Here is a 144,179-nt window from a genome sequence, read left to right on the forward strand (position 1 = left end):
GCCACCGCGTACTGCGGGAGGTTTAATCCACGCACGTAGGCTGCAGGGTTGCGTGCACGGTTTTACTGCAGTTTTGGGGTGCCTGAGCGTTGCGTGACCCGTCAACACATCACCGGGGTCACATACAGCCTTGCAGGTGCAGGGGGGCTGTTAACATCTTGCTTCCCACCCCCTTCACCCCAATTGCCCAGGTCAATTGTGCTGTACACCTCCCATTGGCACCACTCCATCTGTGCCAGCACTATAACATCTGTGCCATGGTAGGGAGGCTACCAAAGGTGAGGGGCGCCTCAGCTGGGCGTCCTCCTCGTGGCGGGCGTGGTCGGGGACGTGGCCGTGGTGACCAGGGAGTAGGGGGACTCCAGGGTGTCCAGGGCAGCCACAGAGGGGGAAGAGGCAGGGGTGCGCCACTTGAGCACAATGTTGTGCCATGTGTCGGTGCAGCCATGCCACCACCCCCTGTGGTTCAGGGGGATGCAGCTCCTGCATCTGGCACTGGCACCCGTATGACCCGGCAGTCCGTTACATCGACTGCCACGGGCCCAAGGGTAGCGGTAGCTGCAGGTGCAGTTGTGGACACCGCCACCCAGGCTCAGGGTCTGCCAGCGCAGGCTGCGTTGGCACTTGAAGAGCCCTTGGTAGATCTCCAACAGGCCAGGGGGGAAACCATTGGGGCAGGCCGGGCTGCTCAGACCAAGACACGTGTCCCTGGGGCAGTCATGTCATCTGCTGCCCCGAACAGCCGGGTGTTGGCAAGTGCAGGGGCAGATGCACCCAACAGCACCCCGGTTGTGAGTCTGCCAACCAGGACCGTTGCGGTCAATGACCCTGCCACAGCTGATGTTGCTGCGCAGGGTCCATTAGTGGGCACCCAGCTGCCACTGACACAAGTCAGGCCTTTGGTCATCCCTCCACCTGCCACTCCCTCGGCTCAATCCACCCAACCCACTGGCCATACTGGTCAGGGCGGCATTAGCCAGCCAGGGTCTGCGCCACAGTCCAAGAGGAGGAAGGTTGCATCTGCAGCACAGGCTGGGACCCCACACACAGCCACGACCTCCTGCACGTCGAGGAAGAAGCCTTTCTGTAAGCAGGAACTGGACTTCCTCGTGGACTACGTGCGGGGACACAGCCGTGACATGCTAGTGGGTGCCAATAGTCAGACTACGGCTGCCCAACGTGACACCCACTGGAAGCATGTGGCGGAACATGTCAGTTCATTCGGCCATGAGGTGCGCACGGCGCAGGAGTGCAAAAAGCGCTGGAATGACATCAAGCGCAGCACTAAGGCCAAGCGTGCCTCAAATTACAACTTGACTCTGGTGACTGGCGGTGGGCCTGCACCAGAGGAGGAAGAACTCACTCCGCATGAGGCTCTCGTTGCGGAGTTCATACCACCAGAATTGGTCGAAGGTGTGGGAGAGATGCTGGACTTTGATGCCCAGTCCAGTGAGTGTTGATGCGTAGTTGTTGAGGACGTGTGTGTTTCACATGTGGGATGTGTTGTGCATGATTGCTGCTACATGTGACCTGTACATGGTTCTGATGTGTAAGTAATGCAATGCCACCGTCATGCATGTCTCCTCTGCCTGCATGCGGGACTCCATGTGGCCATGCCCCCTTGCCCCTCCACCGCCACTCTGCACCCCAGTTCCACCTTTGCACTGGTCTGCTACATTCTTGCCAATGTGTAGTTTCATGTTCATGTGTCCTGTGTAGATGCTAACTTCCAGCTTAGAAACTGCCAGACATATGCCGTGTGGTACAGCCTTAGTACTCGATGCAGGGCATCCCACTTGTACTGTGCATGGCTCAGATGTCCCGCAGGGACATGAGTGCCCATTAATGCTCCATGTGCATTGCACACATGCCCCTATGTGTCCTTGACTGGATGATCACTGTAATATGAGTCCTTGGTTACATACATTGCCTGCCCTATTATCGGCCTCCCCATGTCAACTGTGGCTCAGTCCTGCGTTGCACACATGTTTAGGCTCTGACAATCTGTGTGGCTCACAGGCCTCAGCCTGTTCAATGGCCAATGACTCTGTCCAACTCCTGTCGTGTCTTCTACACACGTGGCCGGCCTCCGGATCTTCCATCATGTGTCCTGCCCACTGTCCCAGCATCATTTGCAGTGTTGTAATTGAAATCACATTAAGCTGTTGATGCCAGTCAACACTGCTTGTCAATACACAGGTGTATGCTCAGCCTTTTGATACCATGCTAGGCATCCCTGCTTTGGTACTGGGGTGGAGGGGTGCTTGCCTTCTAGACATGGTACACATTGAATACACAATGCACGTGATGTCTGATTTTGACATTGCACTGCCTTCACATTTCCTGGCACACACCATGGAGTGCTTGTACATGTAGGTAGTGAGTGGCGTACACATTTTCTGCACTGCATAGACCCACTTCCATGCAAACTGCCACCTTTCAACAGGTCTGATCACAGAAGCTATTCTAAGTAGACCCAGCATGCATGCATGGTCATATGTTGTGTGTCACATGTCTGCCAGATGCCTTTGCTGTCGGTGTGTGTGTGTGTGTTGTGTGCTTCTGACATGTGTACTGACCCTTTCCTCTCTATTTTTCAGGTGATGACGCAATGGATGCAGAGGATGGTGTTGTCATGCCAGACACAGGGTTGGTAAGACCACATCAACCCGGCACTAGTGGGGGTCGTGGGGTGGTAGGCCACGAAAACCCCCAAGTGCTGCAGTCCATCCTGTCTCTGGCTGTCTATGAGTCCAGCCTTGATGACGACTCTGACGTCCATGTTGAGTTGGATGACCATCAAGTCCATGTGTCAGGGGTGAGTGATTCTGATGTGGACACTCCTCTGTCTGCGACCCCTGCACTGAGGGATCAGACAGTCTTGGTTCCTCCGCCCGTGGTGGATCGGGACGCAGGGTCACCCTCCACACCAGTCACTGATGTGCCTGGGACATCACGTCGACGGGGGCATGTAGTCGTGCAGCCGCAGGCGGTGCCAACACAGCGAGGACCCCCGGTCCTTGGGTCCCGCAGGGGTCAAGCCCGGCAACGCGGTCGCCGCGCGCAACCGCTGTATACTGAGTGGGAGCAAGACATGACTGCCAATTCAGAACGTCAGGGGGCAGCAATGGAGAACATCGCTGACAGCATGGAGCGTGTGGCCCGATCTGTGCTCCCCCCTGCTCGGCAGGTGCTACTCCAGCAGCAGGCGGCACGGTCCACGGCCCGCTCACTCAGGCTGGGCATGGCGGCCTCAGACAGGGCACGCCAGGCTGAAATGTCGTCTCTGCGTCAAGCAATTGCTGCTCACGCAGAGGCGCACATGGATGCCCTGAGGGAGGAGTATGCCTCCCTCAGATCCACTCTGGGTGTCCTTATGATGTCCCAGAGGCAGCGGGCAGAGGAGAGGTTTGCACAGCTTGAGCGCACCATCTCGGCTGAGCTACAGGCTTGCCGGGAGGTGCAGCGGTTGTCCAGCCAGGCCTTGCAGGAGGAACTCCGTGTTACACGTGCTACCTTGCAAGAGGAAGCACGTGTATCACGTGAGGTCCTGCATGCAGACCTATGTAACATCGCCACACAGAACCAGGCTCACCTGTCCGGCAGACTTGCTGCCGACGAGGGGCAAGCTGCGGCTAGGCGTGGCCAGGCTACTGTGCCATGTCCTCCTTTCCAGGATGAGCCAGACTCGGACGACCATCTATCTCCCACATAGGTCGTGCTGTGAAGGCGTTGAGCCCATGGAGGTATTTTTTTTTGGCTCAGCATCATCGCATGTGGATGTTGAGCAGCACCCTGTACCTCCCCCCTCCTGGGTGCCTCCCCTCCCCCCCGGGTCGTATGTGGCCATTTTTGATTTTTCATTTAGTTTAGTTAGTTAAGTTTCTGTTTGATAGTTAGTTTAAATAGGTAATGTAGGTTTTCCTTAGTTAGTGTAATTAGTTAATAGTTGAGTTAGTTTAAAATTTGTAGTCTATTGTGCTTACATGTGACAGTGCGGTGCCTTGTGGTTTTTGAAGGCATCCACTGTCTGTTCCAGCTGGGCCCTTCATGGTTGTCTTGTGTATGTGTTTGCTGCTTGGGTTCCTTGACTCACATATGCCACTCCTGCCTCCCTTATCCATGGGCTCGCAAGGATGGTTCGGTGTAACAGAATTTTACACAAGGGCTTTGGACTGTCATATCTGTGGCATGTCTGGTGCTTTTTGACTTGTGTTGACACCCCTAGTGGGGATGATTTAGGTGTAATTGTCCACTGTTCAGCTTTTGCTAGATGGGGCGTGTCATGATTAATGTGGACATTGATTGCTATGCATTGTGTATTATGTTTCATATCTTTCCTGTACACGTGCTTGTTGCAAATCATGCTGTAGTTAGTGTTCCACACTTTGGAGGTGAAAGACGGACTGATGGTGTGATTTGTGATGTGACTCTCTGACATGGTCAAGTAATGAGATGCCTGATGAGACACACACAGATCACTTTGATGCATTAATCATGTGTTTCATGCACTTTCTGCAGGGGGATGAGGCATCAGAGCACCTTTGCCAGCAGACATGGCCCATTGGACGACCTAATTCCTGACCCGTTTGTTGGTGCCCACATGCACATGTGTGCACAAGCAGAGCCACAGTGATTGCAGACCCACATCCTAGAACTGCTGACATGTTGCAAGCAACTCCAGGCAAGGTGAGCATCACAGGGGGGCCACGAGACAGCAAAGCTTGCACCAGGCGAGTTGCACGTGCAGGCTTAGTCACAGCACTGAGGGTGAGCTTAGACAAATATTGGTGTTGAAGCACAGAATGCAGCTCAGATGTGTTTGTGGACTGATGGCTGTTGATAGTAGGGTTGTCTGGGACACATGCGGGGGCAGTGGCACATACCCTGCGGTACACCAGGGTTCATTGAGGCACTTGTATCAACCATGTAGCCTTCCAAGACATGGAAAGGGGCAGCTCACAGGGACATACAGCAAGGGACATACTCGGGTGCAGTGCATGTCTATTCCACGTACTTCATGATAAATGCACTGGCAACTTTCTTTTGGTCATGGTGGTACGCAACTTGATCTGTAGTCATGGCTTGCCATATGGGTCTGTCTGCTTACCCAGGGAACATTGCATGTTGTGTGCATTGTGACACATTGGTGTTCCATTTGCCACGCACCCACCAGCGGCTGACTTACTGCATTGACTGTGAATGACCCGTCACAGGGTTGATATTATATATGGGTACGAAGCATGGAGCACAGATTTTCTGTTTGTAGAGGTGTATGTTGTTATGGGGCATGTTTTGTGTTGTGTTTTTGTGCAATTGGCATGTACTGGTTGCTGACTGTGTCTCTCTTTGCAGCATTGCAGTGCTCCTGTAACTGGACCTGAGAGTGCGCAGGCAGGAGGCCAGCACTCAAAACCAGAGCTAAGTGTCTTGTTGTATTTTCTTACAAACTGCCCTGCATAGGCTTGCTGGGGAGTGTACTGATGCATGGATGTATGTGTGGTCCTATTTGGTATGTTTTTTACCCTAATCACCCTTGATCCTATGCAATTTCGAAACCTGTACCCTCTACCCGGTGTTCCTGCTTCCCATGCCTATCCAAGCAATGTTCCCTGACCCTCTTTCCCCACTGGGGTTGCGGATGCCTGTGTAAGCCCCGAACTTGCAGGCGCCAAAACCCTAGAGGGGGTGGTTGGTTCGTACCACTCCTGAGCCTGGACTACAGAAGGCCATGACAATGATGTCCAAGTTTGTTTGTATTGTGCATGTGTTCATGCAGGTTGTACATTTTCGTGCATTCCCTGGTTTCATGTGTCATTCCTGCTCCCCTCACCTGCCACGCATTCCAGTCATCCAGTGTGTCTACACCTGTCCAGACTGCATATCCCTGAACCTCTTTCCCCACCAGGATCTCAGGGGCCTGTGTGAGTTTGACCTTGCAGGCACCCGGGACATGGTGTGGGTGGTTGTTTCATGAGACTCCAGCGCCTGTACAGGGGATCTGTGACAGTACACATCCATTCATGGTGCATCATCCTATGTCATGTACCACACATGTCTCACATCCAGTCGTGACATTGTTTTGCTGTGCTACCTTGGTTGTTGCATCATTGTGGTAGTACTTGGCCTTTGAGACGTACTGCTATGTCAAGTCATCTACTGGAGGGTGTTTGGGTTCCTTTTCATGCCTTGGATTATGTGAATTTGGAAATGAGTGTGGATTCTGAGGGTTCAGGCATCTCTTTACACACAAGGTGGGAGATGGACACGAAGGGTAAAGGTGATCCTGTGGCCAGGTGGGAATGAGGGTTGGAGGCTCCATGACCCAGGTGCAGTTGTTCAGTGGGTCATGGTCATTTGCGAGGGGGGGGGGTTGTTGTTGATAGTTGCGTTGCCCTGCAGTGTGATGGGAACTCTGACATTGTAATGTTGTTGTCCTATGTACATGTTGTGTTCTGCTGATCAATGCCTGTTCATGTGTTGTGTTTTCCTTTCAGGTGCGAGGGGATAGTAGTGGTTTGACATGCTGGGGTGTACACATGGTGGATGTTCACATGTGATGTGTAGGGAACACTGATGGTCACTTGAGTGCACATGCATATGTGGAGTGCATGTCCTTGCAGAACCACACACTTGCACTCGGATGCACTCCATGTACTCCCACCCTTGCATATCCACGTGTACACTGTTTGCCTTCTGGTGGCCACTGTGTCCCGCCAGCACATGTTCTGTGACCGATTATGGTTCGAGTACATGCCTAATTTGATGTTTGATGTAGTCTGTCACTTAGATGTGATGCTCAGGGTGTGCATCACACACAATGGCTGTTCACTGTGCTGTGCGCTGAGCAGTGTGATGCAGGAGTAGGACATTGCACACATGAGCTGCGGTGTTCATTTTGCAATGCATCATGTGCATATAGCCAGGCATTCATTGTGATGTTACGTCTACGACTGTTGTAATGCATTTGGAATCGACTAATTTTTGGTGGGACATTTTGTTGGTCTGTCATTTCATCGGATTCCGGGTCAGGCATCATTGTCCGATGCCACTGTACATTTAGGACATGGAAATGTGTACCTTATCGTTACTGGGTGGGTGTATGGGTATTGCTTGCCATGTCATGTTGATGTTTGGGAGGGTTTGACTGTCATGACAGTGATGGCCATGGCCTGTTTTGCAGGTGTGTGTGATGCACACCTTGCATGTCCAGGTCATCCGCTTCTCAGAGCAACTAGCTGGGGGTAGGTTTCTCTCCGCAGCAGGGCCCTCCCCCTCAAACAGACTTCCTGACTTGAACTTGAGGGGAACCATCTCCAGTTCAGGAAGCACCTCAAGACCTTCCTCTTTGCTTCTGCTTACTCTCTGCCTCTCCCTTGCAGAATTATTCACTGGAACTGCACAGGAGCTGCAACTGGGCCACTCTCACCAACCTCGGTCCCTGGGCCAGCCACTGTCCACTTGCACTGCCACCCTGGCAACCCCTGCACTGCAGTACTGTCTCTCTATCCCTACAGCCCTCCCTTCCCAGCACTCGTCTGCACTTACCTTAGCAGTTGCCACCAGGCGACCTATGTATAATTGTTTGGCCTACTTCCCCTGTACTGGACTCCCCCCCACCCTTGCACTTTTCCCTTCCCCCTACCCCTGCACTTGCACAATCACAATGACACCTGGCCTAGTAGTACCATTCTCTGTGTTCCCTTGTTCCCCCCCCCCCCCCCTGCCTCATTGTGCCTTGTAATACTTGTGTATGGCTCATGTCATGTCACATGTCATATGTGTGCATTTTGGTTGCACAGGATCGCTTGTGTTTAAGTAGCTAGGGATGCAGACGATGTGGCACTTCCATGGCAACTATCTCAGGGTGGTAGGGTTGTGACAGTTGACTGTCACTTTGTCATCATCGATTGTCACCTGGTATGTGCCAGGCCTGTGTGCACTCCGCAGGGGTGGGAGTTTAGGTGAAAAATGTGGCCACAAGCTGGGTCCGGGCTACCTCGCCACGTGCCCTGTCCCCTCCCATGGCCAGCGCCTGTGCCTGTGGTTGGGGATGTGGGGGCACCACCATGTCCACCGGGACGCCCTGCCGTGTTGCAACATTGTGCAGGACACATGCTGCCACAATGATCCTGCACACAACTGCTGGTGCATAGAGTAGTTGCCCACCAGAGCGGTCAAGGGAGCGGAAACGTGACTTGAGCACTCCGAATGTGCGCTCCACTATGCCCCTGGTTGCAATATGGGCAGCGTTGTATCTTACCTGGGGTGGTGTGGTGGGGTTCCGGATTGGCGTCATCATGTGGTTGCTCAGAGGGTAGGCACTGTCCCCTGGGGAGGTGATAATTGTTCAGATTATTGGGGTTGGTATATTTGTCTGTGTGTGACTTGCATGCATGTGCAAGGGCATTTGTACTCACCTAGGAGCCATGTGTCGCCATGCTGCCCAGCTTCCAGGGCCCGGCTCAGGGCGGACATTCTGTATATGAAACTGTCATGGGTGGAGCCAGGGTAGTTTGCATAGACAGAGGTGATGATTCCCTTTGCATCGCATACCACCTGTACATTGATGGAATGCCAGTGCTTGCGGTTTCGGTATATGTGCTCAGTGGCCCTAGGTGGACGTAGGGCCACATGGGTGCAATCTATGGCACCGAGCACTTTGGGGAAGTGTGCCACCCTGAAAAAATCCAGGACAACGGCCTGCCTTTCTGCGGGTGTTCTGGGCATGTATATGTGCCTGCGGACTGAGGGGCGCGCTGTCATGATTGCCAGTACCTGGTGTAGGCAGCGTGACTGCGTGGCCTGTGAGACCCCCCCCACTATGGCAGTGGTCCACTGAAACGACCCAGTGGCCAAGAAATGCAAGACATTGAGCAGCTTCTCCAAGGGGCTCAATGCTTGGGAGCAAAGGGTGGGGGATGTGAGGTCATCTTCCCACTCCCTGACCAGGTCTAGGATGATATGGGGTGGAAACCTATACCTGCCGTAGACCTGGTCGTCAGGCATCCCAAAAAGGCCTGTCCGTGGTGCAAAAATGCGTGGCCTGGCTATTCTCCTCCTCCTGCGGTGTCCCACAATCACTGCAGCAACAAATGGGGCATTCATCGTCGCTGTATTTACGCGTTTGTTGTTTGCGCGCACTTTTATGCTGTGCGCGGGACGCCTCCGTGTGGGCGGAATCGTTGGTTTCCCGTATTCTGGTGTCATCGCGTGTGATCGGAGGGGAGCGGGCGTACACGCGATTGGCCTGGGTACGTGTGTTTCGGGGTGCGCGGGAAGTTCCACACGCGATTGGCCTGGGTACGTGTTTCGGGGTGCGCGGGAAGTTCCACACGCGATTGGCCGGGGTACGTGTTTCGGGGTGCGCGGGAAGTTCCACACGCGATTGGCCGGGGTACGTGTGTTTCGGGGTCCCGTGAACTTTCACACGCGATTGGTTGGGATCCACGTGTGTACTGTCATCACGTGCAATGAGGGATACTCCCTCGCACGTCACGTCACAGACGCGCTCACGCGCTGAGGGCCTTTGGTCCAATGAAAATGCGTATGCGTGCAGACGCGCTTACGCGCTAAGGGCCTTTCCTCGAATTACACGCTGACGTGCAGAATTTTCACGTGCCTAATCACTCCGTATCAAGCTGGCCACGCGTAAGCACACGGAAGACCACGCTCCTGCCCAGAAGGCCGAACTACTGCCCCCCAGAGCCCCGAGCACGCTCCCACCTGCCATCTGCTGCTGCCTGACTGCCTGCTGCCCACGTGCCCTGCCATTTGCTGCCTGCACATCAGCCAGGGGTGCTGTTGGTGTGACCACCCCTGCTGGAACCAAAGACTCCCGACTGGGATTCCATCGCTCCACAGCCCAGCCCCAGGACCCAGTTGCCCACCCACTCCTGCCTCTGGGGTTGTCATGTCGGGGCCAACTCCATCTGTGACCACTGACAACCCCCGGCCAGAGAGGCAGAGGGGCACCAGCTTCAGTGCCACCGAAGTTGGTGTCCTGGTGGAGCAAGTCCTGGGCCAGTATGATGCCCTCTTCGGAAGTTGCCGCGCCGACAAGGAAGGACGGACTCGGATCTGGACTGACATCGTGACTGCCATCAACGCGGAGGGGGTGGCAGTCCGCGACTTCCAACATGTCAAGAAGCGCTGGGAGGACTTCAGGTCCAGGACCCTGACCAAGGCCCGGCGCCTCTTGAAGGCAGCGGATGCCAAGGGGCGCCGGGGCCACTTGTCGGAAGAACAGATGAGGGTCCTGGAACACATATCCCCAGCGCTCCACGTCCAGGTCCTTGAGAGGCAGACCCGTCTGGAGTCGAGCGGTGAGTGTACATGCATCCTGATTGTGAGCAGTGCGTGTGGTGATTGTTCAGTAGTGTGCAGGTTGCACATCTGTTTGTATGGGGTCGAATATGGGTGCGGGTGTGTGGGTGCGGGTGTACAGGGCCGTGGGGCTGACACATGCGAGGGCTGTAATGTGTGAGACATGGATGGTGCCTGTGTGTGTGGGCTTGCATGCCAAATGCAGTTGTGTGGGCACACAAGTCTGTATGAATGTGTATGTGAGTAGACATGTCCGTGATGTCACGCATGTATGTTGTTTTCAGCTGATTGTATCAGCGCTGTGTACATGTGCATGTGTGTGTATTTGACAAGGGTGCAACAGTGATGCAACATGGATGCATGTGACAGCGGTATGTGGAAGCCTGATTGGCAGATGTGACATGGATGCCCGTCTGAACACTGCGACACTTAGCAGAGGTGTACACATGCATGCAAGTGTGGTGGTGTGTGTACATGTGTGGTGCACTTCCTGTGTTGCATGTGATGTCTGGCTCACCTTTGCCTGCTGATGCTGTTGTATGTGTATGGATGGTGTTGGCAGTTGCAACATGGCTGTGGTATGGCTCGTGTGTGCAAGTTGTAATGACATGTGTGTTGGGGATTGTGATGACATGTCAGAGGTTTGCCAATGCCACTCATGTACAACTGTCATGTGTGTATGTGTACATTGTACAGTGCCCTGATGCCTGTGTTTTGTTTCTCCCTGTCTGCAGCGTCAACTGATGAAGAGGGCGGAGAAGGTGCTGTGGAGCACAGCGGCGGGGATCCGACCGCCAGCCGGAGACGCAAGGCCCGGCTCCCCTCCCAGGTTGTCATCTCGTCGGGGAGTGAGGAGTCCGGTGCCGCGTCCCAGGCCGCAGCTGCCGGGGGGAGGTCCAAGAGGCGGAGGTTGCAGTTGGACTCCTCGGCAGCAGAAGGGGCAGCTGGGACCCCACAGGGCCCAACGGGGGAAGATGGCACAGAGTCATCCAGGTTGGTGGGGGGTTTGGTGGAGGAGGAGGCCGTGCAAGCACCGGAGACGGGGTCTGGGGGTGGGGATCCCACTGGTGCTAGTGGTGCAGTGCAGGACCAGGGACAGGAGGCAGCACAGGCCGCCGCGGAGGTGCCTGTGTGCAATCCTGTCTCTGATCCTGTCCCTGCATCATCTTGCACCAGCAGGGATGCCCATGTCCAGACCAGTTTTCAGGCAGGGGATGAGCTGACGTCAACTGGCCTTCCCCTGCCTGCGGACGTGGCTATCCAGGCCCGGGTTGAGCCTGTCCTGGCTGGAGTGGCGTTGCGTCAACGGGCCATGCGAGGCGACCTGCAGTCTTTTCATGAAGAGACTGCAGGTCATCTCGAATGGCTCGTTGACCACGTCAGCCTGCTGGGACAGGTCACCCAGGCCGGATTCCTCCGTCTGATGGGGCTTGCCACGACCCCCTCCTCAGCTGGACCCCCTACGCGCCAGTCGTCCTCTGTGCCATCTTCCCACCCATCAGTCACCTGGGTGCCCTGTGGAGCTGCCTCTGACGGTGCGGCCAGGCTGGTGGAGGAGGCATCCCTGCCACAGTCGGGAGTCGGACGTCCAGCAGGGGTGGCCACGTCAACGACTGCACCCCAGCCGGCGGAGGATGTGCAGGCAGCAGGAGGCAGTGCAGGGGCAGAGGCACAGCAGCAGCAGCTCCATGGTGGGAGCCATGAAGGCTCGGGGCCTTCGACATCGGAGGGGCAGGCATCGGCCGGAGGGCAGGAGGACCCAGGACAAAAAGTGTCTTCCGTGTGGCAGCGGTTGGGCCACGCCATAGATGCGGAGCGGCAGCGGGCGGAAGAGGCACGGCTCTCAATGGTCAGGGCGGAGAACTCCATGCAGAGGGCCCTGAGGCGGGTCGAGTGCCTCGAGGCAATCCGCAGGGCTTTGGAGGTGGACACGTCGACGGCCCTGCGGACCCTCGGGGCCATGGTGGTGGACCGCCTCCGGGACATAGAGGAGGAGTTCGATGATGCCCTGGCCCGGCACATCCAGAAGTGAGCCGTGGAACTAGCCCGCTGCCCTTGTACATAGTTATGTAGGTAGTGTTAAGTTTCATTTTTGTTTTTATTTCATTTGGACCTTTTGGACATTGGCCACATTTTTGTATATAGTTTTTTTTATTAGTTAGTGTAGTTAGTTAGGTTTCCTTTATTTTGTTGGGATGATGGACCCTGGCTTCTTGCTTTGTACATAGTTGTGGACTTGGACATATTTTTTTTTTTGAATTATCCATGGATCAATGGCTTATGTTTTTTTTTCACATTGGATTTTGTTTGGTGGACATTGACTTTGTAGTACATTACTTTGGATTTCTATATTCTTTGATTTTTTCTTTTTTTTGGACGGACATGCTTCTTTTCATTTTTTTCCATTCACATTTCAGTTTCTTCATTTTTGTTTCTATTCATCTTTCCTTTAATACATTATTTATTTGTTGCACTTCAATGTGTGGTGTCTCATTGTTTTCATGCATTTCATGTTATGTGTTTTGAGATTCACTGACACCCATTGGGTGTATGTGAGGGACATGTGTTTGTTTTGGAACTTGCAATTGGTGTTCTGTGATGTAATTGCAGAATATGAGTGGGTGGATGCAATACTCGGGTGGGTGTTTTGCATTTGGGGGCTGACCATAGAGACCAGGGATCTGGACTGTGATGACATGTTGGGTGGGGAACATGAGTTGGACATGGGTGGGGGCCTGCTGGCAGGTGCCCCACAGTGCTGGGGGGTGGGAGACATGAGTGGGGGCCTGGTGGAGGGTGCCCCTGGATGCTAGGGGGTGGGTGTGCTGGGAGACATGTGTGGGGGCCTGGTGGAGGGTGCCCCTGGATGCTGGGGGGGGTGGGGGTGGTGGGAGACATGAGTGGGTGCCAGGTGGAGGGTGCCCCTGGATGCTGGGGGGGTGGGGGTGGTGGGAGACATGGGTGGGGGCCTGCTGGCAGGTGCCCCACAGTGCTGGGGGGTGGGAGACATGAGTGGGGGCCTGGTGGAGGGTGCCCCTGGATGCTGGGGGGGTGGGGGTGGTGGGAGACATGAGTGGGGGCCTGGTGGAGGGTGCCCCTGCACTGCTGGGGAGTGGGGGTGGTGGGAGACATGAGTGGGGGCCTGGTGGAGGGTGCCCCTGGATGCTGGGGGGTGGGTGTGCTGGGAGACATGTGTGGGGGCCTGGTGGAGGGTGCCCCTGGATGCTGGGGGGGTGGGTGTGCTGGGAGACATGTGTGGGGGCCTGGTGGAGGGTGCCCCTGGATGCTGGGGGGGTGGGGGTGGTGGGAGACATGAGTGGGGGCCTGTTTGAGGCTGCCCCTGCACTGCTGGGGGGTGGGGGTGGGGGGAGACATGAGTGGGGGCCTGGTGGAGGGTGCCCCTGGATGCTGGGGGGTGGGGGTGGTGGGAGACATGGGTGGGGGCCTGCTGGCAGGTGCCCCACAGTGCTGGGGGGTGGGAGACATGAGTGGGGGCCTGGTGGAGGGTGCCCCTGGATGCTAGGGGGTGGGGGTGCAGGGGGACATGAGTGGGGGCCTGTTTGAGGCTGCCCCTGCACTGCTGGGGGGTGGGGGTGGGGGGAGACATGAGTGGGGGCCTGGTGGAGGGTGCCCCTGGTGGCTGGGGGGTGGGGGTGGTGGGAGACATGAGTGGGGGCCTGGTGGAGGGTGCCCCTGCACTGCTGGGGAGTGGGGGTGATGGGAGACATGAGTGGGTGCCAGGTGGAGGGTGCCCCTGGATGCTGGGGGGGTGGGGGTGGTGGGAGACATGGGTGGGGGCCTGCTGGCAGGTGCCCCACAGTGCTGGGGGGTGGGAGACATGAGTGGGGGCCTGGTGGAGGGTGCCCCTGGATGCTAGGGGGTGGGGGTGCAGGGGGACATGAGTGGGGGCCTGTTTGAGGCTGCCCCTGCACTGCTGGGGGGTGGGGGTGGGGGGAGACATGAGTGGGGGCCTGGTGGAGGGTGCCCCTGGTGGCTGGGGGGTGGGGGTGGTGGGAGACATGAGTGGGGGCCTGGTGGAGGGTGCCCCTGCACTGCTGGGGAGTGGGGGTGATGGGAGACATGAGTGGGTGCCAGGTGGAGGGTGCCCCTGGATGCTGGGGGGGTGGGGGTGGTGGGAGACATGGGTGGGGGCCTGCTGGCAGGTGCCCCACAGTGCTGGGGGGTGGGAGACATGAGTGGGGGCCTGGTGGAGGGTGCCCCTGGATGCTAGGGGGTGGGGGTGCAGGGGGACATGAGTGGGGGCCTGTTTGAGGCTGCCCCTGCACTGCTGGGGGGTGGGGGTGGGGGGAGACATGAGTGGGGGCCTGGTGGAGGGTGCCCCTGGTGGCTGGGGGGTGGGGGTGGTGGGAGACATGAGTGGGGGCCTGGTGGAGGGTGCCCCTGGATGCTAGGGGGTGGGGGTGGTGGGAGACATGTGTGGGGGCCTGGTGGAGGGTGCCCCTGGATGCTGGGGGGGGTGGGGGTGGTGGGAGACATGAGTGGGGGCCTGGTGGAGGGTGCCCCTGGATGCTGGGGGGGTGGGGGTGGTGGGAGACATGAGTGGGGGCCTGGTGGAGGGTGCCCCTGCACTGCTGGGGAGTGGGGGTGGTGGGAGACATGAGTGGGGGCCTGGTGGAGGGTGCCCCTGGATGCTGGGGGGTGGGTGTGCTGGGAGACATGTGTGGGGGCCTGGTGGAGGGTGCCCCTGGATGCTGGGGGGGTGGGTGTGCTGGGAGACATGTGTGGGGGCCTGGTGGAGGGTGCCCCTGGATGCTGGGGGGGTGGGGGTGGTGGGAGACATGAGTGGGGGCCTGTTTGAGGCTGCCCCTGCACTGCTGGGGGGTGGGGGTGGGGGGAGACATGAGTGGGGGCCTGGTGGAGGGTGCCCCTGGATGCTGGGGGGTGGGGGTGGTGGGAGACATGGGTGGGGGCCTGCTGGCAGGTGCCCCACAGTGCTGGGGGGTGGGAGACATGAGTGGGGGCCTGGTGGAGGGTGCCCCTGGATGCTAGGGGGTGGGGGTGCAGGGGGACATGAGTGGGGGCCTGTTTGAGGCTGCCCCTGCACTGCTGGGGGGTGGGGGGTGGGGGGAGACATGAGTGGGGGCCTGGTGGAGGGTGCCCCTGGATGCTAGGGGGTGGGGGTGCAGGGGGACATGGGTGGGGGCCTGCTGGAGGCTGCCCCTGGTGGCTGGGGGTGCAGGGGGACATGCGTTGGTGGGCAGTAGTGCTAGTTGATATGTGGGTTGGCTGGTGGGCATGGCCATGGTGGATGGGGTGCCTGCAGGACATGTGCTGGGTAGGCCCCTGTGGTGTGAGCCACCTGCAGGGGCCGTGGAGGGTGTAGAGGGTACACTGTAGAGGGTGTGCTGCTCCCCGCGCACCCCCGAAATACACGTACCCCGCTCAATCGCGTGTGGAACTTCCCGCGCACCCCTGATATCCACGTACCCGGCCAAATCGCGTGTGTCACTTCCCGCGCACACCCGAAATACACGTACCCGGCCAAATCGCGTGTGGAACTTCCCGCGCACCCCTGATATCCACGTACCAGGCCGAATCGCGTGTGGAACTTCCCGCGCACCCCCGGAATACACGTACCCCGCTCAATCGCGTGTGGAACTTCCCGCGCACCCCTGAAATCCACGTACCCGGCCAAATCGCGTGTGTCACTTCCCGCGCACCCCCGAAATACACGTACCACGCTCAATCGCGTGTGGAACTTCCCGCGCACCCCTGAAATCCACGTACCCGGCCAAATCGCGTGTGGAACTTCCCGCGCACCCCCGAAATACACGTACCCCGCTCAATCGCGTGTGGAACTTCCCGCGCACCCCTGAAATCCACGTACCCGGCCAAATCGCGTGTGGAACTTCCCGCGCACCCTGATATCCACGTACCCGGCCAAATCGCGTGTGGAACTTCCCGCGCACCCCCGAAATACACGTACCCCGCTCAATCGCGTGTGGAACTTCCCGCGCACCCCTGATATCCACGTACCCGGCCAAATCGCGTGTGGAACTTCCCGCGCACCCCCGAAATACACGTACCCCGCTCAATCGCGTGTGGAACTTCCCGCGCACCCCTGAAATCCACGTACCCGGCCAAATCGCGTGTGGAACTTCCCGCGCACCCCTGATATCCACGTACCCGGCCAAATCGCGTGTGGAACTTCCCGCGCACCCCTGGAATCCACGTACCCGGCCAAATCGCGTGTGGAACTTCCCGCGCACCCCCGAAATACACGTACCCCGCTCAATCGCGTGTGGAACTTCCTGCGCACCCCTGAAATCCACGTACCCGGCCAAATCGCGTGTGGAACTTCCCGCGCACCCCCGAAATACACGTACCCCGCTCAATCGCGTGTGGAACTTCCTGCGCACCCATGAAATCCACGTACCCGGCCAAATCGCGTGTGGAACTTCCCGCGCACCCCTGATATCCACGTACCCGGCCAAATCGCGTGTGGAACTTCCCGCGCACCCCCGAAATACACGTACCCGGCCAAATCGCGTGTGTCACTTCCCGCGCACCCCCGGAATACACGTAGCCCGCTCATTCGCGTGTGTAACTTCCCGCGCACCCCCGGAATACACGTACCCCGCTCAATCGCGTATTTTACTTCCCGCGGCGCCACTTTTTTGATGCGCTGGGACTCTACCGCCTGCCTTCGTGTGGCGGACGTGTTTCAGCTTGTGCGCGGCTTTGGCTGTGCGTGGGTTTGCCCTATTCCATTCCATGAATACGTGTGGTTCGTGTGCGTGTGGGCGTTACCTCTGCTTCCGTGCAGTGCATCCCCAGTTACGCCCTTATTTTCGCGTGTTGTTCCCCATTCCGCGCGTTACGCCCCATGTCCCGCCCACTTTCTGCTGTGTGCGCTGAGGTTGTGCGCTTTCACTGTGCGCGTCGCGCACCGTCGCGCACGCCTTTCGCGATGTTGCAGTGACTTGTGCGCCATGCACGGGTTTGGCGCACATCGCGCGGTGAACACGCGCAGGGACTTCCATGAATCGCGCGCGTGCGCGTGCGCCTGTTTTTTTCCGCTTGCGCCTGCTTGCGCCTGCTTGCGCCTACTTGCGCGTAGATTTTCGGCGCACGTTTGTTCCATGAATCGGCCCCTAAGAGTCACACCAAGTATACCTTGTTTCAAAAGTCACTCATTACCAAATGTTTTTGGAAGGATCTCATGAAAATAAATAGGTTTAGCATTTCCGATTCACCCTATTTCATTTGCATGTCATGACCATAAACAATCAGGGACTTTAAATAGAAATTCAACAAGATCCAGGTTCAATATAACTTTTGGGGGATGAGTTGTATTCACCCTTTTTTACAACGTGGCCAATACAGCATCTGCATTTTCATGGGAACACAGTATACATTTCGCCCTAGTAAATTAACCGTGAGATGATGGACCCAAAAAGAGTGCTTGCAGATCTAATCAGACAAGGGCCACATAGAGATCTGAGGAAGTAGGGAGCAGCACAGGGTTATAGCAAATACCAATAGTTTTCACAGTAGTAGTAGTACAGTAAACACACTTGGAACATCTTTGGCTAGAAGTTCTGAGTGTGGTTTTCCAGTATCCACTAAGCAATTTATATTTTCCACCCATGTATATATTCAACGAATAGACCTTTTTTGGACAACAGATATTAGTGTTTGCATAATTATGTTTTCCTTTAACCAAGCTGCCCGAATTTTCATTTTGTGCCACTTCTGCTTCTGGGTGAAATACCTTTGGTACAGGGGGTACTTCAGGGGAAAAGGTTAGTTGTGATATATAAGGATAATCTAATTAGAAATATTGTTTGTGTTTACCGTAATGACAAGCTGTACACTTCCCTCTATGTACATCATGAAAATGTGCATTTTTAAACCCATCTATACCACCATGAAGGTCTACAATTAAAGAATCATAAGCTTTGATACGTTAATTTCATGTCTCAGTGCCTGACACAACGCACAGGAGATCATTTACAATGAGCCTGTAATGGTATGTTATTGTTCATTTATATAGCACCTTTACAAACGCAGATGTTTCATAGCACTCAAGGAGGGTGGGAACAAGAGGAAAAAACAAACAGTTGCTCAGAGCCCTTAAAATTCGGAGGCGATAATAGTCTGCACAGGCAGAGTAAGTGAGTAAAAACTACATTTAATAATTTGGGAGATAGCAAATAGGCCTGGCAGTGATTCTGCAGTTTTAACAGTGCAATTAAGGGGTGAAGACAAGGAAGAACCAACATACGATCTTCAGGCGTGGTGCGGGAGGGATGGTAGGGAGGCTCAAGTGCACCCGGTCGGTGGAGACTGGGGTAAGTGCAGAGATATCCACTCTCTAGGGTAAATTTCTCAAGTGCATGGAGTGTGGGTGAGGTGTAGGTCCCTGAGACAAGAGCAAAAAGGGACTGCCGGGGTTCCCGGGGATCAGTGAGACTCTGAGGTACACCCAACAGCCAGTCATAGTGCTGTAAGGAAGAGGAGGGAGAGAGGGGAAAACAGAGAACTGGGTAGCAGGGTAGAGGGAGACAGAAGGAAACGGAGAAGAGGAAAGTCTTCGACGTAGGGTGGCAGGGGTCCCAATGCGAACAATCTCAGTCTTAGTGGCATTGAGGCAGAGGTTGTTTGCAGCACTGTCAATGTAAATGAATGGCTTAATGTTAATGTATTTATATGGCAGAGAGGAGGGGTGAAAAGTAAATATTTTTTTGCGGCTCCCTTCCTCTCTGCTATACAAATACTACAGCATTTGCGTCAGCAAAAAGTAGGCAGACGCCATAGGAATCCATTGTAAATGCCACCTGCCATTCGTACATGGTAGGCAGCATTTACCATATTTGCATGGCCGTGCAAATGACAATATTTTGGCTGTGGGAGCCGGTGTATGTGAAAGTGTAAATGTAATCGGGACCTGCCACTCGAAAATGAGCTCCACAATGTTTGCCACATTACCAATTATGATATGGGTATTCTTTTCCATCCAACATTAGTTATGGTTAAGTTGCTAAACCCATAGGAAGACCACTTTTTTGGCAGCTTATAACGTTGCTCCCCCTTGTGGGAATCCTCACCAAACTTTGCAAAAAAGTAGTTGACACGCTCTGAACTCTTTTGCCAAGTTTGTTGAGGTTTCGTCAAGGGGGGAAAGTTGTAGGGGGAGCCCAATTTTTTTTTTCCATAGACATAATGGGAAACAACGTTGCTTACGCCTAAAGCCCGAACCGCTGGATGGATTTTCACCAAATGTGCGGCAGGAGCAGCGGCTTGGTCCCAAAAGCGTGCCTTTGTTAATTTGCTGTAAATCCGTCCAGTATTTTTTTTTTAAATGACCAAAAAGTAAGTAAAAAATATTTTTGTGATATCTGTGTCCAGTCCGCGGACACACTTCCCAGTTCCCTCTGCGGACAGCATTCCGATTGGTTTAGCGGGTGCGTCATATCGGCGGACATTCAACGCATCTGGCGGATTGGCAAGAGGGAAGTGTGAGGAGCGTCATTATTTCGAGAAACGTTGGCCATCTTGTGTTCGCGGATAACCGCGGACAGCGAGGCAGCGAAAGGGCTTTGAAAACATATTTTGGGGCATTTGATGGTGGAAAGTAGGGCTGGAAAGGGTGGGTTAGTGAAAGGTGGGTCATAAGATGCATTTGTTTAGGTTCAAGATACCTTGCTCTGTCCGCGATGTCCGCGGTCACCACGGCAGTCTGCGGATGGTTCCTTGAGCAGACAGTTATTTTAGTGACTGCAAGCAGGCTTTATTAGTGTATGGGAGTGTATTGCAGATGATATGAGGATGTTTGCATTGTGCTGTGATGGTTGCATGTATTGGAGTACTGTGTGTACATAAGTGGATAGGGTTTGAAGTATATGCTTTATGTGTTTGTGTTGTGGTAAGTGGGCGGATGTTTGTGTGCATGTCTGTATTATGCTGCGGTGGTTGTGGACAGGGCTTGGAGTCTTGGGGGCATGGCCGGAGTGCACCCAAGACTCCATGCCCTGACCACAACCACTGCAGTATAATACAGCTATGTAGGCAATATTTTCATGCTGGTATACAGGTTGGAGAAATATATGCAGAGAATGTATATTTGCTGATTATAAAGAAGTGTGACACTAATAATTGTATACTTACTGTTTGTATTGTTGACTGTCTCTGCAGTTTTGTTTTCATGGTTTGTGGAAATGTATGATACGTTTTTCTTTAATTCTCTGTTACAAAAGAAAATATAGCATGTTATGGTAGGTACTTTGTACGGTTGTATTGGATTACATTGCAGACATTTGTGTAGTTTGTTGACCCTCATAGTTAGTACTTCACAAGTACTATGCTTAAAAAAAGTTTACTGTGCATTCTGCTCAGTTCCTGTGTTTTTTAGCATAATCATTGGGTCGGTGAAAAAAATCCATGCAGGATTAAAAAAAATACCTTCTAAAAATAACTTCTACGTTTAATTGTTGTTAGATTGCATAGTTTGGTTTAGTGACATGATCACTATGTAGAGGAATAATTGAGATGATTTTCATTTTGGAATTGCTATTTGTATGGTTGTAGTTAGATACCAGTTGGCATATTCTAACTGTTTATCTGTTTGTTCTTGTTAGCAGTATTTCTTTGTTTTTGGTTGCTGTTGATGTTTTCTAACTAATATTGCAGAATTGTGGGGGCAGTTGGATACCTGGTGGAGTATTCTAACTGTTGATAGTTTGGAAGTTGTTGAGGGTTTGTTTGAAGCACTGTGGTTGCTGAAGGTTGCTTTTGCAGATTGATCGCTGGAAGTAATATTAAAGTACTATGGTTGCAGTTCATTTGGCAGATTGGTCACTGGAAGTAATATTGAAGTACTATGGTTATGGTATGATAATGATATGATATGATAGGTTGTTTATAACGCGGTTAATACCCAGAGGTTTCTAAGTGCGGACCTGGGGATCGAACCTGTGCAGCTCTGCGTTGTCTTGCTTCCAAGGCAAGCACGTTGCCACTGAGCTATCCTCCCAAGACAACATCAGGTTGTAGTTAGATACCTGTTGGTCTATTCATACTTACAATTTTCCATTTTTGCAGGTTATGTTTTCAAGCACGTTCATTTTTTATGGCACATTTACTTTTTTTAGTACTGTTTACTCCTTCTTTTTAGCACTATGAGTTTAGTTCATTTATTTGCCCATTTTGCATGTTGGCATGGGTATTGTTTGACAGCTGTTGCCTTAATCTCTCTCTGGTTGGTTTCAGGACAGTTTGTAGTTGCTCATAGAAAGGACTTTTCTTTTTAAGTAGTATGTGGGTATTCAGCAGTGAGTTATTCTACTTTTGTAGATTAGTGAGTACATTTTGGTTTCAGGAATATTAAGTAGGCATTTGCAAGAAATGCTGGTAATATTTGTTTCAGAGTAATGGATGTATCATTGCATTCAAACCATGCACATTTCTTTTTAATGTATGCAGTATAGTGACTCGCACTGGTTGTGGTGCCTGTGTGGTAGATTATGCCTACTGTTGTGAATGTTTTATTGCCAAATTATACTTGTCCATGTGTGAAGCTAGTAAGCCTGCAGTTGTTTTTGGTTTCATCTGCATTGTATCATAAAAGCAATATTATTATTTATTGGCTATGCAATTATATTTTAAAGTGGAACGTTTCTCGGAATTGCAAGGAGTACATAATATGCCATGGTTTGCATTTTGTACCGGCTGGTGAAATGGAAAGGATTCATAGTTAGGTATGGATATATACACAAAGCGCTTCTTACGGACTTGTTCCTGCACTACATGGTTGCAGAGAGTGCAAGTATGTTTCCACTTGTATGAAATCTGGAAGATTTCATTCATAGGTATGTTTTTGCTTTCCAGTACTTGCAGTAAGTACATTAGAAATTCTTGTGGGGTATGAGCTGATTTCAATTTTTGTTGGTCGTACTAGTGGGAGATTCTGTATAAGTTCTGCTTGAATGAGTTTTCTTTTACAAAGTTTGTGTTTTTGAGGAACAGGATACATTTTCAGATGGGGTGTGTAGAGCGCACGTAGTCTATTGTATTCTACAATACAAGGAATTTCAGCATTAACTTGACTTGCATCATAATTGACTAGAAATAGTCCTTCAAGTGTACATAGACGTGATAGTGCTACGTAACTCATGCCTTTATTAAAAACTGTGCTGCCAATATCAATCAATGCTTGATCTAGGGTTAGACCTCGCGATTTATGAATGGTGGCTGCGTATGCTCTCTGCATACATACATGTCTTTGAAAAGAAGGAATCGGGCTGTTGAGCGTCCTATCCTTTTTACTTCTGAAAGTTTGTCGAAGTGAACATTGACAAACTGAATGGTGTTGTCACGTTGGTATGTTTGGAAGCCAACAACTGTGCCCATTAATTAAACCTTGCTCCACATCAAGGTTACGCTTCAGCATCACTCTACAGTTTAAACACAGTGTTAACATTTTCTCTAAACCAGCTGTGTTAGAGATAGTTTCCTAAGGTATTTAGTCGTGCTGTGGCTTGTTGACAAATAGGTAGTGGCATACCGTGCACGTCCAGTTTGTCTATGGAGTCAATTTCTACCAGTGGTTGTATTTCTTTTTTCAGTATTATTTCATTGCATTTTTCACAGCTTCCAAGAGTTGGCATTAAAGACATACATTTTGCATTTTTGTGTTCTAGTTGTTCCATGACCTCAGTAGCACATGTGTTATGGCAGTATAGGTCATGGATGAGTCTTGTATTCAATATAGACTGTGCTTCCTTAGATAGTACACCAATCCGAATACTTTTTAAAATGTTTGGATAGGTGAGGTCTGCAGACTGACACATATTTTGTGTTAGTTCTTTGTATTGGAAATGTTGCCAGAGATTTACATTTCCTGTGCTGCCTAGAATTTTCTAGGCACAGTTTGTTTCCTAAGGTTTTAAAAATAGGTTCAACTTTCACTGGTGTTAATTGAAGAAGATTCTTTTTAGGCACCGTTTGTGTTCTAAGGTTTTAAAATAGGTTCACCTTTCACTGGTTTTAATTGAAGAAGATCTCCAAAAACAATAACATGTTTTCCAACAAAAAGTTGTTCGTAGTCTGTTTTAAGTACCTCTTGCAATCTGAGGTGAATCAAAGCCAACATTAGGTTGGAGACCATGGTCACCTCATCTATTAGGAGCATTTTCATTTGTTTTAAAACTCTGCGAAGCTCCATAGCAGCTTCTGGTGAAAGTTTACAGTAGTCTAATTTGTTTTGGTGCTCTACTGGAAGGAGTTGCAATCAGTGTAAAGTGACACCACCTATGTTGTAGGCTACTAAACCTTTGGGAGCAGTTGCAACAACTGAAAGCTTGTTGTTTGTTAATTGTTGGAGGAACTTGCTGATGATTTTTATTAAGAATGTTTTGCCTGAACCAGCTTGACCACTTACATAGAGCAGTATAGGTTTATAGTCTTGACAGGTACAAGTTTTACTTTTGTGCTGTACACCATGTTCAATTGCTTCAGTTACTTCTTGGAAAATGCTACGCTGCTCATTGTTTAAGTGTGATTTCAGTACAGCAAAGTCTTTTGTAGATTGCTCATACTGACACATGGTGTTTTCTACTTCGGTCATGGCTAATTCTGCCTCATTTGGTATAAGTGGTTGTCCAAGTGGTTCTTGGCTTCCTGTTTGAGAAGGTTGACTGCTCTCAGGAGTGTCTATATTTAGTTCTTGAAATTCTTCCTCTTGTTTGCGTTCATTGGCCAACATGTTTTTGTACTCTGTGCAATGTATGTCTGTTATAGTGCTTTCACTTGCATTGAAAGCATCTTCATAGGAGGCATGGTTGTCTAATAAATCTTCTTCCTTTCTCCATGGTTTAAAAAGTTGGAGTAGGGACATGTAGTTTAGTTCCTTATGTTGAGGAGCTTTTAAAGATAGCTTCATATGATTAATAAGGTTGACTTCGGTAAGTTTAACTAGGCTGCCCTCACAACCTTCCACTATGTATTTACCTTTTTTCTCATCTGGTTTAATATTATTTTTGTATGAGAAGTATTGAGCTACATGGTATAGGCACATGGTTTCCAAAGCAGTACTTCTGTTTGGGTGGTATGTGTCTAATAAGATGTTTTTCACAATGTCCTAGCAGTTGGGGTCGTTTTTGGCTATTGTTTCTATATCTTGGTATGATTTGAGAACTCTTTTTTTCTGGATGCAGCAGGACCAAGGCTTAGCCAGACTATGTTTTCAGATTTCCCAGACAAGGCGGTGCCGGTTAAACAGTATGTGGCTTTGTAGCAGCCACTTTATCTATAGGAGAACAGTTTTATGCCGAAGCTGTACAATTTTTGTGTCTGTGTTTTGTCAGATGATATGTCATCCCAGAGGTCTTTCAGCTCTGTTTTCTCTGCTTTGGTTAAGTAGGCTGTGACATATCGTGCAACTGCAGTGGAATTGTCTGCAATGTACTGCACATCTACATTTGCATTCCATGCTTCAGTTCTTTTTATGCAGCATGTGTTCTTAGATGACTAACCTTTCACACTTTGTCTAACTGAAAACATGAAGCTGTTCACTTGGCCTGTTGCTGAAACTGGTCTAGGGAAACCAAAGAGGCATTGGGTGTAATATGTCCCTTCGTTTTTATATTTGCAATGACAATATTTGCCACATTTGTGTCTTTGAAATTGCAAAATTTCGGCATGTAGGTCACTCTGTGAAGTTTCTGAAGGGATTTCGCTTGGGACATATTTGTGGATGAAGTCCAAAACAGTGGCATCACTGTCTTGACCAAAGTTTGGCGCATTTTTAATCCACAAAAGCATGTGGATGTGTGGTGCTCCTCTGGCTTGATATTCTTTTCTCCAAAAGAATTGTTCCACTTCTCTGAGGGGAGAAACTGTTTTATGACAGATGAAGTGCAGCATGGTTATAAAGAGATGATGGAAGTACCTTGATATGTTTAAGGGATCCAGAGAACAGAGTTCTCCTGGTGTTTTTATGTCAATACCTGCTTTGTTTTTGTTTGCTATGCGTAGGAAGTCGTGCAAGTCTTCCAATGCATACTCTGCGTAACTTAAAGTGACAAACCATGTGGGTGGGCCAAGGTTGCAAAGCATACATCGTGCATCTACATGATGTCGGAATCAGTACTCTTGTTCCATGCATGTTTGCCAAGAGATTTGTCATACTGGACTGTAAAACAAATCTTTCACTTGAACATTTTGCAGTAGTTGCGTAGCAGAAATGTTTTGAACATTGGAACCTGTTTTTAATATGTATGCAACTCTGTAACATAGAGTTGTTAGTTCACTTTCAAACAGGAGGTGGAATATGTATCCAACAGTTTTTTCTGAATCTGGGGTCCTCAGAATAAATTTGTAAAGAGCGGTATTCTGGTGCAGTTATCTGTGTGCACCTTTCATCTACCTTCCACCATTTCCAGTAGGAAAAAGTAGAGGAAAGGCTTGTGCTTCTGCGCTTTTTTCCCACATGCTGATTGGAGATCCTTTAGCTTCTCACATTTGATATGTTTCCAGTGCATTGTCTATTGTGCCCTTGGAGTGTAGTGGGTGAATTGTATAGTGGTCTAAAATATTGGAGGCTGCAGTAGGATCTAAACGTTCAAATGGTCCAGTTTCTGAGGAATCCTGAATTATTTTGGTGGTTTTCATCAGGTTTTCTTCAATGTTTATTTCTTTGTAGTATTCATTGTTGTGTTTGAGATATTTCAGGGCTTCTCTAATCTTGTTTAAGTCTACTAGTTGTTGCCAAATGTCTTTGTCTTTTGTAGGTACACCATTCACTAGGATAATCAAAGATTGATCTATTGAATGTTGTACTCCTAGAGTATCTACACTTTCTTTGAGATCTAATGGCAAATAGACTATTTTGCCACGAATACCTTTTAGTAATTCAGAGGGAGGAAACATTGCTGCTTTTGGTTGTAGGCGTATTATTGCTTGAAATGGGTTTACTGTTTGGATTATAATGTTCTCATGGACGTTAAGGTGTTGGAGTGGTTTTGGGAGTGGATATATTTCTAAGTAATTACTGATTGCTCGTGAAGGCATTTCGTTATTGTCCAGTTTTGCTGAGCAGTATATGCACAGTATTGAGGGTTTGGTAATTTCATATTATCTTTCTGCTATAAGGTAGAGAGCTAATTGGAACCATTGGGATTCATCATTGTCTTCTATTTTGTGCATTACATCTACAGTTTTGATGTTGTTTCTATAAAATGTCTACGGCAACATACACATACTTGTTTTGGTACTTCAGCAGATGTGCGCTTAAACGTTGTTATTTCTTTTTTGTATGTGTGTAATAGAAGGTTGACATCGGCAAGGGTGTTTGTTGCTGTTCTTTTATAAAGTAATTGGATTTTGAAAGTGCTCTTCTGTTCGAAAAATATTTGTTTTGGATGTGGTCTATTTCTTCGAAGAGTTGTTTGGCTGTACCATGTAGTAGAATGCTATTCAAATGGTCTAGTGCTAAAGCAGAACTTTTTGCATAGTCCGTTTATGAATGAGATTTCTTACATCAGAATGGTGTGTTGCTAACATTTTGATATGGTGGAATGTGCTTTTGCAAGCAGGTCCAGAAATGTAGGCTAACAAATGTCCTTGTAGTCCTGTTTATTTGCGCACTGTACAGGAATCCATAGTTTGCAGTATTTTAATTTTTACTTTGTCTTTGGCTTTTAGATATCGGTTGAGGAACTGCTGAAAAGATTTGTAGAGTTTGTTTGTGCACTTTACACATTAATGTGCGTGGCAATTTGCAGACAGGGCATATTGCTTTGGTGGTTTGGAGAGTTGATGCTAAGTTTGTTGGGGTTATTGTTGAAATCAGTGTTTCTTCTTCCATAATTATATTGTCTACCTTCTCATATCCCCGCCCACTGCTATGTATGTCAATTTGGTTTGTTTGCTTTTGTTTGTATGCTTCTTCATAAAAAAATGGTTCTGTGCTGGTGGTGTGATACCACTAAACTGTACAGATGTTTCCAAAGTTATTTCTGCTGATATTGTGTTTGTTTCGAAGTAGTTGTTGTAGTTCACTAATTAATTTTGTTAGTAGTTTCATTCTGTTTAAAGCTAATATAAAGATGTTCCTTTTGAGAAGCATTGCACTGACTAAAAGAACTTCCAGGATCACTTTTCTGTTCTAAGTTTTAAGGGTTGAGGGTGATTTCTCTCCTGTTTTTAAAAGGTTCAGAAGGACTCTGTTCTTGAACATTTTTTGTAAAATGAATTTTTTGGAATGATTTCTTGAAGCTATATTAACATTGGTAGGTGCACTGTTGGTACTAGTGGTTGTTGAAAGCTTTGTAGAAAATGTATTTTTCTTTTTACATTTTGAAAGAGGAGTCAGAGTTTCTTCCCTGCAAGCTGTTTCAGTTTGGATTATTGATTGTATTAGGTGTTTTGTTTGAACTTTTTGTACACATTCTGCTAGAGGTGGCTGCCTATTTTGTACGCTTTTAGTTTGATCTGCTCTATTTCTGTGTTGCTTTCTACAGAGTTGCCTTTTGGTAGGCATTCTTTGGTGTCTGTTGGAGAAAAAAAGAAACTGTTGTTGGGAGGGTGTGCACTTTATATGTGTGCCCTGTGCATGCGTGTCTGAGTATGAGAATAGGCATATATGTTAAGGTGTGTGATTGTGCAATGGGTTGTTACTTTAGGTTGGGGAAGCCATGTATGTCACTGTGATGGTGTTTACATGACAATACAAAATGTGCACCTATTGAGGTGCAATTAGTAATAGTTAATGAAATGCTGTTGCATTGATACAATTGTGTGTTGTACAATACAAGAACATTACGCTATCTGAGTAATAGGTAGAACCTTAAGACAGTATTGCACTTACCTGGTAAGCTGCAAAAAGTAGGTTTCTTCTGGGTTCTGTTTTGTACATGAGACGCTACTGGTTTGAGTAGTGTGGTTTTCACTGCAATTGAAAAATAAGGGAGTTAGTAAATATGTATGTTAATGGCACATTAATTGCAGTTGAATAACACATTTGTTAAATTTGTAGGAGGATTTCTTGCCAGGACAGAGGTAATGTATGTGTTACTGTTGCAGTATTTAGTGTGGCAATGGATTCGCGGAAATTGTAGTAGGTTGAGAAAAGGCTTAGAAAGATGCACAGATTGAAAAAGAGAATGTGTATGTGTGTGAAATTCTATTAACTTTTCTTGACATATATGATTGCTGCATGAGTGGACATTTTTTTATTTATTTATCCACATTTCAAATGGCACCGTTCTCAATGTAGACATGCATTTGTTTGTTTTTGCAGTAATAGTGTGTTCTGTAAATTGTGCATAGGATGTACATGCAGTTTCCTTTGTCAGTGTGCATTCTGGGCATTTTACATAGAACCTGCCACTTGAACTTGCTTTAGAAATGATTCCAATCGGGTTTTCTTAACATTCTCGTTCAATTGTTACCCCATCGTTTCTCTATGTTTTCATTTTCTACAGAAAAAACAGATATGGTGCTCCCTGCCGTTGTCATCCGTTTGGCACACGACTGCCATAATTCCTGTATTGGATGCATCAGTCTGCACTAAGAAGACCTGAGTGTAATCTGGATTTCTCAGAGTTTAAGAGAGAGCATCTTTCAGCCCCTGAAATGCTTTCTCACATGCTTCAGTCCACTTCACCCTCTTGTGGTACTCTGGAGAAGATATAGTATTTAGAGGAGATGCTATGGTTCCATCCTCTGTCCTTGGCAATGGATTGGCATCTGTCTTGGTGACTGAGTTCCATGCACTATAGTCCATGCAGATCCTTACTTTTTTGGTCCCTATTTTTGCCACTAGTACATCTGGACCAGCCCATGGACCTGTGGAGTGTTCAATGACTCCAAGGTCAAGCATCTTGTTGACCTAGCCCTTAATGTGATTCCTCACATGGTCAGAAACAGTGGTGCACACCTATAGGTTATTAATAGTTGAGTTATTAGAGTAGTTCATTCGAATAGGATAATCTTAGTAAGGTTTTAAGGTGCGGGGGAGGAACTGGGATCCTGGCACCAAAATTGTTTGAAACAATTATATATACATTTTCTTCTTCAAATTTTCCATGTGTGATGAAATTATTTCCATGTGCATTGTTTACTGCATTTGAACTCTGTATACACTTCACAGTATTTGGCTTTATGCCAAAAATTGATAGTGTGTAGGGGACGGGAGGATTCCCAGGTTGAATCTTCTTTTTTCTCCATTTTTGTGTAGGGATTTTGGTGCCAGGACCCCAGTTCCTCCCCCGCTCCTTAAAACCTTACTAAGATTATCCTATTCAAATTAACTACTCTAATAACTCAACTAGTAATAACCTATAGGTGTGCACGACTGTTTCTAACCATTGTTTTTTGTTCACTAGTTCTCTAGTGTGGCACATCCCAGTGATAGCACCCTCACATTCAACCATTGCTCTATAGAATGTCTTTCTGTAGTCTTAACGAGATTACTGACAAACATGTCACCACCTTAGCTTTCAGTACAGAAGAGCAAATAGCATTTTAGCACTCATAAAAAACACAGAAAAATCACTACAAAATCAGGAGAACCCTGACAGATTTGTACAAAAATTGTAAAAACTCATTAGGAGAGAAATCCTGCAAAAACTGCACGCCAGCACATTAGTAGAGTACTATAAAGCAGAACAAATACCTAGTAGTCTTATGGTCTATTTAAGACCTACACTTTACAGTGTAAACAATGCCCTCGTGGCAAGTTGGGACCAAATTTTGAATAAGTGCTCATTAGATATGATAATACTAACCATAGAGGAACTCTCAAAATCCTTGACTAGTATTGACAGTGATATAACCACCTTGAAAGAACAACTATCGAAATTTAAATCGTCAAAAGATCTCTCAGAATTACTTGAGGAGATTAACACCAAATTGACTAAATACAAATCAGAGATAGAACAGAGAAAATTAAGAACATTTCAAAGAGATACTTTTGATTATTTAAATGAAATAGTCTACAATTGGCAAAAATATTATCATCAGAAGAATCTGAACCACAACAGATCACAAAATACGGGTTCCACCAATTCAGGCAATATCAGCGACAGTAACATTGGGAAACCAATACAAAAAACACCACCTCAACAACCCATTGATCGGAGTCAGGTAGAGGAAATAGCCCCAGATAGGGACACTACACCACCATTGGACAGGGAAACTGACAATACTGGAGTTTTTTTAGGCATAAGAAAAAGACAAGGAGAGGCAAATAAACAAACAGCAACCAAAAAGAAGAACAAGTAAACACTAAGAATCTGGTAGTCAACATCTCGAGTAAGATCCTTTCCACCGCCCAACTTAACATACTAAACAGGGGTCTATCATTTGTTCCAATGTGCAACACCGCTCTCTTTGAGGAAAAGATTTGTCTCCATAGACTTTTGAGAAAAGTCAGTTTGAAAATATTTTTTGACTCTGAAATTCCAATGGAATCTTAACCTATGACGGATGATTTATTGGAAATGCGACCTAAAAGTGTATTTGACCCCCACATCCAGAACTCTGTGCTTAATTTGTTTGAAAAAAATGTTCTCCGAGACTTAAATAGGATTAATTACAAAAAGAATATTCCTATTAATGTCAAGAATTGTCAATTAGACCTGGTCGAGAATTTAGCCAAGGATGGAGCCATAAATATTAAATCGGCAGATAAGGGGGGAGCTATTGTAGTGATGGACTTGGACTTCTACCTCAAGAAATACATGGAGTTATTACACGATACAAACACCTACATCACGCTTGACAGGGATCCCCAACCTGAGTACAGGAAACTCATCAATAAGACACTTGAAAAAGCTAAGGAGACACTTCTATAACGAACAGATTTCTACAGCCACCAATTCCACCAGCAAACTATTCAATATCCTTAAATCCATAGAAAAGCCCAAAGCCATTACCCCTCCTTTCCTACCCTCTCAAGAAGAATGCGATGCCACCCAGATCGCCTTCTTCAACAAAATTTCAAAAGCCAGAGACGCCATCATAAATTCCCTGACCAACAAAAAAACGACAGTTACTCTGCCAGCTGAGACTGCAACAGCAGGTATTGGAACTTTCAAGTTCACAGAGATCAACAACAGCGAAATCATCAAAGTACTGGCGACCATGAAACCCACGACCTGTGCAGAGAATATCATTCCACCTAAGATAATATTGGACAACATAGACATTTTCGCCCCCATCCTGACAAAGATCATTAATGCCTCTTTTAGAGACCAGGAAGTCCCTAATGCCATCATAAAAGTCACAGTAACCCCTCTGGTAAAAAAACCCAATCTCGACCAACGCGATCCGAATAATCTCAGACCCATAACAAACTGCAACTTCATCCTCAAAATCATGGATAAGATCGCCACCATGCAGCTCCAGGCACACATAGAGGAATCTAATTCCCTCCACCCACAGCAGTCTGGTTTTCGCCCCGCACACAGTACCGAGACGGCCATGTTAGATCTGCAGACCAAAATGCTCGGTATTATTGACAAGGGTAAAACAGGACTCCTCGTTCTACTCGACCTCAGCGCCGCATTTGATCTCCTCGACCATAACCTACTCCAGAATGCGCTAAAAAAGACCACCAAGTGCTCTGATGAAGCCATCAGATGGATAATGTCCTTTCTAAAAAACAGAATATCCAGAGTGCACTGGGGGGACAAGTTCTCCCTCGAAAAAGAAATCCTCTGTGGAGTTCCCCAAGGGGCCAGTATGTCACCCCTACTGTTCAATCTTTACTTAAAATACCTATGCCTTTTTCTAGACCACATAAACACCTATTTCACTAACTATGCTGACGACACACAGCTTGTATTCGAACTAAGTGGCAATTATCAGAAAGATAGCGAGCAACTTACCACGATATACAACCACGTGGAGCAATGGATGGACTCCAATTGGATGTGCCTAAACGGAAAAAAAACGGAACTCATGATTTTCGGCTCATCCTCTGCTCGTGCTAAGCTACCCTCATCCTACACATCCTTCCACATTAAAGATACCCCCATTCCGGTCCTAAGCAAGGTTAAAACCCTAGGTATGCTGCTAGAAGCATCGTTGGGTGCGGACGCCCAAGTACAGTTCATCAAAAAAAACTGTGCCTACCACCTCCGTCTAATAAAAGCCATCAGACCTTTCATATCCGAGGAAAATTGTGCGACCATAGCAAGAGCCACCATCTTATCGCGCCTTGACTATGGCAACGCTCTAGTCCTGGGTGCCTCCAAGCAATGCCTACAAAGCTACCAAATTGTACAGAACAACGCGGTAAGAATTGTCAAGCTCAAAACTAAAACAGAACATATCAGCAACTCCAGAAGGGAGCTTCATTGGCTGAAAATCGAAGATAGGGTGCATTTCAAAACCTTAACCATCGTTCACAGATGCATCTACGGAAAGGCACCAACCTACTTAAAAACTAGGATCAAACCATACGTTCCTAATAGAACACTGAGATCATCCCAACTTGTTAAAATTGCTACGTCACCTCACAAACTCAAAAGTGGCTTAGGTAGAGCCTTTCCAACCCTTGCAGCCAACCTTTGGAACAACCTACCAGACCACCTTAGACTGGAAACCAACTACTCGCGTTTTCGCATACAGGTAAAAACCCATATCTTCAAATAAACGGCCATCACGGCATATACCTCAGTTAGCTTAATTCTATGTGACTGTCCCGTCTGCTCTGTCTAATCACTATCTGTTCCGTCCGTTCTCGTGTCCTTGTTTCTGCGCCCCGAGGCTCGCGAGCTACCGGCGCAATATATATATAAAAAAAAAAAAAAAAAATAAATAAAATAAGGAGAACGATTTGATCAGTAGTAAGACTCATTAATTCCTTATTAACCACCATCCTATTACTCCAGTATTTTATGGTTTACCAAAAATTCATAAAGATCAACAAAATCTCCCATTGAGATCCATCATTGCAAGCACCGAGAGCATCTTTGACCTTCTAGCAGTCTATATTGATAAACTCATTCAACCATTAATACAGGCAACCCCAACATACTTAAAAGATACCACCGACTTTCTAAACTCCTTGAAAGATTTCTCCGCAGTGACCTCAGAATGCATACTATTTAGTCTCGATGTGTGTAGTTTATACACTTCTATTCCACACAATGAGGGTATAGACTCAATCGAATGGTTACTCCTGAACTCACCAGACTTAAAGGGTAATGCCCAATTTGTATTAGAATTACTCAACCTAATTCTATACAATAGTTACTTCCGTTTTCAAGGAAAGTATTATTTACAAACTTCGGGCACATGTTTCATTTTGAGAGTCAACATGTACTACAACATCCAACTTGATCATACATGCATACTAACCTGGAAAAGATTCATTGACAACATATTTGGCATTTGGTGTGGCACAAAGGAAGAATTAACACTATTCTTTGATTACCTTAATTCGGTCCATCCAAGAATGAAATTCACCATGGAAATGGGCAATCCTTCATTGCATTTCCTCGATGTGAATCTCACACTTGCTAACAATAACATTATCACCTCAGTTTACCACAAACCCACGCATGTCAACAACCTGCTTCACTACTCTAGTTTCTACCCCAGAGCAATGTTACAAAGCCTATCATATAGCCAGATTTTACAGCTTAAAAGAATTACATCGAACCCGGAAGTGCTTGATACAGAATGCTCTACCCTGCTGAACAGATTTCTAGAGAGGTTATCCTCCCAATATTTTGGATGAAGCCAAAACGAGATCCCTTAACATTACCAGGACAGATCTCCTGAAAACTAAAACACATACTAAGGAAACACCATTACTCTTCATTTCAAGATTTTCCAGACAAAGCTTTCAAATCTCTAAATGTATCAAAAAACACTGGAACATTTTGCACAATGATCCCACACTTCTAAGGTTGTTTCCTATACCCCCTATGTTGTGTTTTTAGAGAGGCAAAAACATAAGGGATAAACTGGTGAGGGCATAAAAACCACTAAGAGACAAACAACTATTTTTAACAACTAAGAAACTTTGCACCTTCCCATGTTTAAGTTGTACACATTGCAATAATGTTATCAAGGGCAATATTGTGACTCATCCAAGAAAAACCAGAAAACCAGAAAAAAAAAATCAAATTGAGACATTACTCCACTTGTTTATCATCTTGAGTAATATATATGATCAAATGTCCTTGTGGGAAAGTATATGTTGGCCAGACCAAGAGACCATTCAAGACCAGACTCACTGAACACAAATCCAACATATGTTGTAAAAAACAACATTCTCCTTTGGCAAGAAACTTTAATTCACATAACAACACAATTGCTCAATTGAAATTTCAAATCTTAGAACTGGTCAAATGTCCCACCAGAGGTGGCAATTACCAAGCTCTTCTCCTACAAAGAGAAGCATATTGGATTGACATGTTGGATTCTGTGCAACCTCGTGCTCTAAATGATGAGTTCTCATTGAACTGCTTATTATAGCATTGTTCATCCTGGCTATGTTGAAAATGTCACTGCTGTATTCAGGTACCTTTTTGCCATTTGTCAACAGCTGCTTTTGCTGATACATATAGAAATTGTGATTTGAGCAAAATAAATCTGCATTTCTACCCATTGCAATATTGTCATCATATGTCTAACCATCCACACAGTACGTATTTGTGTTACCTTATTGGTTTTATTATAACAAGTCTGCGTGTAAAACATTTTTTTTACCTATGTCTACTCTGGCCATCCCCCTTGAGCATGTCGAATGGAAGTTCTCCTTCATATCTCATCTCACTCTGAGTTCTTTATCAACATTCCAGATTTTCGTTTGGACACCTTTCAACTATTTCCTTATTCAGTTTTGATTTTATAGAACTTCTCTTGAGTCTAGATATTCTGCTCTCTTTCTTCTGCATAGTATTTATATTTTCTACTGCCTCTTATCTTTTATGTTGAACACACCAGCAGACATCTGCAATTTATCTCCACTTCATGGGCCTGCCCCACATACTATTTCTTCTCCTGAGAACACATGTCCTTCTCGGACATACATACCTTACTTTTAAATATTTTTTTCTTAAGCGTTTTCATTTTACATATTTCACTTTCCACCAGAATATTATTTGTTCAACTTTGTTATGTTTTTCTGTTTAGAAATTAGAACACACCTGCTCATAGTCAGCTAATTATCTTTTCTATCTCATTTGATCGATCTGTTTATCCAGATGGAGCTTTTTAGTTCATTAGTAATGTCTACCTCCAATATGGCCGATCCTACATTCACATAGGAACTAGTCCCTTGTCTATGTTTTCACTCTCCAGACTTATATAGTGCTCAATAAGATGGCGTTGGTGGTTACCGTAGCAACGGTTCCAGATTCCATCTCCAGAGTTTCTCCATTTCGCGTCATGTGCCGATAGAGACAAGGTAAGCTCCCAGGCAGGAGTCCTTTACAGCCTTAGGGACCGTCTCCAAACTTCATTGTTTTTGATTTTTTTTCTCTTCGTTGCTTTGCAGTGGCTTTAGAATCTGAGCGGCAATGCAGTAGTGATCTTTTCAATCACTATACTTACCGCGGCAGCATCGCTGTATCCACTCTTCACACCAGGAGTGAATGATCCTTGACCTCCACGGAGGTATGTTACCCCCCTTATGGGTTTTATTGTTACTGCAGAGTTTGATTAGTGCTCTTAGCGCTCTGCCATATTACACTGTGATCACCTTGCCTTACTTGTCTTACTTTATTTGTATATGCTTTTTTAGGTTTTTTGCAACACTTTGATACACACCACAGCACATGTGGTCACCTGTAGATACACTTGCGACTTGGACTATATTAAACATCTCCTCTTGGAAGTCTCTGGCACTTCTAGTGGGGTAGGTCCTAACCTTATCTCTCCGTATCCCTATTTATCTCCACTCTACCTTAGTTATATTTGTCTTACCTCTATGAGTCCGCCATGCATTGCTATGTTCCTTACTTACCTTAGTCCCCAGATATCCTTTAACTATGTAGCATTACATAGGTGATTGTATATGATCTATTGACTTTTTTCCTCATGTTTTCTATCTTTCATGCCTGGACTTATTAACTTTATTCCCAGATCTAGTTGCGCTATTAGTACCCAGAAGAATTTGCAACAGCACTCCGTCTCTGGAATTGAGCGCTTTGAAGGATTAGACTTTCTATGGTCTGACTCAGTTAGGAGCATTCCTATCTAATGTACTTTGACATGTATGTGTACTACCCTGTACTTTATAATTACATTTCCTCCACTCGATATCTAGCTCTTGTATCTTCTGTCTCTATCTTGCACTACATTAAGTGTGAAGTTACTTCCACTCCACGCTACACCGGGGCCAGTTCAGAGTACATTTTATCACCAATGGAGTTGTTTTTATGTGAACTCTGTTTAGAGTAAATGTGAGTCCCAATTAGTGGAATGAGATGTTGTCAAGCATCCTGTTCTCCACACTCCAACTTTCATGTTTATTTATGAGCACATAACTACCTCTGAGGGCCCTCGGTTTTCTATCAGATTTTGTACTAGATACCTTTACGTTATAACTCAGTTGTATATGTTGAATCTACAAGTTGCAAACAAACCTCTTTTCACATGCTCCTCTATAATATCTGGAGTGATCTAATGTGATTTAACAAGGTATAGAAGGTTCTACAATTGTACCACAGTAAAATACTAGGACCTAGGAATTTTGAAAAATGTTGTTTATGATCCTGAACTATATTGTGAACATGGAATATGTATTTTGAATACTTTGGTTGGGCTGTGAACTCTGTTTCTTTGACAGATGGTTCAGGCTATCCTCGAAACACGTTGCCCTAGAAAACGGATTTACCTTGGTTTTCTTCTCTGTACAATTATCTATGTTTTGTACATTTATTATGTATACATTACTTTGAAACAATTATATATATATTTTCTTCTTTAAATTTTCCATGTGTGATGAAATTATTTCCATGTGCATTGTTTATTGCATTTGAACTCTGTATAAACTTCACAGTATTGATAGTGTGTAGGGGATGGGAGGATTCCCAGGTTGAATCTTCTTTTTTCTCCTCACATGGTCTGACATCCTGTAGTCCCTGCTTTTTACAGGGACACTGTCACCAGTGTCAATAGCATGCTGGACCCAAAGGGTCAGGCCTGCTGTTAGTGAGAACAGAGGGGTAAACTGACTTAACAGAGCTTTGCACCCCTGCTGTTGCTGCAGTATCAGTTTAGAAGAGAGCTGAACTCCGTCTACAGACCCATTTGAAGGGTGTCCTTTTAGAAGATCAGGGAGAGGCTCACTCTCCTTCTCTTCTGGGGAAGAAGCTAAAAGCAAAGCTCCTATATTTGGTTGGTCTAGGGACAAAGGCCTTCAGGCGGTTGGTATGAAAGACCCAAGGGACCTCCTTGGGTTGGCCCAAGTCCACCAAATAATTGACCTTTCCGAGCTTGCCTACAACTCTGAAGGGTCCTGTCCAGTTGTCCTGTAAAACTCTTTGTTTTACTGGGAGCATAACTAGAACTAGCTGGTCTGGAGTAAACTCCACCATGTTAGCTTTCTGATCATGCTATTGCTCGACCAGAGCTTGACCAGCCTTCAGGTTTTCAGATGCTTCAGTCTGTGCTATCCTTTGTCTGAGGCCTAGAACATAGTAATTTGTATTGGCTTGAAGGTGGAGCACTCCACAGACCTTCCTTAATCAGGACCAAGTGTCCTCTGACTGGTTGACCATAGAGGAGCTCAAAGGGGCTAAAGCCCGCTTCAGCTTGAGGTATCTCTCTGTAAGCAATAAGAAGGCATGGCAGTACAAAGCCCACCCTGTCTTCTAAGGGGTTCCACTAAAGCACCTATCATGCTCTTCGTGGTCCTGTTATACCTCTCTAGCAACCCATTGGTCTCGGGATGATAGGATTTTGAGAACTTGTAGGAGAACCCACAGATGTTACACATGGCTTACATGTAGTCGGACAAAACGTTTGACCCCCTGTCAGATACTATCTCCTTGGGAAAACCTACCCTGGTAAAAATACCAAGTAGGGCCTTGGCACCTGCCTGAGCAGTGACAGTTGTCATAGGTATAGCCTCAGGGTATCTAGTGGCATGGTCCACTACAACTAGTATAAACTGGCTGCCTGAGGAGGCTGGTTGGTCAAGGGGACCAACAATGTCAATCCCTACCTCTGAAAAGGGGACCCCACAACTGGGAGGAGCACTAAGAGTGCCACATTCTTCATTCCACTTTTGCCAGATAATTGGCAAGTGAGACAGCTTCTGCAACGATTATCTTTTTTTTTCTTTATTTAAGTGCATACAGTTGAAAAACTACTTTTTACACTACCAAGATATACATTTACAATACAATTTAAATGTCCAAGACAAGAAATAAAATAACCAGAATCAACAAAAACTAATTCACTATGTCACAAATATATAAAACCTTATAAATAAAAACATAATTGGGCCAGTAAAAATATAATAAGAGTCTTTCTTTGGTCCTTTTTTTACTTAAATGGCCAGCCAGAGGGATTTCATTGGCTAATTGCAGAAACATGGCTCTTAAGTCTTGGGGTATCACCAGTCTCCCCAGGTCTCCTGAGGTAGACTCCATAGGCTCACTGTAGAGGAGACCATCCTACCAGTAGAGTCTATGCTTCCCTGGCTCTTGCACTTCAAGCTGGGAAACTGCCTGTTGGCGCAGGCCTTCCATGAAGGGACAATCAATGTGTCCTCTGCTAAAGTCTGCACTAGAGGGTTCCCCTTCTGCATATAGTGTCTGCAGCTCATGATGGTCTCTAAGATCCAGATCCTCTAGGCAGGAGAGAATCTCTCCTCCTCCACCTGTTTCACCATTAGGTGGATTTTCAGGTCATTCTGCTTCCACCAACTCAGTATCAGCTAGAGGTGGGGGTCACTGGGGTGACCTGGAGCTTTTCTTTCAAAGGAGCTCTTTTATTTGAGGTAGGTTTGGGTTTGAGGCCCTTCTTTCCTTTGGAGATACTGGGTTTCTCCTTGGTCTCAGCCTTCTCAGAAGGGGTGGGTGATAGGATTTTCTTTACTGAAGAGACACTGGATATCTCCTTGTTCTCAGTGGGAAGGTCCCTTAAGATTGCCTCTCTGGCCTTTCTGGTCAGCTCTCCTTTCTTCTTACTAAGGGGCTTGTGTCTGCTGGAGACTTCAGATCATTTCTTAACAGTACCCTACAAGGTACTTCAGACTGAACACTGACAAAAATTCTGACAGTCTTATCATTACAGGTAATGATGGCTGGCATTATGGAAAACGGCCACCTGCAAGTTTGGTGGGCCTTCTGGAGGCCTTAGCTACATCTTCAGGTTTGAAAAACGTTCATCCACCACAGTGATGCTGGCTGGCCCCAGTGTCTCTGATGGCAGGGGTATCCTGACCATTTACAAGTATAATGTCCTTATAATAGTCTTGGTTAGATACAGTGGTGCAATATTAAGATTTGCAGTCGAGTATGGGGATGGAGCAGTGAGTGTCTCCTTGGAAACGTATAAGTGTCGAGCAAGGCAATCTGCTATGTATGGGGTGAATTGTGGGTGATGAAGAAAGCTGGAAAACTCCAGATTGCAGTACAAACATTTAAAAAATAATAATATGGGGTTACCTCACAATGCGCCAAATCTTCCAAACTTTATGGAAATTAACTTGCATAGCATTATTTTTATTTGCAATGTAAAGCCACACATTTATTGGGCCTGTGTGTGGGCTAACTCGATGCTGGGTGGACACACAGATGCATTAAAGAATATATTTACCCTGGTTTGTGGCTATCAAGAAAGGGTTTACCTCAGGCATGTGTGGTTATTGGCTCAACCCAGAATCAATTCTAGTGGTAATAAAATAAAATAAAAATCAGCTTATGTGACAAGGTGGGCAAGAGAAATAGCTGCTAGCACATTGCAATCGAGTAGCCTTGCCAGTTATTGGCTATTTGCTCCTAAAAGAGAGATATGGGTTTGAACCATACTTGGACATTATGCGCCCGAAGCAAATGAGGTCTCTGTACACAAAATTGCGAATGGGGATTATTCCTTTGGCGAGTTTGAGAAACAAGTGGAAAGGCAGTAACTCGCCATATTGTCCACATTGTTCAACTGTGATTGAAAGTGTGGCACATTTTGTGTTAGTGTGTCCAAGATATTCAGACGTAAGAAAAACGCTTTCGAGGCCGTTGTTTAAGCAACGCAGAATTACGAGTGCTGGAGCTGTGCTTTTTTTGTGTTCGGCAGCTAAGCATTCACTGGCAACCCACTGTCTTGGTAATTTTTGTTTTAGAAGCATGGAGCAGAAGGTTAAAGGCTGTTGAGTGCCAGGTGGGTGCTATGGTTTAATCACTGTGAACTGGAATTATGGGTATTTTCATGAGGGATGTTTTCCTATGATGTACTTTTGAATATCATATTATGCTTGTGGGCAATTAGCTGGCTTTTAGGCATTCCGTATTTTATTGCTGATTCATTTGATTGTATCCCTGATTGTATTTCATAGTGTATTTTATTCCAGTGATGACTCAATTTGTATTGTGTGTTTTATAGCATGTGTCTGTTTACTGTATATACCATTATGGCACTTTATGTGGAGAAATAAAGTGAATGATAATGATGATGTATATTCTTTGGTATTGTCAGGGACAGTGTTATTGACATTTATATTCTGTTGTTCCCACAGATCCAGGGACACTAAGGAAACTCTAGCTGGGACACCATTGGGTTCTTCTGCTTGAGTGTGAAGGCTGGCAGCGGCCATAGGGGCTTCTCTCTCATCAGTGAAGGCTAAGACAGATGGGATCAATGTCCCTTCACATGGCCACCAAACCCACAAACCACATATTTGCAAAGGTTATTTGGAATGGGGTTTTTGGAAAGGGGCTCACAGCAACACTGCACAACACTGCACAAAAGGTGATATGTGCCGGTGCCTTATAAAATATGGAGGAAAGCATGACTCTGTAAAATAAAGTAAAAACAACATGAAAATAGTTACATTGATAAGAGCAAAAAGAATGAATAGACTTGTTGTGCTTGAACTCAGATCTAGGAACTTCCCATTACAGACATCCAAGTGATAATGTGTGATAATGTGTTTTTTTCCATGTAAATAAATGTGGAAAATACTAGTTACAATGCATATTTTGAACATAGCAAAAAATAAACATGGATAAATACAGAAATAATCACTGATAAAAAAAGATGGATAAATACAGACGGAAATGGTGCAAAAATAAATACCAAAAAAAGAGAGCCTTAACTTTAAACTATTAATTCTGGACCAATGGATACATCAATCATTTAGCTCTCATACCTGTAAACATTTGGAGTAAATGCTCAGCTCAAATAATCATTCTGTGCCGAGTAAACTGTCATTATGGAGAGCAAAGTAGATTGATTATAACTAAAATCTCTGTAAGGAGGGAAACCAATATTGTTTTTTTGTACTTTATTTTTATTGAGTTGTCCATCAACATCACCACAATAACAAATCAAACTAACAATAAAGATTAATAGAAAATCAAATCATGTTTTCACTTTCCATCCTTCCCCTTCCCGCAATCCCCAGGATATGGAGCCTTTCTGATAAAACAAATGAACATTTCGAACCACCCTGTTTTGCCGTTCCAACACCAGTCCACCCCCTGCCGTCAGTGAGGGGGGAGCAGACCGCCATCTCGAGCCCCTCTCCACCATTCAAATATTTCAGTATCCCCACACTGAAAAGAGCTATGTTCCAACGTACCATCTCAAAAGGGTGCCCATTCCCCTTCGACCAATGCTTTTCCCCCCATGTACTAAAGAGATGATATTCTCCACCCAATATATCTCTCTCATTTTCAGGGTCCACTCTCTTTCTGATGGCAAAGACTCCATCTTCCAATACATTGCAAAGCAGGCCCTAGCTGCCAACAGAGAAACATGTGGCAGGTGAGTGAGCAGCCTCCAACCCTCTTCATCCCTATCTAGGCCATAAAGAACAAGCACAGGGTCCAGCTGCCTTTCAGTACCATCCACCCCTTTAATTCATCCCAGAACCTCTGTCCAGTACAGCCTCACTTTTTCGCAGGACCACCACATGTGCCAGAACGTAACTCTGTCCCCACACTGGCACCAACAATGTGGACTGGTCGATGGAAACATTTTAGATAACCGCACTGGATCATATTGCCACCTGTGCAACAGTTCTATTCCATGTAGCTTGTACTGACAGGCAATGGATGTTTGTGGGCCCCTATGCACATCTCCCTCCAGAGAGAATCTTCTACCTCCCATCCCAGGCCCCATTCTCACTTATCTTTCAGGGCAGTTGCATCTCTACTCCTTTGCTCTACAAGCGCTGCATACAACGTGGATATCAAACCCTCGGTGTCCATCTGAGTGTCAAACATAATTTCTGTCAGTGTGAGATACCATTGTATCTTCCCCTTCCATTTTCCTGCCATCACAGGCTCCTTTAATTGCAAATAAGAGAACACTGAGAGCTTCCAAATGTGCAATGAGGCTTCCAACTCTTGGAGGGAGATAAACTTCCCTTTGACCCACATTTGGCAAACCCTCTCTAAACCCGCTTCATAACACACCTGCAACCGAGCCGGATCTGGGATATCATCACAAATAGGCGTTGCCCACAAGTGGCTCAGTGGCAAAGCCCACGCTGTGATCCCCTTTATATTTGACTGCTTCCTTCAGAGCTTGCAGACCAAGCCCAAAATGCTCTGTGCCCTAATCCTCCCTGGTATAGACCTCTTACAGACCCACGCCCACTCTCACCAGTCCCAGGACAAAGCTTTGTAGATAGACCCACTGTTGTTCTGGGTCCTGCTGCAAGTGAGGGATGATCGCCATCAATTGAGTTGGACTAAAGATCAAGGCTGGTAACCCGAATCCACTCCGGTCCTTCGAGAGCAGCACCAATTCCGCAAAGGAAATCCTCTGTTTCCGACCTTGCCAAACGAACCGAAACATATGTCCCCTCGCTTCCCGCAATAATTGCTCCGGTACCCTGACTGACAACATTTGAAAAAGATAGAGGACCCTGGGTAGAAAGTTAATTTTCAGCGCATTGATCCGTCCCATCCACGAGATGGTATGCTTATTGCAGGAGGCCATTTCACCATAGAGTCTCTCCAGCAGGGGCACGTCATTTACACTGCACAGGTCCCCTAGTGTCCTAGAAATCACTATACCCAAATACTTAATGTTCTCCATATGAGTTTCCAAGCCCACCAGCTGAAGAACAGCTATGTCTGTTTTATTATCCACATCAAGCAGAAACAAAATAGATTCCTTATGATTAATTATGAACCCTGACAAGGCCCCATAGACTCCTATCACCTCAGAGGCCGCTGGCACTGAGGAATATGGATTACACAGGTGGAGGAGAAAGTCACCAGCATACATTCCCATTTTAAACTCCTTCTCCCCTGCTCTTATTTCGTCAATCCTGGGAGAAGTCTGTATTTTCCCCACCAAAGACACAGTAGAAAGGGCGAATAACAGAGGGGACAGATGGCAGCCCTGTCTAGTCCCTCTCTGCAGACTGAACACCCCTGGGATCTTCCCATTCACTGCAAACCGCACCCTTGGCTTTGTGTAGAATGCCCAAATCCCATTCATTAATCATTCACCAAAGCTGAATTTAGCAAGGACTGCATACAAAAACTTGTCATCCATAGCTTCTGCCCACCCCTGCACCAATACAGCAAACGTGAGAGGCGTTACTCACTAAGACAGTAGTACCAGCCTTATCCCCCACAGGTACATCAGGGCTTGGGGACATTGTGAGCTGAAGATGGCAAAAGCATTAAAACTAATGTTGTAACAAAAAGAGCGTACATTAGACGTGAAGCAAACATGCACTCCAAATGAAGAACAAGTACAATAAGTAATATATGCATTTAGAAATGAAGAATGCTAACATAACATCCACAGACATGAAGAACCCTAACATGACCAATGTATAAGGGGAATGCAATATGAACGGAACACTAATATAGCTCACTAATACAGAAACAAGAGTGTAACTGGACAGCCATCTTCTTAAAGATGGAAGCCACAGCATGTCTCTAAATGAGCACAGGCCTTAAGACCTCGGAAGAGCTCAAAAGGCTGAATACACAAAAACACACATCCGGGCAGAGCGCAGACAGTTGCTGGCAATTAGTGCCAAGGTGAGAGTGAAATACGGGAGGATTGGAAGGGCGGAACAAGAGCACAAGATAACAATTCCCAAGACACAAGGATTATATTCCCAGATTAATTAAAGTTCTATGAGAGTCCAACCAGCCTTTGTTAACCAGGTGCAGTAAAGCAGTAATCCAAAAGACTCCATGAAGGATATCTCATGAGTGTCCCTAGCGGTAAAAGAAAACATAACACGTGCGTTGATAATAGCTGAAATCTCAATAAATAAAGGATAAATCTATTCCAAACATGGTCCCATCGCTTGTGACCGATAATTGGAGAACACTGACTATTTATTAGAAACAAACTTATATAAGACACCTGCAATACTCCCTAAACGCACACATCGAGACGAGATGCCACACAAGGCCAAGTACAAAGGGATTGTCCAGCCTCATGGCTGAGAATGAGGGATAATAACTTTTTTATTGGAGATAGAACAGTTCATTGGCCTCTCTCCCCCTACTCAATGTCCAGCACATATTTCGACAACCTGTCAAGTGTCCATGGTTGGTTAGCAGATAGTCAACCTATCAAAATGTCTAGTTCGATGCCACCCATCATGTAGTATGCCAATCAACCACTTGTCGTGGAGATTTGTTTTAATCTTTATCAATTATGGGGTATGTCCAAGTGGAGCCATCAAATACGTGCATCTCAATTCAATGTTTAACTCTCATGGAATCTAGTTGAAGCCAAACCAACTAACCTATCCCCATTCCCCATAGGTTGTGTAGGCTGAGATTGTGTTATGATATAATTAATGACACATTTGTAGCACTTAAGCAATTGTTCTTGATTAACATGTTGAGAGCAGCGAGATTTGAATACTTGTATGCAGTCTGTTAGGGAGAATTCTCAGAAATGTGCTAATTCCTCTCTACCTTAGAGACTCCTAGCACTTTTGCTGGACTCTGGGACTAATGTTTAACCTGGAGAGAGTGAGACCTTTTTTACACTCTCTCATGTATTTTTTTTGTGATTTTAAACTGTGTTTATTTTTGGTTTTGGAGTCTGACAAACTCCATAGGCATCATCTTTGCACTGTGACACACAGCACCTTCATTGCAGTGCCACAGGGAAGTCTCTTAGATTTCCCAAATGTTTAAATACCTTCTCTTGGATGAACTACTTTTTCCAAGAGCAGTAAAGTGAAATTGACTTTACTTACAATTTGTAACTTTCTAGACCCAGCACACACTATCTTACCATAGGGTGCTGGAGGAGTTACTTAGTATCCCTTTTGTCTAGTTTCACATGTAACATTTTTATGTTACTCTTTCTACAATTAATGGCTGGTGGCAGTGGTTTACTTTTTACAACCGTTGTGTGTTTTTACCGCGGGCTGCATTCACAGCTGCAGTTAAGTACCCATGGGTGCCCATTTTGTCAAAATGCCCCCGGTCTTCTTTTTTCGCCATTTCTTGCTGGAAAGGTTCTTCTTGAGATTTTCTCTGCGCAGGTTTGGTCCCTTTGTTCCTTTTTTCTTTGGCGGGAATCATGAGTGAAGCCCTCCCCTGGCTCGAGTATGTCTGGTAGGGACCGGAAGTGAGGGAGGTGCCGAAAAACTCCCTGTGCTTAATCCCCTTGGTTACAGGAATGTGCCCAAAGGTGATTGGCTGGCTGGCTGTCCGGCAAGGACAGCCACCTTGCTGTGTGATTGACAGCTAGGCTGGAATGAATCAGAGAAACCTGCATAAAAGGCAAGGCTTTTTGGCTTGGTAGTCAGAGTTGACCACTGGACGAAAGAATCCGAAGAAGAACTTGGAAGAGATGCCTGCTGCAACTCCTGGACCATTGGTTTGCCTAGTGAAGCCCTGCTGCTTTGCTGAAGCTCAGAATTCGCCTCCACTAGAGAAGACCTGCAAGGACGACTTCTCCCCTTGAGTTGGTGGGACCAATTAACTCCAAAGTGAACTCGTTTGGACATCCTCTCGGAGCTGGCTGTACTTCCACTGCTGGTGCTGCTGCTGGAACCAAAGTGCTAGGGAGAGGAACACCAAACGGAATGCATCACTTTTAAGTTGGACCCGAGCTTGTGGAAGATCCTCCGGACTCACAGTAAGCAGGACTGACCAAGTCTTAGCCACCTAAACAGAGTGCTGGACCCCAGATGCGAGGAAAGTCCAGAGTGGTATCCGAGAGTCTGCAGTGGTGCTATTTACTGAGACACGAGGAGCCAAAACCACAAAGTGCCGCTAAATAGAAGTTTGTCCTTTTCTGCCGCTGACCATCCCATTGCAGTGTAGGAGTCCTCAGGTGTCCTCCCTCTTGTTCCACGACTGAGGTTCAGGAACAACATTATCTACAGAGCTGCACAGGAACAGAAGCCAGTTGGAAGCATTTCTTCTAACCAAAGGTACTTTAAAGTTTGAGAGGACTTACCTCTTATTTTTGTAGCCTTACTTTATCTCAGTTGAGACTTGTCTTGGTTGCTTCTGTAGAGTTGCTTGCATCTTCTACCTCTCACAAGTCTCCCAGCTTGTGACCATACTTTGATTCTAGTTTTTCTACAAAGACTTGTGCAAGACTTTTAACTTACCTGCAAGAAGAGTTTTAGCTCACCAAGACTTTTGCCCAATTGACATTGGCTGGCCTGGCTCCCTGAATGACTCTTCTCTCCTTGCTTGTGCTTTACCTTTCCTCCAGGAACGTTGGGGGTGTCAAAAGAACTTACCTGCTTCAGAATATTTGTGTGATCTCTTGTTTTATTCTGTAATCTCTTCACTTTAACACTCATCTCAGTATTGCTCTAAATGTACCGGTGATATATTAATTTCCACAGTGTCCTAGTTATTTAAGTCACCTGAGGGTGTAGGAAGTGTCTATGTGCCATCCCAAATGGGTATTTGCTGAAAAAAAGAGTATGTATTTTGGAGTGTATTTGTGTGTTACTATTATATTGCGCCTTCTGAAGGAGGCTTATTCAAACTGACTGTTAAATAAATTAATAATTGTTTAATCAAGAACCCTTTAGTGTAAGTGTTTATTTGGATACTTGTCACTGTGAATCTCTGTAACTCCCCTACTGCTCACATTGACCCCTCTTGAGATAAGCCTGGCTGTTCAGCCACTCTACCAACCTGTGTAGTACAGACTTATACCAAAGGTTTGGTTCCTATTGCTAGGAGGTCAAGGTTGTTGTAGTGCACCCAAAGGTTACTGCTCCAAATCATGCATAACACTGTCCCTGCTTTGGTTTGATGATAATAAAGCTGGATTTCGCCTTGCACTTTCTCTACTCCGTCATTGAGTCTGGTTTGGACGGACTCTGATTCCTCTGCTTCTATTTGGGATTTTGAGACTGCCTTAAAATATGTTTATAGATTGTTCTTTCCACAGTCGTGTGTTTTGAGTAATGTTTTTTTTAATTTAGTTATTATTGCAGACGATGGGCTTAATTAAATTATATCTACAGAAGTTTCATTGGACATTCCCTTTATTTTGGATTGTTTGGGCTGCTACTGGATCACATTCACACTCCTCTGGAGTGTTTAGATTTCCCTCAACCCCAAGTTACGACAAAAGGTGAAGGAGGCATATGTCTTAACTGTGCCTATTTCAACTGTATGATTGGGTTTTCTCTTCTTTTATCGAAGGGTGAGGGCTCAGTATGCAGTTTAGCCTTTACTAATCTGTGCACTCCTGCACTCCTGCGCGGCAGAAGTCAATTTGTTGCAATTAGCTTCCTTGGCTTTATCTGTCAGAAGCGGACAGTGCTTGGTTGATTGAGGCTGCAACTGGCCCATGATAACAGCACCTGGGTTTATGACTTTCATTTGAAGATTTTACATGGCATATGAGACTTAACCTGCCCCAGGAAGGCACTACTTGAGTATGCGAGACTGTGTGTAGCTTATAGCAGTGCCACCTTGTCCCATACTATTCTTTAGGCTTAAACAGATATAAAATGGCAGTGAATGACCACTGAAAGCAGCATTGGAAAGCAGTGCTCAGGGCCTGCTGCTTGTGCCATTAGCATATCATAAGTGCACAAATTACGTATTGATAAAACACTGTAGTTAATATGTCCTTGAAAACAAACATGGCCTTGTGTACAATACTATGCTCTTTACTATGCTGTTTTTTTTTAAATTCACACACTTCTTGCAGGGTTCGTTTTCATTTGTTGTGTGACTTTCTATGATATAGACAAGGCCAAAAAGCATATGACATCACTTCCTGTGATGTCTTTCGGTACATGATGTCAAGGATGTTTTTTTGACATTTCGCTCAGTGAGCATCCCTGCTCCCCATCTTATTCCCAAAAGTCAGCGAGCGCCTTGCCTTGCAATCCACCGCAAATACTTGCTCGAACACAGTGGACTCAGTGGGCAGCTGCAGCCCTGCTTCCCTACACAGTCCCTTCATCAAACTTATCCCAGGACATATTCTTAGAGAGGGGGGGGGGTGGGTTACAACAACGAGATTCTCACACTAAAGTGCAGGCAGAGAGATAGGAAGAGATAATTGAAATTGTAATTAGTTATTTATAAGGCGCTTAATACCCAGAGATATCTAAGTGCGGGACCGGGGATCGAACCTGTGTTGCTCGGCATCATCTTGTTTCCAAGGCAAGATACGAATAGTCAGTGAGCAGGAGAGCGCGTGAGACAGAAAGAAGACGTAAGATTGACATGATACTCTGGGTGCAGATTTTTCCCAAAAAAATGTCAGTTAATGTATTCTGATATGATCAATTTCTAGGCATCCCTAAAAAAGAGGTATTCAAATATGAAATACGTACTCAAGGATAGTGTCTCGTTGGACTTCTCGAAAAGTAGTATTTCAAGACATGAGGAGGGGGCACTGACTTACAGCGCATTTCCCACAGGTGCAGTTTACAGCACGAGCTAGTCGGCCTCAGCCCAAACGGGGATCCATGGAGTATAAACCCAGTGGCCGCCAAAGGGGAATACGGAAATCCAGACGATGAAATGTGTTTCCAAGCTGCAGGCTTTGATCGGTGCATGAAGTGTGACGCAGTTCCATTTGTGAAGCCGGGCTGCCGTGAGCAATGTAACATCCTGCCCTCCCCATGTGTGGTTAATGGACCCACGCTAGGTGATGGGCTTCTCGGATCTGTCCTGTCCTGATGTGGCCGGGGGAGGAAAGCAAATGCATGGCGTGCCCTGCGCTAATCAATGTGCCCCAATGGTGCTTTCAAAATGTCGTGTGTCCTGTTGACACCTTGCCTGTCAGCCAAGCAGCTATATTTGCTGCTTCAATGGTCAAATCTTTTCTCCAGCGTTTGTTTTGTTGTCAACACGCCCCACCAGCAGCTAGTTTTTCTAAGCGATATATTTGGTTGATTGATACAAAACAATAATGGCAGAGGTGGGCGTTACTAGGAGGGGGCAAAGGGGGCTATAGCCCCTGGTCTTTTGGTTGTAGCCCCAGATAAAATCTCAGGAGCTACAACCAAAAGGCTAGCTATCCACAGTCCCACCAGTCCCGACATTAGCTTAGCCCCTGATCTTTTCCAGACCTAGCAACACCCCTGAATAATGGTATTTAATTGCATATAGAATTTATTACTTATTCAGTGTTTGCATTAAATCCGCCTCTCAATCACCAGGTCCGTTTCTAGGGACAGACAAACTGGGCGATGGCCAGGGGCACGTTGCGGGTGAGGGGCCGAAAAGGCACCCTGTAAATCTCTCCCCTGGGAGAGCAGTGAGCCGTCACCCTTGAGCACTACACGACAGTGGCAGGGGACACAATCCTGCCCTGCCTTTATTCATCTTCCTCCCACGGTTCAATGTGCTCCTCTGAGTCTTTTTAAGAAAGCTCCAACCTCCCGAATTATGATCATCTCTTTGTAAAACTAAACATGCTTAAACAGTGTGATGGACGTTCGTTTGGGTGGTTATGGTTAGCTGAAATGTTGTTCTTTCTTCTTGTTTTGTTTTGCTGGCTTAATTAACAGAGCCAGAGATAGACTGCAGGAGTTGGTGGTTGTGGGGGCAAGAGTGGGAGACCAGAGTAAATGGCCAAACACAGGCATAATTTGGCAAGGGTGGGAATTGTGGTCTTTTAGCAGGCTATTGTCTCCTTTTCTTGTCTAAGGAATGTTTTAGGGCAATCAAATGAGTGACTATGTAATCTGAACCCCACTGGGATTTCTTTTGGAAGTCATTGTTTTCTGGTATGCTCATCCAATTGCATCGATCTGTTACACAAAAGGTCTGGACTGGGCAAACAGGCTCAGGTGACGGAGTCAGCTTGCCAAACGTATCCTCTTTACTGGGAGGCAAAACATGTTTGAGTAGGTAGCGAAAAAAATATTGTTGCCCATTATCTTTAGTGCTGTCCTTTAGGTTTTAGCGAAGAAGCCGGGAGTTGGAAACATGGAAAAGGGTATTACTTCTTTTGCTTGGTTGGGTGTGTGTGTGTTATGTACCGTGAAAAAAAAAAACGGCATGTGGAAAGGTAGAAAAGGGTTAATGTAACAGCAATGTAACAGCAATATATGACAAAGCCAACCGTTTTGACATGTGTGCAGTAAAACACTTTTCTTTCTTACTATTGTAGGTATTGAAATCACATGCTCAAGTGCATTCAATATTTACCTATTGTTGCAGTTGCTTGTGCAACATTTTCTAGGTTTTGGCAGGGTAGGTTAACACACAACCTATTACAGATATTGTCATCATACAGTAAGGAACTCGCATCATTGCCTGGTAGTCACAGAAATAAGACAGCTTTTCCCATCAGACAACAGCAGCCACCCCAATTTACTAGGCATTTGAATATGTTGCCATTGTACTTGCATCAACGTCTTATAATTTCGTGATTTGTATAGAGCTCCATGTAGAAGGACCACTTCTATGTTCTGTATTAATGTGCATTCTTGGTATTACCCACTGATGGTATGCCATACATCACCCTCAGAATCAAGAACGACCTAGTCAGTGTCACCAGGGCTTCAAATGTGTCAAGTGACATTGACCCATTTCCAAAACCAGCATGTTGCACATGATCTATCAGCTGCCATCACATGCCTGAGTATTCATGCTATTTTCTAAATATTGCAATCCTATAGTAAGCTACTCTCACCATATACTGGGTTTCCCCATTAGATGTTCATGCATTCACACCTTGTGGCAGGTCTTGTTATTCCATGTCTAGGTACAGTTCATACAGCAACATTACTGCTTCACTTCATAGCCCGCCTACTCCTCTGGCCTTACCCTATAGCGCTTTGAAGTAGCTTCAAGGAACTCTTTGTAAACTAACTTTACTTAATGGAGCTGCACACTGCCTCCTTTTTCACCACCGGCCAACTATTTCCATATAGTTCACATCAATCTCCCCTCAGAGCATTTGGAACGGCGACTGAGCGCTGCGTTCACCAACTGAAGAGTGTTATTGGCTCTTGCAACACTTTCAATTGAGATGACATTGCAAAAAAAAAGATCAGGCAGCTTTTGTGGCAGAATTAATTTTTTATTTATTTTATTGTTCATTTATAACACGCTTAATACCAGCGAGTGGTTTCTAAGCGGGGGATCGGGATTCGAGCCTGTGTTGCGCCACGTTGTCTTACTTCCAATACAAACGCATTGCCCCTGAGCTATCCTTCCTCCCCAATCATTGAGGAAAGAGACCTTAATTTAGACAATGAAGGAATGATGAGATTGAAAATTGACTCCTGTTTAAAATATTGTTGTATACATTGTCTACCTATTAATTTTAAGTACAAGATCATGAAATGGTATTCAAATTGCAATGATTTAATGATTTTGGAGAGGCAGTGCAGTGCAGGGTAGCAGTAGAAGAGGAACTTGGGGTGGGGGATATTCAGGTGTTTTGCCATGGCGCTACATTGGGCCTCATTACGAGGTTGCCTGTCCAGTACCATTGTTACCGGACCGGCAAACTCCGAGTTGTGCTCGCAGGTGCCTTTCATTCCACCAGATCTGCCCTGGCGGAATGAAAGGCACCAGCGAGCACAGCAAGCCTGTAGCACCGGCACCGTTATGAACGGTGCTGGTGCTACAGGCATCTCCATTCCCATTGAGCCCTATGGGGCTTAACTGGGAATGGGGATCTACCGGCACCGGCACCCGCGGATTGGCAATTACCGGGTCCGGCGGGGCCAGAATACCCTGGTAATTGCCCATTCACGGGTGCCAGATTCTAATGCCGGTATGGAGGTAGCCTTGCCGGTAAAACCTCCAACCTTGTTATGAGGCCCACTGTCTAGAAACTGGGCGTCATTACGACCCTGGCGGTACAGGGTAAACGGCGCTGTAAAAGGTGCCGGCGCCATTTACCCCGTGCCGCCTCATTACGAGGTCCCCTCGCGGGACCCAGGAAGCAACGCCTGGTGAAACCAGGCGTGCTTACCGGGTCCCGCGAGGGAAAGAGGGCGCAAACAACAGGCCAACTCGTAATGGCCCGTTGTTTGCTCCCTCTCCCATTCCGTCCTATGGGGGCTGAAATGGGAATGGGGAAGGACTGTGTCCGGGTCCTTGGAGGGAGGAATTACCGGGCCTTCTGAACTCGGAATGGCCCGGTAATTCCTCATTCTGAGGACACGGGCGTAATAGCGGCATGGCTACCGCCGAGGTCGTAATGAGGCCCACTGACCTGTCAATCAGGCAAACATGCATTATGCAACCCAATTAGAAAGACACACAAGGTTTACTCGCAGGCCCGGTTGCTTTATTATAATAACTCTTAAAAGCTGGACATTGATATCTGATCTTTTCATATTGAACCAAAATGTGTTCTCTTTACAGGAAATCCCAAGAAACCCTCTTGCAGCCATTTGCTGCGGGAATCTTTCAGTCTCCTGGCTTCTTGCCATTGGTTGCAAGCATTGCACAAAACATGCTTATTCCATGACCAAACCTCACAGAGTCTGATCAGGCTACGGTCATGTGCACCCCATCAGCAGTGCTTATAATGCTGCAGACTTACAGCTTGGAAGACATTCAATGAATACTGGTCTTTATCCTAATGAAACAAATAACTAGCATCACATGCCACCTGATCCTGCTTCTAGGTGCTGCAAGAACAGGTGTTATTATCAAACAAATGAACATAACTCAACGTATTCTATTTATTTATAGTGTGGAATAGGTTATCAAATAAACATTTCACACACCAAGCTACAGAACTCAATACCGCTGGCTCGAAGTTATGACAGGCTTGATGGCAAGCAGGGATCCACACCCGTGATAGCAGTTTGCACACAAACTCTGACGTCGATACTTAACATGCATAGCTATCCTATGTCCCTATTAATCTCGATGAAGTGGTATTTTATACATTTAATTGCTGTACTTTAAGTGATGGCCCTATAACCGTACAAAGGTGGGTCTGAACTGGACACAGCTGACTTTGTTCAACAGTGGAGCAACATTTGCTGAATATGTGTGTGATGTGTGCAGCCTCACAAAGGAATTGGACCGACGGTCACAGCAGAAACACTAAAATGAAGCTTTTTTTGAATAATGCACGAGACGAAACTACTGCTGCTTTTCAGGAGTACCGGGGAGAGCAGTGGCTAAAACGTCTACTCAGCTCCACACTACTACAAAACCCCCCATTGATCTTACTCATGAAGATGAAACTGGCATGACCTATCAGGTCTAACTCCTTCCACTATTTAGATAAATAGACTGGGCAGCGTATATCTTCAGGAGTAGTGGGGAGCGAAATGACTGCCAGCAAAATAAGGTTGGGAAAATTCGCCACCAATTTATTTTCATCTGCCAGGTTTCTACAGCGGTCAAGTCCTATAAAAAAAAGATGGGGGGACTAATTAACTAATTTTGCACCTCCAGGAAAAAACGAAATGTAAGGAGGCGAAACATCAGAAATTTCGTTTTTCACTGAAGAACATTTTGAAAAAACTTATTTTTTTTACATGAAAAGGCCAGAAATGATGCGTTTCACTCTGCAGGTGAAATTGGCTGCCCTGCACATTTTTTTCTGGAATCTGCCAATGTTCCCCTGTAGCCAAATTCTGTCATTGAACCCACCCGTATTCGGGACTGGTGTGGAACTTTGAAATTGTTGTACTACAGCGCCAGCCACAGAATGCCTTTTGATCTGGACTAGGAGAATGCTCTACCTTCCAAAATATTCCTTTTGGACTCAGGAAACTGGATTATATACTTTATTCATGACAGTGGCAACAATCTGGTCCGCCGTGCCACGTGCCACCATACCACTAAGTTATGCAACAGTCTGTCGCCTGTGTCTGTGTCCCCATGTGGCAAGAGGATGTCTATGGTGAGTTAAAACCAGCGAGGATTAGTTGTCAATGTGTCTGGATTACTGAAGATTGTTCCTGTGTGTAACGTGGAGGCTCTTGAGGAACATCTCAACTGGCTGGATTGGCAGTGCTGTGGCAACCTTGCCATCGGAAAATATAACAAAGCTGAATGATGGGTAGGTTAGATACACAATCGGAGACCCTCATTACAACACCGGCGCTAAACCATGGAGCGATTAGCACCAGGGTTGCTGCCGGTATTGTAACGAGTCTGCCAATGTTCAATGGGGAATTACCACCCCATTCCAAGGTTGGCGGGGCGGTAATTCCCCATTGAACATGGGCCCTTCCTCATTCCCATTTTTGCCCCATAGGGCTCAATGGGACTGGGGAAGACAGTAAGTACGGTACCGCAAATTGCGGCACCGTACTTACCTCGAGAGTCCCTTTGCGGGTCCCTACTTTAACGGCTGGTCTAGACCAGCCGTTCAAGGCGGGTCCCGCGAAGGGACCTCGTAGTAAGGCGCTAAGTGGTTAACGGCGCCGCAGCCTTTTACGGCGCAGTTAAACACTTAGAGCCTGGGTCGTAATGAGGCCCTAAAAGTGATAGGTAACTCATCTGTGGGCGTTCACATACAGGCACTGAGACTACCTGAAGGAAAATTAGTCCCACGCAGGCCTCCATACATTTTGTGGGAGTGACCCATATACAAGGAATAATACCATGCTTGTACATGCAACTGTAAATGGACCTGCTGGAATAGTCTCAATGAATGCAAGAGACTAGACTGTTTTAAAACAACAATACAGAGGCACAAGCACCCCTGCCTTACTGTGCTTGAAGTATGATGTCAAAAAGATGCTGTGCTCATCACTTTATCTTTGTAAACAATCAGACCAGCAACACCACAAAGAAATATTCCAGGCTGTGCTAGCAAATGTGCGGTTTGCGGGTACTAGTATGTACATCAACGCCATACACAAGGAGCGGCTCAGTGCATTTTAGGAATGGAGAAGCTATTACCACGGGGTGTGTCAACAAACCAAAGACACCACTCTGCACCTAACACATTTTCTATGGTGAGATGCTCACAGCAACAGGGTCATGGCGTTGGCATTATTGTGGGCATTGGTGGTACAGTGGCAAGCGTGCTGTGGTGAAATGAACCAATCATGACAGGTTGGTCACTCACCCCTGCTACCCTTTACCGTGGTATAGGTGCACTTTAAGCAACCATTTTGAGGAGAGAATGGGTATTAAGCTTCAGATTCCACATCCTCATGTGTAATACCTTTTCTCCACCAATATGCAGACGTTGGCCATACCCCACCATGTCCGCCTGCCCTGGGTGAGTCATAAGTACAGTGGGGGGCGTGGTCAAGTGCATGTGTAAGATGTTAGAGTACCTAGACTCAGTGACAATAAAAAGAATGCAGTGTCACTTCCTTGCTTGTGCAGGAAGGCTTCATCTTTCCCGCCATATGTCAGGCCCAACAGTGGAAGAAAGAACAGGACAAGGAAGGTACAGCTTCTTTATAAAACGCCAAATGAAAGACAATGGGGTGGACAACTGCATTGCATCCCTGAGCTCATTGGTCTCTACACAAAGATTTACAACTGATCAATAGTTCAGGGCTTAGCTCATGCTACATCATTATATGCAATAAAACATACCTAATGGTCCCAGCTACACTTACTCAGAGCAATGCTGCCCTGATTGCACTTTCCCACACATCCCCTGCACTTTGCGTTACTGCACTTGCACGATCTGAAGGACACAAGCCCTAGTAAGATTGTTTGTCTGTCCTCCCACTACACCCCCCTTGTCTTGATGTGCCTAGAAACACATGTGTACAGGCACGTTATGAACAACTTATCATATTGGTATCAGGAAATATTATTCCCACCAATAATATTGCCATATATGGTGTGGGGTAAGGCCATAGGCGATATTATTAATGGGGATAATTTATGGGGTTATTTGGACCGTGGGTTTTGGGGGTGTCCCCCGCTCCATTAAAACAATTATGGGAGCTGCAGGGGTGTCCCCCGCAGGTTCCATGGCTTAATATTGCTGCAGAAATATGGCAATATTCTTGTATGGCGATACTTTTGCAGGGGTATTAACACATGGAACCATCATATCATATTATAAGGCAAGGAACCCAAACTTGCAAGAATGGATGCATATTTATATATGATTAATATATATTTTTCTACTAGAGAGGTAAGAGTGATTGAGCAATAGGTTGCAGAATAAGTACAAGACATATTCCAATGGGGATTTAACAAAGGCAAGATGAACACAGACCCGAGATGCAACAGGTTCTAGTGTGAAACACACAGCGATGATGGCGAACATGACTATTCCTCAGTGTAGACTGTCTGTGATGTGGTCACAGGGGCCACTTTGTCCTTATGTGCAAAGACATTTAAAGGTAGGGTAAGTCCAATCCAAGCAGAAGAAGGATGGGGGTGCATATTCTAACTTTCTCATGCCAGTAACTGGCCAAAATAATATAAACAGGGACCCTAGGTCTTGGTGATGGTAGATGGGAAGGGCGCCAAAATGCATCTGGACTCATGTTCCCTCTATAAAACAAAAAGGATCATGTGACAATGCTCTGCGAGAACACAGAAGGGCAGTGCAGCAAGGTAGTAGATCTGGAGGCTGGTGGCAGCTGACTGCCTGCCCTTGCAGGGCTCTACTCTTTTTACTCTTGGATGACCTCAAACATTTCCAGACAAATCTTTGAAAAAGTTTGAAATGGTTGCCGAGCTCACAACCTTCCAAAATACGTGCAGTTCAGCAAATCCCTAAACTGGTTCTCCCAGTACTTGTAATGACATTGCCTCTAGTGCTGATTGTGCTAGTATTACATATAGCAGCTTGTAAATATTTGAATACATTTGCTTTTGGTGTAACTGCTTAAAACACAAAAAAGTTAAAGACCAGCTATCAATGTACACACGACGGACCGTCTTGGTATCTTTACATGAGGAATCAAACATGCATTATCACAATGTCTGGCATTTCCAATAGAGTCGATTTACCATTGAATACTTTGTGGCATAGCATAGCACACAATCAGGTGAAATTATGTAACTGAACTATTCCAAGACAGATCAGCATCATCAAACCCAGGAAAATATATTTAGTTAAATGTATCAGGATTTATAATCTCTTTTTCACCAGGTAGATTCATGGAACATGTGTCTGGGGATGCTGATGTTCCTCTTGTTCAGAGGAGAATCGCCGAGCAATTTGGCGCTGGTCTGCACTTGTGGGTGGGACCAGAATGATATGCAAATGGATGAAGGGTCAGGGAGCTAAAACATGGTTATATACCTTCCTGGGTGGAAGAAATCCTATAGAACAGGTTATTTGATCCAGGTTTGTTCTTAGTAGTGGGGCTCCCACACTCTTGTTAGATTAATCGAATTAAGGCAAACCTCGGGACAGTACCTTACCTACCTATCATCTTGTTTCCTCAACGCCAGACCTCTTCTCTCTCGCTTACTCTCTCTATTCACAAAACCTCCAACCCTATCTTTCATTGAACTTCTTCTTCTCTCATCTCCCCACAGCACCTCTATGCTTCGCAGGTTCAATATCAGTATGCCTCTACATCTCATTCTCTTCAGCCTCTACATCTCATTTTCTTCATGTTGCTCTTTGAATGCACAATCTGTCTGTAGCAAGACTTCCTTTACCTCTGACCTCCTTCTTTCCCATTCTCCCTCTCTTGACCTCATTACGCTTACAGAAACCTAGATGTCCCCCTCCAACTCTTTGCTGCCCTGCCGTTGCTGCTGCCCTATACAGCTCTGCCTACACCTTCACCCACTCTCCCCACCCCAACAGTATTTCCCAACTTCCTATCTTTCCTGTCCCTCATACTCTCCTATCTCCTGCTAGTTCTCTCTCTTTCGAATACACTATCTCCACTATCACTGCTCCATTTGACATTCATATTATATCTCTCTGTCTGCCACCTGGTTCTGCTGGTCAATTTATCAACCACCTATCCCAACAAATTGACTGCCTTGCTCTCCATCATCCTCTCATTGTCAATAGTGACTTTTACCCCCCCTCTGTATCCACTGACTTTAGCTCTCTTCTACTTAACCACTCACGCTCTTCTGTACACTCTCCGCCAACCCATTCAAATGGTAACTCCCTTGACCTTATCTTCTCCAATTTCCACTCATACTTCCACCTCAGTCTCTCCATCTACCACTTGCATTATCAATATCAAGTTTCCCTCCTCCATATTCTCTATTTACTTCTCTGACCTACAGCACTCGCACTCCAACAATGCAAAATTCACTGTTCCATCCACTGATAAAGTCCTCACTAACTTGAACACTGCTCTTAGCGCTCCCTTCTCCTCGCCATCCCTTCTTACTACATTTTCTCCTAAACCCTTCTATTTTGATTTAAATGCATTTACTTGTAATTTAGCCCGTGCTTTAGAGCCCCTACTTGGCCGTGTTGGGGGGGAGACAGGGGGGGTTTTCCCTGCACTTTTTTGTGCTCTTCGTTCTGCTGCTCTCGCTGTGCTGAGGAGGGACATATAAAAAGGGGGTGCCTTTCCTTCTCCTCTTATGGGCCACAATTAGCCTGAGGGCAGCTAGACAACTCATTGTGCTGGCTGGGAGAACCATGCCTCAGCCAGTCCAGCTGGTGGCAATCCTTTGGTCTCCTTTGTTGTGGGGACATGTTTGACCTTTCCCAGGTAAGTGATACCTGCTCGAGCTACACCCCAGGGCCCAGGCGCCCCGGAGTCCGATGTTCCCTTTGTTTCTGCCTGGTCACCTCCCGGCACATATTAGTGCAAAGGAGATAGGCCATTTGGCTGCCCCTTTTTTCCCCGTTCTCATGGAGGAGGTACATCCTCCCTTCGTATCCCCAGCCATGCATATGTGGCTGGGCCTTCCACCTCCAGTTCCCAGTGTAATAAGCCTGGAAGTGGCATAGTGCGGGGAAGAGATAGTGAGCAGGTAGGTGTGTGCAGCAAATAACCATTCCCTACCCCGTACATAGCATGCACATGTAATGAAAGACCCATAAACGAGGTAAGGTGGGCATCTTTCTAGACACAGCGTTAAGCTGTGTAATTCTATTTTAATTTAAATGCATTTACTTGTGATCTTGCCCATTCTTTTTAGCCCCTACTTGGCCATTTCCGGCAGGCAGTTTGGGGTTTTCCTGCACTTCGTGTGCTCTTCCTTCTGCTGCTCTCGCCGTGCTGAGGGAAATATAAAAAGGGGGTGCCTTTCCTTCTCCTCTTACGGGCCACAATTAGCCTGAGGGCAGCTAGACACCTCATTGTGTCAGCTGGGAGAGCCTAGTCCCCAGCCAGTCCAGTTGGTGGCCGTCCTTTGGTCAACTTTGATGTGGGGACATGTGTGCCCCTTCTCAGGTAAGTGTTACCTGTACCAGCTCCTACCCCTGGGGCCGCAAGCGCCTGTGAGTCTGGTGTTTCCCTTGTTTCTGCCTGGTCACCTGCCAGCACACATTGGTGCAAAGTGGGACACAGTAGCACTGGCACTGTTTCTATACCATACGCGCACATACGATACGTGCAAGTATTGATGCAACTCTGCATGGAATTGACCTGTCTTCCAAAATTACTCTACCAGCAACCGTGTTGGAAAGTGAGATTCAGATCTAGGAAGTTAAATTCTGCTCTAAGTATTAATGGCCAAATTGGCTTGGTGCTCCAAATAGGATGTTTCCATCTATGCAGACTATATACAGTTTCACACCTCTTTACTTTTAGAGACCAGGTCACCATAATACATAGTTTCACAGTTTTCTCTAATTCTGTCTATGTAGGCCTACCAAGAGATCAACACGATTTGATGAACTAAAAATGCAGCTGCACTGTAAAACCCACATAGACATGAACATGTGCCTGCAGCCACCCCCTTCGTGCATTCACTTTCTTTACAGAAGGCCCTATGCATTCGCCGAAAGCACCCTACATTTATGAGGAATTAATTTCTACTATCTCGCACTCTACTCTGAACCTAATGCCTTTCTTCTCTAATACCCTCACATAGAATTCATATGTTGGTGGCAGAGCGGTGTCATTGAAAGCTCCTCGACTATGGAGAAGCCTGTGATCTGGAAATTTGCATAAGGCCAGAACTTCTGCTCCCTACTTGTATTTTCACACAATAGCCGCCTTCTTCTTGTGCACCTGGTGCAAAAACTCTCAGCATTAAGACCCCATTATAGGGTGTTTTGTAAAAGCACATTACAACGTAACATAAGCCCACAATGTGAGATCATGACTTAGCTTCCTAATTTGCTTCCATCACACGGGTGTCGCGTGCCCGCTTTGGCGTGTTGGTTGGTGCAGGTGCCCTACACCAGGCTCGCCCACTCGTTTCTACATTTAAGGAAGGAGCTCAAGGAATGGCTCCTCTCTAGCGCCTAGGTCCACACACCCTCCACCTCCGCTAGGCCAGATAGCCCAGCGAGGTAAGCGCTCGCCCCTGATATCTGTGTGCAGTCTGCAGGTTCAAATCCCGGCAGGGTGAACTCAGCCTTTTATCCTTGCAAGGTAAATAAACTGAGTAGCACTCTGTGGGATAATCATTTTTTCTGTTATTTGAGTGCTCTGAGCCCTGTGGGTATGTAGCGCTATATAATTAATACATTATTATCATTATTATTCCCACACTATCCAAAAATGGTTAATCTGCCCTAGCCTGTTTCCTCCCCTGGATGGTTGTAGATCCCTTGCTGCCAAATTGGACACCCTCTCCCACCCCTCTCCATAGTGCCCCGCTCCCTTGTTTCTCTGCTTCCCTCACTGTATCCTTCCCCTATAATTTGTAAAGCACTCATTTGATTCCCGGAGCTAGATCCATGCTCTATAAATACCCTAATGATAATAATATTAATAGCACATTGGTAAATGGCCATGCAGGTTAAGGAAAGAGAACACTAGATGGCATTCGACTAAGCAGTATTTAATTAAGCACACCGGAGCTGGCCTGATGTGAATTAACATCACCTGTTGTCACATTGAGGATGCAACATCATCCTGCGTCTGCTATCTATCCGGCTGAAAGTTTTTCTTTTCAGAACACTAAATGCAGACACGTTGCTTGACTAATTTCCCAGCTCAGGATCTATAATCAGAAACGAGGCTTCATTTCACAACTTCATTGAAAAAAGGACAAGGAAACATGCTTCAATTGATTGTTCTTAGAGATGCTCACCAGGCACGAGGTCTCACCTTCGCGGCATGCGTAATGCGATCACACCGTGCGTCAGCTTAGAGAGGACGTCCTTCAAGAACGCTCGGGTCGCCGTGCCATGGGAGGGCCGCGGTGGCTAACCCGCCCTTACTGGTGTATTCTTCAAGGACTTTCGGAAATGTAGCATGTGAATAGCAGCCGCTTCTGATAGTCAGTGAAGTTTCTTCCTAATGATAACAGAAAACCTTAAATGTTTCACCAGAACACAGTGCTGAAACAGAAGACAAGAGGGGCTTACCTTTTAATTGGTGGAGTGGGGTTTTTCGCTGGCCCAAGTAACCCACATTAGGACCAAAGTTGAAGTTTTTAGGGACACAATAGCATTCCCCTTTCACCACTCTGCTTGCGGAAACCTATGCAGAGTTCTACCATTGCTAGTTCAACCCATCCCTTTCATAACCTGTCTTTGTGATCCTGGGCAGGCAGGGGGGAGAGAGGTTCACCGCACAACCACATAGCAGAGGAACTGTCGTTAAAGGAAAGGAACTACTACTACATTCAAAGATGGCTAGCAAAATACAGGAGCAGTGAGGATAAAACCATGGCAAAAAAACATCTCTGTGATTGGTAGCAGTGAAACTCCAGCAGTGGTAGAAGGGGACGGGAGTGGTTGGGAGCGGTGCTTCTCTGCTTTTTTACTATTAAATCTTACTGTTCTTATACTTGTATTTTAAAAAGAAACCAGTCCGGTATGGTTTTGTTTTAAAATAAGAGTAGGAAGAGATTGAAATGTGCACTTCAGTGCAGCGCACTGAACGTTCCCTCAAACAGCAGGCACATTTGTTTGGGGGTTTGTATTGTGCGTTGGAGGGGGCATGGCAAGGGGGTTTGTGGGGGGCGTGACAGGTCAGCAGGGAACATAGTTCCACTACTTCATTTCATGTACTTCAACCACTGAACTCCAGTGGAAAGGAATGAGGTTAGAACAGTAGCCAAAGTAAGTACTAGAATTTGGCTAAGTTTTGGATAACAGCTCGCATTAAGTCAAGGAGTGTGAAGAACATTATAACCTTTTCTCGCCAAGGCAATATCTTGGTATGTACATGAGTTTGAGGGATTCGACCATCCGCACAGGAAGAGTGCGCTCGCCTGGCCTTTTTTTTTGTTTAAAAGAATGAATGATGGGAGATCAACCTTTGAAAATATGTGGGGCCATTTCCGCACATATTTTCCACACTCACCGCACAGCAGAAAAATAGTCATGTACCCTGGGAGGATACAGTTTACCAGTGCCGCCCTCCCTTGTCATGTGTAGCTGACACCTAACAGCCAGCGGTACATCAAAAGCCTTTGGCCGTAGGCAGCCTGATTAGAATTTCAAGGCCCCAAGGATTTGTATCCCCATTGTTCAACCTTGCTGGTGGCGGCGAATACTGAAGAAGGTTAATTAGCAGGCCTCAGGGAAGGCCTGGGTGCAGAAAGTGACAATGGAGACCAGACGCCAACACCTCTTTGTAATGCAATGTGTCAACTTGGTACTAACATCCCTCCTTGGTATGAAAGGTCAGTGAATTCCCTGTCTGGAACCGCTCTTTCAGAGCAGGGAAGTATGTGAATTGTAGGACACAAAAAAGTCTTCCTGCAACCCCCTACTTCAAAGGCGGCCCATATTGTGATCAAGCGCTGCATAGGGCTCAGTTAATTAGGGAGACACTTTGATGTACAGCAGACAGGAAGATGGGCCGGAACTTAGAATTATATGTTGTCATCCTTCCCCTGTCTGTTGCCAAGCGCTCTGATTCTGACATGAAGCATCATTGAAGATTGTTGGTGGAGACCCAGGATTGGCCCACTTAAGTTAGGCTTGGCCTACACCAATCACTGGGCATCATTTGTCTTTAAAAGAGGGCTGAGCCCCTCACTGATCAGATCATCTGAAAACTTTGAAAGGAGTAAGAAGAAGGACTCATTTGGACCTAAGCTGAAGGTACAGCCTACCTTACATCTTCCGCCAGTGAAGGAAGGCCAAGAGTTCCAAGAGGGAAGCAAGATCCCTCCTCTAAACATCTCCCAGGGAACAGAGGAAGATACCGGACTGAGAGGACCCGTCCAGCAGCTCCAGAGCCAGTACCCAGCCAGCACACAGCGTGCCTTGCTAGGTTTTGACAGCAAGCTTCCTAGGTGGGAAGTGCCGGAGAGTCTCTGGACAAAAGACACAGCCGTTTCCTGCTAACATCCTCCTGAGCTTTGGGCCAACCATCTTGAAAGGACACAAGCCCTGTGAAGAATCTAGGAGGAGTGCCACACAATCATCATACAGTGTCCATCTTTTTAAGGACAATTTCGATACAGTCGAGTCCTCGAACCACATCCAGCTACACCGCTCTCTGTGGTCATGATGCAGTCACCAGAGCCATCCGAGACACCTCGACCAGCATTCCAGATCCACCAACCAGCACAGAGACAATGATTATTGACCCTGAGCCGCCGTGCTGGACAGCCTGCAGACTCTGTCCAGCCTTGCTTGCCAAACTGCCTGCCACCTCGAACCCTCTCCTGTCCCCCGCCACAAACTCTGTCTCACAGGTTGTGAAGCACCGTGGAACTGCCTCGACACTGGCAAGCACCAAGACCTTCTTCAGCACCAGGTACATTGTGGTTCTGCCGCCCCCCCCCCCCTCATCCTTCTCTGAAGACCTCTAGAGACAGTTACAACCCTATGCCAGTTTGATGTTGAAACCAAATAAACTTGAACAGAAGACTGATTGCTTTACCAAATACCCTCCTGTCATTATCCAGAGTGCCCTCCTGTCATTATCCAGAGTGCATCCCTTCCCTTTGTGGAACTGTCTGTCCACTCTGTTCCTTTACAGTGTGGGTTGTAATTGTAGTGTGCTAGAACTGTCTGTTGTAGTAATAATAAAGTAGATATTTTTATACAACCTTGACTGAGCAGTCCCTTTTATCATTGGGTAATAATTGTATTTTCGCTGTGTTGCAACTAACCAACGATCCACAAACTTGCAGCGATAATCCTGCCGTTCCGCCCACATTACCAAAATTGGACAAGGAGGTCTTATAATTCACCTGTATTCCAATCTGTTCAGATCCCTTCTGGTGTACTACAGGTGTGGGGTTGATTGATGGTTTTGAAACCGATATTCATCCCTGGACCTGTGGTGCCCCGGAAGTTGATTTGTCACAATGAGAGATGGCGATTACCTAATTGGGTATATAAATCCAGACAGGCATCCCTCAAGTTCACACCATCTGTCCATGCAAATGAACATCAACATGTTCAACATGTAAATCACAAGGGAGCATCAGAAGTCAGATGACTCCCCGCAGGATTAAGTCGGGCAAGCCTAAACTATGCAGGTTTGTATCGCATCAGCGCCAACTCAGCCCTTCATCTTCATCAAGTTGGGTATAAATAACAGCTATCATTAAAGTGCTTACAAGTGAGAAGACTGCAGATTGGATGGTTTCATAAGTAAAGAAAGGTAATATATACCTGTACCTACATACCTACAGCTCATCTCCACACCACCAGAGGTACTCATTCCATCGATCTAGTTACTACTCACATGGCCCCTGACAAAGTCACTTCTGGGTTACTTTGGGGACATTAGCACTGTCCTTTGGGCATCCAGAGCAAAGGGAGACAGAGCTACGGGTTGCTTCCCAATCCTTCTCTATTTTATCTGTGTTCCCTATAAGCCCCTGTTTGCCACAGAATGCCACAAAAATGCATAGCATAAAGCACACCAACAACATCCAAATCAAACACCAACACAACACTCCATTGAAGCAACTAATTGCATACACCTGCATTCTTCTCAACTACCACTATATACCTGCTTACACACATGAAATGAATAAACTCATTAGCACAAACTCCCAAGCTATACTCTTCCTTACAGAAGCATGGCTAAAACCCCACCACTCACCTATTATCCCTGACAAGCTTCCCCCGCACTATCTCATCTACCACAAAGGCCACCCACACAAAAAAGGTGGTGGAATTGCCATCATATATACAGACACACTCACACTTGGTAATCCCAAACACCACCATACACATCTTTTGAAGCACTCTCACTCTATTGCTACCATGCATCACACCAACACCCCACCTTTCTATACCTTATTTATATCGCTCTCCTACAAACAACCCAACTATCTTAGTGACTTCAACCCAGGTAATTCCCATCCAGACACCAATCCCATACTAATGACTATCCTTACTCTACTCACCTCTTATGACCTCACACAACTCATCAGCTAGCCTACACAGATTGCTGGAAACACAATGGATGTTTTTTTCGCAAGCAAAAATCATGTCTCTGTGGATAATCAAATCTGTGTATCGAGGTCTGACTACTTTGTTATTCCCTTCACGTTCACACTACCACACAAAATCCCAACACCTGCCACCCATCCCCTTTACCCCACAGCCAGACAAACCAAACACATTACAGATATAGCACTAGCACCAGTCAAACCACTTCACCCCTTACCATAAGAACATCCCTCCATCCTACTCTACCAATAAAACACCATCATCACACAGGCACTCGAGATGATTGCACCCCTCAAATTACAAAAAAAAACACAACCATGGTGAAAAAGTTCCCTCCTCTCCAGCAAGCAAGAAGCCACATGCCTAGAGAGAGCCTGGCAAAGGAACCTATGACTTTCACGCAGGACAACCTCCAGACACTTCAGCAACAAATGCAAAGCAGCTATTTGCAATGTTAAAGCCACCCATTACCTACAAGAACGCCAATTCACTACCACTCATAGCTAGAAACACATCAAATCCCTCTCTAAACCAGCATCCACACCTTTCCACTCTCAAACATTCCACCACATTGGATACCTTCCACCCCACGTGACACTGATAACCTCATCACCCTCACTGCCAAAACAAAGCCTGCACACTTCCTTGATGATGCATGCCCTTCTCAAGCGGCATCTAATTGCAACACCACCTTAGCTGCTCACTGACTCAACATCATCAACTCCGGTCTCGCACATGCTACTATCCCCACTCCACTAAAAACTGGAGAAATCTCACCCCTCCTCAAAAAAACACCTCTTGATCCCATGCTCTCTGAAAACCTCTGCCCCATTACTCTCCTAACATACCTTGCCAGAATTATGGAACGCTTTGTCACTACCCAACTGCAACAAGACATCACCACAAACAACCTGCTCAATCACATCCAATTTGGCTCCAGACAGCATACTGAAAACCTTAGCCTTCCTGGACTTGCACGCGCGCATACATAATTGGGAACTACAGTTCCCAGAGTTCCTAACGTCACTCTTAGGGAAACGTCAGGCGATTCAGCGCAGGCGCTTCTGAAACAACACCAGTCTACGCCGGTCCATGTCGTCCATCGGCGTGTCGGCAGAAAATGCTGCTCCGCTCTCCAGCCCTGAAACAAATTCAGGTATGGGTTTACCTAAAATTTGTCAAATGTTGGCACAGACAACAAATTTACAAAACCAACAAAAAATTAAAGCCTACTTAGACACCAGAAATTATGCTATCAGCAATATTACTCTAGGAGACACTCCAACACCCATTGAAGACTCGACTCCAGAAAAATCAAACGCTCATCTAAATAATACTGACCTGAAGCTTGTACACATAGAAAATGTCAAAGTCAAAAGAAATAATCCAGCGCCCAGTCCTACTCACTTGCCACAACTAAAAATAGGACTACTTAATGCAAGGTCACTAAACAAACATGTGCAGAAAATACATGACTGTTAGGGAGAATTCAACAGAATTGCTATTTTCCCTTACCTACTGAGTCCCTCAGCAGCTTTGCTGGATTTCTAGGATTCATTCTTTCACCTGGCAAGAGTGTGAGCCTTTTTTCTCACTCTTACATGTGGTTTTGGCTATGTGTTGTACATTTGTATGTGTTCATGGACGGTGGAGTCTCACCTACTCCACTGGCATCATCTTTTTACTGTGTGTCATACAGCACCTTTAGTGCAGTGACACAGGGTTGTCTTTTTTCAGACTTCCCACTCAAACTCCATTTTCTGGGACTGACTACTGTCTCCCAGAGCATGTAAAGTTTCCATTGACTTTATTTAGTCTTTTTAAATTCACAGACCCAGTACAAACTATCTTTCATAGAGTAATGGAAAGGGTTAATAGTTTTCCCTTTTTGTCTGTTTCTCATGGAACATTATTTCGTTCCCTTTTCGATAAGATTTGGCTGGTGGCAGTGGTATCTATCATTTTTTTCCCTACCGCGGACTATGAAAATAGCCTTGATACTGTTTTAGGCTAAGTTAGTAGCCTCAAACTATAAACCCACTGGACCCCTTTTATTTTATTTTGGTTCCGGCTGGGTTTATTCACCATTTCTTTTTGTAAAGGTCTTTCTCATGTTTTACTCTGCTCGCCAAACCAGGTTTGGTTCCTTTGTTTGCCGTCCTTTGCCGGGCTTCTGCACAGAAGCCCTCCTTAGGTGCCTGAATGTCTGAGGGGGACACGGTGTGAGGGAGGGGTTTGAGACTCCCTGCACAGGGTCTCCTTGGAGACCCATGTCGCACTCTGTAGGATTGGCTGTGGTGACTGTCCCGCCAGGACAGACACCCTGCTGTGTGATTGACAGCCAGGCTGTGTGAATGGGGGAAAACTGCATAAAAAGCAGGTCTCTTGGTCTTGGAAGGCAGAGTCGCCACTGGATCGAGAGAACCGAAGAGAATCTGACAGAAGAGGACCTCTACCATGACTGAACCTCCCGGTGAGGCCCTGCTGTGGGTCCGAATCTTCAAACTTCGACGACAGGGAAGATCTGCAAGGAATCATCTCCCCTTGAGTTGGTGGGACCAACCAGTTCGCCATACTGCAAGCCAGGGCTCTCTCCTCTGGTTGAATTTGCTGTGCACAGCTAAATTGAACTAGATAGCCAGGAGGTTTGGATCCTGCTTGGGTTTTAAGGAGCGTACTTTTTATTCGTCGTTTCGCTCTGCTGCTGGTTTCTTCCCTGAGCAGTGCAGGACCCTCCAGTCTTCCTCCTTGTTGTCAATCCGACAGTCGCTTCAGGAACCGTGAGCCTGCAGGATCTGCCAGGAACGTCTGCCTCAGCTACAGCATTCTTCTTCTCTAAAGGTACTGTGCTAACCCGGTTGTATGTTTCGTCCAACCGCAGTGAAAGTGTTTTAAATCTTTTGCCAAACCGAGGGTTTGTCCTTCTCTAGTCTTTAAAGTAACTTTTCCTCTGACCAACTTTGATCTGAACTCTTGTTAACCGCAAACTACTCTGAACTGTGTGATCCTCTGCAAAGACTCTGGTCCATTGACTTTGGCTCAGGCCCCTTGATTTGATTTCCTCACCGTAGTTGCCTTTTCTAGATTGCCCTGCTTACTTAGTTGTTGGTGTTGTTTGATTTGTGCTTAACCTTGTCTTTCTCTCCCTTTTAAATTGCGGAGTGCCATTTTGCTCTCACTGTATTAAGAGTGTGATTTATCGACTGCTTTACTTTAGTGAATTGTTTTATAAATGATGTGTAAATAAATGTATATTCTTTTACTCAGAAACCTTGAGTCAGTGTTTGCTTGAACCATAGTAAATTGCTGTCCTTTGTGTAACTTCTGATACTGCTCACTTTACTCTTGAGATAAGTCTGGCTGCTCAGCCATCGCTACCACTTTACTGTGTAGTACAGGCTTGTATCAAAGGTGAATTTGTACTGTCACTTGTATTCTTAATTGTGTGTGGTGTTCGCAAAGGGTACTGCATATGATTCAGCCTAACAATGACTACATAGTTGACGATAAACTTGACATCCTTTGCCTTACCGAAACATGGCTGCAGGATTCAATGGGGCCCACTATTGATACCACAGTACCACCAGAATACACCAACTTTTTTAGAAATAGAGAAACAGGAAAAGGAGGTGGGGTGGCGATAATAGCCAAACAAAATCTTAACCTCTTTCCATCACCAATACAATGTACTGGATGCGAAACCCTGCTTCTCAAACTGACCCACACCCACAACAGCTGCCTTAACATTATAGTCACTTATAGACCGCCCTTGTTGGTCTCAGACTTTAATGATGAAATTACAGAAATCTTAGACAATCTCAAACCACCTAATACAGGAACAACACTCCTTGGTGACATTAACAGATGGCGTGGAAACACCAAAGACCCAGAAGCGATCAATCTAGAAGATGATTTACTAAACTGCTCAATAAACAACAAACCTACTTCCATCTCAGGAAACCAACTTGACTGGATAATTAGTAACAATGTTGAGACGACAGCCCGAACAACTTACCCGTGTATCTCGTCAGGCCATCATAAAATCGAAACTACATTAACACCCAAACAAAAAATGGACAAACCAAATAATACCCCAAACAAAGTCAAAGGGAGGAACTTAAGGAAAATCACGACCTCTATTCTTTCTCAAGGAATAAATCATATCATGAACACCACATCAGATAATGATACATGTGACAAAATAATACAAACCTATAACAAATACTTTCAGGAGCTGTTAGATCTTCATGCTCCCGTAAAAGACAAACAAGTCAGGCCTAACATAAACCACCAAAAATGGTTCAATGACGAATCCATAGTTCTCAAACAAGAAAAAAGGAAGCTTGATAGAAAATGGTTAAAAGACCCCACCGAGGCCAACAAAACCAACTGGAAAAACTCAGACATCAAATACAAGACCAAACTCAATGAACTAAAAAATAAAATTATAACGAACAAATTGCCTCTGCTTCAAATTCCACAGGGAAACCCTTCCAAATATTGAAAGCCATAGAGAAACCAAAAGCCCTCTCCCCTACATTCCATCCTACAGACATAGACTGCAAAATGGTACAAACGGCTTTTCAAAAAAAAATTCTTAAAGCTAGGGAAACAATAACAAAATGCAAGACAACCAGCCTCCCCAATACACATTTACCAAAGAAGAAACCCAAAAAAAATCACAGCCCTAAATTCCAGTTTACACCAATCACAATGGACAACATGAGGAAAACACTCACTAATACAAACTGTACATCCTGTACAGAAAACATACTACCACCAAAAATGATACTAGACAACCCAGAAACATTCATTCCATTCCTCACAAGAATGGTAAATGCCTCATTTAGGGAACATACTGTACCTGCTACCATCCCAAAAAGCCAGAAGTAAGCCAACAAGACCCTCTAATCTCAGACCCATCACACACTGTAACTTTTTACTGAAAATATTAGACAAGATTGCCACAGAACAATTACAAGAGTATGTAGACAGTAAGAATCTACTTCACCCACAACAGTCAGGATTTAGACAAGCCCATAGCACAGAGTCAGCATTAATCAATCTACAGACTGAGATGCTGGGACTACTGGACCAGGGCAAAGCAGGCATGCTGATCCTCCTGGAACTCTCGGCAGCTTTCGATCTGTCGGATCATCGGAAGCGCTGACAGGCCCTAGATCTAGCTGGAAATTGCTCCCAAGGAGCAATCGATTGGGTGACCTCCTTCCCTCAAGATAGACAATCTAAAATACTCTGGGGAAATCACGCATCATCATCCAAACCAGTGGATTGCGGCATCCCTCAGGGAGCTAGATTTTCCCCACTGTTGTTCAATTTATACTTGCGGTGCTTATGCACCTTGTTGACCCATCTCAGCATATTCTTCACCAACTTCGCCGATGATACTCAACTGGTGTTCGAACTCACTGGAGACTACAACCAAGACAGTAATAAATTAACATCTATATATAACACCATTGCATCCTGAATTAAGGCAAATTGGATGTGCCTTAGTGGCTCTAAAACAGAGCTTATGATCTTTGGCTCATCCCATGCCAGAAGAAAACTCAGCCCAGCCTATTCCACATTTAACATCAAAGAAACACTCATCATAGTATCGGAAAAAGTTAAAATGCTAGGCATCTATTTGCAGGCATCACTGGGAGCTGAAGTCAGAGTAGCCTATCTCAAAAGGCACAATCAACACCATCAAAAACTATTGAGGAAAATCAGACCTTTACTAGACAAACAAAACAGCAGAACAATCGCCAAGGCTACCATACTCTCAAGGCTAGATTATGGAAACACTCTGCTGTTGGGTGCTAGCAGTAAATGCCTAAAACAGTGCCAAGTAATTCAAAACAACGCCGTAAGAACCATAACCGGCAGAACAAAGAGAGAGCACATCCCAGGAGAGAGAAGAGACCTGCACTGGCTAGGCATAGAGGGGCGCATAATATTCAAATCATTGACACTGATCCATCGCTGCCTATATGTAAAGGCTGTCACATACCTAAAGAAACAATTTAAGAGCAATGAACCAAATCGAAATCTCAGATCTACAAACAAAGATCTATTACAAACCGTTTCAACCAAAAGGACAAAAGGCATAGGTAGGGCAATCCCAGCTAAAGCAACAGCCAAATGGAATAAACTACCAGTGGCATTAAGAGCTGAAACAAACCTCCTTTGTTGTAAAAAACTGAAGACTCTGCTCTTCAAATAAACCACTTCTAAAATCAACCTTAAAACACCCACTTCTCTTTTATGTGTTGTCCTGTCACTAAGTCCTTGTCTATCAAACAACAAGAATGGACCCTTGGATGGAGGATGACAACATCTATATTTATCTTTTTTATAAATATCGACAAATGATTCATTACATTCGTTTCAATCTTTTTTAATTTTTTAATATCCCGAGAATATTTGTTGAAAACCCCAAATTCCCCAAAATTTTCAGTGGGGTTGGCAACAAATGTTCTCGGGATTGGATCATTTTAATAATTGAGACAGCAGAGGAGGAGGCACAAAAGCAAGCGCAAGAACTGGCAGAACTTGCAAAAATTATTTTTGGATAACAAAACTATGAAGGATGCTAAAAAACAATTGGAAGAACTAGAATGTGAAATTAAAAAGTTCAGGCAGCTGAATTTGGATCACAAAATCGCTAAATTACAGAAAGATATCTCAAATTATAAGGAGGAGAAGACTTTCCCTTATTTAAGAGAGGGCTTTTTTGTGGATCAAGCTAATGCACAAAAGTACCGAAGAAACAACAGGTATGTGTCTTTTTCGAATACTTCAGGTTCCTCTAGTGGTTCAGATCCATCTTTGAATCTACAGGCAGGACCCAGTACAGGAGGTAGAGGTGGCCAAATACAGAAGTGGGGTTTTTACCGCGGGAATCAGAGGGGACGTCCAAGACAAGGCCAGGGACCTGGCATGCGTACCCGACAATGGTACCAGAATCAGTAGCAAATGACCAAATACCTATCATCAATTTGTCCACAGTAGTATTGACTAAAGAACAATTGAGTCCACTTTTAAAAGGACTCTCTTGTGCTCCGGTGGTTAGAGCCGATCGGTTTACCATGGAACTTGAGCTACATAGATTCTTCCACAATATACGGCTAAAGCATTACTTTGAGGTGTTTCTACCTAACCAAAACGGAAGTTTAGACAACGAGAGAGAACCAGCAGATAAACAACCCAATGTCACGGGTCTTAAACCAAAATCGACATTTTGTCCTCCACCTCAGTCATGTCCTCCTGAAATAGATATATGGTGGAATGAATTCCGTTGTGTCGGACCGGCGCCGTGTGTACGATAATTGCTGCCCGAGAGCACTGGACTTTGACATGTAATACATTAGCTTCCTTATGAGTATTTTGTCTTGGGTTTGTTGATGTATGTGATGTACAAGAGCAAACTTTATTTGTTGAGTTTGTAAGCATCATCACTCGGGCTGCTGGGTAATGGAAAGAGGGGTAATCAGACTCACATATATATATATATTTTTTGGCTAAATTCCCTTTTGAATCCGGATCCCCCGATAGAAAAAAGTGGGAACTTAACTGATTAAGGAAAGACTCCTGAAATAGAGACTTTTGAGAACAGGGTAACATAAGAAGTTCTGAAAGTAATTGACAAGAAACATGTTGCCCCTGACAATCTGACCAAGGCAGAGAGAGAGAATCTCAAAAAATGGTGTGATATGGATGGTATCATCATCAAGCCGGCAGACAAGGGAGTTGTAATGTTATCTGGCTAACAACTGATCACGATCAGGAGTGTCTTTGTCTTCTGAGTGACGAAATGTTGTGCACCAAATCAGACACTGACCCCACCAAGAGGCTAGAAGTTGAGATTCAAAGCCTTACAGCCCATGCAGAAGATCAAGAGTGGATCAGTGAAGAAGAAGGCCACTTCCTCAGAAAGTTGAAATCTAAGAGGGCAGCGTATTATATCTTTCCAAAGATTCACAAAAATAAAGAACATCCTCCAGGGCGCCCCATTGTGGCTGCTATTGATTCTCTGCTAGAACCTCTTTCCGTGTATGTGGAATTTTTCTTAAAGCCATATGGGGAACAAATGCCATCATATGTGAAAGACTCAGGTGATATGATACGGATGATCAAATAGATAGACATCAGACCCGGGGATATCCTGGCAACTATGGACGTTGAGTCACTTCATACATCGATCCCTCAAATGCAGAGTCTGGCTGTGTTGGGTAAATTTATAGATAGATGGGTTGAGCCTCATTAACCACCCACAGGGTTCATCCTAGAGTGTGCAAGGCTCGCCATGACCGAAAACTTTTTCCTGTATAAACAAAATCTGTACAAACAAAAAAGTGGGGTGAGCATTGGAGCTACTTTTTTTTGCCCCAGACGTCGCCAATTTGTTCATGGCTGACTACGAAGGAAATTTTGTATTAGGACCTAATTAAAAAGCGAGTGGACCTGTGCCATAGCCTTGTTGCGTGGTACAGATATATTGAGGATATATTCATCATTTCGAGAGGAACTAACGACACTTTGGTAGTGTTTAAAGATTGGTTAAACACCTGTAATCAAGACATTAAGTTCACGGTGGAATGTAGTAAGACCGAAGTCAGCCTCTTGGACTTAATGATTAGAAAAGCTGAAAACACCCTGGTCACCACTCTTTACCGGAAGCCCACCGACAGAAATACTTTACACCATTACTCTAGTTTTCATCCGGTAGGGCTACGACAGAATCTCCCATATGGCCAGTTTCTGCGGGTCCACAGGAACTGTTCCGAGAAGAGAGAGTTTGATAAACATGCCATACTCTTAAAGGACAGACTGACCACATGGGGATATCCAAGGAAACTTGTTAGAGAGAATTTGAAGAGGGCATCGAACCCTGATCGACAGATATGCCTGACTCCCCGTAATAAACCAAAACAAAATAGGTTAGTGTGCGTCACTACCTATAATCCGGTCAGCAATGATATAAAATGAATTATTAACTGCAATTGGGATCTAGTAAAACAACCAGATGTGTTGAGCAAAAAAACCTATGTTTGCATTTTAAAAAAGCAGAAATTTAAAACAACAATTAGTACGTACTTACCAGGAAAAGAAGAGAGATCAAACAGTGCTGAACCAGTGGGGTTTACCCCCCATTGTAGGCCATCATAAATGTGGTAGTTGTGTGTCTTGTCCTTTGACAGAGACCAGAACAGAATTTAATTACAGAAAAACAAAATGGCAACTGAAAACGTACACGAACTGCAGAACGAAAAATGGCATCTATGTAATCATCTGTCCGTGTAATCTCCTATATGTAGGAAAGACTACACGAGAAGTGAGGCAGTGTATAGGGGAACACAGGAGTTGTATCCGTACTAGAGTAGTGGACAAACCACTAGTAGAACATTTTATACGCCTCAAACATAGGGACACTGATCTCAGATGGTTTGTTCTCCAAACCATCAGTCCATTAATAGAGGAGTAGAAAAGGCCAAAGCACTACATAGGATGGAACAACAATAGATCTATACTCTGGACAGTGTAAGACGAGGATTAAATGCATCGGTGGAATGGAACACTTTGATAACACCAGTAGAAGGGAGGAACTAAACAAGACTTGTACCTGAATATCAGAGGTTAAAGTTGAACTGGTTCTGTGAGAGTCCTGTCCCGTTCCATCTAGGTATTCACCTAAATGCAACTACTGAGCAACAGCGTATATCAGAACTACTCCTATCCCGATCTGGTATATTGGGGTAGTGATTATCGCAAATACTGGGACATACTATCAGCATCATTGTTTGGGCCTTTTTACCATGTGCAGATAATTAGAGGCGACACAGTATAAACGGTAAGCTAAGCAACTACACATTTTTGCCATAAATGGACCACACATGTGTAATGTGCAAGAAGTAAAAGTCAGCACATTTCAGAACCTCGCACCATCGTAGTGACGGACACATGACTTTAGCAATACTTTTGCTGTTTCTTGCAATTTAAATTGTCACCGAGCCGGGCCATGATCATATCAAATACAAAAATAAAGCAAGAAATGTATTATTTATACATACAGATTATGTTCAACGCTGGGGCTAGATTTGAGACCGGGCAGTATTAAAACTTAGCTAGTCCTGTTTCTATGTTGTCCATCTTCAAAAACAGATCATGTGATAAATAGTCATTTTTTTCGCCGCATCCTCAGGTACCGGCAGCGAGTGGACTGAGCGGATAGAGCCTACGGCGACCAGGTAAGTCGGATTGTTGCTCTGGAGGGAAAGTGTTGCCATTATTAAACGGATGAGGCTTATGAAAAGATAAATTGACTGTGTAAACCGCCACGAAAAGGGATCCTTTCAGTAACACTATATGGCGGCCGGGCCAGTTGAATAGATCAGTGCTAAGCCGCGACTACTGTTAATGGCTTCTTCGAACAAAGGAGCACTGGCCCGTGATCCGTATCAGTTGCATAGGCTTTGGTGCAATGAGGGCTCTATTTAAAAACACAAGCTGCAATTTGCAAATGTGGATATAGAATTATGGTGTGAATACAGAATTTATATATTAGAGTAATAGAGAGTTGGTATGGTGTGAGACATATAACCGGCTCACATCATTGATATAGAAAAATATATTTTTCTGTCTCCCTTACTAGTTAAATTTGGCGACGCCCCTGGGATTGTAGTTAACCAAGTGGGAACCGTGTGATCAATATGGAAAGAGGTTCACTTTATTGAGATCATCAGATCGACAGATCGATGACTTCGAAAGTAAGTCAAGAGTGAGGATTAAAAAGACTGGTACACAATGTAGACCATTAGATGATCTATAATGAAATTGTACTTGATGATTTTCCCACAGGCATTGACCTTAAGCCGGAGACCATAGACACACATGGTTTTGGAAGTAGATCAAGAATACGAAAGGTGGCTCTACGGAGGACACAATCTGAAATACTCCAATAGATGCTCTATTGGTTGTTTCTGAAGTAAGTGTGTTCGTTGGTCTATTAAATATGATCTTTAAATGAAATTTAATGTCAAAAATGTTCTAAGAGGCATTGTGTACTGCATCCATGTAGGTTTGTCTTCATTGACTGGGGATTTGTCTACTGCTGCAGTCAGGATTAAACCATTTCTGTCATCCTCCACACCGCTATTGCAAGACATAGGTGTTTACAATCTTGTGTGTCCAGTATATAGACACTGTTTGCTTGACAATAATAGTGTTTTTGTAAATCAGGAGGATGACATTAGGATATATTTGACAAAGATTGTATTCTTGTTTTTTATGAAGAGTGATCCACCGTACAATATCTAATGGGACTTTATAATTTGAATTTAAGACTGAATTGAGAGGATCTAATTTTTTTTATGTATCCACTTTCATCTGTGGATGCACGGTGAGTAAAACTCCTGCCGGTGGCATAAACTGCTTGCAGATTGTCCTGCATTTGAATTCTTGTTTCCCCCAGGCCCCAAATCCCCTGTAGCCTCCTCGCTCCCTCCCCACTCCCACTTCCTGGTTCCCCAGCCTCCCGCCTCCGGACCCGCCCTGCGTGTCCTGATTGGTCCTCCCACAGTGTCTGCCTGGGTCTATCGACCTGTGTAACGCACCAGGCCCCACTTTCATCCGTGGATGCACGGTGAGTAAAACTCCTGCCGGTGGCCTAAACTGCTTGCAGATTGTCCTGCATTTGAATTCTTGTTTCCCCAGGCCCCAAATCCCCTGTAGCCTCCTTGCTCCCTCCCCACTCCCGCTTCCTGGTTCTCCAGCCTCCCGCCTCCCGACCCGCCCACCGTGCCCTGATTGGCCCCTTGACCACCCTACCGAGGCCATTAACAACCAACCCAGGGCAGCCCTCTGCCCGGGCAGCCCCACCGCTAAGGACCCCACAGCAAAGGACGACTCCAATGAGACAGCTCCAGATCGTATCTGCAGGTATCTGCAGGTGGAGCAAGAAGCCAACAATAAGTAAGTGTGGCAAGGGCAGGGACTGAAGCAACTACTTCACGCCATACTACCCTACCACTCATACTCCGAAAGCTAAACCGTTGTAATCTCTCCCATGTGTAGTTTAACTGCATATAGAAGTGCGCCTAACAGAGTTTCCCTAGATAGCCTCTCTGTGCATAGTTGAATCTATAAGTGTGCCTAATAGCATGCCCTGGTTGAATTTATAATTGTGCCTAAGTATCCCCTCCCTGCATAGGGTTGGTTCTGTCTCCTAATTGCCTAATTGCATTGTATGATGTTTAGATTGCACTGATAGGTCTCTCTCCCACTATACAGGTCTTTCAAATTTAGCAGGGGTTCTATCTCCTAATTGCATTGTATGATGTTTAGACTGCACTGACAGGCCTCTCTCCCACTATACAGGTCTCTCAAATTTAGCAGGGGTTCTGTCTCCTAATTGCATTGTATGATGTTTAGGTTGCACTGATAGGTCTCTCTCCCACTATGCAGGTCTCTCAAATTTAGCAGGGGTTCTGTCTCCTAATTGCATTGTATGATGTTTAGGTTGCACTGATGGGCCTCCCTCCAACTGTGCGGGTCTCTCAAATTTAGCAGGGGCTCTGCCTCCAAATTTCATTGTATGATGCTTAGATGGCACTGATAGGCCTTGCGAATTTAGCAAGGGCTCTGTCTCCAAATTACAGTGTATGATGCTTAGATTGCACTGATAGGCCCCTCTCCCACTATACAGGTCTCTCAAATTTAGCAGGGGTTCTGTCTCCAAATTGCATTGTATGATGCTTAGGTTGCAATGATAGGCCTCTCAAATTCATCAGGGGCTCTGTCTCCAAATTGCACTGTATGATGTTTAGGTTGCACTGATAGGCCTCTCTCCCACTATACAGGTCTCTCAAATTTAGCAGGGGTTCTGTCTCCAAATTGCATTGTATGATGCTTAGGTTGCAATGATAGGCCTCTCAAATTCATCAGGGGTTCTGTCTCCTAATTGCATTGTATGATGTTTAGGTTGCACTGATAGGCCTCTCTCCCACTATACAGGTCTCCCAAATTTAGCAGGGGTTCTGTCTCCTAATTGCATTGTATGATGTTTAGGTTGCACTGATAGGCCTCTCTCCCACTATATAGGTCTCTCAAATTTAGCAGGGGCTCCATCCCCAAACTGCATTATATGAGGTTTAGATTGCACTGATAGGCCTCCCCCCCACTGTGCGGGTCTCTCAAATTTAGCAGGGATTCTGTCTCCTAATTGCATTGTATGATGTTTAGGTTGCACTGATAGGCCTCTCTCCCACTATACAGGTCTCCCAAATTTAGCAGGGGTTCTGTCTCCTAATTGCATTGTATGATGTTTAGGTTGCACTGATAGGCCTCTCTCCCACTATACAGGTCTCTCAAATTTAGCAGGGGCTCCATCCCCAAACTGCATTATATGATGCTTAGGTTGCAATGATAGGCCTCTCAAATTCACCAGGGGCTCTGTCTCCAAATTGCACTGTATGATGTTTAGGTTGCACTGATAGGCCTCTCTCCCACTATACAGGTCTCTCAAATCTAGCAGGGGCTCTGTCCCTAAACTACACTATATGAGGTTCAGATTGCACTGATAGGCCTCTCTCCCACTATACAGGTCTCTCAAATTTAGCAGGGGTTCTGTCTCCTAATTGCATTGTATGATGTTTAGGTTGCACTAATAGGCCTCTCTCCCAATATGCAGGTCTCTCAAATTTAGCAGGGGTTCTGTCTCCTAATTGCATTGTATGATGTTTAGGTTGCACTGATGGGCCTCCCTCCAACTGTGCGGGTCTCTCAAATTTAGCAGGGGCTCTGCCTCCAAATTTCATTGTATGATGCTTAGATGGCACTGATAGGCCTTGCGAATTTAGCAAGGGCTCTGTCTCCAAATTACAGTGTATGATGCTTAGATTGCACTGATAGGCCCCTCTCCCACTATACAGGTCTCTCAAATTTAGCAGGGGTTCTGTCTCCAAATTGCATTGTATGATGCTTAGGTTGCAATGATAGGCCTCTCAAATTCATCAGGGGCTCTGTCTCCAAATTGCACTGTATGATGTTTAGGTTGCACTGATAGGCCTCTCTCCCACTATACAGGTCTCTCAAATCTAGCAGGGGCTCTGTCCCTAAACTACACTATATGAGGTTCAGATTGCACTGATAGGCCTCTCTCCCACTATACAGGTCTCTCAAATTTAGCAGGGGTTCTGTCTCCTGATTGCATTGTATGATGTTTAGGTTGCACTGATAGGCCTCTCTCCCCCTATACAGGTCTCCCAAATTTAGCAGCGGTTCTGTCTCCTAATTGCATTGTATGATGTTTAGGTTGCACTGATAGGCCTCTCTCCCACTATACAGGTCTCTCAAATTTAGCAGGGGCTCCATCCCCAAACTGCATTATATGAGGTTTAGATTGCACTGATAGGCCTCTCCCCCACTGTGCGGGTCTCTCATATTTAGCAGGGGTTCTCTCTCCTAATTGCGCTGTATGATGTTTAGGTTGCACTGATAGGCCTCTCTCCCACTATACAGGTCTCTCAAATGTAGCAGGGGTTCCGTTCCCAAACTGCACTATATGAGGTTCAGATTGTACTGGTAGGCCTCTCTCCCACTATACAGGTCTCTCAAATTTAGCAGGGGTTCTGTCTCCTAATTGCATTGTATGATGTTTAGGTTGCACTGATAGGCCTCTCTCCCACTATACAGGTCTCCCAAATTTAGCAAGGGTTCTGTCTCCTAATTGCATTGTGTGATGTTTAGGTTGCACTGATAGGCCTCTCTCCCACTATGCAGGTCTCTCAAATTTAGCAGGGGTTCTATCTCCTAATTGCATTGTATGAGGTTTAGATTGCACTGATAGGCCTCCCTCCAACTGTGCGGGTCTCTCAAATTTAGCAGGTGTTCTGTCTCCTAATTGCATTGTATGATGTTTAGGTTGCACTGATAGGCCTCTCTCCCACGGTGCGGGTCTCTCAAATTTAGCAGGGGCTCTCTCCCAAAAACTGCATTATATGAGGTTTAGATTGAAATGATAGGCCTCTCTCCCACTGTGCGGGCCTCTCATATTTAGCAGGGGTTCTGTCTCCTAATTGCATTGTATGATGTTTAGGTTGCACTGACAGGCCTCTCTCCCACTACACAGGTCTCTCAAATTTAGAGAGGCTCTCCCCCCAAATTGCTGTGTAGGAAGTTTAGATTGCACTGATAGGCCTCTCTCCCACTGCGCGGGTCTCAAGTTTAACAGGTGCTCCCTCTCCAAACTGCACTGTGTGGTGTTTAGATTGCGCTGGTGGACATCTCTTCTCACTGTGCAGGTCTCTCAAACCTAGCAGGAGCCTTGTCTCCGAACAGCACTGTATGATGCTTAGACTTCACTGATAGGACTCTCACCCACTATACAGATCTCTCAAATAATCTAACTGCACTTAGTTCAGTACTCTACCAATCCCAGAAACCCACCACTACCTAACCCAACTAAATCCCATACCAGCAGACCGTTAACACCCTAACCCCCCCACCGACAGTGCACCCTTAGGAAATATACCCTACCCACTGACAGAAAACAACACTGAGCCAGAGAGCACCCCAGCGTATCCAGAGAAGGAAAGCCAAGGTCACTGCGACCGCACAGCACAGCATAGAGGACCAACTACCATACCACGCCTGCACCTAAACTGGAAAATGGCCGGTACCAGAAAAGGACGCCGAGAAAGAGAACAAGATTGTGCAACAAGAGACGCGAACACACAACACCGACAGAACCCACAAGAAACAGCCCCATTAGAAGAAAACCCACCTAAAACAGCCACAACCGGAACAAAATCCACAAGAGAAAAATCCTTATACCTCACACCTTACCTCGCAACAACCACGGTACACCGACACCCCAACACGGAAACCTCGAAACATGCAAAAAATGTCCTGATACACGTGGAAAAAAGGTGGGGGCACTCAACAAGAGAGTGGGAGGGCTCCAACCCCATTACCCCTTACATTACAAGAACAGAGGGGCAACATCGATTTCCACTACATCACGCACAATACGGCAAAGTACCAACAACCAGAAATGCCACCTCCCACCCAACAATCGGACCCAATGAAGAAAACACTGCTGATCTTCAGCCGAGTAGCATCACAGCAGAAACACCAAGACTAATCAGCCCTGTTATCAACTTACTAGACCGCTTCAATGAAGAAGCAGCTGTCGCTGTTCTTCATCCTACCGACATCAATGCAGAAACTCCACGAACAGACAATTACAAACTCGAGCAACAAATAACCTCAAAACAAAATCTCACCCAGAGAATCCACGGTAATCTAATAAACACAAGGTCAATGTCAAAACAATCAACGGAAATATACGACCGCCTGTCAGAAGGAGGCATAGACATCCTATTTGTAACCGAAACATGGCTAGACGACAGCTACAAGATCACCCTCAACAACTGCCTGCCTGAAGACTTCAAATGCATCCAAACAAACAGAAAATCCAAAAGAGGGGGGGGACTAGCGATCATCCACAAGGAACAACTGGCCATCGAAATGGAAGAACCATTAAACATCGATAAATGCAAGTCCTTAATACTACGACTTTCAGTAAACCCCAAAACCAAGCTGAAATTCATACTGATATACAGACCACCAACATACGATGCGACTTTCGTAGACGCCTTCACGGAAGCAATCACTACCCTAGCCATCAAGCACAATCATCTGATCATCCTTGGAGATTTCAACATCTGGTTCGACGAAGAAACCACACCACACAAAAATCCTTAACCGCTCAACTAGCAGCCGTGAACCTACAACAACTAGTCAAAGGAGCAACCCACTCAGCAGGGCACACACTTGATGCAATCTTCGCCAACAAGGATCTCATCACCACGGCACCCCCAATTCAAATACTTTGGAGCGACCAACTCATTATTCCGTTCATAATCACAACGGCCGCTCCGACAAAAAAGCAACAAGAAAAGCAACCCACCATGATGAAAAGAAATTGGAGAACCATAAAAAACTCCAACCTAACCGAGCTCCTAGAACTCAGCAAACCACAAGCATCAACCATGGAAGAAGCTGACCTAGACAAAAAAGTTGCCCTACTTCATACCTGGATCGCAACAAACCTTGACGACATTGCCAAAGAAAATCCCTTCACGCCATCACGCAAGAAAACTACAGCAAAATGGTTCACACCACTACTGAAAGCCATGATGAGAAAAAAACGAAAACTAGAATCTGAATGGAGGAACAACAACAACACTGCAAACACATTGAAATTCCTACAACAGATCCGTGCATATAAAAAGGAAATACAAAAATCCAAGAGGAAACATTACGACAACCGAATCTTCATAGCACCAAACGCTCAAAAAGAACAATTCAAAATCATAAACGAAATAAAAAACCCACTGGCCTGCAACAACACGCCAATCCCATCGACAAAGATTTGCGAGGACCTCGGAGACCACTTCAAAAACAAAATAACCTCCATCCAACACACCATACAAAACAGACCAAGCGTTCACAGCTCAAACCCCACCGACACAGACGAGGAACACGCAAACAAGCTACGAAACTTCCCAGAAATATCAGTTGAGGCTTTCATCAAACTGGTAAACCCAAGCAACAAATCGGGCTCTCCTAAAGATCCTTGCCCCCCGGACATATAGAAAACAATTCTCAAACAAGGAACCCCCATGGAATACCACAGGAACCTTAAACTCTCAATCTCAACAGGTAAAGTATCGCAGTCCTTGAAATCGACATACATCAAGCCGCTACTCAAAGACACAACAGGAAACGTAGAGGACTTATCTAACTACAGACCCATCTCCAACGTACCCTACATAGCCAAACTGCTAGAAACGTACGTCTACCAAATAACCCAAGAATTCATAGAAGAGCATTGCCTACTAGACCAGGCACAAGTTGGCTTCAGACCTATGACAGGAACAGAATTGGCTCTCCTCTCAATATGGGACGACCTAAAAACAAACGCAGACTCGGACAACAGCACCGCCCTGATTCTCCTTGATCTGTCTGCAGTCTTCGACACTGTCAACCACGCCATCCTCATAAAGAGATTAGAAGGACTAGGGATAACAGACACTGGCCTACTATGTATCAAATCCTTCCTAACAAACAGAACAGAAAAAATTTGGATGAAACCTTGTAAATCCAAACCCAGAGTGTCCACGTGCGGAGTACCACAAGGATCACCCTTCTCCCTGCTTCTATTCAACATCTACATGTACCTATTAATCAAACTCATCAAAAAACACGGCCTCACATGTCACAACTACGCCGAAGATACTCAAATAATCTTCAACATACAAGACACCCGAGAAGAAAACACCACACTCGAGAATTTCCTTTGTGACATATTCAACTGGATGAACCTCAACCATCTCAAAATCAACCCAGGCAAAACAGAGATAAAGACTGTTTCAAAAAAGGGAGGAGACATCAACTACATCCCTTGGCCAAGAGAGCTCGGCACCACACCAGAACCATCATCAACTGTAAAAAACCTAGGGGTCCTGATGGATAACAACCTCACTCTGGAGCCACAAGTAAAGTCGGTAATCAAGAAATGTTTCTTCCTCCTGCGAGCAGCAAAAAGGATCCTACTGTTCCTGTCCTTCGCCAACAAAACACTTACCATCATCGCTCTGATCATGTCCAGAGTAGACTATGCCAATAGCCTATACCTGGGCATGCCCGAACGAGTTCTAAAAAAACTCTAATGCATACAAAATGCAGCAGCCAGACTCCTCCTCAAGCTACCCAGAAGAGAACACATCACACCCGTGCTAAAAATACTACACTGGCTACCACTGAAACAACTAATAAAGTTCAAGGCCATGTGCATCATGCACAGAGCAATACACAAACAAGGCGCAGAATTCCTAAGCGACAAACTACGCCTACACCAACCGACAAGAACACTAAGATCAAGCACCGACATATGCCTGGAACCAAAACCCTACAACAGAAAAAAACTTGGAGGATTGTCTTTCTCTCACCAGGCACCCAAAATCTGGAATGACCTACCTAAGAATATACGGAATACAACAAACCACCTAGCATACAGGAAACTCCTCAAATCATGGCTCTTCAAAACGTAACCACAACGGAGACGCACTAGAATGCCCAGACATTAAAACAATGACGAAAATAACCCCAACCTTGACCGCTCTCAAATTGGACAAACACTCAAACCAAAGAACCAACCATTCGACAGAGCATAATACATCATGGAAAATAGCCACAAAGGAAGGCTGCAGAGACTGACCACATACCTAGACCCAGACGAAAGCCCCAAGTGACCCTCCCACTCGTACGTACCGGACGAACATATCCAGACCGGCAGACGCATCTAGATAGACGTTGGCCTGCATCGCATCTGGATAGGATCGATTGAAGGATAACATGCCCTCGCCTAGGAAAAACGTGAATGCTAACATGTGCCACACCTAGAGTTGTGAACACCAGCCTGCGTGGCGCTCAGATGGAGTTGTGAATGTTAGCATGCCCACACCTGGAAGGGTCTCTAGACACTAGCCTGCGCCGCATCTGGATGGGGGTGTGAGGGTTGACATGACCACACCTGCATGGAGTGCTAAACATTGGCCTGCGCCGCGTCTAGATGGGAATGTGAGGGCCAACAGGTGCCACACTCAGACAGAACTATGAATGTTAGCATGGTAAAGGTCAGGTAAACCACTAACCAATATAAGCTCAAACTCTGCATACTTATCTCACTCAAAAAACTCACACAACCATCTCTCGCACAACAAGCCGCACGCACTTCACAACACTGCAACAATACATAAGCCAGAACAACAGCACACGCGGACTGACTCCGATCCGATACCCGCACCAAAGCACAGCACCCGGTGTATACTAAGTTGAATCTGCCAACAGAACACCACTCGTCTCACTATCCTTCTCCCTTCTTTACCTTACTAACCCATCCCACCTTTATCATTTACAGATCCGCCTGAGCGCCTGGGGACCAATTCCGTTGGTGATGGTGCGCGGTACAAATACCTTTAACATTTATAAAATTGTTGGATTGTGACCTAAAAATGTGGTTATTTGGTACTGGTGTGATTTATGTTATGAGAAAGTGAATGAAAGGAATGTAGGGATGAATGTTTTTGTGGATCTTAAGCGCAAAATTGTTTTTTATGGTTTAAAATATTTTACACCAAAGTGGTGACATTTAACAATTAAAAAATGAAAAAAGATTGAAATGAATGTAATGAATCATTTGTCGATATTTATAAAAAAAGATACATGTAGATGTTGTCAACCTCCATCCAAGGGTCCATTGATGTTGTTTGATAGATATTTAGCCCGAAGGACCCTGAATACTTGGGCAATCCCCTTTATTTTTTGAAATACTAAGTCCTTGGGCCTCATTCCGAGTACGGCGCTAACCAATGGCGCTATTAACGCCTTGGTTGACGCCGTACCCGGACCGGCAGCGCCTTGGTGGATGGCGGAATCACCGCCCCATTCCAAGGTTGGGGGGGCGGTAATTCCCCATTCACCAAGGCTCTTCCCCATTCCCAAATGAGCCCCCATAGGGCTCAATGGGAATGGGGAAGATGCAAATAACGGTGACCGTTCATTACGGTCACCGTTATTGGCTTGGAGGCCCCTTTGCGCCCTCGACTTTAACACCTGCTCAAAGCAGGCGTTAAGGGCGAGGGCGCAGAGGGAACTCGGAGTATGGCGGTAAGGGATTACCGCCACCGGTCTCGTTACCGGTGGCCGCTATCCCTTACCGCCATACTCGGAATGAGGCCCCTTGTCTACATGGAATGCGCTCTGTTGCCTGCGGGCTGCAGCACTATATAAATATAAATGTAAATAAATAAATCATAGAACAAGGAAACACAGTACTCCTCGGCCTATCTGCAGCCTTCTGCCTTATGTAGAATCTGATAAAATGAGGAGCCTGGATTTGTTATAATTAGAGAATCATTATTCTTTGTTGCAGAACCATTACCCAATCATTACTCTTTGCTATGGAATCATTCCATCATTGCATCATGTTTAGTTATCCATCACATATTCTGATTAGAACTGACTAGTAACATTACGCTATCCACATATCAGACTGCCACTTTGTATGCATTAGCCATTTACATTTAGAATGGCACAGTCATATTTGAAATACCATGTAAAGCCATTTAGAATGACACATTCTTATGTTTTGTAGTTACATGTACACATGTATGCATTGTAGAGACACCATGCACGTAGTGTGTGCACTTAGAATATGCTTTGAGCATATAGATAGTGCTTGGCATTGCGAGAGAAAGCGCAAACGCTAGAAAGCATTTCGATGGCATTATAAAGCCATTCCATTGAATGAAACAGAGAAGCGTCATTTGGTTCTGTGCAGAGTTGTTATGGTACACTGTGAAAGAAAGGAATTCGTAAACAGTTTGGTTGATAAGAGGTCGCATTTGTCCGAGTGGAGAGAGGGCCTGGCTAATCAGCATGGCTTGGTGTTCTTAGAGAAAAGGTGGGAGGCAGTGCCACATGGGGAGATGGGAGAGGAGCCTTTGCAGGCAAGGAGAGCCTTTGCACACAGATACGGAAAGAGGATTTTGTGAAGCCAACAGTGGAGTGAATGGGTATGAATGGATATACAGAGGAAGATGGTGTTTTGCAGGCACGCATTAGGCAGCCATGACAGATATATGATGTCCAATGTCACATTGACACAGAACACAACAAGAACACGGAGTGAAAGAACACAGACTTTCAGGCACATTCATATTTAGAAAATGCTGACAGAGAAAGAGACATTCTTAGTAGAGAATGAAAGTAACCATAGCGATTTGAATGTGTCATGGAATAGTATAACCAGAGGTGAAGAGAAGGGAGTTTTTTAGTTGTTGGTGGAGATGGTGCTAGATGTTGATGGAGTTTGATGAGGGAGAGGTGTCTTGGTGCAGCAGAATCTGATGAGGCCTTGATGAGATCAATCTGGCAGAGAGAGAGCGAGGCCTGGCTCTGAATGACTGGCTGGTTGCAGAGTAGCGGGAGAGGAGAGACTTGGAGAGACTTGACAAAGACAGAGCTGGAGAGGGGAGAGAGGCACATGCAAATGGGAAATATGGTTTATGGTCTAAACTGATTGATTAGAACAGACACCCAAACAAAGAGCTTTGGGCTTGGGAAAGGGGAAATCAGACAGGGATTGTCTGAGAGAGAGTGAGTGTGAAGTATTGTGTAGATTTGAGAGGAATGCTGACGCTTTCTTTAGACTGTATTAGAATCACAGGCTTGCATTAGAAACCTGTAAGGCTTATAGTTATTGCATGGTAGATTTTCACCAGAACCATAAAAGGTGCAAAGTTGTGATTTGCAATAGTTTTAGTATTGTTTGCATCATGCTTTGCTGTGCATAAATAAATGTATTCTATTGTTATAATTGAATCGATTCATGTGTTTTCTTTGTGTCTTATGTTATTGTGTCCATAGGAGTATGATAGGAGTATGTTGTTGGGAGTAATCTAGGAGTAACACAATGCACAAAGGTCCTGAGATATGAGAGGAGGGGGGTATAGTGGTCCACACCCTCCTAGGAGATTGGCTAAGGTTGTCTAGGGTTGGCTAGAGTTGTCTAAGACCGGTGCATGGTTGCCCAAAGGGGGCTAGACCGTGATTCTTCCAAAAACAGAATACCTCTTCATCTGCCACCTAAGGCACAAACCCAACCGATCCAAGAACTCACTACGGACAACCCACTCATATACCCCTCCACACTTGTCAAATCCCTTGGCTTCACCATCGACCCCCACTAATCCTTAACACATCACATAGCTGCTCTCACCAAAACATGAAATATACAACTACACCTCCTATGCAAAATCAGACATATTCTTCCTCCTGACGACTTCCGCACTGCAGTCCTACCACTGGTTCCCTTTAAGCTGCACTATGGACATGTTCTCCTCACTAGACTCTCCAACAGCACCCTTGCCCCTTTGCAAGCCATATGAAATGCAGCAGCCAGAGTCATTGTCCACCAACCCAAACATTCACACATCACCCCCGCTCTTGCCCAGCTCCACTGGCTCCCCATACCCCAGAGAATTGCTTTCATAGGACTTGTAATGTATTGAAAGCCATCCACCTCAAAACTCCATCTTACCTTCATGACAAACTCAAACCCATCACTGACACAAACACAAGACATGTCTACCTACACCTTCTACACATTTGATTCTGCAAACTCACATGCAAACAAAAACAAGCATTTACCCACTGGGCACCCAGGGCATGGAACACCCTACCTCTTCACATAGGCCCTGGATTCTCCATCACCACTTTCATAAAGATTCTCAAAACATGCCTGTTACCCCACATATAACCCTGCCCTCCTCCCCTGCTATCACTTGTCTATCCTAATCTCTCTTTCCTTTCCTGAAAAGATTGTGTAACCTCTTTTTCAAATTCCACCTTTTCAAGCTTTGAACCATGTAAGGTGTTCTGGGACCCCACAGTTATGGGCAGCACTAAACAAACATAAAAAGAAAATACCAGTTCAATGTTCCTACCCCAGATGAATTAGAAACCATACCAGTGCATATGCAGAGTAACAGGGAAAGATTTAATAAGTTTGAGACAATCTTGCCAATTGTACATGGGTTGTCCACAAACCTGTACAGACAGACCATGTATAACTGGGTAATGGGTGCATGCCTGATAATTGGCAATATGTTGGCTCTTATAATCCATTTGGGTGGAGGAATGGGTCTTAATTATATCTCCCTATCCCTCTATCCACATGGGATATGGGTGAGCATCTCAGACAATGGACCACAAAGGGTTGATCCTCTGAAATTCCTTCCTTTGATATCTACCCCTAAAAGGTGTGTATCAATAGAAAACAGAACTGGAACGATCATACAGATCACCTGCATTGAGGCTCATGGCACTAAACAAATGCTGCAATCAGAAATGATCCCTTCTTCCATGCGCATTCCCCTGCACCAAGTTGCGAGTGGTTAGATCTCTCATAGGGGAATGTAAGTCGTGGAATGAACATGCATTTGCTTCGATGACCACATGGAATGCCCAGTTTTGTGTAATTTGACCATGTGTTCCAGCGTGGGCACAATATAATTTTCATCCCAAAAAATTACCCCATCATGAATTCTCCTTTACAAATTAGGCAATGCGGAAAGCCTATACTCTTTAAATGTTTTCTGAAACAGCCCTATTGCCACAAGATGTGAAAAGTGGTAGTCTTCAGAGAATATAGTGAAGCAATTGCTTTAAGTTGACATGATCACTGACACTGCAAAATCAATATCATACATTTTTCCAGTAAATGATTGACAACTATGCTCTAGCACCTTGAAGCGTCTTTTTGTGCTAGATGGAATTACAAAAATGATCCCAAACCAAATAAACCGCCTGACTCAAAGAATATGGCAAAGTACTACTTTATTGTCAATTTAATAAAGTAGGGATAACCGGATAACATCAGATTGATGAATGTTCACTCGCATAGCAGGTTGATTACATGGCATTCTCATACCCCAATATGCATTATCTTTGACTTCATTTTATGTGGCAAAATTCAAAACCTATCAAGAGAAAGGATTGGTTTAAAGGAACATATCTACTTAAAGAACATATAAGGGTTAGTACATGATTGGCTACCACTTGTCTGTAGGTCATGCCTTTAACTACCTCTAAATACGTATAGTGCTGATTATAGCGGACAAAATAACAGTGTATTGGTTTATGCAACATTGTGTGTTAGGTTGTCCCCAAACCCACTGATTGGTTGGCTCTTTAGCAGCATGTATATGAAACAAAACTTTGGTGTTTGAATCCTGTTGACTACTCCCCATTTTCCCAATTACTCCATCATATCACATCGGTAGGCCATCAGCCAAAGCCTTCTGTTTGTAGTTGACCTTCTGCCTGCTCACTATCCTGGAACATTCAAGGGAGTGTGAGCACACCACTATCTTAGCTTGAGACTCTAATGAATAGCCTTTGTTTTTGACTTGGGGGTCATGTGTGAAGAGACCGCAAATGTGTCTATTCCAGCCTTCTATTTACTGCTATTTGATTTCATTATGCAGGGTGTTGTTGCTCCTCTCACATGCATTTTATATACATTAATTGACCAGCAGTTTGGCTCTCACAGATCTTTTCTTATTTCCTTATCTATGAAGAAAGTCCCACATTCAGAACTTATCCATATACTCCCTTTGTGCTCTGTACTTATCCTTTGAAATAGCATCCTTAACCCTGGGCCAACATTGTCTGATCATCGGGTCTGCACACAGAGCTGTTTGTCTGTGTCTACTGATTCTACAGCCTCAACCTGTTTCTGAGATAGGTTGGTAAAATTCAATGTGAGCCAGCGTTCATTTTCCGACCGTTGCCTTCCTTGCCACGTTATATATATTCCTCTATAGCAAGCTTATATACATTTTCTTTCTACCTTTCATTACTGCCTATTTACAGTTATTGGTCGGTAAATTACTTCATCTTTTTGAGATGCATGTGCGTCAGTTACATTGTAACTTCTAAGTATTTTCATATAATTTTAGAATAGGTTCATATATCTTCTTCATGACATCACTTTGTCCTCGTTAGATTTCACTTTAACATCCATCCATAATGTTCATTAAGGCATTCTGACATTTTAGCAGGCAACATCCTTCTATTTAGCATTCTTCCATGCGATTTGCTGCCACAATTTCAGTTCAAGGGTACATTCTGTTTGGCTGTTTGAGTGCATAATGTCTCTCATACACTCAATGCAGTATGGGAACAATGAAGGAGGTCCCATTTATTGCTCTTCTCCGACTGTTCCAGTATGACTGCAGTGAGGGGGCAGGAACTGGCAAGATAGCTTCTACCTGCTCCTCTACATATGGTCGAATGTTTGGCCAGATTCTCTTCTTTAATAGTCTTTATCTACTTTTCATAATTTGTCAGCATCTTCTCTTCAACCTCCTTCTTCTTTGGAATCCAAATCTTTGTCTCCCCCTTCAGGTGACCTGCATTTTCTATGTGTTCATCCATGCTCCAGGTCATATGACAGCACTCTCCAGATGGTGAACAAAATATCTACCGTTCTGCATATCTTTTCTGATCCTTGGGATAATGGAACTTGGTTCCTAGAGGTGCAAGGGTAGTTTTCTTTATATTCTCTCAGGTACTGGCTTCAGTTTGCATCTGCTCACCCGTTCCAGTCTCGATGTCAATCATTATCTTGATCCCAATAGATTTATTGGCTGTCTTATGGGAACTGTCCGAAGATGATTCTTATAAGACAGAATCCTAGCAATATCAACACACATATTGTTCTGAGTATTTTAAAAGCAACAGAAATGAAAACATGTCATCTCCTGCTGTCTCATCATCTTCTCCTTTCACCTTTGTATGTAGAATCGTCAACATAGCTGACAACGGATACAAGGTGGACAAGGCCAAGCTACAGTACTGTCAGAAGGAAGTGCTTTACATTGGACAGATGATATCTAAGGACGGCGGGCACATCAACCCAAAGACAGCAGAGACTATTCACAACACCCCCAAGCCTGAACCAGTGAGGGAAATGCAACCGTTTTTGGGGGTTGTGTAATTATTGCAGTGCATGGGTCTTTGATAACAGCACATTCATCAGGCCACTTTTGACTGCATTAAAGGAAGCAAAGAAGGGAACAAAGATGCTGGCATGGACAGCATAAATGACTGAGGCTTTTGAGGAGTTGAAACAAGCCAAATGCACTGCACCTGTGTTAGGGACCCCAGTTTACAAAAGAGAATGTGTCCTGTTCTCCCACACTGACGGTGCAGTGATGAAAACAGTACTGACTCAGAAAACAAGCATGGGCCATAAGCCAATTGCTTACTACAGTGGACAGCTTTAACCAGTAATGAGAGGACATTATCCATGTGAACAATCATTGGATGCTGCAGCCTTCACAGTGGAAAAATCATCTGCAGTAACAATGGGGTGCACCACCAGTCTTTATGTGGAGCATGCGCTATTTGCGATACTGCACAAGCCAAAGAGCACACTGACTACACAAACAGCATCAGGGTACAAGGTCATACTATCAAATGTAGGACTGAGGATAGTGTAATGCAAAACAGTGAGCCCAGTGTTATTCTTGGCTGATGTCTATCCAACCAGGAGACTATTCACATGACTTCACAAAGAACATAGAGCTATTCAGTGAAACACGCAAGGTGGAGGAAGATGCACTTGAGGGGGGAGACGTGCTGTACATTGATGGTTCATCGACTATTGATCAGACTGATGGGATCAGAAGGACTGGAACTGCTGTAGTCAGACTGAGGGAGGACAGGACGAGCAAGGGTGTTGTAACTGCACGACTGCCATCTCATTTCTCAGCACAGGAAGCAGAACTGGTCGCACTCATATTAGCGCTAGAACACAGTATGGGCAAAAGTGTGACAATCTATTCTGACAGTGCTTACATTACATCAACAGTACATTCAGCAGTGCCGCGATGGCTAAGGATGGGGTTCAGAAGGGCAGATGGGACACTGGTGCAACATATGCACCTGCTATGCAAATTGATCAATGTGATTGCATACCCAAGGGAGCTAGTACTAGTGAAATGCCTGGCCCACAGAAAAGGGGAGGATCCTATCTCCAATGGAACGAGGCAGCAGACTACAAGGCAAAGTGCGCAGCGTACTTTGGGGAACTAGGGGAGCTGAAGGAAAGGCCCCTGAGGGTATGAAGAACATGGTGCTGAGGGAGGGGTATAACAGCATACCAGAAACTCAGATTATGGAATTACAGTGAGCTGCACCACAGGTGGAGAGGGAGCTATGGGTGAAAAGGAGATGTTCTATGTCTCCAACAGATGCTCTATGGCAACAGAACAACACAGGGAAAGAGGTCATTGCTGCACAAATTGGACAATCGTGGTTTTGTCCAAATTTGAAAGAACATGTGGCCAATTCTATTAGCAATTGCTTGACTTTCTAGCAGTTCAAAGCAAGACATACTTTGAGAGTTGTGAGAGGAGCCTCTGTTGCACTCACCTGGTCTCAGTAGAGGCGTTGGGGCCTGTTGCAGCCCTCCCTAAACTTGAATCACCCCCTTCAGGCCTCTCCCTGAGTAGAAAAGCTGTGAGCGGTGGTACGTGGGGATACTGCTCCTGTAAATTATGGAAGATAAGCTCTCTGTCCTCCTACTTCTGGCAGGGGCGCGTCGAATGGGATCTAGTTCCTTCACTGATCCCTGATAAGGATTAGTCCAGTCCAGCTGGGACTATGCTTCTCCTTATGATTGGTAAGTCTTTCTTGAGCTCTTGTGATGCTGTTCACTCTGTTTAATGTCTTTATATTGTGCTCCTATTTATGCCCGCAATAATGTCTCTCTTTTGTTTTCTTCCCTTAGATGGAAATGCGGCCTCAATGCAGCTGTGAGACACGGCCGGATAGAAGATGGATGCTACAACAATGTTTGACAGCAGGTAAGTGATGGTTTAAGGAAAAGCACAAAGTATGGTGAATCGCAAGCTTAAACTGACTGTATTTTCGATGTCTAACCTTGTCTTCTGTTTTTCCTTGCAGGCGCTGCTGTCGAGGATGGAGCGTGTCGTGCTGCGGTGCCAAGATAAAGATTTTGGTGTACCGGAAAGTGTAAAGATGAATACGTCCAGTAGTTCACAGAGTACATCATTCATAAAAAATTGGAACGCCGCGGGGGCATTGCATAGCCCAAAGGGCCTGACCTGGTATTTAAAGAGGCCGTACTTCCTGCAGAAGGCTGTTTTCCACTCGTCTACCTCTTTTACTCTTACAAGATGGTATGCTCCTCTTAAATCCAGTTTTGTGTAGATTTGAGCATGTTTCACTTGGTCCAGGAGCTCTGGTATAAGTGGTAAAGGATATCGATTTTTTACTGTGATCTGATTGATGGCTCTATAGTCGATACAAGTTCTTAAGTACCCCTCCTTTTTAGGCATGAAGAAGAAGGGCGAGGAGGCAGGTGATTTGGACGGGCGAATGAAACCGCTTGCCAGGTACTGATTAAGGTAAGTTCTAAGATGCTGATTTTCCTGTTCTGTCAGAGCGTAAATTCAGCTGCAAGGGATCTGGGCTCCGGGTGACGATTTGACATTCGTAGGGTCTGTGCGGAGGCAGAACGTTTGCTTGCTCTTTTTTGAAGACATCCTGGTAATCTTGGTATTCAAGCAGTAAGGAGCTGATGAGGCCCAACACGATTCCTTTCTTCGGTTTCAGACTGGTGGCATCTTTTTTGTAACATTTGTCAGCACAATCATGGGGAAATGTCAGAACTCGTTTTCACCAGTTGATCCTAGGATTGTGGGTCTCCACCCAGGGCATTCCCAATATCATCTGGAACTGAGGAGCACCAATGAGATTGAAAGTAATGTCTTCTTGATGCCCGTCCTGACACAGAAGCTTGACTTTCTCAGTGTATTGTGTCACCGGGCTGGATGATAGCTGAGAACCATCCACAGCAGTGACGTTTTCCGATTTCTACTTCTGTCTCAGAGGAAGGCCTATTCGGAGAGCCAAATCTTGGTCAATGTAGTTATCCAGAGCTCCACAATCAATATATGCCCCCAAGGCATGTATTTTTTATGGTTGCTTGTGATTCACCAAAAGCGCTGGAAGGACTACATGTGAGGTCTGTACGGATTCCTTTTTCATGCTCGAAAAGTGGGCCCCTACACTTGCCGGGCATTGACGTTTCCCGAGTTCTGTTCTTCTTCTTCATCAGTTTTGTCTGTTGCCCCAACCGTTTTCTTGGGTGGTTTTTACCGGGCAGTCACGGAGGAAGTGACCTGCTTGTCCACAATATAAGCAAAGCTGTCGTTGTCTTCTTTTTTCCCTTTCTGATTTGATAAGGGGACTTCGTAATCCACCAATTTGCATTGGCTCAGACTGTTCATGTGGTTTAGTCTGATTCTCACAAGGTCGTTCGTAAACTGACCGTCCCTCTGATCTAGCTCGATCCATTTTCTGATTCTGCAACCTATGATCAAGTTGCACCGTCAAGTCTATGTAGTCCTCACACCTCTCAGGGGGATTCACCACTTGCGCCATACCATCGTTAAGTTCTCTATCTCATGGGGGCGCTGTTGCGCACGTTACAAATGTCCGCTTGATTGCCGAACTCCCGCTCCACTGACAAATCCTGTTGGTATAAATCCGTCTTGGACCTGCCCAGCGTACCCCGGACACAGGCATCGCTGGCCCGATTACCCGTGAACATCACCTGCAACTCCTGTGTGCCGGAGACCGGAGAGGATGGAGCTGTCCCAACCCGAACATTGGCCGGCCCCTGCGGCAGTCGAGACCCGGAATCGGGTACCAGGGCAGCTCACTCGAGCGTTGCGGCTTTGGCGTGCGGAGAGGCCGCGGGTGGGAGGAGCCTGAGGCCCTATCCGGCGCCCGCTCTCCGTGCTGAGATCGCGCTGCTGGGCTCACTGCTGGTGGGACAGGCCTGGAAGACCAGACCCCGCGACCGGGTGGGCACTCAGCCTGAGGCGGCCCTGCGCTCGGAGCTCCGGTGGGTCCATCGTCCAGGCTGATCACTCGGCGGGTGTCCAGCCCGCAACGCGGCTTGTACGCGGCGCCGAGAGGGAATTGTAAACTCCACATCACCGTGAGAGGGGGGACCGGAGCTGTCCCAGCAGCGGGAGAGTGAAAATACGGACGTTGGAGGCGGCGAGGGGGTCCCGCCTGACGGAGGTCCCCCAGGAACGGTGACACACATCCGAATAAGGTGAGGTGGACCCACCTGGCACTCTTACACCTTTTGAAGTTCGCCACGGCCATCTCCCGGTGAAATAACTTGCGGGGGCCGGTAGTGCTGACATACTAGACCTCTGCATAAGATAGATCACGAGTTGGCACTGCCGTTGCACAGTACGTGGGAGGACACAGTTCATTCGGACATATTGGGTGGCTCCCCCCAGGTGTCGGGGGTGGATCACCGCATCCCGTTCCTTTTCCTACACACTGCACGAGGGTGAGACAATGGACCACTCCATCGGTACAGCCAATATAGCGGATACTATTATGGGGGAACCATCCAAAGCGGGAAGGGGCTCCAAAACCCCGGCAGGCAAGAAGAAGGGCTCGATGGATGCATACACGGGAAGTCAAAACCCTACCACGATTGTGGAGCTTCATTCTCCCATTGATGTGACCTCGAACTCTGAACCTGGCGATCAAGTTGATAAACTAACAGAGATAGTTCAGAGTGGCTTCCTTTCTATTAATACGAAACTGGATGACATCGTTTCCACCATGGGCTCCCTTAAGGCTAGAGTGGAAAAGGAGAGCTCACGTGTCACAGAGGCTGAAAACAGAATAAGCACCAATGAAGACACCATCACACACCATACCCAAGATATTGCCCAGATCAAAGGAGACTTGGTCAAATTGCAAAACAAGTGCAAGGATCTCGAATCGAGATCAAGGAGGAACAACATCCGAGTGGTGGGGGTTTCTGAATCCTTTGGGAAAAGCCAGATGGAGCGGCATTTGGAGGAGCTACTTAAAACCTTGTTTGGGCGAGGGGCATTCTCGGATCACTTTCTGGTCGAAAGGGCACATCGCACTTTGGCCCCGGCTCCTAAACCGGGTGCCCCGCCACGCACTATTATTGCAAAACTCCTGAACTACAGAGACAGGGACACAATCCTGCGCAGGGCAAGAGAGACAGGAACACTTCAATTTGAGGAAAATCGCATTCATATATATCCTGACTTCTCTGCCGGGGTACAGGCAAACAGGAGATCCTACGAGCCGGTTAAGAAGCTCCTGCGAGAGCGTCAAATCCCATATGCTCTCATTTTTCCTGCCAAAATGCGGATCCAGCACGCAGGCAGGGCGCATTTTTTTGAATCTCCGGCTGAGGCTACGCACTACATCGAAACCTCTATACCTCTTCCTCCCAAGGGGGGCAGACCGGCGCAAAACAACAGGCCCAGACCGGCAGACTGAAGGGGGATTATGATCTCATGAGACAAACGCAGATATAACAAGGTACTTGAGGGGCGTAACTAAAAAAATTTGTAATACTTATTGGTCCAGGCACTTCGAGTAAGTGGAGGCTGGGACTCAGTCGGCGGCCATGTGAAGCAACATGGCTACCCTCGGAATGTTCCACGAGTTTGGTTTGATCCATTGTCAAGTTGGGGGTGACAATGAGGGTGGGGGGGCGGAAAGGGGAGTTGGGATTGGACGTTACAGTTCTGGACTAGCCCTACTGTGGCACAAAGTTGGTAATTATGACCTGAAATGTAAAAATGTGGTCACATTTGGACCGGTACAGAGCAAAGTATATGAATACTATAGAACCGTCGTTCGTGACGATGGCAGATACTTCCTCATAATGTGCAGGCGAGGGGCTGAAGGTTAAACTGTTAACATGGAATGTTCGGGGGCTAAATAATCATATGAAAGCAAAAAAAATTGGTAACTACATCGCCAGACACAGCCCCCAGATATTGATGTTACAAGAAACTCATATGGTGGGGACCGATAATATGCACATATTGCCTAGATGGGGATCCCTTAGGTACTACACAGACTATTCGTCTCAGTCCAGGGGGGTCATCACACTCATACATCCAGGGCTGGGGTTTAGGCCAGAAGGCCACAGGGTTGACCCGCTGGGGAGGTATGTTTTGGTATGGGGGGAGATCACCTCCCAGCGCCTTCTCCTAGTCAACACGTATGGGCCCAATGTCGACGACCCTGCCTTTTACTTAGAACTGTATCAGATAATTGTTTCGCTTGAAATTTCAGGGGTCATTTGGGGTGGGGATTTTAATCTGGTCCTTGAACCGAGCCTAGACAGGGCCTCTAAGGCTGTTAGAGCTCCCAGTAAAGCTGCCCAGACTCTGGCACATATCCAGTCTCAACTTCTGTTAGTGGATTCCTGGAGGGAGCTACATCCTGATGGTAGACGATACACATTTTACTCTTCAGTCCACGACTCTGAATCAAGAATTGATTACTGGTTGGTCTCTTCATCAATGACGACGGCACTGAGGGGATGTGAAATTCTTCCACGTACTATGACAGACCATTCCCCAGTGTTGTTAGATCTATTGCTCCAGAATGTACCCGCACCCGCCAGAAGGTGGAGAATGCCCGGCGGAATGCTTGCAGACCCCGGGGAAGTTGAGACATTGCATGTTGAAATTGTGGAGTATTTGGTGAACAATGTGGGATCGGTTGATAAGATTTCAACAGTATGGGAATCCTTTAAGGTTTGGTTAAGGGGAGTGTTGATATCCAGGTCTGCTGGTATGCTTAAAAGGGTGAGAACCGAGTTAACGGAGGTTGAGACCAAACTAGATAGGTTAGAAACAGAATTCACATGTACTCAAAACAAAGACATATTGGGAGACATACAGGCACACCTGCAAGAGTTTAACAAATTGGCCGGCAGAGAGGTGCAATATATTGCAGCACCCATACGAGCTTGCAGATATGGGGAAGGGAATAAGGCGGGTAGAACCCTTTCCAATTTACTCAAGCAGGGTAGACAACCCACCCTGATCACTAGTATTCATACAGCACAAGGCGATGTACGCCTCACTGACGCAGATATAAATGGGGAATTTGTGAACTTCTATAAACACCTCTACTCAAACAAAGATGTGAAGTCACTCCCGGAAATTAGGTCATATTTAGAAGCCCTCTCACTCCCTAAGCTCCCTGAGGAGGAACGCCTCGCCATGGACCTACCGATAAACCCAGATGAGGTCATGGAAGCAATCAAGGGGCTTGCGTCAGGCAGGACCCTGGGTCGGAAGGAATTGGGGCCGAATTTTACAAAGAGTTCCGCGAGGAACTTGTCCCTGTATTAATACAGGTGTGGGAGGAGGCTCTTGAAAATAAAATCCTGCCTCCAACCATGAGGGAAGCTGTAATAACGGTCCTCCCCAAGCCACGACAACCACCACAGGACGTATCGTCATATAGACCCCTGTCACTTATAAACACAGATGCAAAAATATTTGCTAAAGTCCTGGCGAACCGACTTCTCCCGGCTGTTCCCACCCTTGTCCACCCTGATCAGAATGGGTTTATTCCCACAAGGTCCACCGCCCTGAATCTGCGTAGGCTTTTTGGCATTATGGCACAGATAGATCCGGGAAGAAGCGCGGTGGCTATAGCCCTCGATGCAGAGAAGGTATTCGACTCTGTCTCGAGGGTTTAACTTCTTGCGGTTCTTGAGGCGTTCAGGGTGGGCCCCAATTTTGTAAACTATGTCAGGTTGCTATATACAAAACCTGGTGCACGAGTATTAACCAATAAAACCATCTCTGATATGTTCCTTTTGGGCAGGGGTACCAGACAGGGATGCCCATTCTCGCCCCTACTGTTTGCTTTAACCATCGAACCAATGGCGGCCGCGGTCAGATTGAGACACATACACCGAGGGATCATGATGAAGGGGTCCACCCAGCTGGTTTCACTCTATGCAGATGACACATTATTATATATCAAAGAACCCGAGGTAAATATAACACCTATAATGGAAGAGATACAGGAATTCGCAGCATTTTCTGGGTACACCATAAACAAGACCAAGTCTGAGATCTTTCCACTTACCCCGGCCACTGGGCGGCCCCCCACCACTGGAGGGCTTAAATGGTCAGAACACCACATCAGATACTTGGGGGTTCTGGTATCTAGAGACAAACACATGCTGTACTCCGACAATCATGAGATTGTACTACATAACATAAGCAAGAAACTCCAGATTTGGGGGAGCCTCCCGCTCTCGCTGGCAGGGAGAGTCGCGGTCCTTAAAATGGTGATCCTTCCCAAGCTACTGTATCTCTTTGTCAACATCCCCATATGGCCGGGCAGAGTCTTTTTCACCAAACTCTGATCTATAGCTGTCACATTTCTCTGGGGCGGAAAAACGGCTAGAATAAGCTGGGAAAAAATGACGGAACTGTATTCCATGGGAGGCATAGCGGCCCCCGACTTTGAGCTTTATTATTATGTTTCCCAGGCACAGTTTGCAAAACACTGGTATGAGCCCCCAGAAAACACACCACACGCATGGATAGAGGAGCGTACTACACACCCCACAAATATACAATCTGTCCTTTTTGACACAAAGTATAGAGATACTTGTGATTACAACCCTGTGAGCTGCACTGTAAGGGCATGGGAGGCAATATTTAAAAGGTTAAAGATTGAGACACCCTATAACCCGGAGGTCCCTCTTTGGAACTTTCCGGGCTTGCCTCCCACTCATGACACTAGCATACATGAATCGTGGGACCCAGATGGGGAAATGAAAGTAGGCGATATGTTTGTAGAAGGGAAGTTTGCAGATCTGAAGTTGTTCTTGAGGGCACTGGGAGATGGACCACTTAAAACTCTCCAATACTACCGTATGAGGTCTGCATTTATTAAGCGATGGCCGATGTTCCCGGATGAACCGGTGGCTCATCCGTGTATACAGTTAATAACAGCTACTAAAGGCTTGGGGATCTCCAGGTTATACACCATGGTTCAGGCCCACACCCCTACACTGAACCACGTCAGGGAGAGGTGGGAGGCAGACCTACAGACACCAATTGAGGAGGACAAATGGGCAAGGTATTGCATGCTTACTAAAAACATCTCACTTAACTCTGGTTTGAGATTGATTCAATTCAAGATCCTAAATAGGTTACATTATACACCTGCGAAGGTGGCTAGGTTTGTGCCGGGTGCTTCCGACTCCTGCCCTAAATGCGATACACCTCAGGCTGATGCCTTTCATATGTACTGGAAATGTCCGGTGGTGGCGGGGTTCTGGAGAGAAGTGGCGGGAATTGCTGGAAGAAATAACACAAGTTCCCCCGGTTATGACTCCTCAGAAATACTTATTTGGCGATATTGGCAAATGCTCCGAAAAAATTTGAAGATTATTCAATATTATTTGTGCCATGGCCAAGAAATGCATACTCCAGAAATGGAAGAGTCCCGCCCCGCCCAGTATGAATCATTTTTTGAAAGAATTAACGCATGTAAATGAGGCAGACGAACAATTTGTTATGACCCAACCTACAGCATGCAGGCCCAAGGACATATGGGGCCCCTTCAGGGTCTATTTATGTAACATGATTGAGAATGATGACATGCCATTGTAACAGTATACATAGAACTATGGTTAAATGCACTCTTTGTCATATATGCAAGTTTGTACGAGATGTGATGCCGCTGTACCTTTGTGACCATCAATAAAGAAAGTTTTTAAAAAAAGTTCTCTATCTCATGTTGGAAATTCCCAAAGTTCCAGAGTAAAGGGTCATCTTGATTTACCAAAGGTATAGACCAGTCCGCCGCACTACCTCCTAAATATGAGAGTACAAACGCCACTTTGGCTTGGTCATTAGGAAAGGCTCCTGGTCTGCACAAGAAATGAAGGCGACATTGGTTCATAAATACATCAAAAATGGGTCGGCGATGAAGCGTTCAGGAGGGGCTAGAGGCACTGCTCCTGGAAGAACCACCTGAACCAGTGTTGATTGTTGTGGTGTGGAAGAATGAGAAGAATGGGTCACTCCAGGCAGTGGAACCTGTCCTGCTTGTGCTTGTAGCATTTGCCTTGCCAATTCGTCTTTCTTGAGTTACAATAAGATCCCTCCATAATGCATTGGTTTCCTGTCTTGAAGCATGTACTTCAGCCCATAATTCCCCTAGTAAGAGGGCTAACTGATGTGTTTCTGAAGTTTCCATAACGCCCAGGCAGAGCGTATTAGAGGCTTTGCGTTCTGTTACGCTCACCTGGTCTCTGCAGAGGTGTTGGGGCATGGTTGCAACCCTCCCTGAACTTGAATCACCCCCTTCAGGCCTCTCCCTCAGTAGAAAAGCTGTGAGCGGTGGTACGTGGGGATACTACTCCTGTAAATTATGGAAGATAAGCTCTCTGTCCTGCTACTTCTGGCAGTGGCGCGTTGAATGGGATCTAGTTCCTTCACTGATCCCTGATAAGGATTAGTCCTGTCCAGCTGCGACTATGCTTCTCCTTATGATTGTTACATCTTTCTTGAGCTCTTGTGATGCTGTTTGTTCTGTTTAATGCCTTCATATGTTGCTCCTATTTATGTCCGCAATAATGTCTCTCTTTTGTTTTCTTCCCTTAGATGGAAATGTGGCCTCAATGCATCTGTGAGACGCGGCCGGATGGAAGATAGATGCTACCACAATGTTTGACAGCAGGTAAGTGATTGTTTAAGGAAAAGCGTGAAGTATGGTGCAGCGCAACCTTAAACTGACTGTATTTTCGATGTCTAACCTTGTCTTCTGTTTTTCCTTGCAGGCGCTGCTGTCGACGATGGAGCGTGTCGTGCTGCGGTGCCAAGATGAAGATTTCAGCGTTTCGTAAAGTGCAAAGATGAATACTTGGTTTGCTGAAGAGATGTACAGGTAAGAACAGCTTCCCCAGTTGGTAAGTATGCTGGCAGGAAGCAGGATGTCCAGGAAGCAGGATCTTAAAAGGTAAGTCTCACCTCAGGCAACGGTGTGCGTTACGCTGCTTGCAAGTGCAGAATAACGTGAAGCGTCTGTCTTGAGGATCGGTGCAGCTTATACAGCTGAGATCGTGGGCACGCCCACAAGGGCCGGCTTACCAGTCACACCCTCCCACTCCTAGAGAGTGAGCACGTGTGAAGGCAATCCATTAGCAGCCACACCCAAGAATACACTTGGGGCTGCTTAATGGATGGAATGTTCATGGTTAATGCATATGAAGTGCTATGTCCATAATAAAAGCTTTTTGGTGTTAAATGGATGTTCTTGTTTACTTTTGTTCATGAGCCTGGCGCCAAAGGCGCCAGGACAGTGTGCAGCCAGGTCTCCTGTGCATGCGACCCCTGCATGTCTGTGCCCCTGACTTCATGACCATGCCATCCAAATAACAAGGGGGGATATTTTAGATATTTCTTCTCTTTGAAAGATAGTGAGCTAAAGACTCTGGGTAAGTCTCTCGTAACCAGGACTAATGTCTGTCAGAGGGACTCCCCGGAACCCCCATTGTGAATTTGCATATTTGAGTAACTTTGGGTCTCACCCTAAGTTACTAGGGGAATCCAGACGTGGACCCCTTGCTCACTATTCTTAGAGAGGGACAGCTCCTCCCTACTGATGAGGTCCCACCAGACCAAAACATGTGTCTGGGGATGCTGTTGGTACTCTTGTTCAGAGGAGAATTGCCTAGCATTTCGGTGCTGGACTGCCCCAGGGCAGGACAAAGACTGATATGTTTTGGATATTTCTTCTCTGTGAAAGATAGTGACCTAAAGACTCTGGGTAAGTCTCTCGTAACCAGGACTAATGTCTGGCAGAGGGACTCCCAGGACCCCCCTTGTGAATTTTCATGACCATGCCAGCCATACCACGACCTGAAGGCCTATTCCTGCATCTCCATGTAGATTACGTGGACATGATCTAAGTCTATCAAGGGTACTGCTACATGATAGTGGTGGTTTGCCCATTCTCAAGGTGGATAGAGACGTGACCCTGTTCACATGCTGATGCTATTAGAGCAGCAAAATTCCTGGTCTGAGAACTTTTCCCTAGATGGGGCGTCTGTGAGGTCCTGCGGTCTAACAATGGCCTTCACTTTGCCAATGAAATGTTTCAGCATATCACAACCCTGCTAGGGATTTAACACTAATTTGCCTGTGCGTACCACCCGCTTCCTGAAGGAGTGCATTGACAAAACGCAGCAGAGCACCAAGAAAAACTGGTTTCATTGTTTGCCATTGGCACCTTTTGAATTACACAACAAGCCAGGGTCCAAACACCATTTAACGTCCCATGAGTTGGTGACAGGACAGCGCGTTCATCTTCTCCTGGATCCTCCCACTAGAGCATTGAAGGGTTATGAGAATAGTGCAGATGTGTTGGGGCAAGAGATTTTCGAATAGATCAATTCCTTTGTTTCTAGCGGACATAGGGCAGGCCTAAAGACAACAAAGCCATAGATTCGAATGACCAATAGCAAAACATTGGACACCTACACTCAGTAAAGTTGGGTGACCTAGTCCTCCTAAAGAATTTCCTGCGTAGGTCGAACTCACCCAGGTTCTCTGGCCCTCACATGGTCGAATCAGTTACAGATAGGGCTGGGCGGCTCGAGGGGAAAACTGTCTGGGACCACATCCAGGACATCAAGCCCTACAAAGTTGTGGCCTTGCCCGGCAACAGAGTAACAGTGATCGACACTGCCAACGTTGAGGATCTTGATGAACTACAAGTGTGTGCAGATCTTATAGATTTAGGGAGGCCTGGCCATCTTATGGTGTGACGATTCCAAGCAGCTGAAGTAGCAACTGGAACACTTGTGCATATTGACAGCTGAAAGACTGTGTAGCTCTCTCTTTTTCTGCACACACAGGTTGTGAATTTGCAACTGAAATACTTGCGCACATTGACAGCCGCAACACTGTGTTGTTTTCTCTCTTCTTTAGCACATGCAGGCTGATGTGAATGTTGTTAGAACTGTATAGGGAATTCTTCTGATGCTATCTCCTACTGACCACCCAAAATCATTCTCCAACCAATTTGTACACTATATAAGGGGACCAGACAATTCAGAGCCCGATCCCCTGAAGTATTCTTCCTTGTATTCATAGAGTATCTGGCCCAATCATACCCACAACATGAACAAAGTTCTTACCCCATTCTGCCCACTCTCAGAAATCCCTTAATAAGGAAAGTCTGGGAGGAGATCTTTGCATTTGCTATCAGCGACTACCTAGTTCGCAGAGCTTGAGGGTACTGACAAATATTAATACAAAAACGGCTTTCTTGCGATTTTCAAGCAGGCACCTTTATCATCTCATCAGCTCCAAGGATCAAGTAGCGTAAGTGGTCATGTCAGAGAAAATAAAATTTGGTTTAACTTTGGTGTGTTTACTGATTCCCACCGGAGTGCTGGGCATTAGTCTGGCATCTCGACTTCGTTATGAGTGCTACCGCTGCATCCACTACTAACATTCCCCCCACCCAAGCAGGAGGAACTACCATGTCACGTGTAAGAGAAGACACTTCTGATAAGGTAAGGAGCGGTAAGCGCAGTGTTGATGCAGACATGAAGGGAGTTGACATGTATCTCACAGACACAGCACAAGTCACAAGCAACATATGGTACAAACACATGTCCAAAGTTGGTAGGGACACCACCGGGGAGAGCTGTTATGTCTGCTTCTTAATCCCCTATGCCAACAGTGCTTCTAGAAGGTTCATTGCAACTGAAATACCTGCAACGAAGGAGCAGTGCTTGCTGTACCTCTCAATGTTCCAAACACAAGGCCGATTCCAAGGGAAGACAGCAACCTTAAGAGGGATGTCCAAGGGAACATTCCCATATGAAGACAGTTACATGAAGACCCTAGACATGATGAATAACTACTGGCAGGATTACAATTCATACCTGATGGCCCGGAGAAAGGGGAAACAAAGACTATCACGCTGAAGGAATTGCCATGCTCCTGGACAAGGGTAAAGGAGACAGGAGGAGAGCCCGGTTCCTGGGAAGTACCACAGATAATAGTCTATGGACGTGCATACACTAACGATGGCTGGGAAGATGGAGTGGAGGAAAGTATGGCACTTACCTTAGCTAACTCGCCAGTAAGCAAGGTCCAAGAAGAGAATGATAAGTGCTTGAAGGAATGAGACAGAAATGCAAAATTGCTGACCTGGGTGGAACATGAAGATGGACCAATGCCAATAATTCCTTTGAAGACACCGGCTCTGTGTTACCAGCACAATGGTGATAAGGAAGTTGGTGAAAAGTTGGGATGCGGTTGAGATTGTTGCAGCAAAGGGAGCGGGAAGAGCAGTACTGATGGATCACTATTGGGCATGCAGATCAGAGGCCTGTGAGAAACTATCACCGAATTTGGGAGGGGTATGCTCCATAGTGCACGTCAACCTGCCTTCATTGGTGGTGCCCAAGAAGGATGTGAAGCTTGATAACTTTCCGAAGATGGAGGACAACAAACAAAAGAAGAGGTCACTAGAGACAGTACCATCTGTCCAAGGGAAGGAATATGACCAGCAAAAAGGGTTGAGCAGAGTAAAGAGAGGGGGGAATTACTTCTCAGGCAAATCTGAAGCAGCATTGGATGAAGTACCACTTGGAAAACAGACTGTTCGATAGAACAAAAAAAAATTCTTTGCATCGCTGATACCAGGAGTACAGACATATACAAATGCCAAGTTGTTACAAATCACTCGCTGGGAGCTGATGGTAAAAATTAATTCTACAGTGAATGGATTCAACGCCATAAAAGAAGAGCTCACAGCAATAAGGTTGGTGGCACTCCAGAATAGGTACATTCTGGATCTCCTCACAGCAACTGAAGGAGGAGTATGCGCAAAAATAGGGAGTTCATGTTGCACGTTCACACCTGCTAGCGATGAAGACAACAGAACTCTCTCAGATGCAGTTGCACAATTGGCACAAATGCATGCGAAGGTGGAAGATGAAGCACGTGGAAAAGGAAAGGACAAGAGCTGGTTAGCATACCTATGGTCATGGATGCCATCATGGCTGTCTGATGGACTATATGTGATATCTGGAGCACTAGTGATGTGAGTGGCATCATGGTGCGGCATCAAGATATGCATTGGAAGGTGCAAGAAAACAGCAGAAGAGGCAATGGGAATGTAGATCTTGATGGATGTGAACATAAGAGGAGCATTGGATGACATTGTGAGAGACAGAGACAGACTAAGGGAGAGAATTACAATGTGTGACCTATTTCCGACAGGGAGAAAAGTGGACCATCCCTGAGACCCAAGGAAGTGCGAGGGGAAGTGGGTTTGGTACAATCCCAAAGGAGTGTGCTGTTACATGTACTGGCCCTTTGATGATCATATAAACTATTATGGACAACTCAGAGGAATGATGAAGATATGGCGGCTCAAAGAAGATGAGTGGTTCTTTCATGATGTGGTCGACAAGTTAAAATAAACTCCCAGGTAGGCAGGAGGGCTACTAGGAGATTGCAGACCGCAAACTCATAGTAGGCCTAACTCCTTCCTTCCCTTCCCAAAATGAACACAGGCCCAGACCAACAGCAAGTTCAAATTGTGGTTTATTACAGCCAAAACCAACAGGGATCAGAACAAGGAACAAGGACCAAGCTCCAGGAACATCTCAGCAGACTCTGGCTCACCGGCCAGTTTTTAGGCAAATCACGTCACAATGACGTCCTGACCTGGGCCCCTCTCCAGCAAACCTATCGAGCAAGTGGATTGGGGGCTGAGTGGTAGTCCACCTATGGGGCTCCATATATCTGTTAGTTTATTGGTCCTCCCATTTCATATGGCTGGCCTGCATCATCCCCAAAAAATGCTACTTCTACAATGATGCAGTGTGAGGGTCTGATCATTGGTTCTTGCCCCTCGCTACCCACCCCTAGGGTCCTGTACTGTGATTGGCTAGAGCTATTGCCTACAGGCCTGGGACTCAAGTCGGTTCTCAGCTCGAGGTATACCTTGTCAAGGTAAAAAGAGCAACCATGTGTCTGCATTGTAACATGTGTGCACCACCACAGACTATGAAAGTGCTTGTTCTCCTTGTGCAACACTCAGCTTCTTCTGTAACAACTTTGTTGCAGGCCATTGTCTGGCTGCGTGAAACTGCTCAGCTTTCCCAGCTGCTAGTTTCGAATCATCATCAGCTCCGCGGATCATATGTCTGGAGAACATGTTTTGGGCTCCTGGAGATCTGAAATACTCTGATTTATTTGCATTTACTGTGCCGGTGATACTGCAGTACAGGGAATGGAATGTCACTCGAATCTTGGCCCCGTCCCACACGGTTGTTCTCTTGTTTGCACTGAATTCAGCTCAGCTCAGCCTCTACTGAGACAACTGAGGCCTACTGTAATTTTCCTAAGCCATGGCATGGCTTCTAACTTGGTTGTGCTATTCTATAGTATCTATAGGTTCGTCGTTTATGGCTCTGTCAGGTCCCCCAGGTGTTCCTACAGTTCCATGGGGTTATGTGCATGTAAGCATTTGCAAGCTTTTGCACAGGATCTCTTTGCTTTGCTGCCGTCAAGCTAATGGCAAAATAACAAACGTGAAGACAGTATGTACATTTGTCTGTCCCCTAACTTATAGAACTGTACGCCTGTGTTCTTCATGTATTCGGGTGCGTGATTGTGTCCTGATGTGTGGTTGGCACGTGTGCTTCATGTCTAACGCTGCTATGTCATGATGTCTCTAACAACGTTAGGGATGGCTTCTTGGTGCTTTAGTCGAGACTGTCAGTGACATTGTCTTTGGTCACGCCTCGAGGCTCCCCATCAACTTTGGGTAATGTTTGCACTGCTCCCGGGCTATAGGATTGACTGGGTGGGTACCTCTCAACATACTTGATTATTATGGGAGCACTGGGAATCAGTCTGAAGGGGAAGCAAGGGCAGACTGCAACCTACCCTTTTCAGTCTGTCTTCACTGTTTGATACCATGTTTTCCTTACATGTGGTGTCAGGAGTGAGATATGATTCAATTGACAAAAATTGAAAACCCATGCTGGTAATCGTCATACCACCACAAGTAGAAAATAGGATTATTGAACTCAATGAGTCTGACAGAAAATACATCATAAAAGACACCTTGCTTTCCCAGCTTCAAATCGCAATTGGTAAACAAGATTTGTTTTTCAAAACCCAGGTATTATTATAAACCTTTCCACTCTCCCACTATAGTATCCAACACTTGGACTGAATAGTCTTAAAAATAAGAGCTGCACACTTCTTCATTAGACCTAGTGCCCTGAATCCGCCTTTCCCTAACTGTTTTTTTGGTACCCGACTATCAAATGCCTCTCAGAAGAAGTTGAGACCCTTTTTCTCCGGCTCTAAAAGTGTCACAGAGGACATGGCCATCCTTAAAGATATCATGGCCCAACTAGCTGCCGATCACATTCAGGTCGAAGCCCATCGTCAAGAAAATTTAACTAAATTAATTGAGTTATAGTCAAGACCCCGCCTACCTCAAGGGATACTACAACCTTATCAGGTAGGGCAAATACCTAGGGAACTTCTTTTTGGATTTCGAGTGATTAGCTGAGCAATTGGAATGGAAAGAAAATCTGAAGAAATATTATCTGGGACCCCCATTGAAATGCAAGCTACAAACCACCTACCAACTACTTAATCTTGCCCAGGAGACTACCTTTATATCCCTAAAAGAGGGAATTCTTAAGGGTAGACCAAACCTGGAACTTCTTTCAACAGAAATTAAGGGCTATTAGATTGAACCCTGCTGAAACCCATCTCGAATCGGGGGAACAAATTAAGAACACACTATCCCTCTGGATTAAAAACCAGACCATGGACAAGTTGATTGAAATTATCATTCTAGAACAATTCACCAATTCTTTACTGTAACGCTCACCTGATTCCCGCAGAGGCGCCGGTCTTGACTGGGTGAATGCCGTATCTTCAAAGGTGATGTGTAACACACGGTTGGCTCTTTGGGCTGGACCTCTGTGCACTGTATGTCTGACTCTAAGAGTAAGATGTCTGCAGATAGAAAATATGGGATTAATGAACTGGGGTTATTGGGTGCCTCTCTCCTCTTCCCTTTCTCTTCTCCTGTAGAACCCCAAAGGTTAACGCCCTCACCTTAGGTAAGTGAACGCCGAGCTCTCCATCTGCCTCGGGGCAGGGTGCCTTCACTGGATAAGGGTGCAGGCCTCTTGACCTCAGAGGACTGCTGTCCGTCGTTAACTGCACGAACGGTAAGTTCTGGGCACTTCAAATGTCTTAAAAGTCTTTTGTAATGATATCTCTTGTTTTGCAGGGTTCCGGCGATGGCGGATGGCGGGCTGATGAGAGTTGAGGATCGAACCCGCGTGAGGAATAGAAGCGCCTGGAAGCACGTAAGTAAGCGCTTGTAGCCTGCTTCACGATGCGCACTAACTGTCCCTTTTATCTTGCAGGTACAAGTTCGGAGCTTTAGAGAAGCTGAAGGGTGCTGGAATACCCACTGGATTCGGCGTGGGAAGGAGTAATGGCACGTGAGTAATAAAGTTGCCCAATGTCTTTAAACGCACCTTCTTTTGTCTTTCAGATGTGGGATGCAGCGCCGAAGGCCTCCGGAGCGTGCGAAGAGCTGGTAAGCTTTTGTCTTTCAGATGCCGGAATGCAGTGCGAAGACCTCCGGAGCATGCGAAGAGTAGGTAAGCCTTTGTCTTTCAGATGCCGGAATGCAGCGCGAGGCGTTGGTGACAGCCGATGGACCAGGTAAGAGATGCGCTGCCACTGAAGACCGTAGTGCTAACCTGTTCTTTCTTTGTCTTTACAGGTGCTGCTGAAGACTGGATTCCAGGATGGTAAGCCTTTGTTCCCTTAGGCCCAGGATCAGAAGCAGAAGACACGATGAGCGTTCTGCTGCAGAGAATGCAGAATAACACAAAGCAAGATTCATCCATCGGGTGTGGTTTAAATAGCCTCCTGTAGTGCTTAGGTGTCTCCTTCCACAGCCACGCCTAGGTAAGAAAAGAGTTCCTGCTTTCCAGAAGAGTTCCAGTGTTCTGAACCTAGGGAGTGGCTCCTGCCCCACCCAACAGGAAAAGTAGTCCCAAACAGAAAAGGATCAGGGGTTCAACTGGCAGGTAAGTAAGCAGCATGGTCTGCTGCAGGTAAGTCCACCCAAGCATTATGAGCCCGGCGCTTCCAGCGCTGGGACCGGGCATTTTTATGAGCCTGGTGCCACTGGCGCCAGGACAGGGTCCAAAAGGTCCCAATTGGGACTGGCTGGCACTCGGAACCAGGGTTATGGGTCTGCTTCCAAGGGAGTCGGGCAAGTCCTGATCTTTTGGAAGCAGAGATCATGACAGCACCCCCCCCTCAAGGCCCCTCCCAAACCGGGCTTCTCCGGGGGTTTGGGCTTGTTAGGAAATGTTCGATGAAATCTTTTGATTAGACGAGGCGCGTGGACATATTCTGCAGGTTCCCAGGATCTTTCTTGGGGACCGTAGCCTTTCCAGTCAATCAGGTAAAATAGTTTAGATTTGGAGATCTTGGAATCCAGGATGCTTTTGACTTCAAACTCGAGATCTCCATCAACTAGAATAGGTTTTGGAGATGTAGTTAGTCGGGTTTGAGGTTGCACGGGTTTTAATAGAGAGATGTGGAAGACCGGATGTATCTTCATGTGAGGGGGCAAGTCCAACTTGACCGCTACTGGATTTACTATGGTAGTGATGGAATAGGGACCAAGGTATCTTGGGTTGAATGTGCGTGGTCCTTTTAGAGGTAGATATTTGGTGGATAGCCAGACTTGATCTCCTACTTGATATTGAGGGGCTTCCTTCCGATGTTGGTCTGCTCCTTTCTTGTATTGTTCTTTAGCCCTTTGAAGGTGAGAAACGGCTTCCTTAAAGGCTTGGGTGATTGTAGAATGCAGGTGGTCTACTGCTGGTGTTCCAAGATCTTGGAGTGGATCCAACTCCGAGGTTCTAGGGTGACTACCGTATAAAAGAAAAAACGGGGTCTTCCCAGTTCCCGAGTGGACAGAGTTATTGTAGGCATATTCGGCTATCCAAAGGATATCTTTCCAAGTTTTTTCAGTTTGTTGTAGCATGCAGCGCAAATACTGTTCCAGAGTTTGATTGGTCCTCTCGGTTTGTCCGTCGGTCGGAGGGTGGTGGCTGGTCGAAAGTCTCACATCAATTTGAGCCGACCGACAGCAACTTCGCCAAAAATGAGAAATAAATTGACTACCTCGATCCGAAATTAGAACTGAAGGAAAACCGTGCAGTCGGACGATGTTTTCGAGAAATTCTCGGGCCAGAGTTGCTGCTGTTGGTAGGCCTTTGAGTGGAATGAAATGAGCCATCTTGGAGAATAGGTCCACGATTACTAGGATCGTATTGTATCCGGAGCATGGAGGTAGATCGGTGATGAAGTCCATAGAAAGCATATGCCAAGGGCGAGGCGGGATGTCAATAGGGCGTAAGAGGCCGGCTGGTTTTTCCTTTTGACTCTTGTTTTGGGCGCATACTCCACAGGACATTATAAAGTCTCTGATATCTTTTTTCCAAGACGGCCACCAGAAGTAGCGCTTGATCTTTTCCGAGGTCTTGGTCATACCGGGATGTCCTTCCATTAAAGAATCGTGATAACAAGAGATTACCTTTTTCTGTAAATCTGTGCTGGGCAGGTATAACCGTTCTTGGAAATATAATAGGTTGTCCTTAACCGTAAAGTCCTTTCCCTGCAGATGCCAATTCTGTATGTCTGCTGGAGTTACCAGTAGCCTGGCTTTATCCTTAACTTCCTCTATGGATTGTGTGGCGATTACACCTAGAATTCTTTGTTCGGGAATGATAGGTACAGGTTTAGGATTGATCAAATGTTCTTCCACTTCCATCCGAGAAAGGGCATCAGCTTTACCGTTTTTTGTACCAGGTCGATAGGTAATTATGAAGTCAAACTCGCAAAGAATAGTGCCCAACGGAGTTGCCTAGAGGATTGAGCTTTTGCGGTTTTCAAATATTGCAGGTTTCGGTGATCTGTAATCACAGTAACGGTGTGTCGGGCCCCCAGAAGATAATGCACCCAAGCCTTAAAGGCGGACTTGATAGCTAGAAGTTCCTTATCAGTAATAGTGTAATTGATTTCAGGAGGCGAGAATTTGCGGGACCAAAATGCCACGGGATGCAACTGATTGGTTACTGGGTCCTTTTGTGATAGAATTGCCCCCATGGCAAGGCTCGAAGCATCAGTTTCAACGATGTAGGGGAGTTCTGGGCGAGGATGTTTTAAGATCGGTGCAGAGATAAATCTAGTCTTCAAATTCTGGAAAGCTTGTTCCGCCTCGGTAGACCATTCAAAACGTTTGTTTTTCTTTAACAAGGCGGTGATGGGCTGGACTATTCGAGAGAATTCGGGGATAAACCTGCGGTAAAAGTTAGCGAAGCCTAACATGCTTTGAACACCTTTTACGGAGGATGGCGATGGCCATTTGAGAATTGCATCGACCTTCTTTGAATCCATACGCACTCCGCTAGGTGATAATATGAATCCCAAGAATTCAACTTCAGTCACGTTGAAAACACATTTTTCCAACTTAGCGAAAAGTTTGTGTTGACGCAATCTCTCGAGGACCATTTTCACGTGTTTCCGATGTTCAGTTTCCGATGAAGAATAAACGAGGATGTCGTCAATGTAAACAACAACACACACATCTATGAGCTCTCTGAGGACATCGTTCATAAAATATTGAAAGGCGGCCGGGGCATTGCAAAGTCCGAAGGGCATGACCTGATATTCAAATAGCCCATACTTGGTGCGGAAGGCCGTCTTCGATTCATCGCCCTCTTTTACTCGTACCAAGTGGTAGGCTCCTCTAAGATCCAGCTTTGTATATATGCATGCTTTTCTGACTTGGTCCAGGAGTTCAGGGATCAAAGGTAACGGATATCTATTCTTAACGGTGATCTGGTTCAGGGCGCGATAATCTATACAAGTTCTAAGGTCCCCTTCTTTTTTTGGAACGAAGAACAAAGCTGAGGAAGCAGGGGACTTGGAAGGACGAATAAACCCATTCGCTAGGTATTGATCCAGGTATTGTCGGAGGTGAAGATTCTCAGGCTCGGTGAGGGCATAAATTCTACTACAAGGAGGAGTAGATTCAGGTATCAGGTCTATCTGGCAGTCATAAGACCTATGAGGAGGTAGAGAGTTAGCCTGATCCTTCCGGAAAACATCTTGGAATTCTAGGTATTCAGGAGGTAACTGGGGAGCCTCCGAGGAAATTGCTGCCAGTGCAACACCAGGTCGAGGGTGACAAGGAGAGACACATTCTGGAAACTGAACCGTTCTTGCTCGCCAATCGATCTGAGGATTGTGCTTCTCTAACCAAGGAATTCCTAGAATAATCTGGAACTGAGGGGCCTTGATCACATCGAACACGATCTTCTCATGGTGTCCATCTTGACTTACTAGCGTCACTACTTGGGTGGTATGCGTTACTGCTCCGGAGGCTATCTCCGTACCATCCACCGTAGTAATGACGTCCTTTACAGCCTTTGGACAAAGAGTCAGATTCATCCTCAAAACCATTTCATGATCCACATAATTGCCGATGGCACCGCTGTCGACGTAAGCTTCAATCGCATGTAATCGATCCGGATGTTCAGGGCTAATGAGGACCATAGGTATCACGAAATGCGAGGTCACGGAACTGGTTTTAACAGTCGGCAAGAGGACCTCTATTCTTGTCGGGCGAGGTTGTTTCCCTGCTCAGAGTTTGTGACCCTGGTAACTGCAGCTCCTACTGCCTTCTTGGCTGGTTTCACCGGACAGTCTCGAAGAAAGTGCCCCGAGTTTCCGCAATAGAGGCATAATTGCAGCTGTTTTCTCCTTTCCCGCTCCTTTTGTGTTAGTGGTCCTTTCAGGCCCCCTATTTGCATGGGTTCCCCAGAGTCTACTCCTTTGGTAGGAGTTGGTGGTTTGGAAAATACTCGAGCATCAAACTTGGAACGATCGGCCTTCCTGTTCTGCAGTCTGTGGTCAATTTGAACGACTAAGTCAATATAGTCCGAACAGTCTTGCGGGGGAATCACTACTTGGGCTAACACATCTTTGAGCTCTCCACGTAGACCTCTATAAAACAGCGTAATCCTTTTGTCCTCAGGCCATCGAGTTTCCACTATCAGTCTGTTGAAAGACGCAATATAAGCCAAAAGGTCTTGATTACCCTGTCGCAATGAAAGGAGCTCATTGTCCAAGGCCTGCCCCTGTGAATGTCTTGCAAACAGTTTTTCCATACTGAGCTGAAAAGCTTGAAAATCATGGAGAACCGGATCATCTTGATTAACTAGAGGGATCGACCAGTCTGCTGCATTGCCACTAAGGTACGAAAGCACAAAAGCTACCTTAGCTTGATCAGTTGGAAAGGCTGCTGGCCGGCATAAGAAGTGCAACCGGCACTGATTAATAAATACTGCAAACCTCTTTAGGTCACCAGAAAATCGTTCGTGCGGAGCCAGAGGTACATTCCCAGGTAGGTTGATCTGCACTGGGTTCGTAGAGGATGTTGAAGGAAGATTTGCCCCTGATGCGGGTAACGGAGTTTGTCCGGCTTGTGACTGTAGCAATTGTCTAGCGAGATTGTCTGTTCGCTCCTTGGAAATAATCAGTTCCCTTCTTAGAGCATTCGTTTCCTGACGGGCTGCATGCACTTCTGCTCTTAGTTCCCCAAGTAACTGGGCTAGCTGGTCGGTATCCGAGGTTTCCATAGTGCCTGGGTGGGAGTTTTGCGGTAGGCTTTGTGTTCTGTAACGCTCACCTGATTCCCGCAGAGGCGCCGGTCTTGACTGGGTGAATGCCGTATCTTCAAAGGTGATGTGTAACACACGGTTGGCTCTTTGGGCTGGACCTCTGTGCACTGTATGTCTGACTCGAAGAGTAAGATGTCTGCAGATAGAAAATATGGGATTAATGAACTGGGGTTATTGGGTGCCTCTCTCCTCTTCCCTTTCTCTTCTCCTGTAGAACCCCAAAGGTTAATGCCCTCACCTTAGGTAAGTGAACGCCGAGCTCTCCATCTGCCTCGGGGCAGGGTGCCGTAACCAGTTTCTTCACTGGATAAGGGTGCAGGCCTCTTGACCTCAGAGGACTGCTGTCCGTCGTTAACTGCACGAACGGTAAGTTCTGGGCACTTCAAATGTCTTAAAAGTCTTTTGTAATGATATCTCTTGTTTTGCAGGGTTCCGGCAATGGCGGATGGCGGGCTGATGAGAGTTGAGGATCGAACCCGCGTGAGGAATAGAAGCGCCTGGAAGCACGTAAGTAAGCGCTTGTAGCCTGCTTCACGATGCGCATTAACTGTCCCTTTTATCTTGCAGGTACAAGTTCAGAGCTTTAGAGAAGCTGAAGGGTGCTGGAATACCCACTGGATTCGGCGTGGGAAGGAGTAATGGCACGTGAGTAATAAAGTTGCCCAATGTCTTTAAACGCACCTTCTTTTGTCTTTCAGATGCGGGATGCAGCGCCGAAGGCCTCCGGAGCGTGCGAAGAGCTGGTAAGCTTTTGTCTTTCAGATGCCGGAATGCAGTGCGAAGACCTCCGGAGCATGCGAAGAGTAGGTAAGCCTTTGTCTTTCAGATGCCGGAATGCAGCGCGAGGCGTTGGTGACAGCCGATGGACCAGGTAAGAGATGCGCTGCCACTGAAGACCGTAGTGCTAACCTGTTCTTTCTTTGTCTTTACAGGTGCTGCTGAAGACTGGATTCCAGGATGGTAAGCCTTTGTTCCCTTAGGCCCAGGATCAGAAGCAGAAGAGACGATGAGGGTTCTGCTGCATAGAATGCAGAATAACACAAAGCAAGATTCATCCATCGGGTGTGGTTTAAATAGCCTCCTGTAGTGCTTAGGTGTCTCCTTCCACAGCCACGCCTAGGTAAGAAAAGAGTTCCTGCTTTCCAGAAGAGTTCCAGTGTTCTGAACCTAGGGAGTGGCTCCTGCCCCACCCAACAGGAAAAGTAGTCCCAAACAGAAGAGGATCAGGGGTTCAACTGGCAGGTAAGTAAGCAGCATGGTCTGCTGCAGGTAAGTCCACCCAAGCATTATGAGCCCGGCGCTTCCAGCGCTGGGACTGGGCATCTTTATGAGCCTGGTGCCACTGGCGCCAGGACAGGGTCCAAAAGGTCCCAATTGGGACTGGCTGGCACTCGGAACCGGGATTATGGGTCTGCTTCCAAGGGAGTCGGGCAAGTCCTGATCATGACATTTACTTCCTTTTTACAGAAAGCAGTATTACAGCTAAACCGACCTACCCTATTCAAAGCTATTGAAACTGCCCAAAATCACTCAGACGCAGTAACACATTTTCACTCTGCACACAGAGGTGAAGAACCGAGGGATCACAAACCCACATACCTTTCCAAATCCCAGGTGCTAGATAGAGGGGGAGGGCTCTCTAAACCCAAAGAGTGGGTCCCGAAGGAAAGAATATAAATCAGAGTGCCAGACCCGAAGGGTAGAGAGGAAAGCAGGAGAGACGAACTTAAAGGAATTAAACCGTCACCCCCATTTGTTTTTCGTGTAAAGAAACTGGTCATCTGGCTCAACACTGCCCTACAAATCTAAAAGAAGAACCTATGGATATAGGGTGCCTCTGAGGGGATGAGTGGGAAGAAACAGAGGCCGATCTAGAAACCTTCAGCATATGTCTATGCCAGTCTTCAACTGACTTTACATATGAAAAATCCCTAGTAAAGGACCTTAAAGGCGCTAATTTATTCAGGCAGCAAATAGACCACCATAAGGGCTGATTTGGTGACAACAGCAGACCTAGAAAATGCGACTCTAGTTAGAGTAACATGCCTACACAGAGATAATGACGTCTATCCCAAGATACCCGTGTACATTAACATCAGGGGAGAATCACTGCTGGTGTCATCCGCCATTATTCTTGGGCTCCCCGAAGAAGTCATTGTGGGAAGAGACTTCCCTGAATGTTCTACGTTCTTACAAGATCTCCCAAATCCCCACAGAGAATATATACCCCAAAATTGTTGGCAACCTGACTGTTACTCCCAAACCTCTTGTGGGATGTTTCAACCCACGCATCCAAGCCCTACAACATCATTGTGCATTACTGGCAGCGGAAACATCATAATGGCCGACATAAAGCATGCTGCTTGCCAGAAATCATCCAAAAATCCACAGTGAAAACCTGACAGATAGGCCACCATCTTCTTTTGCCTCTGTCAGTGTTAATAAAGGAGACCATTGCCAGACCCTATCCTTTAGCTGCACACAGAGCAAAACCAGTGCAAAGGAATATGGTGCTGTTCTAAATCCGTTTTAATTGATGTCAAAAATTGCTAAAATCATGGGCATGAAACCACCAAACAAAAAATCCAACTTCTGGTTGGGTGTTCTACATTACTCTACTGCAGAATCAACATCAATACAATGTTAGCAAGGATCATATGCCATCAAGTAAAATCCCCTTTTTGAAATGTATTAATTCAAGACAGCTGCCACAAATGGGTGCAGTACCGGAGCCCGCCACTGACCGGCGCTGGTGATCTAAACTCTGACAGGAGACATGGATTTCAGAAGCTAAACAGTATCCTGATACAGCTCAGACTTCTAAAGGTTTGCGGTCCATGGGAAGTCTTCACACCTCAGAACTCCACAACAACTTGTGTAGCTTGGAAACATGTTTGGCTATCAAAAATTGTTTTCTAAGTAAATGCTAAGGGGAGGGATTCAGTCAAGCCATAAACATAGCATCACTCTGACTCATCCCGACTCACAATTCCTTTCTCCATTCAGGTCACAGTAAATCCTTTAACCTATCAGCATCCTCAGAGGGTTGGGCATAGAAAGTCAGCCTCCCCACCCACTTTCAAAAGACATAAAAAGAACCACTGAGAACCAGATAGGAAGATTATTTTTCCAATCTTTAATCGATTTCTGCACAGCACGCTGCCCGACCATATCCAGAACTTAGACTACAGATAGACTCCAGAACCTGAAGCAGAGAGGCCTGAACTAAAAGTTGAATTCTTCTCAGCAGGCCTCAGAATCCAGCAACCTAACCAAACTATTCAACAGCCGGGCAAGCTGTTTGATTCTGGCTAGAACCCTGTGCCAGACCCAGACCCGGAAAGCAGAGCTGTATCCAGAACCCGTCAGACCCAGACCAGACCGCTGTGCCATGCTAATAGCAGACCAGAGGCCACGCTGTGAGCAGAACCAGTGCCAGAGACCGTCCGGTTGCGGGAGTGCAGTCCCAGGCCCATTCCAGTCCAAATCTAGGAGTGAGTATCCAGCCAAGAACTGTGCATAGTCATCTCTTCGTCTAAAGTAATCTCATCCCATCCATTTCAACCTATTTAGAACTGCATAGAAATCGTGTGTCCATTCTGTGATTTCAAACCTGTAAAAACGCCACATGTCATTCTGAAAACTTGACATTATTTCTGAAAATCTACCTTCACAAAAACGTCCGTATCTTTTGAACCGCACGTCCTAGAAGTGAAATTTAACTGTCATCTTAAAGCTAAGAATCTAAGCTTTCCAACAAACCCAGACATTCCAACTCCTTATAGTTTTTCCATAATTGCGATCGACGCACTCAGAAAAAGTGCAGCGAATTGCAAACCAGCTTAATTTCACCACTTGTAAAAAAATAGCTGCTTTTTGCTTGCAACTGCTGAATTTAGTTTCAACCTGATAATCCCTCATGAATCATTGCTAGTGTTGACCTGCACTAATTCAAAGTAGCTGTCACATATCCTAAATCTCCTATAGGGAATTAAAATCATTTTTAGCATATTTTTCACTTCATTGCAAATCACATTTAAAAGTATTTTTGACTGTTTAAAAACATATCGGTTGCTCTAAGCTTGCTAGGGGGGGGACTGGAATTTGAACTGCATTCTGATTGAAAACCTGTGTGCCCTCATTTCCATCTCTTCATATTGCATAGGGGGGGAGTGTGTTGCCACAAGGCAAAAAGTGATCAGATTATCTCTTGATGAAACCATATCCAGTTTATTTCTATGCTGCATTCTTTCCATCATTGCTTTTCCTTGAAACCATACAAAGTATTCTCTGCTACCTTATTCTTTCTATGCCAACTCCTAAGTAATTAAGGAATTGAGCTACTGTAGTATTATCCATTGTTGATCACTGTTATATTCATAAGTGTGCTATCAAATATTAATTTATTCATAAAAGTGTGATATATATACATATATATATATATATATATATATATATATATATATAGTTTAATTTTTCCAATAAACCTTTTAATTTGCAAAACAAACCTACTTCTTGGCTCAGTGAGGTCAGGGGGATGCAAAGAGAGGGGCGTTATATAAGGGTTTATCATCCAGGTTTAAGAACTTGACATAAAAATATATAAATAAGGGCTTCCATTGGACATCCCACACTAGGCATTGACTTAGTTGGATTGCTGAATTGAAGTCACTTGCAGTCTCCGGTGTGGGAATGGACGGAAACAGAAACTCACAAGCCTACTATTCACCAAAAGCTTATCACCAAGCATAAAGAATACCTAATAACAGGTTCACTTCCCAGAGTCCAATTTATGGATAAATTAGGGTGACACATATGAACACCCCACCTTTACCAAACCGGAGGAAAAGAAACTCGTGGAGTATGAGAGAGCACCTGGATACATCTTTTCCTTGATCTCTCCAGGGTCCTAAAATTAAAGGACCCTAGAAAAGACCAAGCATGTCCACCTCACATAGGGGAAGGGTATTTGAGAAACCAGAAGGTGTATTATCCGCTAGACTCCGGGGTTCTGGATCCAGTACCTCGGGGTGGACCAATGCAGGAGGATCACGTGGGTGAGGGGTCTTCCGGGAGTGGGAGTGGGACACCGGATGGTGAGATGCTGTATCCCTCCCCCTGTAAAACTTTGACCCCATCCTACCAGGTAGGATTTGTGGGAACTTTACCCCCCCCCCCACTTTCCCTTCTCCAACACTTTCACACTTTCACATGGACAGCCCGCTCTGGGAAAAAACAGACTCACACCAGAGCAGTATACCTGACATGTTCTGCTACTATGGTCAGGCGAAGTCAGGCAATTACTGCCATTCACTCACACCTGACTTCCATTAAACTTCTCAACATGGATAAAAGGCAGAGCACGAGAGCACACCTTCAGCAAGGCAAAACACATGAAAGACCAACAGTTTTGAGTCGGAAGCTGAACGAGAGGATTAAGACGGGAAACCAAGAAGGGTTTGCAAGGAGGGAAATACCCTTGACCTTTTCTTCAAGAAACTGTTACTTTCTAGATACCTTCGAAAGCATAAGGCCAGGAAACCAGACTGAAGGCTCCTACATTGTGTGTCAGAGATACAGAAGTCCCTCCCGCATAACCAACCGAAGTGGGGAGGAGTGGCAGCTGGTGGGGTATCGTCTTTGGCTCCAAGAACAGAGAAGCATAAAATAGATCAAGACAGCCGGTGAGTTGAGTTGGGGAGACCGATGCAAGACCAGTCTGTGCTGAAGTCAAGGTTGCATGCATGTGATGAAAGACGCCAGTACAACTAAACTGCTGATGAATGTTTGAACTTGAGAAGGAAAGATACGATACTGATAATAGAGTGGTCTCTGTAAGGTATCCCACAAAGAGAAACGAAAGACAAAATATTGATGAGAATATTGTATGAAGTGAATTGAGGTGTTCCTGTAATGGTTTAAGCAAAAACCCATTGCACATTGGAAAGTCTTCGAGTTGGAGGTAGAGAAGTCCCAGGCCCCAGAAAGCCTTGTGGATTATACAGAGGGTCTTGAAGTTGATCCTTGCAGCCACGGGAAGCCAGTGAAGAGATTTCAGAGCTGGAGAGGTATGATCCCTGGGCTTGAGGCCAAGGATAAGTCCCACAGTTCTGTTCTGGATAAGTTGTGTGGTGTGGTGAACAACATCAGACTAGTGCCCACTTGCCCAATTAGTGTACCCTCTCTCATCAGCCAAGCTTTCATCCAAAGCTTCTCTTTTGTAATTGACCTTGCATGATTTTCTCTTCTTCTGAACTTTAAGGGGAGTTAACGTACATTGTTATCTCCACCTGAGGCTTATGAATAGGCCTTTATTTCTGGTCTTGTACCACGTGTGAGGAGACCACGATTTTGTCCACATTGGGCCTCATTACGACTGTGGCGGCCACGGTATGAATGGTGCCGGTAAGGGACCAGCACCATTCATACCGGGCCGCCACATTACGAGTTCTGCAGCAGGTCCCTCTCTGTACGCCTGGTCAGACCAGACGTGGAGAGCAGCACCCGCTAGCAGAACAGGATGCTAACAACAGTCATTAACAGGTCCGTTGTTAGCATCCTACCCATTCCCATTGAGCCCCATAGGGGCTCAATGGGAATGGGGACGTACCTGGTCTGGGTGCTGCAAATGGGAATTACCGGGCCCGCAAAGGTTGGAATGGCCCGGTAATTCCCATTTTGTGGGACCCGAGTTTGGGAGTAGACATGCCGCTAAAAACGGCATGGCTACCTTCAAACTCGTAATGAGGCCCATTGCCTTTTTATTTGGTGCTATTTGATTCAAATATCCTAGGTGTCATTGCTCTCTTTGGCATCTGGACAATTGGTTGCTCCATCTCACATATGCTTTTCTGCATGAGAAATATGTCCTGTGTACACTGCTTATCCTCGTTGACTCCCCTTGTACCATGCAGTAGTTTCTCGCTGCAGCTTTCTTGATCTCTAGCCAACAGCTATTCTTTGTTCATACATAAATCCATTCTCCAGTGTCTGTCAGCTCCGTAGCCGTGGCATCTCTCCTTAGAGCTTTTCGTTTACTTTTATTCAAAGCTGACGTCCATCATTTCAACATGGCCGTTCTACCCGTGTTATGTTTTCTACTGCAGCAAGCTTCTATGTGACTCATCTACCTTGCATTTCTGCATATGTACATTCACTACTTATCTAGTCATTTATCTTCTTTGTATATATGATCTTTTCTTATTTGTATATGTATTTACTTTGTTTCTTCAGTTACATCTTCATTTTTTAACTATTTGCATATCAGGTCATTGCGTCATTGTCTCTTCTCATGACATCACTTTGCTCTTGTCCGATCTTCTTTAGAGTTATTCAGTGGTACCTGCAAATCTCCTGCTACCGCTTTGGTTCATGGGTAAATTTTGTAGGGTTGTCTGAGTGCATAATGCCTCTCATATACTCAATGAGGTATTGGGATGATACCGGGTGTCATGCACAGTGCCTTTCGAGTTCTTCATCCAGAATGACGGAGGTGAGGGGGCGGGTTCCTCCAGTGGCATATAACTCTGATTCTCTACAAAAGTTCAATGAAGGGAAATGTTTTTGGTAACACAGTGGAGTTCTGAAATAAAATGCATTGAGCTGTGACAGGGAAGGCATCAGGGCCTTTCATCCTTTTCAAATTAAAGGGGCCTCGAGCCTCAGTTGGGCCCCCATCAACTGCCAGACATCAGTCTTGTAACACTGCAAATATATGAATATCTCTATTTTCATTCTGGGGCTTTAAATGTGCGCTCAGATTACAATCTGTGTTTTCTCTTCCCACAGTATATACAGAAGTGTTATACAGCTACATACAAATGATGTGCTGTATGTGTGCAATTGAGGTGGTAAGTGACTTTGTCTGGCTGGCAAGTAGTTTGCAACTGGAAATGTTCACCCCTGTATAATCATCCCATAACCCCACCTAGCTCTTAACCCATTTTTAGGCATGGTACTTTCATGATGGGACCCAGCAAATGATAAGAGTATCTGGTTAAAATAATGTGTAGAAAATGTTATGAGTACCAAGCATATGATGAAGAATCCCATACCTGTGATCACACTTGTGTGTGCATGCTCCTAGTAGTACACTGGTTTCTTAAATGCTCGACTTCCTAGACTCTTGGAATGAGTGTGCCCTTGTCAGTATTCCACTTCCTTCACCCTCAAGCTTCATTCATTCCTGGATGCATCCTTCTCTCATACCCTACCTGATTCAAGATGTGCATACATTCTCTAATGTGTGAATGCCTGTTCTTCATTCCCCAGGGATTCATCTGTCCACAAGAGAACCAGGAGACTGAAATCATGTCCAGCCAACCCACAGGAAAGCAGGAAGTATCTTTTCCAGACTGCTCAAGGTGAGTGAACAAGGTTGTATATATTGCATATGTTATTCCTGTTAAAGCACTTAAAGGAAGACACCATTCAGTCTGTTTACATTTTATTTATTTATTTGTTTATTTGTTTATTTATCTATTCATTTATTTATTGTATTTGTTACACGCCCAAACTGGAAAGTATCACAGTGTTGGTTATTTAAAATACTGTTTGTTGCAGGCTTAGGACATACGTTCAGTTACAACCGGTTGAGAGCATGGACGGAGTTAGTTAAGTCCTTAATCGAATTTGTCAAAAAAACAGGTTTTGATCATTGACTTGAATCGCAGGTGTGATTGCTCTTTTCTAGTGTGTGCCGGTAGAGTGTTCCAAAGCGTTGGTGCGGCTACTGTGAATCTAGAGCCTCCTGCCCTTAAGTTCTTGAAGCGAGGAACGAACAGGTGTGTGTTGGTACCTGATTTTAGGGATCAGGTTGAGACTTTTTGGGTTATGCTATTGTTCAAATAGGAAGGGGCATCATTGAGGAGGCATTTGTGAGCAGTAATTAAGGTCTTGAAAAGGATTCTCACTTTGACAGGGGGCCAACTTCTTTTCTAATATGAGAGATGTGATCATTCCTCTTTAGGCCAAAGGCTGCACATAGGGCTTTGTTGTGGAGTAATTGCAGTTTGGCAAGGTGTCACAACTCAAAGATATATTATCCAAGCTGTTGCAGATAACACACCCACTTTTGGGTGTTTCTTCAGTCTTTGAATGCGACAGTCTCCAATGTGATATGCAAAAGACATTCCCCCCAAGAGCTCAGCCTGCAGAGACCAATTACACCTGTCAGGCCGGGGGGTTGAGTGAAAAGGCAGGAGCAGAAACAGCAGGCTAGAGGAACAAAGAACAAAGCAGTAGTTCAGAATATGCAGCCATGAAGTGCCGGAAAACAGCAGACATCACCCACGACTACCCACTCTTACCTGCTCCGTGGAGAAGTATACCAGCAACCTACTAGTATTCAAATGAAGAGATGAGAACGGGATGTGATGAAGGAGGAGTGTACCAATATATATATATAACAGGAAACCAATCCAAATGTTGAAGCAGCAGAGCGTCCCAAAAAGTGCCCAAAGCAATCCAAATGTTGAAGCAGCAAAGCGTCCCAAAAAGTGCCCGAAGCAATCCAAATGTTGAATCAGCAAAGCGTCCCAAAAAGTGCCAAAAGCAATCCAAATGTTGAAGCAGCAAAGCGTCCCAAAAAGTGCCCGAAGCAATCCAAATGTTGAAGCAGCAAAGCGTCCCAAAGGTTTACCCAAAATGTAGAACATAACAATCAAAACCCCTAGGAGTTCAGGGAGGAAATCGGAAGGAAAGGGTAATGGGAATGGAATGAAAGGATGGAAATAAATAATAAAAAAAAAACAAAGACCGGGGAGGCGAGCGTTAACCTCACGCGAGCTCCCTTGAATTAGAGAGTTTGAGAAATCAGGGCATCACGACCGATGGATCTGGAAATGGAAGTCGAGGGGAGGAAGCCAAGTTTGAGCGCCGGGTTTCAGGTTTAGACAAGAACAGAAGTCAGAAAACAGATGCTCGTAACTAACAACAGTTTAGGAGCACCCGATGCTTGAAACAAAATCATTTAAATACGTCATTCACGGAAAGGACACAGCAACATAGTACGTGCATGTCATGTGACTACAGTAGAGGGAATGATGGGATTTGTAGTATCAAGGAGCTCCATATGCCGAATAGAGTTCAAACAAACACCATGAGAGCCTCCAATTGTTGCTAGGTACCCCTAGATGCCGCCAGTTGGAAAACCGGGACATGACTGTACCCCTCCGCAAAGGGCGGCTTCCTCTGCGCATGCGCAAGTGTTTCAACCAAAAAACATGCAACAATCGAGGTGCATTCAAATTAGAGGCCGGTTCCCAGGTCCTGTCCTCCGGACCGTACCCCTTCCAGTCAATCAGGTAAGATCTAACCCCGCGGCAGAGGCAGGTGTCCAAAATGGCACGGACTTCATATTCATCCTCGCCTCTGACATTGACCGGGGCTGGAACAACAGGTAACCGCGTACCAGGTACAAAAGTACGAAGCAATGAGACATGAAACACAGGGTGCACCCGCCAATGAGGCGGAATGTCCAGACGAACAGCAACAGGGTTGAGACAATGTAGAATTGTATAAGGTCCCACAAAACACGGCAAAAGTTTCCGTTTACCCCGAATAGCCAGATGCTTCGTTGAAAGCCATACGCAGTCACCACAGACATAAGATGGAGCTGGTGAGCGCCGCTTGTCGGCTTGCATCTTAGTGCGACGTTGCGCAGCTTGCAGATGTGTTAATACTGACTCACGAACTGTAAGCAGGGAATCTCTCATGTCTTTTGCTGCTGGGATCTGCTTCAAGGAAGGCAGAAAAGGCGGGAGGGTCCTCGGATGTAGTCCATACAAGGCATAAAACGAGGAACAGCCAACCGATGAGTGCCTGGAATTATTGTAGGAGGATTCAGCGGTACCTAGTACCGACAACCAGTTTGATTGATGTTGCAGACACAGGCAGTGGAGAAACTGTTCCATAGTGCCATTTGTATGTTCAGTCTGGCCATCCGTTTGAGGATGGTAGGACGAGGACAAGCGTGCATCAATACCCGAGGAGGAGGTGAGAGCGCGCTAAAAACGCAAAGTAAATTGAGACCCTCTGTCGGAAGTTAGGACTGTAGGTAGTCCAAAGAAACGTAGCACTTGGTCAAAAAACAAGCTAATTAACAAGGGGGGTCCTGGGAGTCCCTCTGCCAGACATTAGTCCTGGTTACGAGAGACTTACCCAGAGTCTTTAGCTCACTATCTTTCACAGAGAAGAAATATCCTAAACATATCAGTCTTTGTCCTGCCCTGGGGCAGTCCAGCACCGAAATGCTAGGCAATTCTCCTCTGAACAAGAGTACCAACAGAAACCCCAGACACGTGTTTCGGTCTGGTTGGACCTCATCAGTAGGATGGATCTGTGTCTCTCTAAGAATAGTGAGCAAGGGGTCCACGTCTGGATTCCCCTAGTAACTTAGGGTGAAACCCAAAGTAACTTGAATATGCAAATTAACAAGGGGGGTCCTGGGAGTCCCTCTGCCAGACATTAGTCCTGGTTACGAGAGACTTACCCAGAGTCTTTAGCTCACTATCTTTCACAGAGAAGAAATATCCTAAACATATCAGTCTTTGTCCTGCCCTGGGGCAGTCCAGCACCGAAATGCTAGGCAATTCTCCTCTGAACAAGAGTACCAACAGAAACCCCAGACACGTGTTTCGGTCTGGTTGGACCTCATCAGTAGGATGGATCTGTGTCTCTCTAAGAATAGTGAGCAAGGGGTCCACGTCTGGATTCCCCTAGTAACTTAGGGTGAAACCCAAAGTAACTTGAATATGCAAATTAACAAGGGGGGTCCTGGGAGTCCCTCTGCCAGACATTAGTCCTGGTTACGAGAGACTTACCCAGAGTCTTTAGCTCACTATCTTTCACAGAGAAGAAATATCCTAAACATATCAGTCTTTGTCCTGCCCTGGGGCAGTCCAGCACCGAAATGCTAGGCAATTCTCCTCTGAACAAGAGTACCAACAGAAACCCCAGACACGTGTTTCGGTCTGGTTGGACCTCATCAGTAGGATGGATCTGTGTCTCTCTAAGAATAGTGAGCAAGGGGTCCACGTCTGGATTCCCCTAGTAACTTAGGGTGAAACCCAAAGTAACTTGAATATGCAAATTAACAAGGGGGGTCCTGGGAGTCCCTCTGCCAGACATTAGTCCTGGTTACGAGAGACTTACCCAGAGTCTTTAGCTCACTATCTTTCACAGAGAAGAAATATCCTAAACATATCAGTCTTTGTCCTGCCCTGGGGCAGTCCAGCACCGAAATGCTAGGCAATTCTCCTCTGAACAAGAGTACCAACAGAAACCCCAGACACGTGTTTCGGTCTGGTTGGACCTCATCAGTAGGATGGATCTGTGTCTCTCTAAGAATAGTGAGCAAGGGGTCCACGTCTGGATTCCCCTAGTAACTTAGGGTGAAACCCAAAGTAACTTGAATATGCAAATTAACAAGGGGGGTCCTGGGAGTCCCTCTGCCAGACATTAGTCCTGGTTACGAGAGACTTACCCAGAGTCTTTAGCTCACTATCTTTCACAGAGAAGAAATATCCTAAACATATCAGTCTTTGTCCTGCCCTGGGGCAGTCCAGCACCGAAATGCTAGGCAATTCTCCTCTGAACAAGAGTACCAACAGAAACCCCAGACACGTGTTTCGGTCTGGTTGGACCTCATCAGTAGGATGGATCTGTGTCTCTCTAAGAATAGTGAGCAAGGGGTCCACGTCTGGATTCCCCTAGTAACTTAGGGTGAAACCCAAAGTAACTTGAATATGCAAATTAACAAGGGGGGTCCTGGGAGTCCCTCTGCCAGACATTAGTCCTGGTTACGAGAGACTTACCCAGAGTCTTTAGCTCACTATCTTTCACAGAGAAGAAATATCCTAAACATATCAGTCTTTGTCCTGCCCTGGGGCAGTCCAGCACCGAAATGCTAGGCAATTCTCCTCTGAACAAGAGTACCAACAGAAACCCCAGACACGTGTTTCGGTCTGGTTGGACCTCATCAGTAGGATGGATCTGTGTCTCTCTAAGAATAGTGAGCAAGGGGTCCACGTCTGGATTCCCCTAGTAACTTAGGGTGAAACCCAAAGTAACTTGAATATGCAAATTAACAAGGGGGGTCCTGGGAGTCCCTCTGCCAGACATTAGTCCTAGTTACGAGAGACTTACCCAGAGTCTTTAGCTCACTATCTTTCACAGAGAAGAAATATCCTAAACATATCAGTCTTTGTCCTGCCCTGGGGCAGTCCAGCACCGAAATGCTAGGCAATTCTCCTCTGAACAAGAGTACCAACAGAAACCCCAGACACGTGTTTCGGTCTGGTTGGACCTCATCAGTAGGATGGATCTGTGTCTCTCTAAGAATAGTGAGCAAGGGGTCCACGTCTGGATTCCCCTAGTAACTTAGGGTGAAACCCAAAGTAACTTGAATATGCAAATTAACAAGGGGGGTCCTGGGAGTCCCTCTGCCAGACATTAGTCCTGGTTACGAGAGACTTACCCAGAGTCTTTAGCTCACTATCTTTCACAGAGAAGAAATATCCTAAACATATCAGTCTTTGTCCTGCCCTGGGGCAGTCCAGCACCGAAATGCTAGGCAATTCTCCTCTGAACAAGAGTACCAACAGAAACCCCCGACACGTGTTTCGGTCTGGTTGGACCTCATCAGTAGGATGGATCTGTGTCTCTCTAAGAATAGTGAGCAAGGGGTCCACGTCTGGATTCCCCTAGTAACTTAGGGTGAAACCCAAAGTAACTTGAATATGCAAATTAACAAGGGGGGTCCTGGGAGTCCCTCTGCCAGACATTAGTCCTGGTTACGAGAGACTTACCCAGAGTCTTTAGCTCACTATCTTTCACAGAGAAGAAATATCCTAAACATATCAGTCTTTGTCCTGCCCTGGGGCAGTCCAGCACCGAAATGCTAGGCAATTCTCCTCTGAACAAGAGTACCAACAGAAACCCCAGACACGTGTTTCGGTCTGGTTGGACCTCATCAGTAGGATGGATCTGTGTCTCTCTAAGAATAGTGAGCAAGGGGTCCACGTCTGGATTCCCCTAGTAACTTAGGGTGAAACCCAAAGTAACTTGAATATGCAAATTAACAAGGGGGGTCCTGGGAGTCCCTCTGCCAGACATTAGTCCTGGTTACGAGAGACTTACCCAGAGTCTTTAGCTCACTATCTTTCACAGAGAAGAAATATCCTAAACATATCAGTCTTTGTCCTGCCCTGGGGCAGTCCAGCACCGAAATGCTAGGCAATTCTCCTCTGAACAAGAGTACCAACAGAAACCCCAGACACGTGTTTCGGTCTGGTTGGACCTCATCAGTAGGATGGATCTGTGTCTCTCTAAGAATAGTGAGCAAGGGGTCCACGTCTGGATTCCCCTAGTAACTTAGGGTGAAACCCAAAGTAACTTGAATATGCAAATTAACAAGGGGGGTCCTGGGAGTCCCTCTGCCAGACATTAGTCCTGGTTACGAGAGACTTACCCAGAGTCTTTAGCTCACTATCTTTCACAGAGAAGAAATATCCTAAACATATCAGTCTTTGTCCTGCCCTGGGGCAGTCCAGCACCGAAATGCTAGGCAATTCTCCTCTGAACAAGAGTACCAACAGAAACCCCAGACACGTGTTTCGGTCTGGTTGGACCTCATCAGTAGGATGGATCTGTGTCTCTCTAAGAATAGTGAGCAAGGGGTCCACGTCTGGATTCCCCTAGTAACTTAGGGTGAAACCCAAAGTAACTTGAATATGCAAATTAACAAGGGGGGTCCTGGGAGTCCCTCTGCCAGACATTAGTCCTGGTTACGAGAGACTTACCCAGAGTCTTTAGCTCACTATCTTTCACAGAGAAGAAATATCCTAAACATATCAGTCTTTGTCCTGCCCTGGGGCAGTCCAGCACCGAAATGCTAGGCAATTCTCCTCTGAACAAGAGTACCAACAGAAACCCCAGACACGTGTTTCGGTCTGGTTGGACCTCATCAGTAGGATGGATCTGTGTCTCTCTAAGAATAGTGAGCAAGGGGTCCACGTCTGGATTCCCCTAGTAACTTAGGGTGAAACCCAAAGTAACTTGAATATGCAAATTAACAAGGGGGGTCCTGGGAGTCCCTCTGCCAGACATTAGTCCTGGTTACGAGAGACTTACCCAGAGTCTTTAGCTCACTATCTTTCACAGAGAAGAAATATCCTAAACATATCAGTCTTTGTCCTGCCCTGGGGCAGTCCAGCACCGAAATGCTAGGCAATTCTCCTCTGAACAAGAGTACCAACAGAAACCCCAGACACGTGTTTCGGTCTGGTTGGACCTCATCAGTAGGATGGATCTGTGTCTCTCTAAGAATAGTGAGCAAGGGGTCCACGTCTGGATTCCCCTAGTAACTTAGGGTGAAACCCAAAGTAACTTGAATATGCAAATTAACAAGGGGGGTCCTGGGAGTCCCTCTGCCAGACATTAGTCCTGGTTACGAGAGACTTACCCAGAGTCTTTAGCTCACTATCTTTCACAGAGAAGAAATATCCTAAACATATCAGTCTTTGTCCTGCCCTGGGGCAGTCCAGCACCGAAATGCTAGGCAATTCTCCTCTGAACAAGAGTACCAACAGAAACCCCAGACACGTGTTTCGGTCTGGTTGGACCTCATCAGTAGGATGGATCTGTGTCTCTCTAAGAATAGTGAGCAAGGGGTCCACGTCTGGATTCCCCTAGTAACTTAGGGTGAAACCCAAAGTAACTTGAATATGCAAATTAACAAGGGGGGTCCTGGGAGTCCCTCTGCCAGACATTAGTCCTGGTTACGAGAGACTTACCCAGAGTCTTTAGCTCACTATCTTTCACAGAGAAGAAATATCCTAAACATATCAGTCTTTGTCCTGCCCTGGGGCAGTCCAGCACCGAAATGCTAGGCAATTCTCCTCTGAACAAGAGTACCAACAGAAACCCCAGACACGTGTTTCGGTCTGGTTGGACCTCATCAGTAGGATGGATCTGTGTCTCTCTAAGAATAGTGAGCAAGGGGTCCACGTCTGGATTCCCCTAGTAACTTAGGGTGAAACCCAAAGTAACTTGAATATGCAAATTAACAAGGGGGGTCCTGGGAGTCCCTCTGCCAGACATTAGTCCTGGTTACGAGAGACTTACCCAGAGTCTTTAGCTCACTATCTTTCACAGAGAAGAAATATCCTAAACATATCAGTCTTTGTCCTGCCCTGGGGCAGTCCAGCACCGAAATGCTAGGCAATTCTCCTCTGAACAAGAGTACCAACAGAAACCCCAGACACGTGTTTCGGTCTGGTTGGACCTCATCAGTAGGATGGATCTGTGTCTCTCTAAGAATAGTGAGCAAGGGGTCCACGTCTGGATTCCCCTAGTAACTTAGGGTGAAACCCAAAGTAACTTGAATATGCAAATTAACAAGGGGGGTCCTGGGAGTCCCTCTGCCAGACATTAGTCCTGGTTACGAGAGACTTACCCAGAGTCTTTAGCTCACTATCTTTCACAGAGAAGAAATATCCTAAACATATCAGTCTTTGTCCTGCCCTGGGGCAGTCCAGCACCGAAATGCTAGGCAATTCTCCTCTGAACAAGAGTACCAACAGAAACCCCAGACACGTGTTTCGGTCTGGTTGGACCTCATCAGTAGGATGGATCTGTGTCTCTCTAAGAATAGTGAGCAAGGGGTCCACGTCTGGATTCCCCTAGTAACTTAGGGTGAAACCCAAAGTAACTTGAATATGCAAATTAACAAGGGGGGTCCTGGGAGTCCCTCTGCCAGACATTAGTCCTGGTTACGAGAGACTTACCCAGAGTCTTTAGCTCACTATCTTTCACAGAGAAGAAATATCCTAAACATATCAGTCTTTGTCCTGCCCTGGGGCAGTCCAGCACCGAAATGCTAGGCAATTCTCCTCTGAACAAGAGTACCAACAGAAACCCCAGACACGTGTTTCGGTCTGGTTGGACCTCATCAGTAGGATGGATCTGTGCCTCGCATTTCGGTGCTGGACTGCCCCAGGGCAGGACAAAGACTGATATGTTTGGGATATTTGTTCTCTGTGAAAAGATAGTGAGCTAAAGACTCTGGGTAAGTCTCTCGTAACCAGGACTAATGTCTGGCAGAGAGACTCCCAGGACCCCCCTTGTTAAATCTGCATATTTAAGTAACTTTGGGTCTCACCCTAAGTTACTAGGGGAATCCAGACGTGGACCCCTTGCTCACTATTCTTAGAGAGGCACAGATCCACCCTACTGATGAGGTCCAACCAGACCGAAACACGTGTCTGGGGTTTCTGTTGGTACTCTTGTTCAGAGGAGAATTGCCTCGCATTTCGGTGCTGGACTGCCCCAGGGCAGGACAAAGACTGATATGTTTGGGATATTTGTTCTCTGTGAAAAGATAGTGAGCTAAAGACTCTGGGTAAGTCTCTCGTAACCAGGACTAATGTCTGGCAGAGAGACTCCCAGGACCCCCCTTGTTAAATCTGCATATTTAAGTAACTTTGGGTCTCACCCTAAGTTACTAGGGGAATCCAGACGTGGACCCCTTGCTCACTATTCTTAGAGAGGCACAGATCCACCCTACTGATGAGGTCCAACCAGACCGAAACACGTGTCTGGGGTTTCTGTTGGTACTCTTGTTCAGAGGAGAATTGCCTCGCATTTCGGTGCTGGACTGCCCCAGGGCAGGACAAAGACTGATATGTTTGGGATATTTGTTCTCTGTGAAAAGATAGTGAGCTAAAGACTCTGGGTAAGTCTCTCGTAACCAGGACTAATGTCTGGCAGAGAGACTCCCAGGACCCCCCTTGTTAAATCTGCATATTTAAGTAACTTTGGGTCTCACCCTAAGTTACTAGGGGAATCCAGACGTGGACCCCTTGCTCACTATTCTTAGAGAGGCACAGATCCACCCTACTGATGAGGTCCAACCAGACCGAAACACGTGTCTGGGGTTTCTGTTGGTACTCTTGTTCAGAGGAGAATTGCCTCGCATTTCGGTGCTGGACTGCCCCAGGGCAGGACAAAGACTGATATGTTTGGGATATTTGTTCTCTGTGAAAAGATAGTGAGCTAAAGACTCTGGGTAAGTCTCTCGTAACCAGGACTAATGTCTGGCAGAGAGACTCCCAGGACCCCCCTTGTTAAATCTGCATATTTAAGTAACTTTGGGTCTCACCCTAAGTTACTAGGGGAATCCAGACGTGGACCCCTTGCTCACTATTCTTAGAGAGGCACAGATCCACCCTACTGATGAGGTCCAACCAGACCGAAACACGTGTCTGGGGTTTCTGTTGGTACTCTTGTTCAGAGGAGAATTGCCTCGCATTTCGGTGCTGGACTGCCCCAGGGCAGGACAAAGACTGATATGTTTGGGATATTTGTTCTCTGTGAAAAGATAGTGAGCTAAAGACTCTGGGTAAGTCTCTCGTAACCAGGACTAATGTCTGGCAGAGAGACTCCCAGGACCCCCCTTGTTAAATCTGCATATTTAAGTAACTTTGGGTCTCACCCTAAGTTACTAGGGGAATCCAGACGTGGACCCCTTGCTCACTATTCTTAGAGAGGCACAGATCCACCCTACTGATGAGGTCCAACCAGACCGAAACACGTGTCTGGGGTTTCTGTTGGTACTCTTGTTCAGAGGAGAATTGCCTCGCATTTCGGTGCTGGACTGCCCCAGGGCAGGACAAAGACTGATATGTTTGGGATATTTGTTCCCTGTGAAAAGATAGTGAGCTAAAGACTCTGGGTAAGTCTCTCGTAACCAGGACTAATGTCTGGCAGAGAGACTCCCAGGACCCCCCTTGTTAAATCTGCATATTTAAGTAACTTTGGGTCTCACCCTAAGTTACTAGGGGAATCCAGACGTGGACCCCTTGCTCACTATTCTTAGAGAGGCACAGATCCACCCTACTGATGAGGTCCAACCAGACCGAAACACGTGTCTGGGGTTTCTGTTGGTACTCTTGTTCAGAGGAGAATTGCCTCGCATTTCGGTGCTGGACTGCCCCAGGGCAGGACAAAGACTGATATGTTTGGGATATTTGTTCTCTGTGAAAAGATAGTGAGCTAAAGACTCTGGGTAAGTCTCTCGTAACCAGGACTAATGTCTGGCAGAGAGACTCCCAGGACCCCCCTTGTTAAATCTGCATATTTAAGTAACTTTGGGTCTCACCCTAAGTTACTAGGGGAATCCAGACGTGGACCCCTTGCTCACTATTCTTAGAGAGGCACAGATCCACCCTACTGATGAGGTCCAACCAGACCGAAACACGTGTCTGGGGTTTCTGTTGGTACTCTTGTTCAGAGGAGAATTGCCTCGCATTTCGGTGCTGGACTGCCCCAGGGCAGGACAAAGACTGATATGTTTGGGATATTTGTTCTCTGTGAAAAGATAGTGAGCTAAAGACTCTGGGTAAGTCTCTCGTAACCAGGACTAATGTCTGGCAGAGAGACTCCCAGGACCCCCCTTGTTAAATCTGCATATTTAAGTAACTTTGGGTCTCACCCTAAGTTACTAGGGGAATCCAGACGTGGACCCCTTGCTCACTATTCTTAGAGAGGCACAGATCCACCCTACTGATGAGGTCCAACCAGACCGAAACACGTGTCTGGGGTTTCTGTTGGTACTCTTGTTCAGAGGAGAATTGCCTCGCATTTCGGTGCTGGACTGCCCCAGGGCAGGACAAAGACTGATATGTTTGGGATATTTGTTCTCTGTGAAAAGATAGTGAGCTAAAGACTCTGGGTAAGTCTCTCGTAACCAGGACTAATGTCTGGCAGAGAGACTCCCAGGACCCCCCTTGTTAAATCTGCATATTTAAGTAACTTTGGGTCTCACCCTAAGTTACTAGGGGAATCCAGACGTGGACCCCTTGCTCACTATTCTTAGAGAGGCACAGATCCACCCTACTGATGAGGTCCAACCAGACCGAAACACGTGTCTGGGGTTTCTGTTGGTACTCTTGTTCAGAGGAGAATTGCCTCGCATTTCGGTGCTGGACTGCCCCAGGGCAGGACAAAGACTGATATGTTTGGGATATTTGTTCTCTGTGAAAAGATAGTGAGCTAAAGACTCTGGGTAAGTCTCTCGTAACCAGGACTAATGTCTGGCAGAGAGACTCCCAGGACCCCCCTTGTTAAATCTGCATATTTAAGTAACTTTGGGTCTCACCCTAAGTTACTAGGGGAATCCAGACGTGGACCCCTTGCTCACTATTCTTAGAGAGGCACAGATCCACCCTACTGATGAGGTCCAACCAGACCGAAACACGTGTCTGGGGTTTCTGTTGGTACTCTTGTTCAGAGGAGAATTGCCTCGCATTTCGGTGCTGGACTGCCCCAGGGCAGGACAAAGACTGATATGTTTGGGATATTTGTTCTCTGTGAAAAGATAGTGAGCTAAAGACTCTGGGTAAGTCTCTCGTAACCAGGACTAATGTCTGGCAGAGAGACTCCCAGGACCCCCCTTGTTAAATCTGCATATTTAAGTAACTTTGGGTCTCACCCTAAGTTACTAGGGGAATCCAGACGTGGACCCCTTGCTCACTATTCTTAGAGAGGCACAGATCCACCCTACTGATGAGGTCCAACCAGACCGAAACACGTGTCTGGGGTTTCTGTTGGTACTCTTGTTCAGAGGAGAATTGCCTCGCATTTCGGTGCTGGACTGCCCCAGGGCAGGACAAAGACTGATATGTTTGGGATATTTGTTCTCTGTGAAAAGATAGTGAGCTAAAGACTCTGGGTAAGTCTCTCGTAACCAGGACTAATGTCTGGCAGAGAGACTCCCAGGACCCCCCTTGTTAAATCTGCATATTTAAGTAACTTTGGGTCTCACCCTAAGTTACTAGGGGAATCCAGACGTGGACCCCTTGCTCACTATTCTTAGAGAGGCACAGATCCACCCTACTGATGAGGTCCAACCAGACCGAAACACGTGTCTGGGGTTTCTGTTGGTACTCTTGTTCAGAGGAGAATTGCCTCGCATTTCGGTGCTGGACTGCCCCAGGGCAGGACAAAGACTGATATGTTTGGGATATTTGTTCTCTGTGAAAAGATAGTGAGCTAAAGACTCTGGGTAAGTCTCTCGTAACCAGGACTAATGTCTGGCAGAGAGACTCCCAGGACCCCCCTTGTTAAATCTGCATATTTAAGTAACTTTGGGTCTCACCCTAAGTTACTAGGGGAATCCAGACGTGGACCCCTTGCTCACTATTCTTAGAGAGGCACAGATCCACCCTACTGATGAGGTCCAACCAGACCGAAACACGTGTCTGGGGTTTCTGTTGGTACTCTTGTTCAGAGGAGAATTGCCTCGCATTTCGGTGCTGGACTGCCCCAGGGCAGGACAAAGACTGATATGTTTGGGATATTTGTTCTCTGTGAAAAGATAGTGAGCTAAAGACTCTGGGTAAGTCTCTCGTAACCAGGACTAATGTCTGGCAGAGAGACTCCCAGGACCCCCCTTGTTAAATCTGCATATTTAAGTAACTTTGGGTCTCACCCTAAGTTACTAGGGGAATCCAGACGTGGACCCCTTGCTCACTATTCTTAGAGAGGCACAGATCCACCCTACTGATGAGGTCCAACCAGACCGAAACACGTGTCTGGGGTTTCTGTTGGTACTCTTGTTCAGAGGAGAATTGCCTCGCATTTCGGTGCTGGACTGCCCCAGGGCAGGACAAAGACTGATATGTTTGGGATATTTGTTCTCTGTGAAAAGATAGTGAGCTAAAGACTCTGGGTAAGTCTCTCGTAACCAGGACTAATGTCTGGCAGAGAGACTCCCAGGACCCCCCTTGTTAAATCTGCATATTTAAGTAACTTTGGGTCTCACCCTAAGTTACTAGGGGAATCCAGACGTGGACCCCTTGCTCACTATTCTTAGAGAGGCACAGATCCACCCTACTGATGAGGTCCAACCAGACCGAAACACGTGTCTGGGGTTTCTGTTGGTACTCTTGTTCAGAGGAGAATTGCCTCGCATTTCGGTGCTGGACTGCCCCAGGGCAGGACAAAGACTGATATGTTTGGGATATTTGTTCTCTGTGAAAAGATAGTGAGCTAAAGACTCTGGGTAAGTCTCTCGTAACCAGGACTAATGTCTGGCAGAGAGACTCCCAGGACCCCCCTTGTTAAATCTGCATATTTAAGTAACTTTGGGTCTCACCCTAAGTTACTAGGGGAATCCAGACGTGGACCCCTTGCTCACTATTCTTAGAGAGGCACAGATCCACCCTACTGATGAGGTCCAACCAGACCGAAACACGTGTCTGGGGTTTCTGTTGGTACTCTTGTTCAGAGGAGAATTGCCTCGCATTTCGGTGCTGGACTGCCCCAGGGCAGGACAAAGACTGATATGTTTGGGATATTTGTTCTCTGTGAAAAGATAGTGAGCTAAAGACTCTGGGTAAGTCTCTCGTAACCAGGACTAATGTCTGGCAGAGAGACTCCCAGGACCCCCCTTGTTAAATCTGCATATTTAAGTAACTTTGGGTCTCACCCTAAGTTACTAGGGGAATCCAGACGTGGACCCCTTGCTCACTATTCTTAGAGAGGCACAGATCCACCCTACTGATGAGGTCCAACCAGACCGAAACACGTGTCTGGGGTTTCTGTTGGTACTCTTGTTCAGAGGAGAATTGCCTCGCATTTCGGTGCTGGACTGCCCCAGGGCAGGACAAAGACTGATATGTTTGGGATATTTGTTCTCTGTGAAAAGATAGTGAGCTAAAGACTCTGGGTAAGTCTCTCGTAACCAGGACTAATGTCTGGCAGAGAGACTCCCAGGACCCCCCTTGTTAAATCTGCATATTTAAGTAACTTTGGGTCTCACCCTAAGTTACTAGGGGAATCCAGACGTGGACCCCTTGCTCACTATTCTTAGAGAGGCACAGATCCACCCTACTGATGAGGTCCAACCAGACCGAAACACGTGTCTGGGGTTTCTGTTGGTACTCTTGTTCAGAGGAGAATTGCCTCGCATTTCGGTGCTGGACTGCCCCAGGGCAGGACAAAGACTGATATGTTTGGGATATTTGTTCTCTGTGAAAAGATAGTGAGCTAAAGACTCTGGGTAAGTCTCTCGTAACCAGGACTAATGTCTGGCAGAGAGACTCCCAGGACCCCCCTTGTTAAATCTGCATATTTAAGTAACTTTGGGTCTCACCCTAAGTTACTAGGGGAATCCAGACGTGGACCCCTTGCTCACTATTCTTAGAGAGGCACAGATCCACCCTACTGATGAGGTCCAACCAGACCGAAACACGTGTCTGGGGTTTCTGTTGGTACTCTTGTTCAGAGGAGAATTGCCTCGCATTTCGGTGCTGGACTGCCCCAGGGCAGGACAAAGACTGATATGTTTGGGATATTTGTTCTCTGTGAAAAGATAGTGAGCTAAAGACTCTGGGTAAGTCTCTCGTAACCAGGACTAATGTCTGGCAGAGAGACTCCCAGGACCCCCCTTGTTAAATCTGCATATTTAAGTAACTTTGGGTCTCACCCTAAGTTACTAGGGGAATCCAGACGTGGACCCCTTGCTCACTATTCTTAGAGAGGCACAGATCCACCCTACTGATGAGGTCCAACCAGACCGAAACACGTGTCTGGGGTTTCTGTTGGTACTCTTGTTCAGAGGAGAATTGCCTCGCATTTCGGTGCTGGACTGCCCCAGGGCAGGACAAAGACTGATATGTTTGGGATATTTGTTCTCTGTGAAAAGATAGTGAGCTAAAGACTCTGGGTAAGTCTCTCGTAACCAGGACTAATGTCTGGCAGAGAGACTCCCAGGACCCCCCTTGTTAAATCTGCATATTTAAGTAACTTTGGGTCTCACCCTAAGTTACTAGGGGAATCCAGACGTGGACCCCTTGCTCACTATTCTTAGAGAGGCACAGATCCACCCTACTGATGAGGTCCAACCAGACCGAAACACGTGTCTGGGGTTTCTGTTGGTACTCTTGTTCAGAGGAGAATTGCCTCGCATTTCGGTGCTGGACTGCCCCAGGGCAGGACAAAGACTGATATGTTTGGGATATTTGTTCTCTGTGAAAAGATAGTGAGCTAAAGACTCTGGGTAAGTCTCTCGTAACCAGGACTAATGTCTGGCAGAGAGACTCCCAGGACCCCCCTTGTTAAATCTGCATATTTAAGTAACTTTGGGTCTCACCCTAAGTTACTAGGGGAATCCAGACGTGGACCCCTTGCTCACTATTCTTAGAGAGGCACAGATCCACCCTACTGATGAGGTCCAACCAGACCGAAACACGTGTCTGGGGTTTCTGTTGGTACTCTTGTTCAGAGGAGAATTGCCTCGCATTTCGGTGCTGGACTGCCCCAGGGCAGGACAAAGACTGATATGTTTGGGATATTTGTTCTCTGTGAAAAGATAGTGAGCTAAAGACTCTGGGTAAGTCTCTCGTAACCAGGACTAATGTCTGGCAGAGAGACTCCCAGGACCCCCCTTGTTAAATCTGCATATTTAAGTAACTTTGGGTCTCACCCTAAGTTACTAGGGGAATCCAGACGTGGACCCCTTGCTCACTATTCTTAGAGAGGCACAGATCCACCCTACTGATGAGGTCCAACCAGACCGAAACACGTGTCTGGGGTTTCTGTTGGTACTCTTGTTCAGAGGAGAATTGCCTCGCATTTCGGTGCTGGACTGCCCCAGGGCAGGACAAAGACTGATATGTTTGGGATATTTGTTCTCTGTGAAAAGATAGTGAGCTAAAGACTCTGGGTAAGTCTCTCGTAACCAGGACTAATGTCTGGCAGAGAGACTCCCAGGACCCCCCTTGTTAAATCTGCATATTTAAGTAACTTTGGGTCTCACCCTAAGTTACTAGGGGAATCCAGACGTGGACCCCTTGCTCACTATTCTTAGAGAGGCACAGATCCACCCTACTGATGAGGTCCAACCAGACCGAAACACGTGTCTGGGGTTTCTGTTGGTACTCTTGTTCAGAGGAGAATTGCCTCGCATTTCGGTGCTGGACTGCCCCAGGGCAGGACAAAGACTGATATGTTTGGGATATTTGTTCTCTGTGAAAAGATAGTGAGCTAAAGACTCTGGGTAAGTCTCTCGTAACCAGGACTAATGTCTGGCAGAGAGACTCCCAGGACCCCCCTTGTTAAATCCAAAAAACAAGCTAGCCAATATGGGAGCAGTAGGTACGCCCAAGCATGGTATAAACCGAGCCATCTTGGTAAAGACATCAACCACCACAAGGATTGTGGGCATGCCTCCTGCATTGTGTACATATAGCACACTTAGAGACGTATTGTTCAGTGTCTTTCTTCATGCCAGGCCACCAGCACCACCGGTGCAGTAGATCATAGGTTTGCACTTGACCGGGATGGGCTGCTAATGGGAGATCGTGGGACCATTCTAAAGCTTTCCGTCTGGTTTGGTTGTCAGGTAGGTACAATAGCTCACGAACATATGGAAGGCCGGTGATAAGCTCGGCATCCAACTCCTTAAGAAGAGAAACATGATCTTTGGCCCATCTCCTTAATCCGTCTATAAGTGACGGAGAGACCGAACAAACACACACAACAGCACCTGAGGGTAATACCGGTGGTGATTGCTTTTTGGTGTCCATGTTGGTACCGATGCGGGATAAACCATCTGCTTTTCCATGTAATGGACCAAGGCGATACGTCACTATGAAATCAAACATAGTAAAGAATAAATGCCAATGTATCTGCCTGGCGTTGGTACACTTCACATGACACAGGGCCTGGAGATTTCGATGGTCTGTATACACGGTTATTGGATGCCTTGCACCTAAGAGATGGTGCCTCCACTCTTTGAATGCCACCTTGATTGCCAGTAGTTCCCTTTCCATGATCGTATAGTTGCGTTCTGCTGATGTAAATTTCTGAGAATGAAAGGCCACTGGAAGTAGGCGTTGAGTAGCGGGGCATATCTGTGATAGGATGGCTCTTACCGCAATAGCAGAGGCATCTGCTTCCATGATGAATGGAAGAAATGGGTTGGGGTGATGTAATACAGGAGCGGTAGTAAAAGCTTCCTTCAGATTCTGAAATGTAGACTGCGCTTTGTCATCCCAAAGGAAAGGAACATTAGGACTGGTCAACCGGGTCAATGGGGCTACAATTTCTGAAAAGGAGGCGATGAAACACCTATACAAATTCGAAAAGCCCAAGAAGGATTGAAGAGCTTTCACCAAGCTCGGGACAGGCCAGTCCAATACTGCCCGAACCTTGGAGGTGCACATGAGCATTCCCTTCTTGGATATCTGAAACCCCAGGAATTCAACGGACGACGCATGGAACACACACTTCTCCAGTTTTGCATAGAGGGAGTGTTCACGCAGACGGAGTAGGACAGAACGCACATGTTGTATGTGTTGAGAAATGGATTCCGAGAATATCAGGATGTCGTCCAAATAGATTACGACTTAACAATCCAGCATATCTCTGAAGATGTCATTTACGAAATACTGGAATGTAGCCGGGGTATTGCAAAGCCCAAAAGGCATTACACAATATTCATAGAGCCCGAACTTCGTCTTAAATGCAGTTTTCCATTCATCTCCATTTCGCATCCTCATCAAATTGTATGCTCCCTGCAACTCCAACTTGGTGAAGACAGTGGAGGAGGTAATTTTATCGAGAAGTTCCGTGATGAGCGCTAGCGTATACTGATTTTTAACCGTGACTTTGTTAAGGGCACGATAGTCCACAAAGGGGCGTAGGTCTCCTTCCTTCTTTGGTACAAAGAATATTGGGGAGGCCACAGGGGAGTGAGATGTACGTATGTATCCCAAACGTAAGGCATTGTTCTCATAGTGTTGCAGATGTTCCTCTTCCTTCTGAGTGAGGGAATAAATACAACCATTTGGTATTACTGCTCCAGGTATTAAATCAATGGGGCAGTCATAGCACCTGTGTGGGGGCAGTTTTTTCTGACAATCCTTTGTCGAACACATCAGAAAACGCCTGGTATCCCACTGGGAGTTTAGGGTCTGGACTAGATGATGTGGCACTAATGGAAGGGAGACTAGCCACCATTGCCAAACAAGGAGACAATGCTGCTACATCATGGGACTCAAGACAATTTTGTATGCAAAAAGAGGAAGAGAACCGCACTGTTTGTTCAACCCAGTCAATTACAGGATTGTGTGTTTGCAGCCAAGAGAGAGCAAGAATGATGCCAAATTGAGGGGCAGAAATAAGGTTGAAAGTGATGGATTCTGAATGACCTTGTAGGGTGGACATTTGTAGCGGACCTGTTTGCTTCGTTACCTGTCCATATACCAGACGGGAACCATCTACCTCAGGTACTTCCTCGGGTCTTGCTTTGGGAAACACAGGTAGTCCATAACGTTTGGCAAATTTGATGTCCATGTAAGTCCCACTAGCTCCTGAATCAAACATAACCGGGTTGGTAAAGGCTTTGAGGCATTGATGCCAGGAGCAGTGAAGCACATAGGAAGGTAAATGTGCGAAGACGGGAAGCAATATCCCGAACCCTGGATCATTTGACTCGTCCGGAAAGGCCCGGTTTAAGGATGAGTCTTGGCGTTTCCTGCCACCTTGGTGGGTCTTTTAGGACACA

Source organism: Ambystoma mexicanum, chromosome 5q (genome assembly GCF_040938575.1).
Source record: "Ambystoma mexicanum isolate Mex_15411 chromosome 5q, UKY_AmexF1_1, whole genome shotgun sequence".
NCBI classification, from domain to species: Eukaryota; Metazoa; Chordata; class Amphibia; order Caudata; family Ambystomatidae; genus Ambystoma; species Ambystoma mexicanum.